The 111,736-nt window shown below is 56.5% G+C and overlaps 4 protein-coding genes across 14 annotated transcripts; 3 read left to right on the top strand and 1 right to left on the bottom strand.

The window, feature by feature from the left end:
- The first annotated feature begins 21,217 nt into the window (after nt 1-21,217).
- Nucleotides 21,218-39,881, top strand: FRMD6 (FERM domain containing 6). 3 transcript variants are annotated; one of them, XM_054828288.1, is made up of 14 exons: nt 21,218-21,332; nt 28,853-29,028; nt 29,737-29,827; nt 30,117-30,196; nt 30,933-31,009; nt 31,680-31,866; nt 33,066-33,221; nt 33,994-34,059; nt 34,143-34,211; nt 34,395-34,569; nt 35,421-35,756; nt 35,877-36,002; nt 36,703-36,794; nt 36,899-39,881. In XM_054828288.1, exons 2-14 carry the CDS (start codon nt 28,930-28,932, stop codon nt 37,181-37,183), a joined length of 1,839 nt encoding a protein of 612 aa, XP_054684263.1. In that variant the 5' UTR covers nt 21,218-21,332; nt 28,853-28,929; the 3' UTR covers nt 37,184-39,881. The 3 variants fall into 3 exon arrangements, with proteins under 3 accessions (XP_054684263.1, XP_054684262.1, XP_054684264.1); XM_054828287.1 differs by having other exon boundaries at nt 30,117-30,259; XM_054828289.1 differs by lacking the exon at nt 21,218-21,332 and having other exon boundaries at nt 28,981-29,028; nt 30,117-30,203.
- Nucleotides 39,882-44,601: 4,720 nt separating this feature from the next.
- GNG2 (G protein subunit gamma 2) lies at nt 44,602-70,193 on the top strand. 8 transcript variants are annotated; one of them, XM_054828357.1, is made up of 5 exons: nt 44,602-44,862; nt 65,309-65,375; nt 65,515-65,637; nt 66,309-66,424; nt 67,447-70,193. In XM_054828357.1, the coding sequence occupies exons 4-5, from the start codon at nt 66,338-66,340 to the stop codon at nt 67,573-67,575; spliced, it is 216 nt and encodes a 71-aa protein (XP_054684332.1). In that variant the 5' UTR covers nt 44,602-44,862; nt 65,309-65,375; nt 65,515-65,637; nt 66,309-66,337; the 3' UTR covers nt 67,576-70,193. The 8 variants fall into 8 exon arrangements, with proteins under 8 accessions (XP_054684332.1, XP_054684333.1, XP_054684331.1 ...); XM_054828358.1 differs by having other exon boundaries at nt 65,508-65,637; XM_054828356.1 differs by lacking the exon at nt 65,515-65,637.
- A 3,145-nt stretch (nt 70,194-73,338) lies between these two features.
- On the top strand, nt 73,339-86,684 carry RTRAF (RNA transcription, translation and transport factor). Its single transcript, XM_054827088.1, has 8 exons — nt 73,339-73,497; nt 75,177-75,301; nt 76,804-76,903; nt 78,122-78,208; nt 79,332-79,420; nt 82,133-82,201; nt 85,599-85,647; nt 86,341-86,684. Exons 1-8 carry the CDS (start codon nt 73,437-73,439, stop codon nt 86,493-86,495), a joined length of 735 nt encoding a protein of 244 aa, XP_054683063.1. The 5' UTR covers nt 73,339-73,436; the 3' UTR covers nt 86,496-86,684.
- Nucleotides 86,685-86,894: 210 nt separating this feature from the next.
- NID2 (nidogen 2) lies at nt 86,895-101,084 on the bottom strand. 2 transcript variants are annotated; one of them, XM_054827086.1, is made up of 22 exons: nt 100,712-101,084; nt 99,646-99,954; nt 96,581-96,813; nt 95,890-96,320; nt 95,176-95,325; nt 94,853-95,098; nt 94,379-94,579; nt 93,999-94,217; nt 93,596-93,739; nt 93,111-93,239; nt 92,876-93,019; nt 92,678-92,797; nt 92,346-92,588; nt 91,748-91,984; nt 91,370-91,591; nt 91,048-91,217; nt 90,090-90,219; nt 89,713-89,884; nt 89,014-89,171; nt 88,618-88,741; nt 87,736-87,848; nt 86,895-87,648 (listed from the first exon to the last, which is right to left on the bottom strand). In XM_054827086.1, the coding sequence occupies exons 1-22, from the start codon at nt 100,898-100,900 to the stop codon at nt 87,638-87,640; spliced, it is 4,095 nt and encodes a 1,364-aa protein (XP_054683061.1). In that variant the 5' UTR covers nt 100,901-101,084; the 3' UTR covers nt 86,895-87,637. The 2 variants fall into 2 exon arrangements, with proteins under 2 accessions (XP_054683061.1, XP_054683062.1); XM_054827087.1 differs by lacking the exon at nt 91,748-91,984.
- Nucleotides 101,085-111,736: the final 10,652 nt, after the last annotated feature.

Below are 111,736 nucleotides of genomic sequence, written 5' to 3'. Positions count from 1 at the left end.
TCTCAGGCTGGTCTAGTGATGACTCCGTGGCCACCACCTTGCCAGGGCATGCTTTGGAGGCCCCCGTTTCTCAGCAGAGCCTGCTGCAGGGTCTGCAGTCTTACTTTCCTGCCCTTTGCTGCAACGGTGGGGCAGGAGGATGGGATATGATGGGAACTCTCTCTCTCCTACATTGTTTCTGCAACTATCTGAGGCCACCTGAGAAAGCCCATGTTTTCATATGAGTGAAGCAACCTGGACCACAGGTCCTGCAAAACCAGAGAGGGGAAGCAGAGGAAGGGCTGATAATTTGGCCAGTGGAAAACAACACGCTTCCTAAATCCAGAAAAGAGGCAGACCGGAGTCCCTCTACAGCTGGCTCCTGCGCTCGGTGGCACCTTCCCCACTTGGCTTGGTGCTTTTCCCACTTCTGATCTTAAGAGACAAATAGAAACACCCAACAAGCAAATGACACCGTTCCCTCCCAGCCCTTCCCCGCCATCTGCAGAGCAGGGACCGCACGTAACCGCTTCCCTCCAGGTCCTGCACCCGTGACCTTCGGGAAACTGCTGCAGCCCGAGGCAAACACCGAGGCTGAGCAGCTATTTCTTCCCCTGGTCTCGATGGGCTTTGGGTCTGGTGTCCCTTGGCCACGTGCCTTCTGCAGACCAGCCTTGCCCAGGCTTTTCCTGGGAAGACGGCTCCATTTTCCCCTAAGCTTGCCCTTGAAGGGTTGGCTTAACCCAGATCTTGATTTCTGTCTCCCACCACTCGCCGCTCCCCCAATAAAGAGCCACGTGACATTTATCTTGCCATCTTTCATTAAAATAAAACAATTAAGCAACGCTCAGGAACCTCTGATCCGGGCCAGCTCGGTCAGCCGGCGTATCCGTGTTTCCAAAGCATCTTCTCACCCTGCTTACCCTCACATCAAAGTGAGCCGGGGAGCAGCCCTGTCCTTGGAGTGCTCCAGCAAAGTATGTCAAGAGATTTGGGAAACAGCTGATTTAATGCCGAGGAAATTAGTAACCAAATGAGTTCTTAGCCAAACGGCTTCTCCTCTTGATCTTGGGAAAAGTGGTGTTTAAATTCTCTATCTCATGGTTTTAGACTCAGGAAATGTGATTACACATCTGTCATTATTTTACTCTTCTGTGTTGATGGCTCATATTAAACAAACCACATTCCTGCATTGCTTAGTAATCTCTGCTGTTCCCTTTCCTCACCGAGGAGACAAGTCCCAGCTTGACATCAATGTACCTGTTGATCAGAGCTCCACTGTTAACCAACCGGCAGAGCTGTGTAGACACCAGCTGCAGGGAGCGTTCTCACCACCGGCCTCTTTTCTCCAGCTTGCTGCAACTTTGCATCCCCCTTTTTTCCTAACCATCGTTTGGCCGAAGAGCAGGAGGAGCCAGGCGAGATCCACACCCCGCTGAGACCCATGTGTTTCTCGGAAAGGTGCTCGAGCCTTCCCCCATCTTCCACCGAGCAGGTAAGAACATGCGCTTTGGGGTTGGACACCAGTCAAAAAAGGGTAGGTCCCTCCAAGCGGAGCACAATTCCCAGGGATTCTGGTGCCTCACCAGCCCAGGAAGACGTGGAGAACCCCACGCTCCCACCAGCTCCCATGGGATGGGCTCCCACCGGCCACGCAGGAGGAACCTGCCTTGAAACGTCCCACCTCTGCCGGGACACTGAGCTTTTCTCTTGGTGGCTTTATCTTCCAGCTCTGCTAAGATAACCCCGAGCTCGCCATGGAGCTGCTGGAGGAACCCGACTCATAGATGTTCCCAGCACCAGGTAGGAAAACGAGAACCTGTTTTTAATGGCGTTTGGCAGTGGAAGGGAAAGGAAAGGTGGTGCAGATAGTGACCTGGTGCTGGAGGGGCCATCTTAGCTGGCTTCCAGCTGAGATGTGGGGCTGCAGTGTTGACTGAGAAGTGCCTGTCCACGTGTGTTACCTGTGGCTTGCAAATGGTTGTAAATGCTTTCCAGCTGCTGGAAACTCAGCAGAGATCTCAGGGCAATCATAGTGTTATCAAACTTTGTCTTCTCTTGGTGAGGACACGGTTGCCCAAGCATTGGCAGCTGTGCTCGGAGCCACGTTTTCTTTTATCATGGCATTTTGACACAAGAGCTCTGCCAGGAATGGTGCAGGCCCCCCCAGGATGCTTGTGGAGGACAGTGCTGTATGAGGAAAACCCTGAGCTCCCAGTGCAATGCTGTCCAGCTGGATCTGCTTGCTTTTCTCTTGGTTTTGTTTGCGCGATGTCCTGTGGTTACCTCTACCAAGCCCAAAATTTCTCCCATCCTGGTAGCTGCCAGAGGGGAAAGGGCTGAGGTGGAGGGGATGTGCTCCCCGGCCGCAAACCCACCACATTTGTGCCAGGACTGACTTCCATGGGAGAAGCGAAGCTGGCGCAGCATCGCCCTGTTCTCGGCAAGGTGCCTCGGAGATGAATCCATTTGGTTTAAAATACCTCCTTTTGTTCTCCACCATGTGAGATCCCAGAGCATTTTTCTCCATCAACCCCTACAGGACAGGAAGGGAAGGTCCTGGTAAAGGGGGACCAAAATGGAATGGTGGTGGGAGTGGGAGTGCAAGGCTCGGCGTGGGCAGCGGGATCACTCCTTGCCATGGGAGGTTGGGTGGAGGGCCTGGGGGCCGCTGAAGGACTGCCATCCCTGGACACCTCCAGAGGACTGCCGTCCCTGGGCACCTCCGCTCCCACCCGCTGCACCCCAGCAGCTGGGAGGAAGCCGGTTCCCTCAGCGCAGGGCACCAAGGCCACCCCAGGGTGCTTTGGGGGGGGGTGCGGCACTCTGCCTTAGGGTCAAGGTGGGAGCGATGGCAGGTCCCTGGTGCTGGTTGCTGCTAACAGCTCATGCATGAGCCATAACCGGAGAGATGAGCTGGGGTTGCAGATTGCTGGACTATTAAGCTGCCTGTAGCTTTGGGTTTTTTATATCTATGGCAGCTGTGCCTTGGGTGTTTTTGGCAGGCATCCCCTCTGGATTGCCCAAAACATCGTGACATGGAGACCTGATGCTCAGGCTTCCTTCTGGCCATGGTTATCAGCAGACTGGGGCTCTTGCTGACCATGCCATCATGGCTTCAACCCCTCCGTGAAAGCCCGGTTGCAATGGAGGATCTTCCCAGCTGCCCCATGGGGACCCCACTCCCCTGGGCAACGGGGTTCACTTGGACGAGGTGCTGGGGCCGGGGCAAGGGATGGGGCACCCCATGGCGATCTAGCGGTGGCAACGAGGGATGGCCACGGTGCAGATCTGACCCACTCTCTGCTTGTGGCTGCCCAGGAGCCAGTGCCACGTCATGCTGGACCTGAGGCAGGATGAGGTCTTCCTCCAGCTCTTGGGCCATCTAGAAATAGCCTGCATGAGGGAGGTGCTATTTCTTCTGGACTGGTTTCACCCAGGGTCCCCACAGAGCATCCCGCAGAGCCCTGCTCACTCCCTGGGGAGGAGGCAGCAGCATGGTGCTGGGTGCGTTGGGTCACCCAGTTTGGGGACGGAGGTTTAGGAGCTCTTCATGGGTCGCTGCTGGCATTTGCTTCTTTGAAGGCATCTGCAAGGTGCGAGGTCAACACCGACACTGGCAAACTCCTCTGGACCCGATGAAACATGGGGAAACACGAGGAACGCCTGTAGGAAGGCTCTTTTTAAACAATTAAGAGCTTCTCCAGCTCATTTCCTTCCATGCCCTCGCAGAGGAAATCAGCTTAATTAGCAGTCTTAGTGAATAATTAATTTTCTCAAATTTTTTTGATAGCTTCTTTAAAGGGAGAGAAGGGCCTGAGCTGCTCCGGTAAGGCACAAGCTGCCGCTGAGCAGCTCTGGGCACCGCTGCAGCTCTGCCCGTTAGCCGGTGCCCGCAGACCCCAAGACCCACTTGCTCCCTTATGGGTGGTGGAAATGGCCAAAAAACGGCACAAGAAGGGACCAGAGGCACGGAGCTGTTTCCCAAGTGTTTTTCCATCCCTGGCATCCCATGGAGATAAATGCAGCGTATTGATGCCCTGGCAGAGCATGGACATGTAGCCCTAAATCCTGTTGCACCCCTTGATTAGCCAGTTTATAGAAAGGGCTTTGAGGCTCCCTAGACGTAAAAATCAGGTTTATTTTCAACTTTGCCTCTCTGCTTTTAATAACAGGAGGGTCTGCTGTTGTTTAGACCTGAGCGGAGAGACTTTAATTACTACTTCTGTGCCGAGAAGGATGTAAATACGGAGTCGGGGAAGCAGCGAGGGTTATTAAAGAGAAAAGGCTGTAATTGCTGTGCCCCTCCCTCTCCATCAGATCTTCCTCTCTCTCCGGTTTGGAGAGGACCGGCTGATCCAGTCGGGCTGTCTCTGGCCATGGGTTGTAGGCTTTCCCCGGGGAGCCCGCTGCCGGGGAGGGGACATATCCAGCCAGCACCCATCCGAGTTAGGGCTTCCATTAGCCACAGCAAGGAGGGAATGGCCTTTATCCAAGCAGGAAAATGCCGTAGGATCCCAGGGCTTTGGCATGGCCACCCAGAGATGTTTGCAGTTTGAGGACCAGGGCAAGAGTTTTGGGTGGGTTTTCCTTGGGGAGATCATTTTGCAGTTAAAGAAACTCCCAGCCCAGCTGTAAACAGCCTCTCTTGGATGCAAACAGTCCCGTGTCTTTTTTTTTTCTTTTTTTTTTTTTACCTCATATCTTTGATTTCATTTAATAATGGATGAATTATCAGAAATATGTGCTGGCAGGGAGCCCGGGTTTTGTCAGGAGGCGAGAGACCTCAGTAATGCATTGGTTGAAAATATTTTAAGGAAAAAAAAAAAAAAAAGAGAGCAAGAACAAATAAAAAAAAAAAAAGTAAGTTTGTGCCAAAGCCTCCAGGGGGTGGGAAAAAACCAACTCGGCTGCAGAACTTTTTCGCTGTCTCTCGTTTTTCTTCATGCCTGTGCTGTGCAGAGGGTGGGACTCTCGCCTAACTGAGCCGTCTCAAACAGCACAGTATCAGCTAAGCCCGGTCCCTGGCAGGTCAGAGGGGGGAGATGGGAGCTGAGCTGTGCCCCCCCCCCCCACGGAGCCCCATCTCCTCCAAAACCTCCTGCACAGCCCCTCAGAAATGGGGGTGCGGAGATGTGACACCCCCAGCCTCAGGTGATGCTCTGCGCCACACGTAAACCTGCGCCCCTCTCCTTGCCACACATCCAAATAGTGCGTCCCCCCGCTGTGCCCCCCCCTCACCAGGGCAGCACCCTGGGGAGCAGGGAACGGGTGGCGAGGGGGATCTTTGCCCCGCGGCCGGAGCCTGTGGGGTGAAGCAATCGCACCCCGTCATCGGGCAGGAACGAGGCGAAGCCGGGGCACGCGGGAGCGGAGGGGAAGGCAGCACCTCCCCGTCGGCGTGCACCGACACGCCGTGCGGCACGGCTGGCGGCACCGGCACTGCCTCCCCGACGGGGTCCCCGCTCGGTAAGGCGGGCAGGGTTCAATCCATCCCTTCAAAGCCATCCCTTTGGCCATCGCGCTGGCTCCAGACCTGCTTGCTGGCTTCAGGGTTAGTGTTTGGGATGGCTGTGCTGGCGTTAACGTCGTCTTCTCCCACGGCCGCGGCGGCTTTGGCCGTGCGGAGGGGGATTTCCCACCCGCCCTGCACTTGGCCAGTTTTAAGGTGAAAACAGGAAGACAGGGAGTCGCATCCAAAAGGCCTGGCTCCATCCAAGCTGCTTGCGCCCGCCGGCAAATCTGGCGTCATTTCCCTCGAGAAAGTAATTTCTCTCCCTCAAAGAAAGCGTTGCCTGCGCGAGGTGGGTCCCCGCGGGGATGCTCGGGCCCCGGCAGGTCTGGGTTCGGTGCCCGCAGCCCGGCTGTGTGGCCGGGGCAGGAGATACACCCGTGCCAGATTTCAACCCACTCTTTGCAGCCTGAGTCAGAATGAGTCAGCCCTCTGGATTGCTCTCCTGCTGCCCCCGAGCCAACCCAGCACATTTATTAGTTAATTAGTTTTCATTTCCTCCTCCTCTCTTTCCTTCCCTTTGCAGCCAGCCCTCTCCCCCATCTCGCCTGCCCCTCTCAAAGCAAAGAGGCAAAACAAACCAGGGACCTCCCCCTCCAGGCAACCCCAGCATCCCCTCCCAAAAGCATCACCCTTAGGCTTGGCTTCCCGCAGAGAGGTCCCAGGCCACCGGCTCTTGGTCCCCTGTCCACGCGGCGGGTGGCAGGTAGGACCCACGCTGCTCCCCGAAGGAGACGCCGGGGTCTCTGCCAGCCTTTCCCCCACTGAGACCCACATTTGGCCCTTCAAAGAAACTCAACGATGTCAGGTTTTAACTTGTTTTTTTCTGGCTAATATTTTCTGGCCCTTCTCAGTACGCCCATTTTGCAGTAGAAGGTTGCTGGCCGAGGAGCCGGCGTGCCCCGTGCCACAGGAAGGGTGCAGGCTGTTATTTTGGCATCCCGACGAGTTATTAGCAGAGACGGACGTGTGTTAAGGATTGCAGGGAAGAGGAGGAATGCTCAGTGGCTTTGCAAACAGCTTGTCCTCAGGGCTAGTTTCGCTCCTTTTCCACGCTCTTCTCTGCTTTCAGGAGGTTTTATCCCTGGGGATGTGGCCGAGCGGGGCTGTCACCCATGTGTTGGGTCCCACAACCGGGCCAGGTGCCTGGCTGAGCCCTGCACATCGGCCAGCCTCGTCCTCCCCGTGAAAACCTGGGCTTTAGCTAAAAACCTGATAAAAACCAAGGCTGGCTAAAAACCCTGCAATCTCGCGCTGGCTGATGGAGGAGAGAGTCTGTCCGTCTGTCCTCCACGGAGAAGGGGATGCAGATAGGGAAGGGGATGGGGATGGGGACAGGGATAGGGACGGGCATGGGCATGGAGACAGGGATGGGGATGGGGAAGGGAGCACCTCCTGCCTGCGGTGCACAGGCTGCCTGCACTCCTGCCTGCTCACTGGCTCATCCAGCTCAGCTAATAAGCAGGTTACCTGCACCTCGGCTTCCCCGCCTGGGTGGGGAGGGTTTTTCCAGCACGGAGGGTTTGCAACTGAGGCGTAAGAAAGCAGACGGGAACAAGCAGGTAATTTCTATCCCCATGAACTAAGCAATGTCATTTCACTTGGAAAATGCACGAATTTTCCTGCTGTTTCCCCCCACCCTTTGTTCTTCCTCATCTTGTTTCACACTACAAGAGGGAAGGAGAGACCTGCAGGAGCTGGGCAGTTTTAATGGGGCATGTTAGGTCTGACAGGTAATCCGGTCCATCTTTGTCTCATCTCTGCTGGAAAAAAAAAAAAATCTCAGTTTCTTTGGCTTTGATGATTAAAGTTTAATTACCTTGAATGCAAACGATTTATCAAAGGAACACAGATTATTTTTTTTTTTTAAGTTCATGCGTAGCCTGGGAAGCGAAGTGTTTATGGAGGTGTTCCTCTGTGGAGAGTCTGCTCAGTGTACGGCAAAGCGTTTGGGCAGAGGCAGGGAAAAAAGTACCTTTGCTTTTTTCCCAAATAGCTTCCCCTCCCCAGGAAAGATCTCCCTGAGCACTTGACAGCATCACGCAGCCAATTTTACAAGCGACTTACATTTACCTGGTCTCTGGATTTGCAAACCTACCTCTGGGAATTGCCCAGACTGGGGGAAAACGGGGCCTTTGCTGGTTTTCCATGTTCTTTGTGTAAGTTCATATGCCGGGAGATCTGATTGCAAAACCAGTCCCAGAGTCAGGGAGACAAAAGTGCAGGTGTTCACACTGCACTCGCCATGCCTCTGCCTTTTTCTTTTTTTTTTTTGGGGGGGGTGGTTTAATTTCTTTATCTTGCTTATCTTTCTTAACAGATGCCTCTTTAAGCCCTGAGCAAGACTTGCTGGGCAGCCAGCAGCGTTAGCAGGGCCGATGTGAACTATCAAAAACAGGTGTTTTTTTTTAAATTTCCCCCAAAATTAAAGGGAATTGCAATGCGGGAACTCAACTCTGAGCATAAGAAAGTAGCCTGTGTTACGAAAGAGCACCTCAGCTTTGTGTCCCAACGAATTTGAAGCAGCTCAACGGCGGAGCGTTGCTGAGCAGGGGTTGTTACGGCCACGGTTTTTACTTCCTGCAAGCCCAGGGGACCCCAGCGTCACAGCTGGCCCGGCTGCGACGGGGCTTTGGAGATGGAGGGGAAATGACCTCTCCGCACAATGCTCCCCATTAAAGCGCCTGGAAATAGAAAACAAAATCAATGGCGCTGTGTTTCCTGCCCTTCCCAAAAGACCCGTGTGGGGCATTTCCGAAGCCGCAGGGTTGACCCTGTGCTGGTTGTCCAGCTTCTCCCCAGCCTCCTGCAGACGGGTGCAGGTACAAGATGCTCGGGGGCAGCCAAACCTCGCTGATAACCCCAACCCGGGGAGCGCGGGCCGTGGACGTGGCTCACCCCCAGCACTGGCACAAGGGTGCTGCTCCCCGAGCGGCAGTGGGGCGCATCGGGCACGGCACCCACCGGGCGAGGGGCGGCCGGGCAGCCTGCTCCCGAGGAACCAGATGGTCCCAACAGCGGATAAAAGGGATGGTGCTGGCTGCCTGCTCATGGAAAGTCCCAGCTCCCTCCTCGCCGCCCAGTCTTCTCACCTCGAGCTGTTTGCAGTCATCTTCTCCCCGATTAGCATAAGCAAACTGGCTGGTTGCTGTCTGCGAGCTCTTTTTCAATTGCACTAAGCTGCTGCTCCTATTGGTATTTGAGGCTATTTTTAATGCTCTTTCCTACTCCGCCGTGCCACCTAAAGCATTACCAGCAGTGACGAGGCCAGCCCGGCACGTCTTGGCTGCCGGCATGGGCAGACAGACGCGTCCCGGTGGCCTTTCATCAGCTGGGCAGCAGCGGTGGCGGCGGCATCACTGCCAGCAGGCTCAGCCCTGCCTCGCAGCCATCGCCCGGCGCTGGGTCAGCCGTGGAAACGCTTGTGCCAGCGATCCCCTGGGCTGGCGACTCATCCCAGGTGCTGCGGGAAGGATTACCTGCTTTTGCATCCCTAAACGCCTGCTTTTCTAGCTCAGAGCAAAAAAATATATAACCCAAGCCCCAAAACATCACCGTAGTTAGAAGCAAACGCAAAGGCATTAAAAAAAAAAAAAATCGATCTGCAGAACAGTCATAACCCGTTCGCATAACACAAAGGTATTATTAATTGCCAATTAGTTGTCAAACAGATATAGAGCAAATGCAGCCGGCCCTCTGCAACTGGAAAAACACCCAGCGCCGTGTAATTAAATGTCTCCTCCACGCTCACCCCACCCGGCTGGCCAGGGCACTGCTGTGGGAAGCTTCCCACGCCACTGGGACGGGGCAGCGCCGGGATAGGATGCTGCTGTGTTATCCTTTCGCGGTGTCGTTGGGATACCCGTGGGTGAACGTGTCCCTCTCCATCACGGACGGAGCAGCAGAGCCCTGGGTGCTGGTGGAAGAGCTTTGAGCAATCGCTGCGGGAGGTAGTTGGGGTGGTTGATGGACCGGGGCAGGAGGAGGTGCGGTATCGGCTTAGGCTGGGTGTGAAACCCAACGCAAAGAAGGGCAGGCCCGGTATTTTTCATGCAACAGCTTAAGATCCAGCCCTGTCATAAACACAACCAGGGGAACGTGATAAAGCATCCGATCCTGCTCCACAGGTAGGGTTGTTTGCTGAACTCGGCGATGGAGAAATGGAAACGGCCTTTCCTGTCTTGGAAACTTGCTTGATTATACCTGAAAAATAGGGATTTATCCTTGTAAAAATACACCATAAACCTTATTTTCTCTGCCTTGTTTATCTGATCACCGACTTGGATCACTGGCTGGGCTGGTGTGTGTCTGCAGCAGCATCCCGTACCCCTGGAGAGCTAGGAAAACCCCAGCCAAGGGACATATCGCTTCTTGGCTGTGCCGTAAAAAGGGAAAAAATCCCCATCGTGGTCGAGGGCTGCTCCCCCCGGGCTGGGTGCAGCAGCAGGGGGGGTCCCACCGTGGGAGGGACAGTTGTGCCGCAGCCCCCTGCGGCTGGACCAGCACGAAAAGGCTCTTTTTGAAACCTGGAAGCTGGCGCAGGGGCTCCGATGGAGCTGATGGACCCGGCCCCTGCGGGGGATGCCCACAGCCTCCTGACCCCGGCGTGTCCCCACCGGCCCGGCTGGGCAGGTGAGGGGGTGGCGGGGAGAGGCAGCGCCAGCCTTCGCCCCGGGGACAGCCGCCCTGGCAGAGCCGGCAGCCGCCGTCACAGCCCGGAGGGATGCAGCCTGTGCCAGGCGTGGGGGTCCCAGCTGCTCCAGGGGATGCGGCTGCTGCCGTTTCCTTACGTATGGAGCATATAATTTGAGGCTTTCTGATTTTTTTAGCTTTGTTTTATGGGGCTTTTTAGTTTGTGGGTGGTGAGCCAGAGCGTCTGGTAACCTGGGGACCCCCAGACTTGCTGAAGCACCGCGGTGCTGGTTAGAGCCATGGTGCCCCACTCCCACAGGCCAAATCCTTCCCTTCTCCAAGGTTAATCGTGGAAAAAGGTGGGGAAGGCAGAGCTGCGGAGAGGGGCTGTGCACGGGAGAGCCATCCCACGGCCCCAGGACGAGCCGAGGGAGGAGGGTCCGTCCCAGCCACGACGTGCAGGGGACCCCGCTGGATCCTGCTGCGGGGAATCAGGGACTCCTCGATGACGCTAGCAAGGGCCAGCCTAAACCACAGCCCAGAGGAGATGCTGTTGCACGTAGCGTGGCCGCAAGCTGCAGTCTGGGTCGCAGGATGCTCAGGTGCACGCGGGCTCCCAGCCCACTTCCAGCCCTTCACAGGGGCAAGCTGCCCAGCTCCAGCCGGTGCTGCTGGGATGCCCCGGCCATGGAAATGCAAAGCCACCCACCGACGGCCGAATCCGGGGCTTGCAAACAGCCTGCTGCCTGCATCGGCAGCCCCGCTTCAGCTCCGTGGATGCAAAGTGCCCAGTCAGCATAGAGTTCCCATTATTAATTAGGCTACGGGGTAACGCAGCATCTCTCTAATCACCGGCAACCTAAAAAGAGCCGCTCCACCAGCCACAAGTGTGTGCTGAAGGGTCTGCGTAAATCAGGGGAGCGGGATGCTCCGCCTTGCCAAATGCGACAGCAGGAGAGGTGTAAATCAGGGGGAGCTGGCATGGGACGGGGGGGCTGTGCTGGGGGGCACCCTCTTCTCCTGCAAAGCACCAAAATGAATGAGTCCCATCAGAGTGAGGGGTCTAAGGGCTGCGTTTGTACAGGGGAAGGTGCAAAGCGGGTGCCCCGTGCCAGCGACAAGCGCGGCTGGGGATGAAGGAGGCGTCTGTGCCGCCTGCTCTGGGCTTTGGAGCAGGACGGGGTGCGTGGGTCAGCCGGGAGGGGGGTTATTGGGTGGGATAACGCAGGAGGAGCCCCGGTCCCTCCATCCCACGCTGGAGGGGATGGCACTGAGATCATGGCAGGTGAGCACCGGGAGAGCTGGGCTCGCCCGTGGGGGTACGCACCCGCAACCCGGGCAGGCTCCAGCAGATTTTAGGAGCCTGCTCAGCTGAGTTAGAAAAGCTCCGATATTTCACAGAAAAGCTCCGATATTTCACAGCTGCCGTAGGTGCTGGGGCAGAGCCAGTGTCCCAGCTGGGGTGCCCGGGTCTCCACGGTGCCACTCACAGCCAGCTCAGCCCCGGGATCGAGCAGCTTTTCCACAGCCTGGGGTGAGAAGGACAGGGGGGAAAATCACCTTAATCCAGTTTTTCTGTTATACTTTGAAAAAATATCTCTACGTTCCAGCGCGCTTTCCCCTGCCAGGCCATGGCCCCTGGCCCAGCTCTCTGGGTGCTTGGTGGGAGCGAACCCCCTCCCGCAGTCCCCCCCTGAGGGTGTCCGTGGCCCCAGGGATGTGGTGATGTTCTAGTATTAACGCCCTACTTTCCTCTCCTGCTTGCAGCTCCGAAGCTGAAAGAGCTTCTCCGAAAAGCCCCCAAGAGTAAAAATACACTAATCCTAAATCCAGCAAGTGCTGACAAAGCAATCGGAGGGGGCAACGGTGCTGAAAGTGGGGTTTCAGTGAGGGTGACAGTCCTGTTTCCCAGTCCTTTCCTGGGATGCCAGCGGCATCCTTCACCCCTTCACATCTGCTCGGGTAAGGCCTTGGGCAAAGAAACGCTGGCACGTGCCAGCACTGTGCAAACACAAGCCATGGCAAGGCCGAGCAAGAAACACCTGGGATTTCTCCCTCGCTGCCCATCACTGGCTTCCAGGCATTTTATTCTTAGTATTTTTCCTTAAAAAAAAAAAAAAAAAAAGTTCATTGGAAATAAGTTCCCTGGGTTGCAGACACTCGCTGTGCATGCTGGCACGGTGGGAACTGCTGTAATCCCCATCCCTGCCTCCAGCTCCTGGGATGGATGAGAGTCAGGGCACTGCGTTTCATACCCCTGCATTAATGGGTGTCAGCACTCTACTGCTCTAACCTTCTATTTCCCAGGGCTTTATATCTGGATCATAAAAATTCAGAGGAGGGGGGAAGAAAAAAAAAAAAAATCACATAAAAAGAGGTAGTAGCCACAGCTGCTTTTGCTTTATTGTGCTCATATAGCTCATAAACAGCTTGGGTTTGCAAAGTGGAGAGCGCCCGGGCCAGTGGCACGGTGCCGGCTCCTGCTGCTGCCACAGGGTGTTTATGGTGGGAACCCGCAGCCCCAAAACCTCCCGGGGATTTTTTGGGTGTCGTGAAAACGTGAGCACGCGTGAGAGAGGATCAGGGGTTTGCTGACGGGGCTCGCCCCCATACCGTGCTGCCTGGGGGCACGGGTGCGGCCGTGCAAATACCCCCTCCGCCAGGCACACGGGTGAGGGCTGCAGCACCCGGCTGTTGGGGTGGGACCCCAAAAAAGGGGTAGGGGGGCTGGCAGGGCGGCGAGGAGCTGAGGCATTTTTGGGGTGGCCCAGCTGGGTCCCCAACGCTGTAGTTCCTCCCCCCTGCCCTGCGCTGGCTCCCAGACGCAGCCTCAGGGAAGGGTGGGCCGGTTCTTTCCCTCCCGGTTTGCTTTAATGAAACCAGAGTCTGGGTTCCCTCCGAGCACCCCAGATTCCTCCAGCCCAGGGATGACCGGCACCCTGGGGAGGGAGGGAGGGGAGGAGGGAGAGGGGTTCTCGGGGGTCTGAAAACCGAGCAAACTCCCTCCTGGCGATGTCAGACCCTGGGCTGGGGTCAGCGCTGGGGCCGCTCCTCCATCCACGGGATGCCAGGGCACCCACAGCACCCCGCGTTCACCCCAGGGCCTCCCATCCGTGTCAGCCAATGCTGGAGGAATCCAGGATGGAAAACATCTGGTCTTCCCCAAGCACGCTGGTCCCCGGCATGTCCCCGAGCCCAACCCGGCCTCGGTGTCCCCCCAACCCATCCGGGTACCCCGCACATCCCGGACATGGGGGGACACGATGTCATTTCAGGGCTATATTTTCCAGCAAGTTGAAATCTGGTGGTGCTTTGAGAGGCGGCGCTCTGCCCGAGCCCTGCCTGCCTGCCCTGCCTGCCCTGCCTGCGCCTGCCTTCCCATGCCTGGCTGGGGGGCTTCACCACCTTCCCGAGGGGTACACGCTCTTTGGGGCAGAATAACCAGGAAAACTGGGATTGAGCATTTTGGCGCGGGGCTGTGCCTGTGCCTGACTCACCATTTAAACACGTTCCTTTCTTTGTCCCATTAATTGGGAGTCGCATGTGCGAGCTGGCAGGGGAAACACGCGGCCGACGGAGACCGCACAGCTGCCGCTTCCCAGGGAAATGGCGTGTCTGGGAAATGTTTCCACTGAAAATTGCCCTTAAAACCAAAACAAAACGGCGCGTTTCTCTGCTGCCGGTGCTGCAGGGAAGGGAGGGAGGGCAGCAGGCACTGGAAGCGCTGGGCTGATCTCAGGCACCCTCTGCCTTCACGCTGGGTGATGGTCTGGTGGCAGCACCACGCCGAGAATTTTGGCAGCCGGTAACTGAAAGAGCAAGGTTGCTCCCCCTTAAACCCCGAAGCACCCCTTTGAGCTCAAAGGGGGGTACCCCGAAGCTGGGGGCCTGGGGAGATGATGGGCTGGGAGAGCTCAGCTGGTGGTGGCAGGGATCCCGGCACGCTGGCACGGGCTGCTGGCAAAATAGAGCGCTGCCGGCACTGGCAGGGGAGACGGCAGCTACCGGCACTGGGGGAATGCTGAGTTCCCTGGGCTTCATGTACGTGTGCGTACATACATACATCTCTACGTGTATACACATGTACATGTACATACGCACATGCATTCCCTGCAGAAGGAGCGACCCAAAACGCTGCCTCGGCAAATACACTGAAATAAGGCACCGCGGTTTCGCAGCCCCTCCAACGTATTTGCTCGCTTGTCATAGCTTTACAAGGACACTCTCGGGCCGCCAGTATTAATTCACAGCTAATTAAGTAGATAAATAGATAAGTGTTTAGTGCAACAGAGGCGAGATACTTGCAATCAGTGCCTAAAGCCGTGGGGTTTCAAGCCTTTCCTAGGTGGGGGGCCAGACGCCATGCCCCCCTCCAGCCTCCCCCAGGGGTGACAGAGCACTTGGTGGTGGCACCTCCGTGGTGAGATGTCCCATGGAACCGGCCCAGGGTGCAAACAGCTCAGCCAAAACCCGTGGTTGTTTCTGAGCTGATGCCCGGTGCTGGTTCACCATCCAGCCCCACAAATGGTTTTTTTGGCCTCAGGGACGATGGAGCAGAGGGGGATCTGCGTGGGATGCAGGTGGGGTGGGATGGAGTGAGGAGGGGGGGGGAAGGAGAGGCACTGGGTGGAGGGGGAGGAAAAAGGAGGCGGCCAGAGCAAAGGGATGTGGGGCTGTGGGTGCCCCAGCAACATGCCCGGGGAGATCGGCTGCAGCAGGCAGGCTCCTGCGCGCCATTAATTAAATACAAAGGGATTAACGAGCTATTCATGGGACCCCATTAGATAAATATTAGCCAAGCTATGGATTCTTGTGGAGGCCTGCTCAGTCCATTTCTTAAAAATCAATTTGCATTTGGTCGGGCATATAAAAGGATGCCACGGCTGCTTCAAAAAGCAGAGTAATTGCACAAATCCTGCCCTGCTGGCACCTTTGCAACCCTTCGTGCGAGGCTCCCTGCACAGTCCAGCCCCAAAGCCCCAGCGCCTCGTGGCCGCCGGTGCTCGCGGGGACAGTTTTAGGCTGTGACGGCCGCTGTGTCGGTGACCCCTTTGGGAAGCGGTTCCCAGCCCTGGCTCCAGCTGCCTCCCAAGGGGGTTTCCATCCCCCCCCCTCCCCGGTGATGCTGAGCCCTGGCAAGGGCTGTTTGCACCTGCCCCGTGACCCCTCGGAGTGTAGGAGCGGGGTTAGGTGGATGTCCCCGGCTGCCCCGAGGTCCTCGAGCACGGCGGGAGGAGGGATGCTCGGGGTGAGCCCATCGTTCTGGCAGGGTGTGAAGGGGCTTTGCTTTGCCCCTGCCTTGTGCCCGCCGGCACCACGCAGGCTCCCGGCCTCTCTCCCCGCTGGCGTCTGGCTGTCCCCCCGCCGAGCAGAGCGCTGACCTTGGCTGGGACCGCTGGGAAACCCCGGCAGCACAAAGAGCACTTCACAGCGGCGGTAAATCATTGATAGATGGGTGATGGATACATCGGGCCACGGCCGAGCTCCTCGCCGCCTCGGGCTCCCTGGCGTGTTTGTCCCTGGGGCTGGCGGAGCAGGGGGGGACAAGTGGCCCGAGCTGGCTTTTCCCTGCTGCAGTCCCGCGTGTTTACGAAACACGAGGCCGGAGTCCTGTTTCCCTGGGCAAAGAGGCGCCCACCTGCACCCCCGGCTGCCCACCCTCCCTGGGGATACAGGCAGCATCCTCCACCTTGCAAAGCATCCCTGAAACCCGCGCCAGCAACAGGCAGCTGTGGGTTGTTTTAAACCCTGCTGTGCAAAGAAAAGCATCTCCCCAGCGTGCCGGGGCAGCCCCCGGGGCACGGCGCTGGGGATGGAGGGGATGCTGAGCCCACGCTGCGCCATGCGATGGGGCCTTTCGCGTCCTCCTGCACTGGAGTTGTGGCTGGTGTAAATGTATTTATGGCAAGAGCCTAATCTAACGGTCGGCTTAGGGCACGATGGTGCGACTGGATCGCTCCGGCAGAGGAAGCACGTTGGAGTATCTCCAGTTCCCCCAGTGTGGATGGAAGGCCGGTTCGTGACCCCTCGTGCACAATTCATTCCTGATGTCTTTGCAGTTTGCACAGGGACAGAGCAAATCCAGCCCCGCTCCCCAGCCCCGCTCGGCACTGGCCCCTTATCCCGGCTTTATCCCGAAGCGACGCTTTCCCCTTCCCTCTGCTCCTGGATCAGGTTTGCAGCGAAACGTGCGGCTTTGTAACTCCGTTTCCAGAGTTTGCCCTGCGGAGAGGTTGGCTGGCTTCTGCAAGGTCACGATCAAAACCCGCTGGCCGAGGGCTGCGATGGAAAGCACGTGCGTGCCGGCGAGCGCTGAGCGGGGAGCCGGATCGCCGGGCTGCCAGGGGTGGGATGAACCTCCCGTGCCGCCTTCCTCTGCAGGACCCCGATGGGTACCCCAGGCCCCTGCAGGCATTTACCACCCAAATTGCACTTATTTAGGTGCAGTTATTGCAATTATTTTTCAGCAGAGAAATTCACAGACCAGTCTTCCTCCCACCCTGCCATGCTGGTGTGGATTCTTTGATGTCTCGTAGCATTGGGGCTGCTACTACCCACACTGGGAGGGCCCCCGCTGGGGTTTCTCTCCTGTTTTGGAGGACAGGAGCAGCCCTGAGATGTCTGCTTCTCCGTCAGACCTGATTGAAGTCAGCCGGGCGGCTCTGAAGCTCACCGAGGGACGCCGGCGAGCAGGCACACAGACGGGCTAAAAATATTCCCCTGCTTCTGTGATCTTTCCTCCCCGTCTGCCCCTCCCCGCCAGCCGCTGCCTTTCCTGCTTTATAACACTTTTCCACAGGCTTTTCAGCAGCTTGGGCAGGCTGAGACCAAACCCTGGGAATAACCCCCAGGCCCACAACCCCAAAAAGCCCCTTTAGAGCCCCAGAAAAGGGAACGGACGCAGGAGTGGGGACGGGAGAGGGGGGCACAGGCTTTTCTGCCAGGGGTCTGCGGAGAAGCCGAATGCGGTCCGTGTTTCACCACGCAATGGGCCGGGGAGGCTGCAGCAGAGCCAGACCTGCCCCGTGGTAAATCCCTGCCCATCTTAATCCCAGGTTTATCAATAACTTGGCAATAAAACCCAGCTTGAGGTCCTGGGCCAGGCAAGGAGCTGGGGATACGGTGGGGGGAGGCGATCCTGCCTTTCCATCCGGCCATCCCAAGGAATCTCACAGGCTCTAATCGCATCCGGCTGCTGCGACTCGATGTTAAAAAGAGGATCCTGGGTTATAGGCAGCTGTAAATACTGCGGTGTAGATTAGCAGAATATACCGTATCAGCGCTTACTGGCAGAGCGGCAAGCGGGGGGGGTGCCTCCCCGCCGGGATGCACCCTTAGATTTTCTTGATGTTTCCAGTACTTGTGTATTCAGGCTGGATTTGCTCTCTATCCATCCCGTCTGACTTAGATCTCATGAAACCCCTTTTTATTTTCATCCTTGCTGACTTCCCAGGCAAAGCGAGAGGACAGCAGGGTAAAGAGAGGGAGATTTGGGGTTCCAGTTAGATATACTAACACGCATCCCCAGCCAAAACCTGACGGCAGCACCCCCTCTGCCAGCATCCCTCGGGTTCCCCGGTGTGCGGGATGGCCGGGGAGCCGGGGGTGTTTCTGCATTGCTGGCATTCCTGCTCCGGAGCCGATGGCTGCGTGCCACCATGGGCCACCCCGGCACGCTCGAGGGCCATCCCGCTCCTGGCCAGCACCCAGCTACTGAGCTTGGGTGTCCCCAGGTCACCCCCCGAGGAGGTCCCCCTTTCCCTGGGTTCAACTGGGGGTGCTTAGCACCATCCAGGGCTGGCTCCTGCATGCTCGGTACTGGCTTTCCCAGCTCGCTGGCTGTTCGACTGGGATGGACTGGGATGGATGGAGTCAGGGCTGTCGGGGGGTCGCTGCCCCGGGGGGTACACCCAGGCTAATAGCAAAGTGGGGCAGCATCGGGAAAAAAAACCTGAGGACGGGTCCCGATGCGTGCACAGGCATTTAATCATAAAACCAATTGAAGCGGAGGCTTGATTATATCTTGGCGAAGTGGGAATTTCTGGCACAAAATCAGACGGCGTTCTCCTAAAGGGCCCTGCAAACACCCGGGGTTTGGCTGGAGGAAGCACCCGCTCCCCGGCACGCGACTCAGGTCCCTCCGTCCCGGTTGCTGGCAAGGGGGGGGGACGTGTCCGCCCGGCCTGGATGGGGAGGGAGGGAGGAAGAGCTTCCTTGGAAATCCCCCGTGAAATGCAAGAAACAGAGCAAGGTCCAGCTCCTCGCTGGAGTTTATAGCAACGCGCCGGCTGTTGTGGCTCTGCGCCGGAGTTTCTTTCTTTATTTTCTTCCCCTTATGGGCTGAGAAACCATCCCCAGCCTGAGCACAGCCCGTTCACAGTAGCTGGGATTTGTTTTCCTATCTGGTCCAGGGAAGAATTTCTAAATCTCAGCTGCAGCCAGAGCCGGGGCCCTGATGCTGTGCCAGGCGTTGACGAACAGCGGTGACACCCCAGTCCCCAAATGCACCCCAGGAGGCTCGCTGGCTGGGCGAGCATCGCGGGCAGACGCCGGGGTCCCCGTGCTGCTGGCCTGGGGTAAATTTTCCTGGCAGGATATCCTAAAAATCACTCGTGTGGGTGCTGAGCACCGACAGCAGCACGCCTTGGGTCAGCACAGCCGCAGGGGATTTGCAAATGATCCCCGTAAGAGCATCAGCCCCCGGGAAAGGGAGCGGGGTGCTGAGACCCGGATGGATTTAGTTGTTATTCTGTTGCTTTGTTTATAATTTTTATCCCATTAGCAAAATCCTAGGGAAACTATGTATGAGATAAGAGAGCTCACACATTTGTGTGACCATCGCTGCCAGTAACAATGCAGTTATTGAAATGCTGGGATGGAAGATACTCGGCTGGTGATAATGCAGGATCACAGTGAACAGCTGCTATTTCCCATCCTCTTAACATAAATATATCAAGTGTGAGAAAAATCTGTATATTTTATGTGAATGATATTTTCAGTCATAACCACAACACCTTTTTTTTTTTTTTTTTGAGATACGCCTAGCAATGCAATTAGCTCAGTTAAACTTGTCCAAAAAAAAAAAAAAAAAGAGTTCCATTTATTACATTTTCCATCTGTGTTTCCGCTTCTTGGGATTTTGAGCAAGATTAATTCCAGAATTGTTAAAGAGAAATGTCACCGGAGCCTTTGGGCTTTTCCTTTCACAAAAAGGAGAGGCAGACCGGACACTGGCTGACATCCATCTTTCCGAGCTCTCCCCACACCGGAGCCTGGGGTGGCTCATGCCGAGCGTGGCTTTTCCCGGAGACTCTCCTCCGGCCATGGGAGCATCCCACGTCGATAGGAGACATGGCATTTCTCTTAGGCTATAGAACAGCATTAACATACGTGCCATCCACGTACATGTTTATATATCGCCTTGCTGGTATTCAAGAGCTCTTCCTGCTGCTTTATTTAGCCTCTGCGGCAAGGCAGGCGCTGTGTTACTGTATTTCTGTATTACGCGAGGCTGGGGGGGTGCGAGCGATGGGGTGGGGGCCGTGCAGGACACGCTCAGCAGGACTGACTCATCCTCCTCAGCAACACACAAAGTGACGGGGCCGTGTCCCGCTTGCACCCTCCCCAACCCCTGAAATGTTTTATGAGTTGGACTAAATGAGCCCAACGGCAGCTCTGCCACGCGCCTGGCCCCTATCTGGCTATTCCCCTGTGCTATCTGTGGGAGGGGTGTTCCCAGAGGGAATTTTTGGGGAAAAAAGATCTTTCTGACTGGGGTGGTGGCCCCTGGTCAGCCATGACACTGCCCGTGCCCTCGGCTGCATTTGGCACGAGTGGCTTTGCAGGGACTCGTCATGACACGAGCAGGAGCAAGCTGCTGAGTGGAAACACTCCGGATTTTACATGGCATGGATAAGAGTGCGAGAGCGAGCCCAGAGCCGAGGGTTTTCCAGCCCCAGCTCTGCCGAAAGCCAGGCTGTTTTTTTCCATGAGGAGAGCAGTGCGTTGGATTCCTACTGCCGGTACCGCACACTCGCATAATGTAATTACCCAGCACGATCTGTTGAGCTGCAAACAGATTTCAGAAACGAGTGTCAGAGTATTTGCAGCAGAGCTGCTCTTTATTTAGGTCTGGGAACAAGCGGCTGTTCTCTCCCGGAGCCTCACAGAGACTGCGGGGGCAGAGCCGGCCTCACAGGTCATCCCAAAAAATGCCTATAGACACTTAAAAGCGAGGAATAAATAACTACTCCGAAAACAATCTCACCAGATGGCATTTCTGAGGAAGGAGCAGCTCGGAGATGCTTTGCTGCTAATTTATGGTGGTGGTGGTGCTGCTGCTGCTATTCCTGTCCTGGGTCACCTATGGAGAGACCCGTGCGTGCATTAGCTGTTACATGCACTGAGCGGCGACCGGCCGTCACATGAAGGAGCCCAACGCACCTTTGATCCAGCTCCCAGGACATCAGTGGAGGCTTTAATGGGAACAGAATTTGGCCCTCATTCTGCTCCGACTCCTAAGTACTGGCTTAATACGCCAGCGGCACAGCCAGGGCTGGGGATACGGGGCTGGGTGCAGGGGGTGCTCGGGCTCCCCTCTCCAGGGATGCTTGTGTCCCCACGGGGGACATGTGGGTCCTCTCCCCAGGAGATGCCCAGCTCCCCCAGGAGGATGCTCAGCTCCTCTCCCTGGGTATGCTCGGGTGGGTATATTCTCTGGGGATGGTATATTCTCTGGGGAGGCTTGGGTCCCCTCCCGGGAAATGCTCAAGCCCCCCAGGGACGATGCCCTCCCCAGGGGATGCTCAGGTCCCTTCCAGGGCAGGTTCGTGTTTCCCCAGGGGAACACGGGACCCCCGGGACCGGGACGGGGCGCGGGGGGGGGTGCCCCACTTCCCGTGCCCTCGCCGGGGCAAATGCTCGGGTCCCCTCGCCGGGGGCAGGGGCAGTTGCTCGGGTCCCCTCCCCGGGGCTGCCCTCTCGCCCGGGGCTGCCCGCTTCCCCCCAGCCCGGCTGTCCCGGGGACCGCGCTCGGGCGGGAGGCGGTGCCGGTGCCGCTCGGGGCGGTGCGGCCCGGGAAGGGGCGGGGGCGGCGGGCTGGGCTGGGCTGGGCACGGCTCCGCTAGGCTCGGCTCGGCTCGGCACGGCTCGGCTCGGCAAAGCGGGGCTCGGCGGGGCTCGGCAGGCAGCGCGGTCCCCGGAGCCGCAGGTAGGTGCGCGCCCGGCTTAACCCGGCCCGGCTTAACCCGGCTCGGCTTAACCCGGTCCGATTTATCCCGGCCCGGCTCGGCTAGGCTCGGCTCGGCTCGGCGGAGCTGCCGCGCTCCCGGCCCGGCTCGGCCCCCCGGGTGTTGCCGCGGGTGGGCCCGGCGTGGGGTGGCGTGGGGCCGGCTTGGCTGCTTGTTGCGCTTGGGGGATGAGTTGGTGCCGGAGAAGTGCGAGAGGCTCCGGCTGCAGGAATGCGAGTCATTTCCTCCGCCCGCCCGCGGGGACGTGAAGGCGAACAGCGGCCGGGCTGCTCCGCCGGACCTCCGCCCGCCCCCGCCACGGCCCCGCCGCGCCCGCGGGCTGTGTGCCCCCCGTGGGTCACACTCGTCCCGAGTCCCCTTCTCTGCGGGACCCCTCGCCCGTGGGTCACAGTTGCCCACGGATCCCCCTCGCCTGTGGGTCACGCTCGCCCATGGGTCCCCTCGCCTGTGGGTCACGCTCGCCCATGGGTCCCCTCGCCCGTGGGTCACACTCACCGGTGGGTCCCTTTACCCATGGGTCACACTCACCCACGGGTCCCCTCACCTGTGGGTCACGCTCACCCACGGGTCCCTTCACCCATGGGACCCCTTGCTCGTGGGTCACACTCACCAGTGGGTCCCTTTGCCCATGGGCCACACTCACCCATGGGTCCACTCACTCCTGGGTCCTCTTGGCTGTGAGACCTCTTTTCCATGGGTTGCATTCACCCGTGGGCCCCATCATTTGTTGGTCCCCTCACCCGTGGTCCTCTTGGCTGTGGGTTGTGCTTACCCATGGGATCCCTCACCCATGGGTCACTCATGGGTCCCGTCATCTGTGGGTCCTCTCACCCATGAGTCCTGTCATCCATGGATCCTCCTGTTTCTGGATCACAGTCACCTGTGGGGCCCGTGGACAAGCGAACTCACCCGTGGGTGCCTCCACCCGTGGGTTGGCCATGGGGATGCCGTGGCTCAGGGTGCAGGCTGATGCCTGGTAGTACCGCTGACAGCCTTCTCCGTGTTTCCCACCGGGGATGCGAATCCCCACCAGGTTCTGGAAGTGGCGAGGATGAACCCACGCAGCTCTTAAATTGGGCTTTAACCGACCTCGTGGCAGCGAGGAAATCGGGGCTGAGGTTTCCCAGGACGGAGCTGAGCTTTCCCAGGACCACGCTTGGCGTTCCTGTGGCCTTTGACTCGCACGAGGGAGTAAGGCGGTGCCCGTCCCTGCCGTGCCCCTGGTCCCCCGCCACCTTTGCTGTCGTTTTGCGGTCCTGAATCAGCTTTTTTTTCTGCTCGCGGCTGATGTGTTCCTGGTCATGAGGATGTTTTTCCCTCTAAGCCAAACTCTGCTTTTCCAGAGATGCTTCGGCGTGGCGCGGATGGAGCTGGGCACGCGGAGCTTTGCTGCTCTGCCTAATTCCCGGGCTGGTTTGTGTCGGTGTTTTTCCACAGGGCTCGCTCACTCTCTCCGATTCTTGGATAGAGCGGGGATTAATTTGAGCTCTCTTGCTTGAAAGCGATGTTGTTTCTTTTAAAACTCCCAGTCCCGAAGGCATATCGGGGTTTGGTTATAGGTACTGGCTTTTTACTATCGTTTCGTAAAAGGGTTTCTTTTTTTAAACTGGGTTTATTCAGGCTCTTTAAACCCGGAGTCTGTAAGCAATTATTCCATTACATGAAAGTCAGTACGCTGAAAAAGATTAATTCAGACCAGATGTAAAAATAAATGTGAATTTCAAATTAAGATGATGTCAGCTCCCTCCTGCTAAAAAAAAAAAAAGCAAAAAAAAAGCAGCCTTTGGACTCCAGATGGAGTACACAAATGATGGCGGTGGTTAAAATATCTGCCTGCTTGTTAATTGAGTTTTATGCTTGCTTTTTCTTTTTTTTTTCTTGTCTGAAAAGCAGGCTTGGGATATTTTTCAAACACACACACACAAAAAAAAAAAAAAAAAAAGCTTTTCCCAGTTGCTGCTGGGGCAGAGAAGTTTATGAACTTTATGGAGGCTCTGGCATGGCCGAGGAGCTCTCCCAGCCAGAGAACTGGTGAGCGGCGCTGCCGGGGGAAGACAAATCCCCTCTCTGCCCGCTCCAGGATTAAAAAAAAAAATAACTCGATTTGGCTTTGTTTTGCCGGATCTGGAGCTGAGGACGCCGCGGACCGCAGCAGGGCAGAGAGGGGCTCTGGGTATCCAGGGCACGGTTGTGTGCGTTTCGGCATAAAATGGAGCTGGTTTTCGGGCTCTCGGCTGTCTGCAGAGCCCTTCGCATCCTTTTTTTTTCCCCCTCCCCCTATGCATAAAGCATTGAGCATTTCCTGGAGCGGGGATGGGTTTGGGCGCTGATCCCACGTACGGGAGCATGCCCAGGAGCAGGGTGCCGGGGATGGGGCTCCCCAAAAGTGCTTTCCCCAGGGAAGGAAGGGTTTGCCCAGGGCCGGAGTATCTTGGGGAGGGGGTTATTAAATAGGGAGGTCCATGGTTTGGAAACTGGAGCGTGGGGATGTGGGATGGTGACACTGGCCCTTATGGCTGCTTGGTGGTCCAGAGGTCCCACAGCCAAGGCCCGGGGCCAAATCCCAAGGGATTTACGGATGCCGCTGCTAGTGCGGGCTGCAGCCTGCTGTGGAGCTGCTTTGCATCCATGTGCATCCTTCGGAGCGATGCCTGCGGTCCCAGGAGCTGCGCCTGAGCACTGGGAAGTTTTGGCTTGTTGCTGGCAATGCCAGGAGATGTTCATAAAGCCCCCAGGAACACGGCGGGGACAGGATCCGGAGCCGCACGCCCCATCGGGGGACGTGGGGTGCCCTGCGGGGGCTCTGTGCTGGACCCAAGCAGGGTCCCCTCCAACCTGTCTTGATGCAACTGGATGTTCTTAGCAGATAGTGCTCTAATCCCGAAGGCTTGGGGCAAAGTTTTCCGGAAGGAAATAAAATGGAAGGGGCTGGTTCAATAGCAGAAGAGGGAAGAGGAAGAGCAAGGCGCCGTCCCTCCCTCGCTGGAGCCTGTGCCAGTAAAATCCATGTCTGCGTGCATCCTCGGCAGAGGCTGGGCGGCTTTATTTATTTTGCAGTGTGCCAAAGTAAGGGAATGAAGAGGCCTGGAATGGCTGTGCCGTGGGTCCTAGGCAGAGGGAAAACCAGTGCTTCCAGGCCGGATTCAGCTTCGTGCATGGCAAAAGGGCGGGCAGGGGGAGCAGTTTCCTGAGCCGCCGTGGTTCTGCCTGTGTTTCCCCATGCCCTGATGCCATGTCCCGCGGGGCTCGTCCCCAGCGCTGGCTGCGATTGCAGCTGCGGCGCAAAAAAGGAGGTGACAGAGGGGCCGTTATCCCATTTTTGGGATGATGTGCTTGGCTCGGCCCTTTGTGGCCGTCCCCAGCACCCGCTCTGCCTGTTGGTGTTGTCCCACTGCAGCAGCCAAAGGGGAGGAAGAGGAGGAGGAAGAAGAGGAGTGTTGCAGAGGTGGAGACAGGCGAGTTCCTGGGGGGACCTTCCTTGCAGAGGCTTTTTGGATGCCTCCAGCGCTTGGGGGCATCTACTGGGGCTGGTGGGGCTGGCCCCCGGCTGCCCAGGCTGAGTTTCCAGCATCCAAATAGCTTTTGTGGCGGATGAAGTAATGTAATATTTATAACTGAGTCCTTTTTCCCAGTGAAGGTCTCTTTCATCTGCCTCTCTTCATTAGGAGGAAACTGTTGAGTTCATGAAGAATTGGAGACGATTTTAATTATGGGGCAACCGCAAGCAGGAATTAATCTAGCTTTTGGGTTAGTAGAAGCTGCATTGACGGCCTTAAAACTTGTAATAACAGCTCACGCATACCTGCGCCCTGTGATGTGGGGTAAAACTGACTCTAAACTCTTAAAAACAAGAAATTCCTGCCCTGTGAATTCATCTTCCCATCTTGCTCGGCACTTCGAGCTGCCTCTCGCTGCGAGACGGCCCGTGCCTACGTGCGAGTCCCGTGCTGAACCCCTTTCCCTCGCCCCTGGTGTGGCTGGGGAGGGCTGGAGCAACAGCCTGGTGATGGGTTAGACGGCTGATAGGGCAGAATTTTTTTTAAAAAATGGAAATTTTGACAAGTGAGTGATGGAGAAATGGGCTGGATCTGTTTGGGGACTGGGGGTCATGGCTGGGTCAAGCGGTCGGCACTGTGACGGTCTGGCAGGTACCACGGGGGTACAAACCTGACCCAAAACCACGGGTACGGAGACTCAGCCGCTTCTTTTAAACGTAATTAAATACGTGGAGGGGAGGAAGAAACGCTGCACGTGCAAACCAGCCTCACTTCGCATGCACAGAAGCTGCGCGCTTGCTTCTTTGGAAGAAAAACCCACCTCAGCCAGCAAGTTCAAGCGATGTTAAATCTCCAACCTTGGAATTGCATCCAAATTTATATTTCCTATGAGAGCCTGGCACGCTGCTCCGGCACCTCGATCTGAACCGGGCCCAGCCTCCGCCTGCCCTCGGCCGTGTTTGCAAGACCCCGCGCTGAATAAATTCCCCGCCGAGTCAGCAGCGACGGCCCAAGCTGCTATTCCAAGCCGCGCCGGCCGGCAGGTTTTATTGCGTGATGTTTTCTTTACGGCAAAGCTTTGCAATGAGGTTTATCCCGTGGCGTTGGTACGAGGGAGGGAGATGGTATTCTGGCAGCCTGGGCTGAAAAACACGGCGGATCGAGGAATTTTCTCCTCATAACCCCGGAGTTACAAGGCGCGTAAGGCGTTCGCGGTGCCTTCCCATGGAGTTTTAATGCTCTTTTCCCTATAGCAGGGAAAACGCGGCTGGAAGACCTGGATCTCCTGGCTCTGCGGAGGCTGATCCGTGCCTGACGCCTCATTCCTGGTGTTTTTTCCAGCTGGCTTTGCTCTCCGGATGGAAAACCCCTTGCAAAACTGCCCTGGGTGGAGATTGCCACTCGGGCTGGGGGGGTCACCGGTGTCACCCCCCCCACACCCCAGCGCGGCGTTCCGGGGGGGCTCTCCCTGCAATCCAGCCTCTTCCCAGCTCGGAGCCGGGCATGTTTGTGCCTCATGTCGGCGCTTGCGCCGGAGCAGGAGCGATTCGGCAAGGGCAGTCGGCGCGGGGTCCCGGGGAATCAAAGCTGACATTGTCGGAATGAGCAGCAGATGCTCGGAAAGAATTTGCCAGCGTCTGGCCGAGGCTGCTGGAGGCACATCACCCTGGAAAGGGCTTTTTGTGCCCGCTCGCTAAATCTGCTGTGGCTCCAGCTCGCAGAGGGCTGGCAGAGCCCCGGGGTCATCATTCGGCAGCAGAAACTGGAGCGTTTTCTATACAAATACCAAAATACATGAGGGTTTCTTTTTTTTTTTTCCCTCCGGTGTTTTGCTTGCTCTCGCAGGTAGGGCCCTGCAGAGCTGCTGCTGGGAGAGATATTTTCTTTGGCTCCGGCGGTGCCGTCCCCACCGAGCTGCGCAATGCCCGTGCTCCGCTGACGCCAGCTCGGGTGTTTTAATCCCCGATGCTCAGGGACCAATTCAGGCTGCGGGAGGAGGAGTAAATATATTAACCGGCCCGGCTCCCGGGGGGGTGCACAGCCCTGGGATGCCAAGAGCAGCGTGGCAGCTCTCCCAGGGGACGCAGAAGCTGCACGGTGGGGCCCCGTGCCCAGCCCCTGCCTGGTTTTTAGAGGCAGTGAGGTGATGAGCTGTGACACTGGGGTTTTTGTCAGCGCCCTGAAGACTTGGTTTCATTTCCAAGTGCTTTTAAGAAGGTGTTTTTCTCAGGGATCCCGCTGCGAGCAGGGCTTGGTGCAGAGGCCGTGGTGGAGAAGGGATCTGTTCCCGACCGGTTGCTCTGGGCTCGTTCCTGCAGCAGGGATGCTGCCGGGCGCCGGGTGTGCGGTGCCGACGCTGCGGTGCCGGCGGCAGAGAATAACCTCCCGGTGATGGTTTGACCAATAAATCCGGGGTGGCTGGTGCCTGTGGCTGGAGTTCTGAGCCAGCTGTAGCCCACGGGGCTATGGTGGGAAGATGCTCTGGTGCACCCGTTGGGGCTGCAGGAGACTTTTGGGTGGGAGCGGGGTGCGGAGGGTGCTGGAGGGTGCCCCGGGGCGCTTCTGTTTTGCCCGGGATGCGGCACCCTCCCTGCCGCAGCCTGCGCAAGCTGCTTCACGCCCAGCCCCGCGTCGGTGCACGAGAGCTGCCGGGCACCCGGCTGGGGCGAGGATGTTTGCCAAATACCTTCAGCCCCATTTTGTGCACCGCTGTGATTTTTAATGAACCTTGAAACCAATCCATCCGCCGCACTGTTTGCTCCCAGTTGGAATCAATCATGTCTGGGCACGGCTGCGATACACAGCTGCGGTGTACGGATGCGTTGCACGGCCACAATGTACCTGTGCAATGCACGGCCGCAACGCACGAGTGCAATGCACAGACGCAACGCGTGGCCGCAACGCAGAGATGCAATGCATAGACGCAATGCACGGCCACAATCCGTGGATGCAATGCGTGGATGCAATGCACGGCCACAACGCGTGGATGCACGGGGCCTCGGTGCTGCAAACCCAGACTGGCGTGGTGAGAGAGCATCACCTCTGGATTTCCCAACTTCTGCAAAACCCCAGTAACTACCTAACACAAAGTCACCTCAGGGCACTTTTTTTTTTTTTCCCCCTGCTGTACAAATATGCACGTTAAACTGTTTTGGAAACCAAAGGCATTTTCATTTAGACCAAAGCAAATATTTGGTGAAGAGGGAGACGCTATACTGTCCTCGGTGCCAGCATAACTCCTCAGGTTAGAAAAAGGGGAAACTAGTTCAGATTTTAAAGATTCTGGTTCATGATGTCATGTGTGCATTTGTATCCCTGGGGATGGTCGTGGAGTAAGAAGCGCTTAAGGAATATTTACCTTTAAAATAAAAATTGCCTGGGGTTAGTGCTAGGACGGATTCACCCGCTCAGTCCCGGTACGGATTTAGGCGAACGCTGGGAAATGGCAAGAGACGGCGATTCCCATCTGCAAATCACTGTTAGCGCTTGGGTTGGTTTTATTTAACCCCCGGAAAAAGCTGGGGGAGGTGATGCTGGAAGGAGCGGGGGGTCCTGCCGCGGGACCCCGCGCCGGCCCCTCGTCTTTCTGCTGTTCGCAGCAAAACCTCCCGCGCTGCCGTGCCGCTCCCCTCCAGCAGAGCCAGGTTTGTTCCCAGCAGATAGACTTTTATTTTTTTTAATTATGCCAGGAAAGCCTTTCCTGAGGTTTTTCTGAACCCGAGTCGGGAGAATAAAACTGCTGGGTCAGGATTTTTGGGCTTGGCTGCGATCTTGCGCTGCCCTAACCACGGCGCCGGGGTTGGGATGCGGGGTGGCTGTGGTGGGGTGTGCTCGGGGGTTTCGGGGCGTCCCCTGTGATCACAGCCCTCCCCCCCCCCGCCTTATTTCTGGGGGATGTGGTGATGGGTGGGAAGGATGCCCGCATCGGGGTGCGGGGAGCCAGGGGCGCTGTGCACAGCGCTCAGCCCCCGTCTCTCCCGCAGGGATGGCGCCCGCGGGGACCGAGGCCGCCCCGGCCTGCCGGTGAGGTGCCCGCTGCCCGCCCCGAGCCCGGACCACGATGAACAAATTGACCTTCCACAACAACAGAGTCATGCAGGACCGCCGCAGCGTTTGCATCTTCCTCCCCAACGACGACTCCCTCAACATCATCATCAACGTAAGGCGGCGCGGGGGCCAGGGAACCGCCCTGAGCACCGACGTTTTCGTCACACCTAGGGGTTTGCAACTGGGTGCATTTGCAAGCTCCGGTTTTAATTTTGAGCCTGCCCGCTCTCGCCCTGCCCGAGAAACGCACACGAGTTATTCCCCCTGAAGGCTGCGGCAACGTTTTATGCTCTCCTGCTGGTTCTTGACTCGACGTGCTGCTGGCAGCGCTGTGATTTTCGGGGGGTGACCTGCTGCACGCCATCCTGCAGGGCAGCACAGCGAGGGTCGGGCAGTCCGTCCTCCTTCGGTCCTCGCCCCGCACATCCATCGTGGATGGCGATTCGGAGGGGGTTTGGCTCCGATTCGGACGTCGTATGTAACATGAAATTCCCCAGCTTTTTATTTTTTTTTTAATTCTTCACCACCCAATATTCTGTTTTCTGCCCCCAAAGCTGTATCCCCCGTGCCGGGCTGGTTACAGCGAGGTCTCCACCGCTGCCCGCTGCTCTTGAGCTGCCCCGTGGTCCCCCGTGCATCCCGTCCCCGGGAGAGCTCTGGCCCTGCACCCCGGGGTGGGAGCCTGCCCCGTGGCCCAGCCTGTCACCCCCCACCCTGGTCCTGCTCGGGGACCCGGCGGGGGGGTTCAGTGTCCCCCGGCCAGCTCAGCTGGGCACAGCGCAGATGCGGTGGGGACCACGTGTCGGTGGTTTTTTTGCAGGTGAAGATTTTGTGCCACGAGTTGCTGGTGCAGGTGTGTGACCTCCTGAGGCTGAAGGACTGTCACCTCTTCGGGCTCAGCGTCATCCAGAGTAAGTCAGGGGCTTACGCCGCAGGTTCGGTGCCCGTGGCCGGTCCAGCCTGATGCTGGCACGGCTCAGCAAGGCACGATGCCACCGAATAGGGGAGGGTGCGTGTTTGCCCAAAAGTGGGTGCAAATTTACCCAGCCCTTTGGTGGCCTCTTGTTAGGTGACGAGGAAGTTATGGAACACCCCCCCGTGCCACCCACCGATGGGTCGGGGAGGGGGGAAGCCAGGGCAGAGCTTGGCGGGATGCAGGGGACGCGCGGGGGATGCTGATGCCACCTCTGTCCCACCCAGACAATGAGCACGTGTACATGGACCTGGCCCAGAAACTCTACAAGTACTGCCCCAAGGAGTGGAAGAAGGAGGCCAGCAAGGTCAGCGGTGAGGTCTTGCATGGAGAGCTGACGGCAGTAAGGCCACCTCTATCCCCGTCGCAGGTCACTTCCAGGACACGGGAAAAGGCAGCCGAGGGGTGGGGAGGGGGGGAGCACTTGGCTGTTAGACAGAGCGGGGTGGGGGGCCGGGCGTGCAAAATAAAGCCCAGATGATGTTTGATGGCCGTCACCCCAAGTGCCACTGCGTACCCCAGCTGGGGACGTGTCCTCCATGCTCCCTGTCCCCCCACCCCCACCCCCGGCAGCGGGAACTTTTTCCTCTCTCATTTCCTTTTATTTCAGCAGAATTTTTAAGGTTTCCTTTTCTTCCAGTTTCTAAAATCAAGCGTTTGGGTTTTTTCCCCCCAAAGCACGTTTTAATTATTTCAAAGGGGGTCGGTGTGAAGGCTCCCGTGCCATCACTGAGACGGGGGCTGGTGGGAGAGGGGCTGAGGAGGGACAGTGGCGGGGGGGGGCTGCAGACCCCTGGGGGTCTCGAACCCAGCCGCCTGCTTCTTTAAATCCAAATCCCCTTTGTGTTTCAGCATATTGGGAAAAAAAAAAGGGTGTCAAACTCTAATTCAGGAAAAAAATCCAGCTGGTGTTAGTGAGTGAACTCTTCCCTGTGATTTTCAGCCCGTGGGGGTGAGGGGGTGGCCGTGACGGATGAGGGGCGGGGGGCCAGGATGCGATGCCGGGATCTCCGCGGGAGCCCTGAATATCTCCTCCGTTCCAGGGGATCGACCAGTTTGGCCCCCCGATGATCATACACTTCCGAGTGCAGTACTACGTGGAGAACGGCAGGCTGATCAGGTAGGGTGCACCCACCCGTCCCCACGGCTGTGGGCACCCACCCAGGGCGAACGGCCGGCACGAGAGCACCCCGGGGTGCCCCTGGCTCCCGCACCGCTCGCTGGGGCCACGCGGCCTCGGGATGCTGCGGGATGGATGCTGCTGGCGCGCCCGAAAGCTCGTCCCTTCTCTTGAGGCAGTGGGTGGCTGGGTGCCGGGGGCAGGTGGGGACGCTGCGAGGCGAGGGGGGGGGAGCTTTTGGGGGGGCTGGGGACATCCTGTTTAGGGTTTTGTCACAGCTTAACCCGCGGCACAGCCTGATTTTAATTCGCGCCTGTGCCTCTGGCTGGGCGGGAGCCTGAGGTCCCGTTTCAGGGAAAAACCGATTTTCAGGGTCTTGGGTGCGTGGGGACGTGACGGCATCCGCAGCCACGCAAGGACGCTTGGGGGGGATTTATTCTGGCTGTGGGAGGCCTGGAAATTTCAGCACAGCGAAGCGGCTGCGGTTTTGCATCACCTAATGAGAGCCCAGGCTTTAACGAACGGGGGGGGGGGGCAAACGACTCAGCACCCAGCCCTGCTCCCTCTGTAAGAGGCAGGAACGTGCCGGAGGTGTCTCCCACCCTCTGATCTCGGTCACGGGTGGGTGTCCCACTGGCTCCCCTCTCCTCCCCTCTCTCCTGCCCTGCAGCGACCGGACGGCACGCTACTACTACTACTGGCACCTGCGGAAGCAAGTGCTGCACTCGCAGTGCGTGCTGCGCGAAGAGGCTTATTTCCTCCTCACCGCCTTCGCCCTCCAAGCCGACCTGGGCGACTTCAAGCGCAACAAGCACTACGGGAAGTACTTCGAGCCCGAAGCCTATTTCCCCGCCTGGGTGAGTGTCCCGCGAGGTGGTCCCCGCTGTAAGCTCGTGCGAACCCCCGCGAGGCTGCTGATGCTGGGCTGCTCGGAGGCTTCCCGGGCGGCCGGCGTTCCTGCTGCCTCCCTGTCTCTGGCTTAGTCCCGGTTATTAATAACCTCCGACAACTGCCAGGCTGCAAATAGCTGCGGGCAGGGGGGGTCGGGGTCGGTGCGGTGGCTGGGGCGGCCCACGCCGCTGCTGGGGATTTCCCTCGGTGCCACTGGGATGCTTGTGGGGGGCTTCCCTGCGTGCCACGTGCCATCGCGGCATCACCCCACCATCATCAGGTGTGACCCCTTGGGCTTTGCAGCCCTTTGGGAACTGGGATCCTCCGGGCCAGCAGCAGCCAGGGGTGTAGGCAGCTCCCAGGATAGTCCTGGAGGGAAACTGAGGCAGGGCACAGGGTGGCACGCAGCCCCGGGTCACCTCTGACCGGCAGGCAGAGCTGGGCGCCGGGGCGATGCCGTCCCGGTGACTTTGCACGGGAGCGGAGTAGGGATCTGTCTCGTATGGCGCAGGCAGCTCCCGCTGGGACCCCCCCCTTCGGTAGGGACCCCCCTCCCTGCAGCGAGGGTCCGGCGCCAGCCTCCGTGGGGCATCCAAACCCAAGGCAGTCTATTACCGCACAGGTAAATATTAATTAGAGAGGAGCGGCGAGGGGCTGTACGGCCGCGGGTGATGCGCTCGTGGACCCCAAACAGCTGAACGTCCCCTGTGGTTCCCCGCAGCCTGGGCTGCCAGCAGGTGCTGGGAAAATTAATAAAAGCTGCAGGCGCCATTGCCCCCTTGATGCGCTTGCTGGGGTTTGCCCCGAATCCGCCAGCTCCTCGTTTTGTTGTACATGTCGCTGAGGAGTGGTGGCCTCGGGGCCGTGTCCCCAGCCACGCAGGGACCCCGTGCGTGGCTCTCCCTGCCCCGGCACGGGCGTCACGGGTGGCGTGAGCAAACGTGGAGCAAACGGGCACGTCCCGGTGGGAAATCCTGCTGGCGGGTTGTTGTTGGCTGCTGTCTCTATTTTATTTTTGCTTGCAGGTCTCTCTAAACAGAGCGTATTGCTCCGATTTCCCTTTTCCCTGGAAATCGCCGCTGTCCAGGAGCGCCGGGGCTGGTGGCCGGCCCCGAGGGAGCACGGAGCAGCTCCCCTGGACGAGCTTCTCTTCTCCTCCAAACAGGTGGTTGCCAAGAGGGGCAAGGACTACATCCTGAAGCACGTCCCGAACATGCACAAAGATCAGTTTGCCCTGACGGCCTCCGAAGCCCATCTCAAGTACATCAAGGAGGCCGTCCGGCTGGACGACGTGGCTGTGCACTACTACAGGTTGTACAAGGTGAGCTCCGGCCGCGAGCCCAGGCTGGGCTTCGGATTGAGGGCTGCTTTGTATTGAAAGGAGCCAACTGCCGAGCGATTCCTAAGGTATTTTGGGAAGAGCTGCGTTTGAATTGACGCTCGCTGGCTGGAGCAGAGTGGTCTCGAGGGCAGCGCTTCGCTCCCCAAGGCAGGGAGATGCAGCTTTTTATAGTCCTGCCATTTTCTACAAGTTACGGAAAGGTGAGAGGTTTGCCGGGGCGCGGGAAGCAGCCGTGAAGTTTCTGGGATCTTGGGAACAAAGTGATTTGTTTGCTGGGAGTTGGTGCTTCACGAACCATTTTGTAGCATCCTTACGTTAAAGAGGAGAAGAGAGCGCGGGGTGCTGGTGTAGGATGAGGTTGGGCTCAAGCGTAAAAGCACCCCAGCTCTGTTTCTGAAGGTCCTTCCAAGTTCTCTGAGGTTAAACCGCTTTTCCAGACCCTTCAGCGAGGGGGTTTCTGGGCAGGGAGGGGGCAGCAGGTGCCTGGGGGTGAGACTGGGGAGGGTGGTAGAGGATGCGACCGGGCGCTGTGTGTGCATCATTAATTAAACTCGATGATCTTAAAGGGTCATTTCCAACCTAAATGGTTCTACGATTAACGTGGCACCTACGGCGTGGCTGCTGCTGCTGCTGCCTGGGAGATGGGGTGACTGCAGGAGGATACTTGGGCTGGGGGAGGGAGCAGATTTATCCACTTCAGGGTGCAAAGTGTGTATTTAAAAGCATCTTTTTTTCTTTATTTCGCCCTTAGGACAAAAGGGAGGTGGAAGCTTCCCTGACGCTGGGGCTGACAACGCGGGGCATCCAGATCTTTCAGGTAGGCAGCTGGGCGAGGGCGACTGCTCGGCTCCTTGGCCGCTGCGGCATCCTCAGCTGAGCCTGTCCCTTCTCTTTCTGCAGAACTTGGATGAAGAAAAGCAGCTGCTCTACGACTTCCCCTGGACAAACGTGGGAAAACTGGTGTTCGTGGTGAGTGGCGGAGCATCCCTGCCCGTGTCACTCCTGGGCTCCGATTTGGGCACGGGGTGGTGTTGCACAGACCCCAGGCACAGCGATTACAACCTGGGGGGTTAATAGATGGGCTGCAACAGGACCGGGTGAGAATTAGGGGATTTTTCTCTCCGGGGCTGATGTTCCCCCTCTCCCACGCAGGGCAAGAAGTTCGAGATCCTGCCGGACGGGCTGCCCTCGGCCAGGAAGCTCATCTACTACACGGGCTGCCCGCTGCGCTCCCGCCACCTCCTGCAGCTGCTCAGCAGCAGCCACCGGCTCTACATGAACCTGCAGCCCGTCCTGCGCCAGGTCCGCAAGCTGGAGGAGAACGAGGGTAGGTGCCCCCCTGGGGCGCAAATCCCACCGGTGCCGGGCTCCCACCCGGCTTTTCTGCCTGTACCAACGCCCGCTCCTTGGGCCAGCCCCGGGGCTGGGAGCGTGTTGGGGGGACCCCCCCGGCTTAGGGATGGGCACAAGCCCCGCTGTGGTCCCTGATGGCCCAGTTCCTCCCAGTGCCTCAATGGAGTGCTTCCCAGTGCCTCAATGGAGTGCTTCCCAGTGCCCCGCGTCCCATCTCCATGCTCAGAAAGCCTTTGTGCAAATGTAAGATCTTCCTCCTCATCTTCCTCTTTCCCCTCCTCCTCTTCATCCTCCTCTTCTTCCTCCTTCTCTTTTTCCTCCTCCTTGACCTCCTCATCATCTTACTCTTCTTCCTCCTCATCTTCCTCCTCCTCATTGTCATCTTCCTCCTCTTCCTCTATTTTTTCCTCCACCTCCTCATTTTCTTCATCGTCCTCCTCTTTTTCCTCCTCCTTGTCCTCCTCATCATCTTACTCTTCTTCCTCCTCCTCTTCCTCCTCCTCATTGTCATCTTCTTCCTCCTCCTCTATTTTTTCCTCCACCTCCTCATTTTCTTTGTCATCCTCCTCTTCTTCCTCCTCTTCCTTCTCTTCTTCCTCTTCCTCCTCATCCTCCTTCAGAGGGATGGCACAGCACAGAGCACAAGTTTGAGGCTCCCCATCCCCAGATGCCACCGGGATGGGGCTGGCTCCTGGTGTGCCACCCCGTTGGGCTCAGGTGACAGTGCCCCTGGGTGCCCCTGGGTGCTGGGGGGGGGTGGCCAGGGTGCCCCGGGGGTTGGGGTGCAGGCTGCCACGTGCCGACGGCATGCTGCTGGCCTCGCAGAGAAGAAGCAGTACCGCGAGTCCTACATCAGCGACACCCTGGACCTGGACATGGAGCAGCTGGAGAAGCGCTCGCGGGCCAGCGGCAGCAGCGCCGGCAGCATCCGGCACAAGCGCCTCTCCCGGCACTCCACCGCCAGCCACAGCAGCTCCCACACCTCGGGCATCGAGACCGACCCCAAACCCAGGGAGATGGGGCCCGAGGACGGTTTTTCGGGTGCCAGTGCCCACCGCAAGCTGAAGACCTGCAGCTCCATGACCAGCCACGGCAGCTCCCACACCTCCGGGGTGGAGAGCGGTGGGAAGGACCGGCTGGAGGAGGACTCCCAGGATGATGGTGAGACACCAGCTGCCTTGAGCACGGGCTTTTCGGCTTGGGTCTCGCCGGGGAACTGGGTCGGAGGGTGCTCTGAAGGTGCACGTCAACGACTCGTCCCACTTCCTCCCACGCCTGCAGAAATCGAGATGCTGGTGGATGACCCCCGGGAACTGGAGCAGGCTGGCGAGATGGAGGTGAGCCCCGACATGTGCGTCTACATCACGGAGGACATGCTGCTGTCGCGCAAGTTCAACGGGCACTCGGGTAAGGTGGCGGCCGCTTTTAATTCCAATTCCTCACTGCAAGTCACGGCTTTGGTGTTCGGCAGAGCAGAATTAGCCCAAGGTGTCCATTTGGGATGCGGGGAAAAGCCGTTTTCTCAGCGGGTCGAAGCAGAGACGGGGTAAATTTGGTGAAACTATAAAAAGAAGGGGTTTCCCAGGCAAGGTGCAGGTTTTACTCTGAGCAGGACCGATGCTCTGTGCAGCCACCCTGTAGCACGGGGGTGTGTGCCCAAGGACACTGGGTTATTTGGAGATACCAGGGGACGACAGCGGGAGCTGCCTGCAGGCAACGGACGTAGTTTCGGCAATGTTCTCACTTGCTGGCCTCCGCTCTCATTTTCATGACAACCCCTCGCCTGTTCGCATGAGCACGGGTGCTGTTATCACATGTGTGAGCCTGACTTCTCCGGAACTGTGCCAGCACCCAGAGTCACCTGCGCTTCCAGCTCCGTGCTGGGTGCTACTGGGAAGTCTCTGGGGTGCCAGGCTCCCTGGGGTTGGCTTTGGATGCTGTTTCGGTGCAAATTTGGGATGCGTCGTAGGTAATGCTGGTTGCAAGCAGAGCCATCGGGGCCCTGAAGCAAGGGCAAGCCCCCAAGGGCAGCGGGCACAGATCCCAAGAGAGCCTCGAAGCCTCGAAATAACCTTCGCACCCTCCTCTTCCTCTCTCCCCCGCGCAGGACTTATCGTGAAAGAGATCAGCTCCTCCACCTCCAGCTCCTCGGAGACGGTGGTGAAGCTGCGGGGGCAGAGCACCGACTCCTTACCCCAGGTACGTGGTGCTGGTGGGATGGGTTTGGTGGCACCGGGCTTTTGGGTTTCCCCGACCCCCTTGGCTCCCCGGTGGGTCCTGAGGTCCCTCTCTGCTTCGCCCAGACGACGTGCAGGAAACCGAAGACGTCAACGGACCGGCACAGCCTAAGCCTGGATGACATTCGGCTCTACCAGAAGGACTTCTTGCAGCTGGCCAACCTCTGCCAGGATACGGCCCAGAGCTACACCTTCGGCTGCGCCCACGGGCTGGAGGAGGAAGGGCTCTACTGCAACGGCTGCTTGGCCCAGCAGTGCATCAATATCCAGGAGACCTTCCCCGTCAAAAGAACCAGCAAATACTTCTCCTTGGATCTCACCCACGACGAAGTCCCCGAGTTCGTCGTCTGAGCGCCGCGGGGGGCAGGACTGGCTGCCCGCCCTCGGGGGGGAGAGGCTGGGGGCTCCCTGCCCTGCATCGGGGGCCGTCGATGCCGCCTTTCCCCGCACCGCTCCCTGCAAACCGAGGCCGTGGAAACCATTGCGCTCGGAGGATCGCCCCGACGGCGGGCGGGATGGAGACCCCCGGGCACGGCGGAGCCCCACCGGCGGTCCCCCAGCATCCTTTCTCCTCCGGATGAGTTTGTGCAAAACACAAGTTGTCTTATTTCGACTGGGAGAAGCGCAACTCGTTTGAGCTGGCGGAAGCCAACCCGGGTTTTCTCCTTGCCTCGTGGCGAGGTGGCCTCTTCTCCTCTTTGTCCCCATCCTCAGCGCTGCCAGTGGCTCCGGCGGTGGCTTGGTGGCGGCCGACGCCGGAGAGAAAGTGCCAGACTGTCGCGTTCAAGTCAAGCCAAAGAAATGTAAATACCCTAAAGGCCAGTATGGGAAGGCAGAATTAAGCAATAACCGGCCGGAGATTTCCGGGCACGGGTGATGTACGGTGGAGGAAGGCACGGCCAGCGGCTGCTGGGGCAGAGCATCAACCCAGTTCTTCCAAAAAACACGTGCTGGAGGTCAGGCCAGAGCGGTCCCAGCGAGGCAGACGGCGGCTGGGAGCTCTTGGAGCCATTTGCAGCTTGCTTTTTTTTTTTTTTTCATTTTCTTTTTTTTTTTTGAGAGAGAGAAAAAACCCCAAACCAAAAAAAAAAAAAAACCCACCCAAGAAAAGCAAAAGCAAAGGAAAATGGAAAAGAATAGGTCACCTGTAAGGATATTGCAATAATCCATCCCAAACTTTGAATATATAGAGATTACATATATAAATATATCGAGGTATGTATGTTTATATATGTCTGGATCTTATAGACCCATTCGCATTCTACTCCTGCTCTAAAATACCTTTTATACAAAGGATCTGCCTCTCTTCTTTAATGAACCATATAAACAATCCTATTTTTTTTCGAAGCACTAAGGTGAGAAAACAGACTTTCGAGAAGAATATGTCCGCAACCGCGTTGTAAGTGTGGCTCTTCCCGGCGCAGCCTCCGTTGTATTTTACCAAGGCTTTTCATGCGTCTTTAAGTCTCTTACAGTTTGAATAGTTCTGCGAAAGGATGATGGTGATGTGCTAGAAAAAAACCCAAAGGCGGCTTCCGAGTGTCTCCTCGGGAAGCTGACCTGCCCGGGTGTAATATTTACCATCGGTACTGGAGGGTAAAGCATTACAGCAGCTAATATTCACAGCACAATGCCTTTTTAGTCGATATTTTTAATTAGAGTTTAGCGATTGACAGCCAAAGTTTTGCCATATTTTGATATACCACCTTTTTTTAACTGGAAACTTTTCTTAAAAAAAAAAAAATAATTATTTTATAAATAAGCACAATCTTATTTTTATAAGAAACGTTGGGGGAGGGAGCCAAGAAGGGGGAACTGGTACCAACAGAAAAGGAGCGTAGCTAGCGGCATGGTGCAAAAACCCCTCAGTGTTATCGTGATGCGGGAGCTGGGAGGGGAGAGCATCGGGTGCTGCCGTGGCTCTGCGCCGTGGCACCGTGGCACCGGCACAACGCGTGGCGTCCCCCCGCCCCAGAGCTTGATCCCACCCGGCACGAGGGATGTTACGGACAAATCATGTAGGCAGCCGAACGCTGGCGGGGCGAGCAGGGGGCTGGTGGCCGCTGAAGCCTCTCTTCATCTCCCGAGACCGCCTGGGGCAGGCAGAGGGATGCTGCGTGGGGGCTCAGGGCTCTGGTTTTGGGGGGGGATCCCAGCGAACACCCCAAACGCCTCTCTTGCTGGGCTGCCAGGGCGTGCGAGCAGCAGCCCCGCTGCAGACCCCCGTGCAGGGCCGGTTAGCAGCACGCTGGGGGCGTTGGTGCGTGCACCAGCAACGTGCCTCCGCCCTGCTGGAACCCCACGGGCTGCTACAGGTGGGAAAATCCCCAAAATTCATCCCCAGCCTCTTTTTTTTTTTTTCTTTTTTCCCCCCATCTGGCAGCCCCTGCGAGTCAGCAGGGCCGCAGCACCCAGCTGGGGGGTCCTGCTGGCACCCCCTCCACCGGCGAGCCCTGGGTGCCCTCCATGGGACCCTCACCCACTACGAAACACGTAGCTGGAGGGAGCGAAAGCGTAAGAAATGTGAAGAAATGCTCGACGCTGCTCAGAAAGCATGCAGGGGGAGCGGGGGGGCAGCTAGACCAGCACCCCTCCATATGTTGCCCCCCCCACCCCATTATCCTGCAGCTGAACCCGAACCGAAGCGTCCCAGCCGGGGCTGGAGCGATGCCGGGGGCTGCGATGGAGCTCACCCCCGGGCGAGCGGGAACGGTGCCGGCTGAGCTGGCGGGGCCGTGCCGGGGAGCCGGGGGGGGGACACAGAGGTGCCATTTATTCCGCAGGTGGCCGGGGTGGCCGTGCCCGCCTGCCCTTCGTGCCGTTCCCGCTGCAATAATGAGCTATCTGTCTGCACGAACGAAATAGTCCTTTCTGTGAAAGGATCTTCCCATCAGGGCGATGGGAGAGCCAGTGACTGTGTTGCAAAAGAAAAACACAAGGAACACTATACAAAAACCCCGCAGCGAAATTATTTTGTACCAATGAAGTTTGTTGTGTGCCTTTTGCGGTACGGCTGGAAATGACAATAAAGTGACAGTTGTTTGCATTACTTTTGACTCTTTAAAAAAATGTTCCTGGGCTTAAATGAGTGATGAAACACGCATGAGGTTAACGAACGTGTCGTTACATTTATTGTGCTCCTTGCTCCAGCATCGCCCGGGCTCCGGAGAAGGGGTTAAGGGAACTGCTGCCTGGGGCAGGGGAATGGAGGGGCTGGTCCTTGCGGTCCTGGGTTTTGGTGATTTCTATGAAAGCAGGGCCCGGGTCCAGGGGTCCCGCGTTGGGAGGACATACGGGGGGACCCGCAGGAACCGTCACCGGGGTTAAGCTCCCGAAATAAGTGGGGGTCCGGGGGGTGGCCGCAGGAAGGGTTGCAGATGGGAGCGCCTGTTTTCCTTGCAGCCGTGCCATGCCGATGGCTCCGGCCGTGCACCCCGGTGAGCCCCCTGTGGGGTGCTGGGGGGGGGGGGTCCCTGGCACAAAGGGTTGAGCCCCTCCTCGGTGGCTGCTGTCACAGAGCTGGGTGGGCCCAGCAGTCCCCGCTGGGGGGTCGGGGGGAGGCTGGGGCACCCCCCTGCTTGCAGCAGGGGCCACACCAGGACATCAGCTGGGCTCCGGCATCCCCACGGGCCACTAGCCCACGGCTCGCAGTGTCCCCATGCTGGCAGACTGCTGAGCAAGGCGTGATTTGCTTTTTTCCTAATGATTCCCCCCCCCAAAATAATGCTCCCCCGTTTCCAGAGCAGAGAAGCCCAGCGCAGGCATCACCCCTCAGCCTGGGTGGGTGACGGGGACAGCAGGGCCCTGGGTCGCGGGGACTGCAGCGGGCTGGGGGGTCCACAGCCAGTCCCCAGGGCCCCCCAGTCCCGCTCCCCAGGGCCCCCCAGTCCCATTCCCCCCCGCTCCAGCCCGGCTGGCAGCGCCGAGCAGCGGCATTTGCTGCCATCCTGCGGCACCGCAGCACGGTGAGGGGCTGCGGGACCGGGCTGGGGCCGGGGGGCTGCCGGGAAGCTGGGGTTCAGCTCCCCGCCTCGGGCAGCGGGAGAGACAGCAGTCACCAGTGTGATGAGTGAGGCCGTCCTCTGCCTACCACGCTCCACCCCTTTAATCCCCATTTCTCCCTTCTCCTGTGCTTCGGGAGGGTGGGATGGGTATTTGGGAGCAGCGCCGGGGTGGGTTTCCCCAAGGGAGGAAGCTCCACCATGTGTGTTAAAGACAGGAGCCCGAGCAGGATCTGCCCGGGACGGCATCTCGGCCGAGCGCGGGGATGCTGGCAGAGCTGCCGCCTCTGATCGCTCCTTCCCAGGCGCCCAGCGAGGATTTCCCGAGGCCCCGCTCTCTGCAAGCGTGCGGGCAGGGGAAGCTCTTCGTGTTCTCTTTCCTGAGTTGATGTTTTTGGGTGAAGCGTGTGGATTCTCCAGTGTCTGATAGAGGGTTTGTGCCGCAGCCTTCCCCCTCTCCAACGCCCAGGGCCACTCTCCCATCTCCCATGCCACTAGCGCTAATTAAACTCCTCAGAACATAATTAGCCAACTCTTTTCTTCTTGATTTTGCCAGGTTTGCTGATCCTGGCACCTCCTTCCTCCAGCCGAGGAAAGCTGCTGTGTGAAGTACTGATAACCCCACGTCCCCCTTCCCAGTTACCCCAGCACCTCTTGATCTTCAGCGTGTTTACCCTCTCGCACCCAACCTGCTCCTAACTGCTGAGCCACAAGTGGTAGAGGAGGAAGATAAGGGCCGTCCGCTCGGGCTGATGCGATGAGTTGGCCGTTATTAGCAGCAAAATCCCTGTTTCCCGCAGAAGATGAAGACGATGAAGAGCCTGGTCTCCCATGGGGAAGCAGCATCAGTAAAGCTTCCTGAGTGGTTCCTCCCAGCACGTGCCGCTGTCCTGCGGGCCTGGATGTGACCGCGTGCCACGCTAACGCTGGGACCGCTGGGGCTACCGCCACCCCCCAGGAGCCAGGGGCATCGCTGGGACCTGCACTAGAGCCTGGCCTTTGCCATCCATCCCTCCTCCAAACACCCCTGGGAGAGGGCTGGGGCTTTGCACCCCCGGCGTAGGGTATCCCCGCTGCCCCCCTCCCCTGGCACCCTCGGCATCCATGGCAGAGCGATGCCGAGGAGCATCCTGCGCCTTTTGTCTGGGCTCCGAAAATAATTGCATGTTACCAGCGATTTCCCTTTGTCCTCCAAAAATAGCCGTCGTCCCCAGCGAGGCAGACGCTGACCGTCGGGCAGCTGCGGGTCTCAGTGCCTAATTGCTGATTGCTGCTAACGCCGGACATTTTTGGGGCAGCTAATTGCCTCATGAGGGAGGGAGGGAGGAGCACGATGGAGCGAGTGATTTCTGGGAGCAGGGTTGCATTGTCTGCTACTAAGTATAGCCTCCAGATTTCATCCTTGGCCTATAAAAAAAAGGAAATTTTCCTAAAACCAGATGTTAAACGTTTTTTCACCCATGCCTGCAGACTGAGCCAGCCCTGCCAGCCAGGGGGGAGAGGGAGGGGAGGGGGGTCTTCCCTCCCCATAGGCTGTGTTTAGCAAATATTAGTACCCCCAGCTACGCTGTTAAATGAATCCTGCTCCATTTCAAGGCATTTGATGGCTTGGTCCCCATTGCCCCTTCATCTCACGGCGGGAGAGGTCCCCAGGGGGGAAAGGTCCTCCAGTTCCCATCCCGGTTCCCATTCCGGCATGTCCCCAGGCAGCCTTGCACCCGCGCTGGCCTTTTTCCTGGGATGCTCCCCAGTGCTGGCAGCCCTTGTGCTGCTCTGCGTTACCGTTTCACAAATTTAAGCTCTCCCAAAAAGGCTGAACTTGGGCTGTTTCATCTTCAGTCGCTCCACTTCCAGATTTTGCATCTCCTGCCATCATTTCATGGCAGCCTGAGAGGTCAAAGACTTGGAATTTGTGGGGTGCGACAGGCAAATGCCACTTTTATGGAGCCAATTGCAAAATGCACTTTAAAAAAAATGAAATGTTGCAGCAGTATCTTTTTTTAAAAAAAAAAAATTTGCTGCCAGATTAAAACCAGCGATGCTTTCTTCTGTCGTTAATGCAGCCATGGCTGTCCCCAGGCGAGTCCCTCGCAGAGCATCCTCCTTTTATCAGCCCTTCCAGAACAAGCATTGCTGCACACAGCCTTCAACATCACCCCAATCAGGCACCAATGACTAATTGGTGATAATTACAAAAACACCCCATGTGCCAGTTTCTCTTTAGGCCGGGGACCTTCCGCACCCTAAAATGATCATTGGATGCAACGCTTTTATTTAACGCAGCATCGCACGTCCCCTGCGTTGTGTTTGGGGTCGGTGGCTCGATGTGTTCGGGGTGGGGGGACCCCACTGGCCCCGTGCTGGGTGCTGCCTGGGGGGGGGTGCCGGGACCCCAGGGGCAGCTGCGGGTGGGCTCTGTGAGTGCCAAGGCAACGTGCCAGGGCTGAGCTCCCTCGTCCCGCTTGCAGGGCAGCGAAGGAAATCAGTCATCGGGTGTTGCTGTGGAAACGGGAAGGGAAACCCGATTTATGGCAGCCAGTGCCTCTCTGCCAGGAACCCTGCAGAGCTCAGCCAGCCGAGGGGTGACACGCAGCCCCCCCCCACCCCACCCCGTGCCCACCGCTGCCAGCCCTGGGGGGCCCCCGCTGCCACCCTTTGTGGGATGCCTGTGCCTACCACCCGTGGGAGCTGCATCCCACGGCGCTGCTGCTGCTGCAGGCACTGGCACGGCTTGCGGCGCACTGTTTTGGGGGGGCTGTGCTGCACCCCAGCTCTGCTGTGCCCCCTGCCCCAGCCTTGCCTGGGGACCGCATTACCATACTTTCAGCGTATATGTGTGACACAGGGCTGTCGAGATCTCCAGAGAGCAGGCTTGAAGGTACAGCCATGGGTGGACAGCTGGGCGGGCTGCAGATGTTTTGGGGTGCAGATGGAGGAAAGAAAAAGGTTTCTTCTACAAAAACAACCAGCGCTCACCAGCTCTCTTGGACCTCTGAAATGTTCTACCTGAAATCCTAAAAACTCGGCATATGGGCTTCAATTGATTAAAAAGAAAACAGAAAATACTGAGTGCTGGGTGTTCCCCCGAGCTGCACCCAAGGGACAGGCTCAGGTGGGAACTCTGGAGCTGGGAAGGGCTCGAGGGGGCAGGGAGGGGGCTGGGGGTGCTGAGGGGCTGTGTCGGTCAGGATGACCCACACCAGGGCTGAGGTGTGAGAGCTGAGGGGTTTGGGGGGGCTCTGGGGGGCAGAAGAGGGGATCCAGGCATGGGGTGTTTGGAGTTGTGGGGTGGGGGGGGCAAGAGAGGGCAGGGCTGGGTGCAGGGGGGCTGTGGGTGCAGGGATGGGTGTGTGGGGTGTAGGGTGTGTGATGAGCATAGGGGGATGTGGGGTGCAGGGGATGTGACGGGTGCAGGGGGGTACAGTGGGTGTGAGGGTTGTGGGGTTGGTGTGTGGCATGTGTGGGGCGCACGGGCGGGGGTAAGTGGGGTGGGGTGGGGGGGGACGGGGACAGGGCCAAGGGGCAGGGGAAGGGACTGGGGCAAAAACGGACAAGGATCGGCCCAGGAACCGGGACAGGGACCAGGAACCGGGACAGGGGCATGGGCAGAGACGGGGAGAGGGCCAGAGGCAGGGTGAGGGGCAGGAGGTTACGGGGTCTGAGGAAAAGCGGTCTGCAAAACCCGGGCGATCGGAGAGGAGAGGAGAGCGGGAGGAGAAGCAGGAGGAGAAGGAGGAGGAGGAGGAGGAGGAGGAAGTCGGGGCCGAGCCGCTTCCTGTAGGCAGAGGGATGAGCGCAGACAAAGCTGGGTGGGGACTCGCTGCTCGGGGCTGTTGCTGACCACCCTCCTCCTGCCTCCAGCCTGCATCCCTCCTGCCTCCCTCCATCCGTCCCTCCTTCCCTCCATCCATCCCTCTGTCCCTCCGTCCCTCCATCCATCCCTCCGTCCCTCCATCCATCCCTCCGTCTCTCCGTCCCGCCGCCGCCGCCCGCCCCGCGGGGACTCGGGGCAGCACCGCCCGCCTCCAGGTACCGCCGGGCACACGGGGTGGGGGGAGCCGGGGCTTGGGGTACTGGGAGCACTGGGAGGACTGAGACTGGCAGCACTGGGGCTTGGCAGGGCGGTCCCCGGCCCTGGCCGCCCGCTGCCAGTGGCCCCCGTGGGCCCCCAAACCGCTCGCCCGCAAGCCCAAATCAGCAGAAAATCCCCCCCGGGTACCAATCCCCGCATCACCCCCCACCCCACGCTGGCCGCCCCACGGGGGTCCCGCAGCCTCGGGTGGCGATGGCACCTGCGGGGGAGCCGGGGGTCCCCATCCTGCCGGGGGCTGCCGCGGCCGGGAGCCGGGGGAAGGTACCTCGCACCAAGAGCTCAGTCTCCCCAACAAAGATTTGATTTAGAGGGTTTGATCCTCAGTTAATCAACTGATTTGCCATCACAGGAAAGGCTTTTTCCGCGGATGAATGAGACGTAGTGTTCTTTTTCTCTTTTCTTTTTTTTTTTTTTAATTCCCTGGGAAGGAAGGGTGAGCCTTTCCTAACCCCGAATCCCTGCAGGAACCTCAGCTGGGATGGATCTACCCCCAGCCTGGCTTGGGGGTGATTCGGGGGCGATGACCATACAGGCAGAGGGGCATCAAGCGCCCCACCCCGCCATCCCCACGGCAGCGGCCCTTTCTCCATCGTTTCCATTGAAATCCTTATTTTTTTCCCAGTGGTGGTTTGTGGGACGAGCGCTTTGGGGAGCTGGTCAGCCGGGAAGATGTGCTCAGGGAAACCCGGTCTAGGGCTCACTGGCCCCAGCCGGAGGGGAATCCAGCAAAAAAACTTTTGCCTTCTTGCCTCCTTGGTGGAAAATGGATTTATATTTCAGGAAAATCTTGAAGCACAGTGATCCCCCACCCATTACTAATGAGTTACTAATGAACTTAAAGGGTGCTACCCCAAAGGGTAGCGACCCAGGGCGTGTATTATCTGCCACCGCCGTACCTGCTGCGTGCAGGGCAGGGCATTGCTGCAGGTTCTGTGTGTTATTTATTTCCCTGTTTCTCTCCGGGCCCCCAAATTTCTGAACAACCATCGCTCTGCTCGTGAGCCCACACTGCCCGGCTGCCGGAGGGAAAGGAGCTGGGGCTGTGCGAGTGGCAGTGGCACGTACCCTGGCAGTGGGCTGGGGCCAGGCACGGAGGATTTTTCCTTATAACTGGATTTCCCTGAATGCAGCTGGAGCATGCGATTTTAATCCTCTTTTCTGCCATATGGCCGCTGGCTGGATTGAAATATGACTCAATTAATTATTGCCAGGAAAGCCCCGGGGCAAAGCCTTTCTCCAGGAGAATGTTTTGAGGTGCTCCTGAGGTTATAACGGGGCTTTTCTCACCCCATGTCACGGGGTATGGGGGCACATGGCTCAGCCCCATCCTGCCCCAGCTCCCGTGTTGGCCCCGCGAGGCTGGGCATCGGCCATGCTGCTCCCTTGGCACCAGTTCTGGTGCATTTTTTTTCGGGTTTTTTCAGCCTTGCATTTGCTTGCAAGAGGGAGCAGGGGCTGCTGCTTGCTGCCGCTGGCACCGCGTGCTGCTGGCTGCTCACCTGTGACACGAGTGTAGTGGTCTCGGCATCGCTTGGATGATGACTGGAGTCAGCCTCACCTCTGAAACGGGGTATCCCCAGCTTGGGGGGACCTGTGGGTCCCCCACCGCTAGCTCAGCACCTGCACGTGCCCATCCTCTCTCCCAAATTTCCCGGGAGCCACAAGCTTTGCTCCCGGCAGCGCACGTACCGGCGTTAAGGATGCTCATTGCATTTTCTCTGGGCTCCTAGCCGTCGTGAGCCGGTGGTAGCCCCATGGGGCACATTTTGCACGTGGGCTCGGATGAGTGGCTGTACCGTGGCGGGGCGGGGGGATGATAACCGGCGTGCATCCGGGCCTGGCACGGGGCTGCCTCGCGGCATAGGGGTTGTGGTTTTCCACCGGGGAAATTCTGGCCCGCTCGCAGCATGGGGGTTACCGAGACAAGGAGCAGCAATCGCAGCGGCACCCGACAGCCCCACAGATGCGGATGTGCCTGCTGGGCTTCCAGTGCTTTGGGCTCCGAATGGCGATGGCCGAGGCACCATTTCTCCTTTTGAAACCCAGTGAGTCACCAAAGGAGGACAGCCAAGCGCCGGCGCAGGCTGTTACCATAGTAATTAGGGCTGGCGAGCCGGCGCCAGAGCCCCGCGGGCCCCCTGCACCCCTGAAAAGCATTGCCGGGGGGCGGCCGTGCCTCCCCATCCCACGTGCTGGTGTCGGGATGCTCAAGGCTGGCACGCTCATGACGTGTCTGCTGCCTGCGGGGACCTTAGGGCCGCACCGCCTGCTCCCTCCCGTCGCCCCATTTTGGGTTGGGAATAAGGGATTCATCCTGAAAAAGCACTGGTTTTGGCACGAGTTGCATCAGTTCTCAGCACGACTTCTCCAAGCGTTTCATTCCTGCGCCCGGAGCGGGATGCAGGAGCGGGATACAGCCGTGTGCGTTCGCAGCCAGCGCAGAAGCAGGAGGAATAAGCAAAGGGATTAGGGTGGGTTTTCAATTTTTCTTGCTTTTCAGATTCTTTCCTGGCTCTTTCTCCCCCTCTGGCTTCAGGCTCAGCTGCTTCGTGGGGTCACAGCGGCTGCTGGGAGGAGGGATGGCGTGAGAGGCAGAGGGAGATGCTACCCCACGCCACCGACCAGGGCAAGGGGATTTTTGTGCTTGTCCTTGCACAGTTTTATTCCTTGCTCACTTCCAGTGGGGCTTCAGCCCTTCCTCGTGCACATTTTTTTTTTCCTTCTCTGTGCAACACGTATGGTGCAAAGACACCCAAAACCGGTCCCTTTAAGGAGCAGCCTTGCTCCCTCCCCCCCTCCAAACTCATGGGGAGAAGTGAAAGGGGGGCGGGGGGCTCCTGCTTCTGCTGCTCGTGGGGGAACGCGTGACGGCTGCGGGGGAACGCAGGCTGTCTCTCCTGGCTTTCCGCACACGTTTGGCACGAGCTGTTTGGCACTCGCCCCGTTTAGAGGCAGGTCTGAGCTGGGGAGAAGGATGGGCTCCAGCTGCCGGGAGGACATGGATTTGGCTCTGCGGAGAAGTAGGGCTTGCTCCAAAACCCATCCGAAATCCATGGGATGGTGTCTGTCGAGGCTGGGCTTTGGGTCAGGCCAGTGATTAATTAACGATGCCTTCGATCAGAGCCGTGCAAGAGAATCACCAGCGCTTTGAGGGCTGGGAGGCAGCGGGAGCTGGATGCAGGCAGCGCCTGGGCTGGGTGAGGATGCGCAAGGATGCTGCCATGCTGAGCTTCAAGTCTAAAATGTTGCATCTCGTGCATTTCGTGTAGGCGTGATGGACCTCAAACACCAAAGCCAATTTTTCATGTGCTCAGCAGAAAAAAACAAAACCCAACCCTGAAATGGCATCGTACCAAACCTTATAAAGTCACCACCTTGCTATTTGCATGCAGCTGGGAAACCCTCCACAATTCCTGGGCAGCAGCTGCACCGGGACCTGCTTATCCTACCAAACACAATTAGTTGTCACCTTATCTTGTCCTTCCCTTGCTTTTCACGCAGAAATTTTCTTCCCCTGTTGTCTGTCGTCGTCGTCGTAACTTGGGCTAATTAGTTTATCCAAGGGAAGGCTCAGGCTGGATTGTGGTAGGTGGGTACCGGCATCGTGTCTCCGGCAGTGGGTGATGCTTTCATCTAGCATCCAAAAGCCAGCTGAGCTGCAGGCTGGTTATTCTCGGGGTGCTGCTGTGAACCCCAAAGTGCTGTACCCGGTGCGGCAGGGCACCCCAGGAGCGGTGCCGCAGCAGATAAACTCCTTTAGCTGAGTTGGTGTCTTGGTTTAACGGGTTTAACATCCCACCCTCGCTTGCTCTCCTGAGGGCTTTGGGAAGGAAAGTTGGCTCTGTCCCTCCCGTGATGCTCTCCTGGCCAGGAAGGTCCTGGCTGGGCACCTGGGTTTGTAAGGGGGAGCAACTTGGGCGGGAAGGAGCAGCCTCGCCAGAGTCTTGGAGCTCATCAGGGATCCCGAGCATCAGTGCTCCTTCCTGGATTGCATGTGATCCCACCAAAGGGGAAAAATCCCCGGCACAGCATGGGATATTCCCGCTGCAAACTGTGCCACATTGCCGGTTTTACCCCGCGCCGTGCTGCTCGGCATCCCTCCTCCTGCTGCCTACAGCATCCGACCGACCGACCGACCGGGGTGGCTAAACCCCCGCCCCAAAGTCTGGCTGCTGCCTGTGCCCGTCCCCGCAGGCAGAGCCACCAGCTGCAGCGGGGGACTGCGGGGACGTCGGTGCCCTGTGCCACCGCTGACGCCTCTGCACAGAGACACAGACCTAATTATGGAAGATGTCCAGAGTAAGTCAGCACCGAGAAACCCCCTTCCTCCTCCTGCCCCCGCGCTCCCCTGACTGGCACCTCGGGGAAAACAGCGACGGGGTTCGGGTGAGTTTGTGCGCTAATTGTAGTCGGGTCGTTTCAGCGCTGTCGTGTCGCTCTGTGTCAGCCCTGCCGTGTTGGGAAACCTGCGCTCCTCCAGCGACGCTGCAGCCGGGGCTGGGTCCTGTGCCCGGATCGGTCCCCGCAGCGTCCCTGGCACGGTGGCCCTGTCCCAGCCCTGCGCCTCCTCGGGACTCTGAAACCGCCATGGCGTGGGAACTGGGGAGGGGTTCACCAGTGGTTTGGGTTTTATGCCAAGTCGTGGCGAATGCGAGCAGTGCTTCAGGCCTGGGCTTTGCGCAAGGGCAGGGTTTGTGCTAATGCCAACACCCGGGTTTGCCGATTCTCATAATAAAAATCTTTCTTGGCTTATTTGCCAAGAAGCAAATGTGGCATTGAGTCCTCGTGGCTGTGGAAAAGCCGTGGTCATGGTGGGACTGGTGCGCTTATGGCTCTGGCGGGTTTATCCCCAGCCTGGGGACCTGGGGACAGGCGGGGTGTCCCCGTGCACCCACCAGCATCTGCAGAGACGTGGAGAAGCCGTGTTTTCTCTCTTGCCTTGCTCCCATCTGAGCTGTGTCCCAGAGGAGAGACCAGGAGCTGAAGATGGATGAAGTGCAAGAGCATTTAACGTGTTGCAGCATCCCCCCGGGATGGCGCGGGGAATGCAGCCAGGCATCCGAGAGCCACGAGTCTAGGGTGTGATCCCCTTAAGGGGGGTGCTGAAGGGACACTTCAGGCTTTGGTCATCTTAAAAACCCCTGTAGCCATAAATTCCTGCAGATTGAGCGCGTTGCACTAGCTGTGGGTTTGGCAGAGTTGTGCTTTTTGGGCCAGTTTGGGTAAGAAAGCGCTAGTCGCCGGCAGATGTGAGATGCTCGGCATTGATTTAATCCCTTTTCGGTCCCAGTGTCTTTGGGTTTGCTTTGGAGTAGGAGCAGCGAAGGGAGGGAAGCAGGATGAAGAAGGCATTGGGACTTGGGGAACGGATCTGGAATGCCACAGGGGGGCAAGAAACGTGTCTTCACGATCCCGCTGTCACCGGGGGTACCAGGAAGGTGCCAGCATGTCTCTGAGTGTAGCAGACATCATCGTTAGGGCTTTGTTATGTTTACAGCCCTGATGCCCGGTTTGGGGTAGTGCTGGGGCGAGGAGCACCCATGAGCTTTGGGCTTGGGACTTGTCCTTCTCCTTCCTCAACAGTGTTGGGTGGATTTGGGTTTTCCAAAGGGCTGAACCCAAACTGAAGAGCTGCGGCATGGCTGCCTTGGCCTCGGCCTCACCACGGGGTTGGGCTGGGTTGCCTCTAACCCTCTGTGGTGAGTTATCCGTCACCAATGGGTGCTGAGAAGAGCAGGATGGTGATTGCCAGCCAAATTGGTGTGGGAGGCCAGGGCTCCAGCCTGCTCTCCCCACTGCCGTCAGCAGGAGGAAGGCAACACGTGAGCCGTTTCAAGGCAGGAATCACCTTGCAAAAGTTTATTCTCCATTTCGATGTGTTCTTCTTCAAGCAGACCTTGGGAGGAACAAGCAGGAGTCAAGGGTGCAGGAGAGTGAATAAGCATCCATCATCTGCACATGGGGTTGGGGCTGTGTGTCCTGCAGAGACCCCTGGGCCAAGCACACAGGGGACACTGCGGGTCAGGAGATGTATGAGGGATGAGTTGAGGAGCCCACCTTCTTCCCTGCTGCTTCTTTTGGTTTCACACCTGCAGACACCATTCTGATGGGGATTAGTGTGTCCCCAGTGTCTGCAGACATCTTCTCAGGTCAATATGGTGTTAGTGGCTCCTTAGGTATGGGCTGCATCCAGCCTGTTGAGGTTTATGGCTTTGGGGGAAGGTTAAATGTTCCTGGAGGTCCCTGGGCAGTCACGGAGCCCAGGGGCACCATCTCCTCACTGTGTCGCTGCTCCCAAACCGTCCTGCCAGATCCTCTCTGCCTTTTGCCTCTTGAAAGGGTCATCTCAGATGGAAGGACACCAAGATGTTGGTCTGAGTGTCCTGAGGACCAAAGCAATAGGAGAAATTCTCAGTGCCCATTTTTCAAAGGCATTATGGGGTCATGGGCAGCCCTAGTGCTGGTACCTGTTAGGAGGGGGTTTATCGTGGCTCCTTCCTCTCTGCAGTCTTGGGAAGCCCTGAAGTGTGGCCTGAATGTACCAGGAGCTGCACACTTGTTAGTCATCTTGGAGGGGAACGGACTCAATCTTTAGCTGCTTGGTTGTAAAACTTGTGACACTTCCTGCTCTTTCTTCTTATCTGACAAACCCAGTCCTCTCGTGATCTCCATAAGGTTTCTCTTGCGCAGAGTTGTGTTGTTTGCTACTCTGACCACAGCCGCTCACGTGCTGGCACTTCCCCTCCACCCCCAGTGAGGCTCTCATGAGCTGTGAGCTGCTGCAGGACAGCAGATCCTTTGTGGGACACGGCCTCCTTCCTGGGGTCCCAGTGGCTGTGCAGAAAACATCCGACCATCACAACTGCATGCTGGAGGCTTCCTCACCCATGGCCCCCACGTATGAGGAGGTGGTGTTCTGTCCTCACAGTTGGGTTTTGGCTTCCTTACCTGCTTGGGAGGATGCTCCATCGGCACATCATGCCATTTTGTCTCACTTGCATTGTGGTTGTGTTGGCTCCAAGGGCTCCTTCTGCTTGTATCGGGTCTTGAATTTGACCCATTTTGGCAAGAGCTCGATGAAGAGCATGGGGAGATGGTTATCTCTCCGTGACAGCCCAAGTGGGGATAAAAGAGTGGGCTGGCTGGTTTTGCAGATCAAGTTCAAGCCAAAGGGTCAATAATGTTGATGGCCTGTGATGTGAAGGTGTGTTATGGAAGAGGTCTCTGGCTGCAGCAGCAACCAGGTTGGGATGTGTTAGTCCTGAGAGCTGGTGGCCATGGAGAGAGATGCCCAAGGATTTGCGCGACCTCCCTTCATTTTCCCGTTGTTTTCTGGATCCCTCATGTGCTTTCCAGTGAGCAAACAGGGATTTTGGTAATGAACCAGCATGGTCAATGACTCGTTTAGGTTGGAGGGGGCCTCTGGAGGTCTCTGGTCCCACCTCCAGCTCAAAGCAGGGCCAGCGCCATAGGCAGATCAGTGCTGTCCCCATGGGCATCATATAAGTCCATGTGGGTCCAGGTGCCCCCAGGGTGTTGTGCAGAAACGTGGCCAGGTCTTCTCCACATGGCCAGGTCTTCTCCATGTCTCTACATGCCTTCTGAGGGACTTCCTACACCCTCACTGGGTCTGCAGTGGTTTGGGTTCCTTAGGGAACCAGCCATCCACAACCTGTAAACCTATCCAGACCTCTTCTCATTAGTCTTCAGGACAGTGTCTGCTGCTGGAGCAGCTCTGCTCATGCTGGAAAGCACCCAAGCAGAGGTCTCTGGCGTTGGATGGGAAAGCATTGAACATTGACCAGGTTTGGCGGAGTCCATGAGTTCGTGTAGGACCTTGCAAAGAGAGAGTGGTCTGGTGGCTCCGCCGTGGGGCTGGAGCTCCGGCGTGCCCCAAGGACAGCGTTTCCCAAGGGCTTTAGGTTCAGTTATTCAAGTCACGCCGACCTGATTGCACGTCATCCCTTGTATTTTTAATATCGTGGAGACGCGATGGTGTTTGTGCAGCGCTTGCAGGGCTGGTACCATCAAAATACGTTGCATTATTTATCAGCTGATTTAATATAATTGCTGCTCAGCCTCACATCCTCGCTTGGGGGGTTTGTATTCATGTCCGCTCCTTCCCTCGCTCCCCGGCTAACGCTGGCAGGGGGGACCCTGCCTCCTCCCTCCGCCCCATGCCGGGAGGGGAGGGTGGGGAATAAAAAGATAATTTTAATGCAGCAACCCAGGCTTATGGAGAGGTATAAGCAGCAAATAAGGGAAGCACTGATTTATTTTTTTTTTTTTTTTTTTAAGCCTAAATCTAAGCCCTGTGTAATTGAAGTAAAAGTTAGGCTGGCTGTGAATCGATGCCGCTCCTCCATCCTACCTCGAACCGAAACCCAGCCCCCCCAAAAGGCAGCTGCCTTCATTGATTTTCATAGCTCATGCTGAGAAAAATATAGAAATTGTCGGCACAGCCCCGCGCTGAGGCTTCCCGGCAGCCAGGTAGGCAGGGAAAGGCGCTTGCCCTCGGGAAAGCAGCTCGGGGCCCAAACAGAGCGGCTCCCGCTCGTTCGGCGGAAGGATTAAAGCTCCGGGAGCGGGCACGGGGTGGGGGGATAAATGAAGCACGTGGGGCCCGCAGCATGGCCAGCACGGACTGATCTCCGGCACAGGAGGTATCGATGCATGGGAAGGGAGGGCAAGCCGGCACGGGCAACGCCGTCTTGTGCTGCTTAATCTGAGGTTTGCACAGTTTCTTTAGCTAATTTTTTTCTTTTCCTTTATTTTTTTTTTTTTTTGCAACGCTTGATATTGCAAGTGTAAAAACACCGCCCGGGCTAGCAGCTCTGGGGTGGCTTTCTCCTCCCGTCTGCGTAATATCAGCGTTTGCTGAGCGTGTGTCAATTCACGATATAGCCAGAATAACGTGCGGTGGTAAAAACAGGGCCGTTGACTCAGCAGGAAGTGTGGCAGGGATGCTTTGCCTGCATTTTAAGGGGAAAACAGGCTGGTTCAGGGATTTTGGGCTCCGTGGGAAAACCAAGATGTTGTACGCGGAGGTTAGTAAGCGATGAGCACGCCGGAGAGGGGGTGAGGATGGAGATGGGCTCGGCAAACCGGGGGAATGGCGTGGGAAAGGCTCCGGGGGCGCAGCTCGGGAAAGAAAAGCAAATTTTGCTGTTTTGCAGGAGCGTCGTGGTCAGGAGAAGTGCAGGTGGGTCAGGGCTGAGCGGGGGGGAAGCTGCCGAGCCCGCGGCGCTGCTGCCCCTCCGTCCCCCTCCACGTCCGTGTCCCAATTCTGCCGCGATGGCCGTGCCCTCCTCTCCTCGTCGCATCGGGGGGGGGGGACCCAGGTGTACTCACTGCCTCCAGAACCGGGTCCTACTTTACACCGAAATGCATTAGATTAACGGGGGAAAAAAAAAACCCAAAAGAGGCAGCAGTGGGCCGCAGAAGTTAAATTTAATTGAGATAATATGGGTCAGCTCACCGACCGAGGATGGAGGAGCAACCTACTTCTCCCCAGCCAGCCCCAGCTAACCCGGTTTGCAGCATCACCAGGGCTCTGCAGCCCTGCCTGTATCCCTGCCCGCAGCCCTGCCTGTATCCCTGCCCGCAGCCCTGCCTGTATCCCTGCCACGCACCGTCAGCTCAGAGAAACCCCCCCGGTAGCCTCATGTTTGCCAGCGGGGAAGTTGCAGGCCATGAAATGTCGGGGCCAGCGCAAGCCACAATAAATTACTTTTCCAAGTTATTGATTGTGAAAATACAGAATAGCACGGGGAATTTTTTTTCTCTTTTTTTTTTTTTCCTCCTTCTTCTTTTTTTTCCCCAGAAACCAGCTAAAATCGCCCACGTTTGGTGGTGATCCTCCACCCGCTGCTTGGGATCTGGCCATCAGCAAATGCTTCGCTTATTTAACGGGTATCTTAGCGATGCCGTAGCACAACGGCTTTGCAGGGAATCCTTTGCAGGGTACCTGCAGCTGCAAGATACGGGGTTTTACCCCGTAACCCGGGCCTAAAGCACACCAAATCTCAGAAAGTAATTACAAAGCATTTCCATTCGGTACACCCACTATTTCAATAGTCGCTCTCAAAGGCACCAGCTCTGGATGCCGTGAAAAACCTGAAAAAGAGAGAAAGAAGGGGAAAAAAAAAAAAAAACCCAAAACCTCCCAGCCTTGCTGTTGTGGTGGCAGGGATGGGAAGAGAAATTCCAGGCAGCAGCACCGGGGCTTGGCTCCGCTCTAGCAGATAGGCTGTGACCTGTTTGCTGTATTTGAAGCTTGAAATAGAGCCTTATGAGTAATGTGGTTCAGGTGCTTATCACTAATTAATTAATTCTTTTGTACGGTGGATACCTAATTAAAGCAGTCTAAGGTAATTCCTGGGGGGGGAGCTTAAACTAATGGGATGGTTAACGGGGTTGTTTCTTTGCTGATGTAACTTGTTGGGTGATTCCCAGAGGCTGGAAAGGGTTATTAGGCTTCTTGTGAGTGTTACTTAAAATAAAATTCTAATAAAGGTTTGGTTTGGGTGAAATTGTCGGGGAACGGTTTCTCATCGCAGTGATTTCTGCAGCTGAGGGCTTCACGTGCCGCAGAAGTTGTTTGGGCGAAAAGGCCCGACGAGGCTCTTGCGTTCTGAGCGAAAGGAGCGGGTTTAGGTTTAGTTCAGCTGGGCTGAAAAATGCTTCGGAGGAGGATGAGCCCAGCAGCCTGGCACCACGGCAGGAGCTACCGCACAACCCACACGCTCCTTCCGATTTCCCCGTGTCCCTAAAAATGTGATGTTTTAACCAAATCGGGACAACTTGGTGGCTTGCCCCAGTTTCTTTGGCGGGGCGGGGGGGCTGTACCCCCGTACGGTGGTTGGTAAATCACCGTGGCCTTGAATCGAGGGTGACATCAGGGCGGGTTTGTCCTTTCGTTGACACAGCCAAATACCCAAATGCTTTTGCAAATGTGATGCTGGGTGAACCGCCTCTGCCTTGCAGCGCTCCCTTCTCCTTCCCTTCCTTCTCAAACCTCGTCTCGCACCTTCCCCTGAAGGTCTTTGTCTTGACCCTGGCAAATACTTAAGAGCAGGATGTTAAAAACCGAAACCCAAGAATGGATCAGTTAATTAACGTGAAATAATAGCCTTTGGCTGCTTCCCTTAATTAAGGGTCAGGAGTTCAGAGCTGTATGAACAGATGTTGAACTCCTTTTCCCGGTACAGGAGCTCATTGCTTCCTCGGCAGCTTTAACCGTCCAAAGATTTCCCTGGAACAAGGAGCAGGGAACTGGGATTTCTGAGCAAGGTGTGTACAAAGAAGCTATTTCAGAGTCAATCGCAGTTGGTTTTGGGAAGGAATCAAGAAATGAAGGTATTGAGAAGTCATAGGTGTGATGATGCTTCTAATTAAAGGGGGATTTTGGTTTTCTAGAGGTCTCTCCATGGGGAAAAAAAGAGCTTTTTTTTGAGAGTTTCTGCTCTTTTCTGGTCAGCTGGGAGGTGGTGCCTGTTTCCCACCCCTAGAGTCTCCTTTACTGCAGAAACTTCTGCTCTGTGAAGTACGGGACTACCCAGCCTGCTGCCGTTTCATCGGCAGGAAACAAGTTTCATGGGGTGGATTTTGGTATCCAAGAGAGAATCGGGGTTTCAACGGGAATTTTTTATTATTTTGTCGAATCATTCGTGCTTTTACCATATAGCTGCTGCTCCATCGGTGCGTGGGTGTTGGTAGCGCTGGGTTATCACCAGCTGCCCCTGGCACGATTATATCAGGGTCACTCCAGCCTGGGAAGAGTCACGTCCTCGGTAGGAGTTTGGCTGTGAGAATAATCCTAAAGAAAAGGTTTGCCACGTTATATAGCGTGGCTGTGGTGCGTTATAGAAAAGGAACTGGTCTTTCCTTGGCCGTCGCTGCAGTAGTAAATGCAAAATAATATACTCAAGTATTTTCAAGGATATCCGTGTAGTGTTTTAACCGATGTTAAAAGGTGCATTGGCCAGAGCTGCAGATAGTGCCGTTGACCTCCAGACTGGGCTGACCCTCCAGCGCAGGAGAAACCTGCTGGCTTGTGATGCCCCGAGGCTTAGCGGCCGCTTTTCCAAGGATTTTGTGGACCTGACGGGGAGAAATCTGGGCGCCTGACTCGTGGGAGGATGTGGGACCAGAGGGGAGCCCTGCACACTGGCTTGGGGGGGAGGAAGGCGAGAGCTCTGCCGCTGCAGGCACGTTGGGAGGGGAGGTCTGCGACAGTCGGAGGGGTTCCCGTGAGCTCCTCTACCAAAACCACCTGCAGGACCCCGGGGCGATGCATGACCCGTCTGTCCATCCCTGCTCAGCACTCCTCCTCTCTGCCCAAGTCCCTCCTCCTTCTCTTTTTCTGTATTTACTGGGCTCTCTGTGTGCTGGAGAGACTTTGGTCAGGCCGGGGGACTTTGAAGATTGTGGAGAAGTCTCCATCTTCCAGCGTGACGGGGAGGTCGGGGACACCAGTGGGGCATTTCAGAAAAACGCAGGTTTTCCGGGGAGCACCGGTGGTTTTAGGGAATTTCCGAAGCTGCACGTTCTCCTCCCAGGCAAGTTTCATAAAAATAAAATGCAAGCAGCCGAGAGCATTAGCGTGTTCTTAAATCTGGGTAGGATGAAAGCTAGGGTAGGGTAGGGGAGCAGCCGTGTCTTTTACTGCCAGGGTTTCGCTGCAAGCCCGCCCGGGGATTTGCAGGGCAGAGGCTCCTCCGCTCAAACACACACTGCAGCGAGCCTTCAGTCTCCCATTGACCTCTGGGTGTGTTTTACCATTTCGTTAAATTAAAAAAAAAACAAACCCAAAAAACAAAACAACAAACCACCAACCAATAAAAAAAAAAAACCCAACCAAAAAACCCCAACCCTTAAATAATTTTCGTTTTCGGTGAAGTGCAGCGGCGGTGTTGCTCAGCGCCTGTGGTGACTGCAGAAGCGGAGCCTGTGCTGAAACCTTCTGCTGCAGGAGAGCCTGAAAAGCGATGCTGGGGATGGCGTGACAGGATGCGTGCCCTTATCTGCCCCTTCTGGCGTGTCACACCGAAACAGGACGGCCAAGGCTTTTTTTCTTTCTATGCCGCAGCACAAGGGGCTATAGCGAGGAGCCCGGCTGCCCCCCCAGCAGGCATTGCCCCCGCTTGTCCCCGGGAAGCGTCGCCACGGGCGCGCGCGTGGGTGCCGAGAGCACGACGAGGGGCTGACCCGAGGTCAGAAGTGAGTCGGCAAAGCGATGGGTATTTTTAATCTGGATGAAAACTCAGGCCATGGGAAGAAGGCGATGCTCGGCTGCAGCTTCGTTAGCTTGGACCACGGGACCACATATTTGGGGGTCCTTATTCCCCAGTATTTGGGGGTCCTTATTCCCCAGTCCTCCTGGTGCTTGATCTGCGCATATGTCCCTCATACATTAAAACCAAACACTTTTTCCCAGGTTTTTCCCCCAAACAACAGTGGGGCGGGTTTCCTTTTCAGGGGTACATCCCCGAAGGCCCTGGAGCAGGGTGGGGGGGGTCGCACGGCTTTTTGGCTTGCTGGAAATCTCCAGCTTCGTCAGCTGGGGAAACGATGCTGCTGTTAAACCCCTGACCTTCAGCACAGGGATCAGCAAACCCGGCCGCGTTCCTGCAGTGCCGGAGCCTTGTGCCCACCCTGAAACAGGTCGGTGCCCCCCGCCGTGCGGTACCCGGCTGGAGACAGCCAGCGCTTCCTATGGGCAGTGGCAGGAGGGACCGGAGCAGATGTCCCAGGCTGTGCTGTCTGGTGGCTGGTCCTTCACCCGAATAATCTGTTAAAAACAACCCCCCCGCAAAAAACCCAACAAAAAAACCCCAACCTGTGAAAAAACAACTGAAAAAAAAAAAAGGAAGTCGAAATTTGTTTCTGTTTGCCTTCCTTTTGAGCCGTTAGGACGCCTGTGAGAAAATAAAAAGCTGAGATTCTCACCTTCACGTGATGCCCGTGGTGCAGTGACTTCTCCAGGCAAAAGGGACATCCCTGCGAGACCCGAAATGTCCCCGTGGGGCCGGAGCCGCCTGGCTCCATCACCGCTGCTTCTCCCGCTCCTCTCCGGGTCTGTACGTGCCTCTTGGGAAGGAGGTATCTCCTGGAGCTTCAGTCCGGGCGGGCTGCGCTGGGACGCTCCAGCTCTCGGAAGGGATGATGTTGCCAAAACCTTTACTGCTCGCAAACCTCGTGGAAAAGCGAGCTCTCGACTGCGGGTGTAAAGCGAGCTCTATCGACTGCGGGTGTTAACGGGGGCTGGGCTGCAGTCGCGGGTGGCTCCGGCAGCACAAGGTGGATGGAGGGGACGTCCCGAGCCAGGCGCTCCGCAGAGCCAGCTCCGGTGCTGAGCTCTGTATTTAATGGCCCAGCAAAACCATGGAAGAGAAAAATCTTTGCGTTGCCTTGATAATGAGATTTGCTGGGGCGCGGAGCGGCCAGGGCTGGCTGAGCCAGTGGCAGGCTGGGTCTGACCCCGGCACTGCTTTTGGGGTGAAATATGGCTGAACAGGCTAAGATGGGCGACAGATTTTGCACCCTCCCCGACTGGCGCAGAAGCAATAGGAGACCAGGCCAGCCGCAGGGCCGGCACCGAAACCTGCGGCTGCGGGCAAAACACCGGCACTGGGGCCGAAACGGGCACCTATCCCACCTCACCCCTGTTTGGCGGGAGGGGTCAGATGCTGCTGTGATAACGAAGCTGTTTCCATGGAAACAGGCTCATTTTCTACTCGGGCGCCTTTTAATTTATTTATTTATTTGCCGGCATGTCTCCGACCCGCAAGCTGCTTTTCAGCGATTTAAATACCGTCTTGGCCATCGGGCGTCAAAAATGGTTATTGGAAAAGGGAATAAAATCCCTGTGGATGGGGACCGGGAGCTGTGGCTGTAACCACTGCTGAGGATTAAGTTCTCTTACCCCAGCGAAAAACGCTGTGATGGGAGCCCACGGGCATCAATCTAGCTCATAACGTTCGCTTTGCTTAAGGCAATAACGAAACACATGTAATTTGGGCGTACGAAGGCTCCTTTCCCAGCCAGGTCTGCTGTCGAGATCCATGTGACTACACCGGCTCCCACCCCCTGGAAACATGGCTTAGCTATTTTCTTTTTGCCTGTAATATTTTTATATTTTCCTGTATATATTTAGCAATTCTTTTTCAGCCGAGCCGCCTATTTTTAGCGATGGCTTTTAGCAAAAGCAACAGAATGGCTTGAAAAGCCAGCCAGCCCCGCGTGAGGGATTCCCACGCTCCAGCCGGCCGGTGACCGGCAGCACCGGCTGCGGGAAAGGCGACGGCGCGGCCGTATGCTCGGTTATCCCTTCTGGATGCCGCATCACGCCTGGTTTTGGGGAGAAAAAGACAGTTTGCAGAAGAGCTCGCGTGCCTCAGTGGGGACTGCGTTCATCCCACGCCTGGCCGTGCCCCTGGGATGCAGCGAGCTGGGCTGGCCTCAGCTGATGGGATGCGCGGGGGCCAGGAGCAATCGCAGCAGGAATGAGAGCTGGAACAAATCCCGCCGTTACAATACCTACCCTGGCATCTTTTCTGACCAAAACAAAAAAAAACCCAAAACCCCTGGGTGATGCCTGCTTGGTAGGAAGAAGCCTGAGCCCTGTGCTCCCCAAAATCCTGACTGCCCCTGACAGGCTTCACCCATTTTGCTACCAACCAGGTGGAAAATACCGGTGCATCAGTGATGGAAAGCATGACTTTTTAATTGAAACCAAGAAGCAGGGAGGCTCCTGCTTTCACTCTGAAAAGGAGCCGGTCTCGGTGGTGGGTGATACCACGCGGGGCTGCTCTCGGTCTTTACGGTGGAGGAACGGCGAGGTTTTGCCCTGGCAGATGTCAGCGCTTTCGGTTTCTTTCCTGCAGAGCCACCGCTTTTCCTTTCGGTTCAGTCGGGGAGGTGTGGGGAGAATTGTTTTCTGCCAAGCAGAGAAAAACCTACTGGGAAGCGAAAAAAGTCTGGAAAATTGGGCGACGGGAGAGGACGTGATCCGCAGGTTTAAAACCGCAGAGGACCGCAGTTGGTCTGCAGTCCCCTAGAGATGCAGGAGGTATCTCAAGACACCTGTAAAATCTCACTCGATGCCCGTTTGCACCTTCAAGAGCGTAAGAAAATGCTTTGCAAAGGTGCTGGTGTGTGCCAGCCAGGGTTAGCGCTGCCTTTGGATGGTGATGGACCTAACCCGGCGTGGGATGTGCTTCAGGATACCCCTTTTGTAACGCTAGCTGCCTGTTTAAGGTAACTGGACTAAATAATCACCCTTAAAATGCCATTTTTTATATCTTTAGGAGAAATCTGGTCTCCACCCGGATGCAATGTGAGATAAAACCTAAGGGGGAAAAAAAAACCTGGGGGGACGTTGGGCTTGGATTTTGTGGGTTTCGGGCTAGCGATGGGGTGATGGAGCTGGTGCAAGGCGTGCGGAGGTCGGGGACCCCTCTGCCCAAGCGCTTGCTCTGCACCCTTTCGGCGCAGCTCTGTGCAAAGCCAGCGGCAGCTTGTGCTGATGAGGAGCTGGCAAACGAAGGCTAATTAATCTTGCAAGCAGGGCTGGCAGCCGCGGGATGCCAGAGCCCTGTAGGAACCCAGTTTGGGAGGAAGGAGTAGGATGGCAGCTCAGCAGGAGGGCTCGATTGCTCCGGCGTCGAGAAACGCTCCTTTTGCAGTGGTTTTTTTGGGTTGTACACGGCATTTTGCCTCACTCCTCGGTTGAGGCGGTGCCGTGGCGATGCAGCTTGTGCCAGGACGCAGCGCCGGCAGCTCACCGGGCCGGAGCTGGATGGGGAACGGCAGGCAACTTGGCAAATTAATTTACCGCTGACTTAAACGAGTCTCTGGCGGCTGGGCTGCGTGCTGGCAGGAGGGATGGGGGTCGGCGCCTCCGTGCCAGCTCGCTTGGGGACGAGGGGGCACAGGACCAGCACCACCTGCATCAGGAGAATATTTGGGGGGGGTACAGGATCCATAAATGTGCTGGGAAGGAGAAATGCATCCAGAAAGCAATGTAGATGTGATGAGCTTACTGGGATGAAGGAGGGGTGGTTGTCCCTCGGTCCGGAGCAACGGTGGCTTTTAACGTAGAGCAAATCAAACCCCAGTCTCATCCCGTTGTGCAGCAGCTCTCCATGCACAAGCTGAAACAGCGATGGTGGGCAGCTCACGGGCTGGGTTTTGTTGCTCCACGTCACGGGTAAAAGCTGAAGATTTCGGCAAAGCCAGAGCGAGCGGACCAAGAGCAGACCCAGCTGTAAATGCTGGATCAGCGCCCCGACATCAAGGGCATCCCTCGCCGTTTGCCCGACTAAATCCCAATTTTTGGTGCCTGTTTTGGCTGGGTGCCACTGGTGAATGAAGAAAATATCATTTGACTATCAATCGCTCTTCATTAAACAAAGCGACAACAATAAATTAGGTGTTTTCTTGGAGCACAGGTACCAGCTAGCAAAAATCAGCAGCGAAATTTCCGAGTCTAGACACTTATTTCAAGCGCTTTTGCATCCTTTTAAACGAACTGAACCTCTCGCCACGTGCCATAAATAACCCCCGATGGCTCTGCACAACGGACAAGTATCAAAACAACCTGGTGAGATCCTGAGTTGTAATTACAGCGCAGAGCCCAAAAGAGACAATATCCGTGTACTGTACATGCTAAACATCATTAGCATGAAAATAAAATTGCATCCTTACTCATTAACCTGTGGGCTCTGAGGCAGGAATCCTATTATCCAGGCACGCGTGCCGTTAAGTGGGTGAAATAAGATGCCGTCTGTATTCCCCCGTGAGTGCCATTAAACCCGTATCTTCGCAGGCAAACTTTAGCACAACAGCATCGGGTGCGAGACCAGCCCCGTGACAACGGGGAGATCAGGAAATATTGGGAAGCGTGGTGATTTTTAGCTTTACGCTTGGGATTTTGATGGCTAGGATCAGGAGATGAGCTCTGCCAGCTGGAGGGGACCTGTGGGTAAATCGGAGTGATGCGGCCAGCGCCGGCACGTGTCCCTCCTGCGTGATGGCTCAGCCCCGTCAGTCCCCGTACAAACCCGCTGTGTCCAAGGGCTGCCGTCACCCTATGGTGCTGGGAATACCTGGATTCTCCAAACAGGGTCCAGCGGGTTTCCAACCCCGGGTCTGAAAGCTCCCATCCCAGCGTCTGCGCACGGAGGGATGGCGCAGCTAGGAAATAAGCTGTCTGGCAAGATAATTTCCTTCTAACAGCAAATATTTTGGCGTTTGTCCTCCAATCTGAGGATTTATATATTTTCTGGGGTGGTGTTAATTTGTCTGAAGTCTGATGCTCTTGGCATCTACTCACTGACAAGTATTTTCTAGTTCAGCATGGGGTCTGGTGGCAGGGAAGCCCACACCTCGTTGGGTCTTGGGGAAGAGAAATAAATCATAGAGTCCCAGAAGGGTTTGGGTTGAAGGGACCTTTCAAGGCCACCTAGTCCAACCCCTGCAGTGAGCAGGGACATCTTCAACTAGATCAGGTTGTCCAAAGCCCCATCCAGCCTGGCCTTGAATGTTTCCAGGGATGGGGCATCCACCACCTCTCTGGGCAACCTGCTCCAGTGTTTCACCACCCTCAGCGTAACAAATTTCTTCCTTTATATCTAGTCTGAAATATATTTATTGCTGTGGCGTGGGGCAGCGGTACCTGCCAGGGTGTCCTTTGGTTGGTTGCAATTAGTAGTAAAGAGGTACTGGGGGTTAAAGGAGAGGGGGATGCTCTAGCAGCTTAGCTTGGCTTAAATCAACTCCAAATGAAAAGGCATGGAGGCTTTGGGTTTAATCCTGGTGGCTCCAGGACCTCCCAGGGGTGCGGTGGGGTGTCGTCATGTTGGGATAAAAAAAAGCTGCCAGAACAGCTTTGCTGCTGCCCGAGCGGTGCCGGGTTGTTTTTCGGTGGGGGATATTCGTGAGCTCAATTCAAAGTGTCACCTGCTATTATTTTGTTGCTCGTGCTGAAGGAAGCACGCCCAGCTGCTCGCGGCGGGGAAAGGCTGTAAAACCACCGCTGGCCCCAAAACGGTCCAAGTTCCTCCGTCAGGTTTCTGCAGAGGGGCCGAGCGCGGCCGGGGCGCATGGCTGGCTCCTGGCGATGCCGGCGTCCCGTGAGCCGGCCGAGCTGCCCCCGGGTCCCCGGCATCGTCCCAGCAGCCCTGTGCACGGCGGGGTGCTCACACCGCTGTCCCCTCCTCTGTCCCGGCGGGGTCTTGGGCTTTTTGGGCTTTGGTTTTGGGGATGTCTTTTCCACCGTGGTGCCTCTAGGGCTAGATGTAGTAAGAGTATGGGAGGGGTTCCGTGCATGAAGGCAGTAGCAGGGTTGGATATATGTATTTTTTTAAAGATCAGGGCTGTAGCAGCCGTACAGAAGCTCTCAGCAGTGCTCCCCACTCCTGTCCCTCCTTCCATGACATTAAACTTCAGTCCCTAAGTGACTCCCTGCCACCGGCGCAGCAACGGACCGCGGTCCTCTATATGAAATGGCACAAAATCGCCAAGAATAACATTTGCTGCGTTAGAAAAGTCTCTGTGGGATCCGAACCACGCAAAGGTGTCTTGGGTGATGCACACCTTGGTGAACCTACATGGCTGCCGGCCTTCCCACCAGCCCAGCGCCGGCTGCCGCACCAGAAACAGTCTGGCACCGCCACCGTCACCCACTTGGTGGTTTTGCAGGGAGAACTGAAAGCAAAAGCAGGAGAGAGACACCTTGGTAGCCTGCCGCTCAAACACCTCTCCAGCAAAGAAACTGGGGGAGAGCAGAGCAAAACCGGCGCCGAAACAGCGCGAACGCTTGAGCTAAACCTCAAGCGACGGCGCAGAGCTTTGCCCGACGAGAACGGCCCCAGCGGGAGCTCGGGCTGTCGGGGATGCTCGGTGGGAGCGGGGCTGTGGCGAAGGGGGAAGGATTTTGGTAGCCTTCCCCAGGGGATGCTCTTTCCGCCTCGCCACGTGCTCTGTGCACCAGACGGTTAAATTGCGTCTCCTCTCGCCGTGCATCCTCCAGCCTGCTCGGATGTGCCGCAGGGCTCGCTGCGAGCTGGGCAACAGCTGAAAGCCAGACTGCCAACAGCCCTTGGATAGTTGCCCGCTGACTTGAAACTTCTTCCTGTGCTGAAAACCTCACTGAATGCAAACAAATAATATTGCCGGGGGCCGTGCTTGGAGCGGGACGGGGGGATACGGAAGGAAACCCACGGCCTTTCTGCCTCCTCGGCAGGGTACGGGACTCGGTGTCTGCCAGGGCTTGGGGTTTCCTGGTGCCATAAATAATGTTCTTGTTGCATTGACTGCCATCGCAGCAGCCTAACGTGGCTCTTTTTCTTTTTTTTTTTTTTAATATTCTCTTTAAAGGTAGCAAACGGCCAAGAGGAGCAGATCTTCCCGTAGAGGCACAAATCACCAGAGAGACCTGCTTCTGGTAAAACCCCCCTCCTCCTCGTCCCCCTCGTTTTAGGGCTGTGCCATCCTTGTCCCATCACCCGAGGGGCTGGCAGGGGGCTCGCTGTGCCCTGCTATTGCAGACCATCCCCAAAACCCCCCCTTTTTCGAGCTCGCAGGCAGCCCCCACCAGGCTTTTGCCACCGCTGTAAAACACTCGCTGCTTGTAAAAGCATCGGCTGCCGGACGAGCTGAACGCTGGGCTGCTGGCCGCCGCTGCCGGAGCTTGTGGCTGTTATAAGGTAACAGAAAAACATCCGTGATCGTGAGGGTGTGGACTTAATGAGCATCCCCCCCCCCCCCCCCCCCCGCCTGCCTGCCTGGGGTAGAAATCTCGAGAAACAGGAAACTCCAGCATCCTGTTTAGCATCTCAATGCTCAAGCTGGCAGCAGGGACAAAGCAAAGGTGGCCAAGGGACACCAGACGCTGGGCACCGGGGAACCAGGCTGGCACGGCAGCGGCGGCACGGGGGCTGCTCCGAGTGGAACCCGTTCTCTCGTTGCCTTTGCCTTGGTGCCGCCGCGGCCTTTCGTGTAACAGCGAAAGCCAAAGCATGGCTCGGCCGGGCTCCTGTCGCTGCAGGCTGCGCTCTGCGAGGTCCCAGCGTCCCCTAAGCATGGCGCACAGGGAATCCCCCGCTCTGGGGGCGATGGGGAGGGCGCAGGAGGGTATTGCTGGCAGCGTGTGACTACCCGCACACCCACAGAGGCCGGTGGCTCCGCTGCCCTTGTGCAAACACAGGATTAAACGCTGGCTGAAATGCCCGGCTCTGCGTTTCCCATCCTCATTCGCACGGCTCGGCTCTAACAGTTCCACGTATGCAACCCCAGCCCATCATCTGGGGGATTTTGGGGACAGGGAGCAGCTCTCTGCCCAGCCCAAGAGGTCACCCGCGTGTGTTTGTGCCCGCAGCCCATCTGAAGAGCGCGCCTGGCCTGCCCATGGCTAGCAACAACACCGCTAGCATAGCGCAAGCCCGCAAGCTGGTGGAGCAGCTGAAGATGGAGGCCAACATTGACAGGATAAAGGTAGAGCGGCTCGGGGGGGGCGGCTGTCAGCTCAGAGGGACGCTGCGAGGTGGTGCCTGCTGCTGAGCGGCTGCCAAAAGCACGTTGCGGGAGCCGGGAGGCGGCGGCGGGCGGTGTGTGTGTGTGTGGGGGGATGCTCATCTAACGGTCCCCGTGGCCGTGGCTGAGGGCAGCGGGAGACGCTCGCCTGGAGAAGGCAGCTGGAAGCATTGGCTGGAGCCGTGCCGGGGGGTGGGAGGGAGGGAGTGGATCCCCCCCAAGGCATCTCACCCTTCTCAGGAACAGGTTATACCCACGCCGTTTGCTGCAACTGCTGTTACAGCTGTCCTTTGGGCAGCGCTCGGTGCTCAGCCTGGAGGTTAGCGGGGAGACCCTGAAAGCAACGTTGTCCTGAAGCCTCGGGCTTACGGAAAGCCCAATCCTTTCCAGGAGGTGCTTTCTCCGCTCTGACCACTTCTGCTCCACCCCGGTGGAACTGCTGCTTCTGGGCACGTGAAAGCTCATCGGCTTCAAGCTTGAGATCCCAGGGGATTTGTCTTTTCCACGGAGGGGGTTTTGGATGACAGCCGGTCCCGGAGAGAGAGATGCTCTGGGGCTGGCTGCTGGCACGGCTGGGGGTCTGCAGGGAAAAACCTCGCCTCTTGGGGCTGGGGTGAGCTCCGGTGGCTGCAGGCAGCAAACGTTGCTGTAGCAGCTATGGATGTCCCTGCCGAGGGATGGGGGGGGACAGGCAGCGGGGACGCGGCGCCTGCTGAAATCGGTCCTCGCTACGATCAAATCGGGTGAAGGATGTGAAGGACGCTCACGGGAACGCGTGCCGACAGCCCAGCTTAGAGCCCAGCGGTGTAAAACCAGCCCCACCGGGGACGTGCTGTCCCTTCGGCGGTCAGGTCTTTGCCCGGGGGATGATGTTGCGTACCCTGCGCCGGGGATGCTGCGAGCCCAGTCCCAGCGGTGACATCTCTCGGGGTGGGATGTCCCCAGCGCAGCCTGTCCCTGACGCGGGGCTCCTTCTATTCCAGGTGTCAAAAGCGGCAGCAGACCTGATGGCGTACTGCGAAGCCCACGCCAAGGAGGACCCCCTATTGACCCCTGTCCCGGCTTCAGAAAACCCCTTTAGAGAGAAGAAGTTCTTCTGCGTGATCCTGTAAACCCTCGAGGAGCCTGACCGGCACTCAGGCCACCCTGAACACTGATGTAGAGTTTTTAGGAACGGGGACGACCTGCTAGTCCACAGAATTTAAACAAAAATAAGTAAAAAAACACGGCCTGGAAGCTACAGAGATGTGCATGTTTAAAGAACCTGGCCACCTTTGGGGGGAATAAGATGATCTGCATTGCGAGGCAAAAGATCTGAAGTCTGTAGAGTTGCCTAGAAAGAAAAAAAAAAAAATAATGTAAAGAATAAATTTGTGTCACTTTTCTGCTCACAAAATTGTTTGATTGTTCCATATTTAAAGCACCAGAGCTGTGCTGAGCAAAGTAACTGCTAAGGATGTGTATAACCTTCTTGGAATGATATTGTTGGTTTCTTTCCAAAATACTATTTTTTATTTAAGTTGTCAGATATATAGCGACAGGTTAGATGACTATGATGTTAATGTTTGGTCTTGTGCTTTTTAATTTCTGGCAGTAGCGTAGCACGGGGGTTGAGCGGCCCCGCGGCGGGTTAGCGAGGCCGCCGGCAGCTCCTGCCTGCACCCCGCGTGCCGGCACCCCTGTGTTTCTAGCGAACCCCACTTTCTAACATTTTGTATATGGTTAGCTTCGGCTCTGCAAGTAAAAGTGAATCATGTGTCGTGGTTGGTGCTTCATACTCCTGTGACGACGTTCGGTGGTAGTGCATGAGAGTTTTATCTCTGTTCATCCGCTCCAGACTTTTCTTTTCTATCGTTTGACACCACGTGCTGGTGGAAGAAGCTGTGGGGAGGAAACCAAGGCGATTCCGAAAGCAAAGACAACTCCTGCGATGCCTTAGACGTGCCTGAAATACCTCCTGCTTTAGGGTAGGTGCCAGCCCCTGGGTGCGGGTGCCCCCCGCTCTGGGTGTCGCGGGGTAGCTAGAAATCCGAAAATCAAAGTCGACCACTTCTTTCCGGGTCTTTCCTCTTCTCCTACACCTCTGTGCCTCTGCCCTCCTCGCTTGGTCCCCGTCCTGCTCCTTCGGCTTCCCGGCAGCATCTCCTCCCCTCGGGACTGGACCGGGATGCTGCTCCGCGGCGGGATGCTTCCGCCCCTTCCCGTACCCGCCGGCTCTCCCGTTCCCGCTGCCGCCTGGCCGCGACGGGCAGGGGAGTGACGTGGGGAGCCGTGGGGGAAGCCGTGGGGCCACCCCTTCACGGAGGTGCCTGATACCTTGTTTACACGCAGCCTCAGCTCCGCGTCAGGCTGGGGAATTATTCCCAGGTCCGGTTCATCCCCCGCCAGCGTTTTGGGGGGGGACACCCGCCACCTTTTTTTTTTTCTTGGCTCCACCTCGGGTTAATATTTTCGCGGACGTGGCTCGCCTCTCCTGTCCGCTGCTAAACACCTCCCGGCTTTCCCCGCTCACCTACGCTCCTGGGAAACTTTGGGAATCGTAACTTGGGGATCTGCGTACAAAATTAGGTGGGAGTCACGGAGGGTTTTGGGGGGGTCTGCAGTGACCTCGCTAAACCATAGTTCTGAATCAGGTATCAGCTTAAAAACCCCTGTGGATTCAAGAGGGCAATAGTCTTTAGGCACCTTCCGGCGAATCTTTCTAGCCCGTAACAAGTGCATTTTGGTTTTTCTACCGTTTCATACTCTTTTTCTAGTCTTCTACAGAGAAGACCAGTTGTTCTTACACTGGACTCAAAACTTTGGGCATCTGGGAACGTTTATACAACACGAGTAGCCTAGACGGTCCCAGCCTTCCCGCGGTGGCTTTCGCCCCCCCCCACTCCTCCCAAACCTCCCTGTTTCGATCTTTTTACTACAGCTCACGTAGCTTTAGGATGAAGGATGGATGAAACCGTTCGCTCTGCAGCTGGTTTCACTCTTGGTGTTACAAGGCAGATGTGTAAATACCCCGTCTCGGGTTTGTCTTTTCTTTTTAATGCTGATTTACCGTCACAGAGAGTGAAGCACAGCCGGTCTGACCCGGGGCTCGCACCCCAACCCTTCTCAAATGCTGTCATGAAGTGGTTTGTAATAATTTTTTTAACGACTTGCGTATTTTACAACTCGAATTCTTAATAAATAAACGAAGAAATAAAGCTGCATGAAGGGGGCGGGGAGGGAGGGGAGATTTTAAATTAGCCTAAACTACTCATTGAAGGTGTTTTACGTTGCTGGTCTTTATTTTATGTCGGTCGTGGTGTTGACATTGGTGTGCTGCCAGGTATTTCCCCCCAGTATTTATATTTACACAGATACGCCTTTGTTAGCCAAGTAGAGATCGCCTGCCAAGATCGTTCCCCCCCCCCCCCGCAACAAAAATACCAGTCATCTCTCCATCCCGATGCTGTGTTTCCAGCGTGGTTTCAAATGACATTCAACTCTACCCCCAGGCTTTTTAAAGAAAAATATCTGGAGTACTGGAAAAGGACTTTTTCTTTATTTCTGCCAAGGTCGCTGGTGGCGGGGGCGAGTCCGTCCCTCCGGTGCCAGCCTGCCGCTGCCAGGCTTTTGGGGAGGGGGCGGTTGTAACCCAAAGCCAGCGCGGGGAGGTCGGCGTTGTGATGTAGCGCATCCCCATCCCACGTGGTCTGTGTACTCGTTGGAAATAAAATTTTGGATTTGTTTCAAACCTTTGGAGATGATGCTCTGTACGCGCCGGCCCCTGGGGAAGCGGCTTCCCAGCATGGTTGCGACTGGGTTCTGCTCCCGGTGGGTTTTGGGGGGGGGTGTCTCCCCACCGGGGCATGGGGTTTGGCAAGAGCTTTGATGCCCATCGGCGAGGGAAAGCGAAGCCTCTCGGGGCTTCAGCCCCCGCCGAGCCGCAGCTTTCTGTGCCCACAGGGTGAGCCAGCTCGGGGGGATCGGGCTCGATCAGGGTGGGACATTGCTTCTTGCACAAAATCACCATCACTCAGAAATTGAGAAGCACCTGATAGCTCTAGTTTCGATGCCCATCCCTCCTCCCTGCGCCTTCCTTCTTCCCCCATCCCTGGCAGCAAGTCCAGGCTCTCCCTGGTGCTCAGGATCTGGCCCGCTGTGGCTACCGGCCCAGAGCAGGAATGGCCTCACCTGAGGCTCTTTTAGGGGAACTCCGAGGGTCTGAGCCCTGTCCTCGCTGCGGTGGGAGGTCAGGGAAGGGGTGATGGAGAGCAGGACCGCAGCAAAGCATCCCCCCACGCCCCCCCTGCACCCCCCTCCCTTCCCCAGTGCTTTCCAGACAGATGCCCTGCTCCTACCGAATCTACCACGTCCTGCATTTTCTCTCCGGTTTTGCAGGGCCCTCGCAGGTGAACGATTTCCCAGCTAAGCGGACGGCCCTGTTTTGAGGCTGGTTATCCTCAGGTCATCTCTGGGGCCAGGAGCAAGGCGGCAGCGCGGGTTTTGCAATGAAACCCATCGTCACCGAGTCTGGCACAGACACTGCGTAGGTATTTCAGTTTTCCGTGTGCGTTAAGAGCATCTCAGTGAGTGGCAAACCTTGCCCGTCCCTGGGGAGACGGCAGAAGCGTGCCCCGACTTTTCTGCACTGGCTGGCTCGACTCTCAACCCCCCCCAATCCCTTGCTGTATCCATCAGCCCGGCTTAAAAGAAAAAAAACATCGGTGTCGCTGCGAAGGAGCGAGCCAACCGCCGCTCCCGCGACGCCTCGTCTGCTCGGCATGCTGAGCCGGGTGACGCTCGGCTGTTGCCGTACCTCGCTGGCTCTCCTCCCTTTCCAAGGCTTCCTCAGTTTCATCCTCACCTCCCCGGGGCGGCAGCTCCCGAACGGCGGCACCGCCGCTGAGCCAACAGCATCTGCCAAGCCGGAGGAAGTGTGGAGCGCCCAGGGAAAGCGTAGGCGAGATGGTTGCTCCCTGCATGCCACGCTGCTGCCTGCCCCGCACACCCCGACACCGGCTCTGTATGGCTCGCTAATGAGAACAAACCCATTTGCACTAATTGCATTCATTAGATGCAAGCCCGTCAGCTTTGCAGCGTGCCGTGGGAAGAGGAGAAGCATGGCCCCTCTTTGCAGATCCCGGGGACGCTGCAAAGGTCGGAGTCTTTGTGCCTTTACTGCTCACTTGCACGTCACCGCTCGCACACGCGTCACCTGCACGCTGAAACGTTCGTGGGCTCCGGTTACGAGAGCCCAAGGAGGCAGAGCTGGCTCTCTGCCTGCTGCAGGCAGGGCTGCAGGCAGGGCTGCAGCCACGAGGAGCCCCTGCCCTCGGTTAAACCCCTCCAGGAACAAGCCGGAGGAGCTACGGGAGAGGACTGGTCCTAAATGGGAAGGGAGGCAGAAGCCCCCCGCCCCGGGGCTCGGGGCGGCTGTGGGGAGGTTTGGCTCAGCCCCGTGCCACCCTGCCATCATGGTGTCGCAGTCGGTGGCTGCGCCGGCTGCCAGCTGGAGCTCTGGGAAGGGCTGGCGCAGAGAGAAATGTCAGGATGAATATTGCATTGGCTCGTCGCGCTGTCAGCACCACGTCTGCAAAGTGCCACCCAAGCCAGGGTTGGGGGGGGGGGGAGGGTGGGGGTGGTCTTGCTCCCACCCAAGACTCATCGCCTTCTCCAGGCAAAAACACCCAAAAAACCCTTAAATAGGCATCCTTCACCTGCCGCTGTCACTGATGCAAGATGCCACCAGAGCAGAAGCTTCTCCTGGCCGTAAACCCCCTGGAGATGACTGAAATATGTCTGGGAGCAAAACAGCAGAGGTGTTTGCATGGAAAACGGTGTAATTCCGAGCCGGGCGCAGCACAGAAAGGAGAGGGGGCTCAGGCTCAGCAGGCAGCTGCGTTCCCCTGCCCGTCCCTGCCCAGAAACCCCCTTCGCTGCTTCCCAGGACGATGGAGCGCTGCTGAGCCAGCTGCAGGCTGGGGCAGATCATTGCAAAAATGGGGATGATTCACGCATGAAGACTATAAAAAAAGGCCGGGGTTCTAAATTCTGGAGAACGAACCTAACACGGGCACCGAGAAGGGAGAACAACTGCCCCTTCTCTGGGGAGTCGGGTTTTTTCCCCTCTACAAAGGTCAGTTCTGCTCTTGCCTGATTTCGTGAGGGACTTCTTGTTGGCACCTGCACCGCCGCGCTGCGGCGGCGTGAGCGTGGCGTTAAAACCAGAGTGAACAGGGCTGTGATCCCCCCCAAAACCAACAGCGGAGACCCCCCCCCCTTGCTGGCCAGAGCCCTCCTTCCCTGCAGCCCTCGCTACAGCCCCAGGCCAGGGCCCAGCGCGGCGCCTGGGGACAATCGCCCCGAGAAATGTCCTCAGGGGCACCAGGCCCCATGGGCTGCTGGGGGGGGGGGGGGGCATGGCTGGTGCCGGGGCAGATGTGGGGGGGGGGGGCAGAGGGCCATGGGGGGCCCGCACTGCCTAGCCCCACGGGTAGCTCTGGGCAGTGCTGTGGGGCTGCCCCAGTGCTCCCCAGTCCAGCTCGGTGCTCCCCCAGTACAGGCAAGTGCTCCCCCAGTACAGCCCAGTGCTCCCCAGTACAGCCCAGCGCTCCCCCACTACAGCTCAGTGCTCCCCAGTACAGCCCATTGCTCCCCACTACCGCCCAGCGCACACCCCACAGCTCCCCAGCGCGGCCTACAACCCCGGCCCAGCCTGCCCTAAGCCCCGCCCCTTGCTCTAGGCCCCGCCCCTGTCGCTGTCCGCCCGCCGCCGTGTCAATAAAGCTGGATGAGGGGCCGTTTCCTGTCCCGGCAGCCCCCCTCCGCTCTCTGATTGGTAGCGGAGGCTGCCGCTCAGCGCGCGCTGGCCAATGGGCGAGCAGAGAAAGGGGAAGGGGGAGTTCCTTCCGGTCCGCCCCGTCGGCTCGGCCTAAGGGGGGGCGAGCGGCTGGGCCCGGCCGTCAGCGGAGGCGCCGGCGGCGGTACCGGCACCATGTTCCGCCGTAAGCTCTCGGCGCTCGACTACCACAACCCGGCCGGCTTCAACTGCAGGGGTGAGGGGCTGCGGTGGGGCTCCGTGGGGCCGCTGCACCGTGATTTCTCCCCCGCCCCTCGCCTTCCCGCCCGTCTCCTCGCGCCCCGACGGCCCTGTCGCCCTTCCCTCCCCTCCGAGGCCGCGGGCTGCCGGGGCGGCTCGTCCTTCCCGTTGCCATCCCCTCGCCTCAGCGCTTCGGAGATCTCCCGTTCTCACCCCCGCGGTGTCCCCCGTGTGTCCCGGGCGGGGAGGGGGTAGGGGGTAGGGCGAGGAAGGAATGTCAAGGCCGGAAGGGTCTGCTGGGCGCTGAGCCTGAACGCAGCTCTCTGGGCTCAAAGTTCTAGCTGCAGCGCAGTATTTAGGGAAAATCCCGAGGTTTCTACCGGGAAAACCGGGAGCCCCAGACATTGCAGGGGGTTCGCTCGGTTTCGGTGGCTCCTGGAGCGTCGTGTAGGAACGGGGCGAAAGAGAGAGAGGCGGTCCCGGGGCGGGCAGTGCCGCTGCTGTTCTCGGCCTCCTCTCGGGAAGAGCCTTGGCTGAGGTGCTGGGAGGGCCCGCGGACACGCGTGCCCCAGAAAACACCCTCGGCTGCTGCTGCGTTAACCGGCCTTTAGCCCTGGAGCCTGGCGGGTCCTGTGCACGAAGCAAGGCAGAGACAGCTGGTGAATAAGAGTAGTCTGATAACACCGTTAGAGCTATTTTCTGGTATGCTGATACCTATCAATACTTCGATGTTTGATTTTTGCAACAATTAACTTTTTTTTCCTTGCTTGTAAGGGCCCTGTAACAAATGTATTTATCCAGCGTGATCAATTGTAAGCTTTGGGCCATCTCTTTTAATAGGTTGCTTTTCCTTCAGTGCTTCTGGTAGGCTCGCTTCTTTTTCAAGAGACGTTGTCTACTGGCATCTTCTCTTGTTGTGGGTCTTAAGTTTCTTATGGTTAACGTTCCTTTTTTTCCCCCCCCCCCATGTAAAGTTCATTTTATCACTGTAGAAGTTTTAAAAGCTCTTACTGAAAGGTTTCCTTCACATGTGTTGTGACCGTGTCTCTGTTTCTTACATGTTTGATGGAAGTAGGGCACTTAGATCGCTTAGAAGACACTTTTGAGAAAGAAAGGTGTCATTCTTGTTCCCTGTCAGGGAAAATGGTGTGTTTACCCCACTCTGAGACGCAGGAGGATATTAAACTCATTAACTCAGGATATTAAAACTTATCCAGTGCCAAAATATCACAGCTGGTGTTTGAGGGGCCGGTGATACACTAGAGCTGTGATCTCCTGTGACCAGAAGTGAATTCTGTCACTGAAGTGCAGGTGTGGGCTAATTGTTTCATCTGGGACGAATATCTTTGTTTGGACCACAGCCTTTGTATTGCTCCCAAATAACGAAATGTTGGGTCAACAACCAAGACAAGTTGAGTCAACAACAGTGAGGGAAGAAAATGTCTTTGCATGGTCACGAGTTGTGTGTGGTCTTCTTTGGAAGAGAAGGAGGGTTACTGCCGCATGTAACGTGTTTGTCCAGATAAGAGGGTTAGGAACTCAATTTCTCTATCGTTGTTTCACTTAATAAGTTCTAACTATATTCCCAATAAAAACAATGTGTTGGCTGATGCCTTTTAGTGTAGTGAGTCAAACATAGCCAGTTTGAAGTTTCTTGAATTGGTTAATTCTTGCTTTGTTTACTTCTCTCGACAGATGAAACAGAATTCAGAAATTTTATTGTCTGGCTCGAAGACCAGAAAATCAGACATTACAAGATTGAAGACCGAGGGAATTTGAGAAACATACACAGTGATGACTGGCCCAAATCGTTTGAAAAGGTATTTTGTTGTTTCAAACACTGTTTTAAGTTACAAAGATGTTTTATGTAAACGATGATTAATAGATGCTGTAGTTGTTGAATGTAAATGACTTCGAATATTTATCCTGTCTCTGAACTTTTACATTTCTAGGAATTTAAATATTAGTTAAACCAAACTGTAGGAGTTATTGAGATGGTAGAATGTCTTGTACAGAATTTTCACTCAGCTGTGGTTTTTGCAGTAGGTAGTATCCATCCTAATCTGTTTCTTGTCTGATTTGATTCTACTTTTGAAGTAGAAGGAAAATTGTCTACAAATAAACAGCTTTTTCTACATTAATGATTCTTACATACCAAAAGGACAATGGGTTAGGCTAACATACTTGTAGGCTTTGCAAGTGTGTGGGAAAAAGCTACTGCAGCTCATCTCTGCACCTATTGTTATTCCAGATAGAAGATTTCCCACTGCTAGCACAAAGCATGGCAAGCAGCCGTCACTTTGTGAGCGATCTCCTGTGTGCTCATGAGCATTTTGAGTCTCCACAGGGCCGTTGAGCTTTCCCTCTTGGTTCCCGTTTCCTTTCTCTCCAAACAGCCCTGCGAGGGGCTGAAAGATGCTGCTCCATGATGCTGCTCCACAATGCTCAGTGCCCATTCATCTCACTTTTTTTCCACCCCTCTAGAACTACTTGCCTTGCTCACTGCCCGGGAGGATTGGAGTTGCAGTGCTCATGCTTTGCAGGGAGGAGCCTAAAGCATTCTGTTACCACATACATCAATGTATGTGCTATTAGAATTACTGGCTGCTGGGACTGTTGTGTCAGTGGAATCTTTCGTGACTTGCCCAGGCTGTCCTTCTCTGCGTGTCTGCCAGAGTAGAGGCTGTGTGGCACTTCTCTCCCTCCAGCAAAGGGACACAGCAGAATGTCGCTATGTCGTGGGCTTTTGGGAGTCTTGGCAGCAGGTTAGGCTTGGTTCTGTGATTTGGCTTCAGAAGAGCAGAGGCAGTGTCCCAGCCACATTTTGTCCTCTCTTGTTGTACACAATCCCTAAGAAAGGGAAAATTACTTCTGCTGCCCCTCAGAATCCTCTGATGTCAGTATTGTGAAAGCCTTAGGTAGCATCATTCCTCCTTCCTGCTTTAGATGGGAAGTTTTTGCTGTAATTTGTTCTCTGTCCTTTCCCTTGCCTACATTGACTGTGTAAAATGAGCAGAGAGCAAAGAAAGGAGTATTTTGGTTTCTCTGGTTGCAGTCTGACAATGAATAACATGCATTAAAAAGCAGGTGCCATTACTAAATGGCAGACTCGGGTTAGCGGTGGATTGGAGCGCTCTAAAATGCCTCACATGGATCAGATACCACAACAGAACATTTCAAAATTATGCTTCTTGTTAATAACTATCTTCTAACAACTGTAAGGTCTGTGGGAAAGTGACTTTTTACAAAACAGTTCTGTGCTCCTAGCTAACTCGTACAGGTCAGTAACATCTATTTGTTTTCTCCTCTTTCTACTCCTCAGTATATGAAAGATGTAAACTGTCCTTTCAAAATACAAGAGCGACAAGAAACAGTGGACTGGCTGCTCGGCTTAGCGGTTAGGCTCGAGTACGGAGATAATGGTATGAGTGAATTCATTTAATATTTCAAATGCTAAGGAAATGTGGTTTTCTATTTAATTTTATGGAGTATTTGTCAAATTAAGACAATGTCAAAAGTATATATTATTTTCTTTAAAAAAAAAATTATCTGCTTAGTTTTGCACCATATTCAGATGTGAACTGTTTCTCTTCAGCTCCTGTGGGACAGTGCAATAGCATACTTGTGTTTATTACTTTATTTCTGGATATAGTGACCCCCATTGTATATGTTTATACCCTTCTCCCTGTGGGATTGCCTTTATGAGAACTTAGTATAAAGTGTATTAAATGTGTTTTCTTTGGTGCTACATTTATTCGAATAAGTTATTCTTAGACCCTTGTTTTAGAGGGAGTAGATCCTGAACCCTTGGGAACTAGGGCAAGGTTATGAAGAAGTTGAGTTAAATCTGAACAGTCAGCAGCGGTTTCCTCTCCTAATAGTGAGAGTGCAGCTACAAATGTAATTACTGGTGGCAAACATAATAATAGCTAAAGTACTATTTTCCATTACCTTTAATTCCTGCAGGGCTGAGCTCTGCACAAGACAGGGACGGGATATAAATACCTGCAATCTATAGAACTGGTTCTCAGTCTCTCGTGACAGAGAAAGTGAGCTGCCCGTGATTCAGGGTTACGGGAAAATGGAGGAAGCAGGAGGTCCCATCCTCAAAAGGCTTGAAATTCCCCAGTATGGGTTGTAGATGAATGCAGCAGTCTATAAAATAAAACCTTCACTGGAAATGTTTTACTCACTGATCGGAACCAACTCCACTCTGTAGTTCTTGAGCCCGAAGTACGCTGCCGATTGAGGCAGAGGGCCAATGCTAGTTGAACTGATGGATTTTAAAAGTGGTAGAACTGTAAGGTGCGGCTTCTTCAGCCTTCTGGGATGAAGACTGAAGGAAGAGCCTTAAGCATGTGCATAATTCCCTACGTAAGTGTGGAGCGCGCTCTGATGCTGCTCTTGGATAGCACTTAAGTTCTCTGCAGATGGGAGCTGTTAGGGGAGCTCGCTAGAATGGCGGCCTTTGGGGACCTTAGTGGGCTTCAGAATATCAGCGTATAAGCCCAGAAGGATCTTGGGCAAGTACCACACCCCAAAAATACAGCTATAGCAACCTGCAGCTTGGTGCTACACTTTTAACTAGTCATTTTGTCATTAGCTCTAATGGTGTTCATGTTTGCTTCTTAATTTAACAGCTGATAAATATAAGGATTCTACCCCTGATGGTGCTAAAAATACTGACAATACAGCAAAAAATGCAGAACCACTGATTAACTTGGATGGTAAGTGTGCAGCAACCTCCCGTATGGATGCATTGTATGTATGTGTTCCGTGGCCTCTGTGTTTTCTTCAGATTTTAAGTTGTTGTAATACCATGATACATACAACTTTTTAAAGTCCCACTTAAAGCTTTAGGAATGCAGGGTTTATATATTCTTTTACTGCTGGCTCAAACTGCCTCTCTGTGAACAGTGTTTCAAGAGTTACTTGGAGTTGTTTGCACTTGTCTGCATTCAGTCTAAAGGAAAGAGGAACTGCTCCATGGGAATCCCAGGTGTCTGCACCGACGCAGAGCTTTTCCTGTCAGGAAAAAGCAGAAGGGCAGAGGGGAGAAATTTTCCCAGCAGAACGAGGTGCCCAGAGAATTGATCAGATATGAATAAGTTGGGAGTGCTTGTATCAGGCAGTGAGGAAGCAACTGAAGGGTATTTACCTTAACAGCTTTGCAGAGAGCTCTATAAAACATGAATACTTACTGTGGGTTAGGGTGAAATAGCAACTACAGACTCTTAAGATATCTTTTTTTTTTTTTTTAAAAAAAAGCTAAGGAAACATGATGGCAGACTGTTTACTTCAGTACTGTCACGTATTACGTGTTGGCTCAGTCTTCCCCAGCTGTACCTCTCATAATCATATTAATTTTTCTGACGGCTAGGCACATTCACAATAAATGGAAGCGGTAGAAAATAGCTACTGAAATTAGCCCATAATCCTCCAAGTCTTCTCCCATTGCTCCTTCTACAAAAAGACACCTAGGGATTAGTCCTGCCCTCACCTAGGAGGCACAGTTCTGCTCTATAGTGACAGAAAAATTTATAAAAGAGAATACCTTTGTGTAATTGGCTTAATTTTTAAAGCCTTAACACACATTTCCTGTGCGATAGGACATACGCAATGTTTTTGGCATTGAAAACAATGCTGTTTGTGCTTGGATGGCATCCTGCAACCTGGTTTCGAAGCCTGTTTGATGGCTCTGTAGCCAGATGGAGTGATTGCTCGCTGCTGTGTATCCGTGGCCTTGCCCATCCTTGAGAGCAGCCCGATACCGTGGAGTCAGGAAGCCAATTCTGTCTTTTGCAGCCAGTTAAGCTAGCATATATTTTTAATGATGATTATTTCTTACAGTGAATAATCCTGATTTCAAGGCTGGAGTGATGGCTTTAGCTAATCTGCTTCAAATTCAGCGACATGATGATTACTTGGTAATGCTTAAGGTGAGTTTCAGTTTTCAGATCTCGTTTTCCTCAGTGGCTGGTATGTGTGTAATAACGTGGGGTGCAGTTACTGATAACCATGACTACTTAGGCACAAACAAAAAGTAAAACGCATCCTGTATGTGCCATTTCAAGCAGATAAGAACACAGAATATAAATAATGGAAATTAATGCAGGGATAATTATCTTGGTAAACAGTTCAATTGTAGCAGAGTTTCTGGAATTCCACCGCTGAGAACTGTGGTTCAGAATTTGAAGTGCTCTAGGTTAGCTGAAGTGCTGATTTGATGTGTTTTTAATGAACCTCAGAAATACTGAGGAACCACGCTCAAAAGGAGAAGATTGTATTCCAGCGCTAGAAAATAAGAGAAACTTCAAAATGTAGAGGCTAGGTGATGCAAAGGATGTTTTAAAACACTCAGCCTAGGGAGAAGCCACAGTTAACAGCTGCTGCCTCCTCCTCTTGGTCGTTTTTGGTTTACTCCTTGTCATTACTGAAGTCAGTTTAATTTAGTCTTGACAAATAATCATGGCTTTTAAATAGGCTAATTAATTTTCTAAAGCATCTTTTTTTTTTTATGACTCTGATAAAATTTGTAACTTAGTGGGGGAACCTGTAGTTATCTGTAAATTTGGGTTGAACCTGACTGTATTTACTGAGACTGTAGCAATCCTGAGTTCCCACTTGATCATGTCATGATATGGAAATAAGCTTAGTTTTGTTTGGGACCAAAATAAACTCATTTCCCTGAAAAACCCAATGATGTCCATCCATGACAGAACTAACTTTATTTTGGAGAAACTAAATGCCATGGGTATTGAAGCTTATATAGTGTAAGTCTATAACAGGTCTACTTAAACAGTATTATCATGCTAGCCTGGTTTCTTAAGGAAATGATGGCCTGCAGTTATCCCATCAACCACTTTCTCACTCTCTCCAGTACGGTATCCTCCTTCGCTTTTCCAAAATAGCCTTGAACTCTTGATCTTTAAAGAGTGCTGGAGATGTTGTATATCAAACCCCTACCAAAAAAACCACCAAACCCCAAACTCCACAAAAAAAACAGTGGAAAGGGATACCAGGTAGAGAGAGAAGAGACCCTGTGACTGGCAACGTTGAGGTTCTGCAGCATGAGCTCAGCCTGTATTAGACAGAGTTCCTTCAGGTCGTCTTGCAGGATTGTCTCCGGGCTAGAAAATGTCATCTGGGTTCTTCTAATTTGGTACTAACAACTCAAAGAGAAAGCAGAATGTGTTTTCTGCATAAATGTATTTACATTTCTGTTGCTATTTCCACATTTCTAGTCTCACTTTTTTCGGACAGAAGTGGTTGGACAGAACAACCAGCCTGAATTTTCTTGCTTTTAATTACAGTGAGAATAGATTCCTGCCATGGCAATTCATGTCACATGAACGACAATAATGCTAGTTTTCAGGGTTTGATGGTGTTAGAACGTGGCAGTGAAACTCTTGAATTCTACACCACAGTAAGCAGGTTTGCAATGTGCATGTGGAGAATTAACGATCCCTGTTCAGGCTTGGACACTCTGGAATGGATGCTTAGGGAAGGCCAGAGGGTGCAAGCGTGCCACAGACATCTGGCCAGACCTTGGCCAGAGTGAGCAGGCAGATATTTGGAGTCCCATTTTATTAATATAAATCTGGCAAGTTGATCAGAAAGCGTCTGTGTAATACAGTTGGATATCCTTTTTTCTAATGCAAAAGGCACTCAAAATTCTCTTATACAGGGTTTGGTTTCACTGCTGGAATTTAAAATCTTCATCAAATCACTCTTTTGTACAGGCTACTTCCTTCAGTTAGAAAGATTTCTAGAAGTATTCAGTGGCAACTTTCTAGTATTGCCTCTCAACTTTAATCCTGAGCAAAACTGGGAGAAATCTTGGGGGAGAAACACGAAGCAGTAAGACTTGTTCTGTCACATTTGGCTACTCATCAGGGAAAGTCTAAGGAATGCGTTTGACAGACCCAGTTCTTTCTGGTGGAAGTCTGCCTGCGTGGTATTCCTTCAGTTATTTTTAGAGGCATTTACAGCTGTAGGTATCAGTAACTGATAGCTCTGATATGATTTCATGCTATGTACTGGAGCCAGTAAAAACAGATGAGCAGCAAGATTGCTGAAATCAAGGCTGTTCTTGTTCCTGTGTCTAGAAATAATTCCTTCCTGCTCTCAGTCTTTTTAAAACCCAGGTGGGTAGCTCTGCCCCAGGTTTCTCTGTGTGTGGAAGATGGTTCAGCACCTAGTAAAAGATGCCAATAGCAGCAATTCCTTCCTGAAGAAGCTGTATTGCTGCAGCATTAAAGGTGTGCGGTCTTGGAAAAATAAAAACGGTGCTGCTGCTTTGGGATTGCAATGGGCTCGTTCTGGGAATTGCAAGTTTTCTTGGCTGTTCCTAGTACTTTGCAGTTTCTGGCCCAGTAGTGGCCAAAATTAAGAGCATAATGTCCTTCCCTCTTCTGGTTAAGCTGCCTTCCCACAGTTGCAGTTGACTACACCTGTGTAGGACACTACTTGCAAAGAATAGCGCTTTTTGAAAAGGGTTAAGGTCTGAAAGAGTTTTCCAAAATGTCTCCCACAAAACTGTGGGTTTGAGGTTATGCTAGGTTATAACATTGGCTCCCTTTCCCTTGGAATTGCTGAGAAATGCATCAAGACATAAATTAATTACTCTTGCCTTTAAATGTGTTTCCTAGGCAATTCGCATTTTGGTTCAAGAGCGCTTGACGCAGGACGCCATCGCAAAGGCCAGTCAGTCCAAGGAGGTTTGTATATACACCGCATGAGTCTAGTGTTAATTATTCCATACTGAGTAAAAGAAGCGTAGGCGTAAACGTCTGCCATCTCAGTCAAAACCAGTTCTGTTTAAATACTTGAGAGGGTGGTGGAAACTTGCTTTATCTTCACCATCCTGATTCTAAAAGACCCAGAGGATTATGGAGAGTATACAAAGCTCTTTTTGGTTCGGTTGAATACGAGTATATGTACCTGTATCACATAAATGGCTGTTCTCCTATCTTCGTGTTTGCTGGAGGATTGTTCAGTGCAGGCCTGCAGTATGAGAAGAAATGTATGACCTGGCTTTTCCTCAGAATCGGCAGCGTTGGCTGCATAAACAGGTTGAAACGTTGCTTGTATGGAGTGTTTTGCTTTGTACATACACCTCGTATGTGTTTAAGGAATGGGATGTTGGACATCCAACTCCTCTCCCCCTCCTTCCCCAAAAAGAAATGGCGAAGGCAACTTCTGCACTTAAACCTCAGATTTTCCAGAATTATTTTCTAACCTCAAGCTATTCGTTTGTAAGAAGTTCCAGGGGATGACTATGGCTTTTCAGATCATTATTTCTTAAACGTCCCAGTTCTCCAGCTCTTCTCTCTGGCATTTGCTGCAGCAGCAGCTGGCTTTGGCTCTTAGGCACAGCCCAGGAAGGCAGCCGCTCCTGCCCCGCAGGTATATGTTTAGATGTGTCCCCGCTAAAGTGACTGGATGTGGTCAAAGAGCAAAAGTCCCTTCATCTTTTTCTGGCAGCTTCTCAGAACAGTCCATGCTTTATTTATTATCATAACACTGCTTCTTGTGTTTACTAAGTGGCAATCACAGGTGCCAGAAGTGTTGGAACAGTAAATCAAAGCTTTGGTCTTGTATATCCATAAAACTGTTAAAAGAGCAGGAAAATATGAAAGCAGCTGAGACTGCTGTAGTCATTTTAGGTTCTGTAACTAATGTTAATAAAAAGCTGCTTTTAGTTGTTGTTTACATAGCTGCACAGCTGACAGGGATCAAAATGGGATTTTTTGTGTGTTTGGCAGACCTAGCTTCTTTGAGGAACAGCGAATATTTTCATGACAAAGAATTGTTTGTATTCGATAGGTCCTCGAAGTGTGGTCAGGACTGAGGTTGAAATGTCACTAACTGTGATATATGTCACTGGGAGTGTATTCTCATTAGGAATGCTAAATTTCAAGTGGGGTGGAGAAAAAGCAGGGGGTTGGAGGCAGGCAAACACCTTTATCTGTGCCAGCAGCAGTCATCAACAAGATGCAGTGGGGAAAAGATAAAACAGATACAGAAATGTTATCTGACTGTGGGATATGTATGAGGACTATGCTGAGGAAACTTATACTGCTGTGCTTGTGGTTTAGACGTACCAAATAAAATGAGATTTATGTTGTTGGGTTGTCAAGGTACAGTTTTCGAGATAAGACATGTCACTTTTTTTTTTAGATTTTGTGTTGAATGGCTGGCGATTCAATGTACTCGGTGTCTAGACAGGATTCAGGTTATACTGACAGACTCGTGGCCTGTCCTTCTGGGCTTTCCTTGCCTGATGAGCGTATCCTAGGTAGGATCAAGTACAACAAACGCCCTTCAGGATCACTTTAAGGATGTTCCCGAAAGCTCTACCTGGGGCATGTTTAAAAGCACAACAAACAAAGTGGGTACATTTTCCCCCTGCTCTGAAATCTGGAGGCTTTGGGGTTTTTTCCCCTCCCAGGGAATCTAGTTTTTCTGTTGACACTTTGTTACAGGGGAGATGGCTGCGGTGCTCCGGTCCATTGCAAGTGTTTCATGCAGCAGTTTTCAACTAAATATTTTGGGAAGGAGGCTGTGAAATGAAGTAGTCTGTGTGGTAACAAATTTAAAGGTGCTTCTTTTCTCTCCCTGTTTGAAACTCCTGTGCAAATGAGCACGTGCCTGTTGTAGCAGCGGTGGGTGCCTGTACAGCCCAGTGCCTGCCACAAGACTGCTGCTATGGGGCTTGGGAAAGGCTGGTCTACCTCTCTGTCAAAGGCAGCTTCCACTAGCCAGAAGGGAGCTAACGTGGTGGGTGGAAGGCAGGGAAAGCAATCCTGCGCTACCGGGGTGTCTCAAGAGACTGTCTCTGAAGGTGCCACTGTGGTCACTCAGCGTTGGAGGTGCCTGCAGTGGCCCCAGGGAATTCATCCACGAGAACCGACTGAATTGATACTTTGCTGCTTGTGAGGCTCGGAGAACATGCTAGGGTGGCAATGAGGTCTTTGCAGCCTTAAGTGTAAACTGGGTTTCTTGAAAAGTATATGTAAACTGGGTTTCTTAAAGTCTGATATTGCTAGAATCTGTTTGAAATGGCATTGTTAAGCTGTTCAAATTTTAACGATGCAGATATATTTTCAAGATTGCAGTTGAACATCCATTTTACTGTAAAGGCCATGGAAAAGAACCGTTTTTTTGAAAATGGGGAATTAGAGTTAGTTTCAGTCAGCAGTTTGTAGTTAGTTTGTGTTCTTTTGATCAACTCTTTATTTACATGTATATAAAAGCCTCTAAAAGAAATCCTCACTGTTCAGAAGGTTTACAACCCCATTGTTGTAGAAACTAATGGTACTGAACTTGAATGTTTTTGTCGTGCAAGGCAAATGTTGAAACAAGTTAGAGGTAGGAAAAGCAAATTCTAAGATTTGCATTGTTTAAATCTAATTTTATGTGCATGTTGAAACAGGGTGAGTGATTGTTTAGCATCTCCCCTCCACAGCTGGAGAGGGTAAAGGAAAGAGAGCAATGCTTATAAAGGACCACTAATAAACCTTTTCCTTGTACTGTCTTAATAGAGCAAGTGTTTAGAAAATGGAATATTTAGCTTTATTCCTAAACTTAACACTTGAGAAAACGCTTCTGGGGATATTGATGAAAGTTGCAAGTTGAATGCTTGAGAAACTCACTTGATGACAGAGGATTTTTACAACTCTGAAATCAGCCAGTGCTTTGAGAACTGGCAGCTGTTTAAAGGCAACAGTTTCTAAGAACGCCTCATTTGTGCGTGCTTTTTGTTTGTCCGGGTAGCGATGTTTCTGGATTGGGTGTTCTCTTGCAGTACTGTTGTTAGCCTTTTAAGGATTGAATGTGGGCAGTGTGTATCCAATGGGGTTCGCTTGACAAGTAGGGGGATTATTAAGCATAAAGATTTTTCTTTATTAATACTCTGGGTTTGATGTTTCAGGACACAAAGGCACTCGTGTAAGCAAGCATGATGACTTCTTGAAGTTGTCACACATGTCTGTATATAAGCGAAACTCAAGTGTCCTCTCCTCCAGAGTTACCTGCTGTAGTACTTGATTTTATTTTCCAAACATACAAAATGACATTTCTAATTACATTTGAACATGCTTTTTCTTTTTAAAGGGTTTGCCTGTTGCTTTAGAAAAGCACATTCTTGGTTTTGACACAGGAGGTAAGCAGTCCTCATAATGTTACTTTTAAATAGCAATGTTTGCCTTTGACAAAGTATATTACTGTCAAATATGTAGATAATGTGTACAGTAAAAAAGTCTGTAGTGGAATTGCTCTCTCCCAGCTTGTTATTTACGAGCACTCCTGAGGATTTTGTTTTGGAACAGAAAAACATAAATCTTAGCTGTGGAATATGTTGTTGCAGAGTAATGTTTAAGCAACAGCTTTTAATGGCAGCCACGTTTGCAGGCGGTAGGAATGCGATGCATCTGTTGTCTTGTAAATCTTGCTTCTACCAGCAGAGGACCTCTGTGCTGCTTCTGTCTGCTTGAGATGCATAATTCACGTAGCACAAGTTGGCATGACCTGATAGATTATTTTGTAAGGAACAGCCAGATGACCTGGGACTCCACTAGTCTGGCTTCACTTTTGCCCCATGTACACCTAAATTACTACTCAGAATGCTTCATCCCGACCCAGCTGTGGATTACTGCAAGGGCTGCAGGAAGCTGAACGAGGTTTTGCAGAGCACCCTGTCCTTCTCTAGCAGCAGGGGAAAGTTGTTTCCTATTTCAAGTACGAAAACCACAAGCATGACTGAAGTGCAGACCATTAATTTAGATTAAGCTTTTCTCAAGACCTTCATGTCAGATGAAAATGATTGATAAAACTTCTCTTTCTGCAACTCACCCAGATGCTGTTCTCAATGAAGCTGCCCAAATTCTCCGACTGCTGCATATAGAGGAGCTCCGAGAGCTGCAAACAAAAATTAACGAAGCCATTGTAGCAGTTCAGGCGATTATTGCTGATCCCAAGACGGACCACAGACTGGGGAAAGTCGGGAGATGAACAGATAAAGGCTTTTAGTCTCTTGTGTACTTAGTACAATTAGGATCTATGTACAACTCTGTACAACTCCGGCATGCAGTTTGAAATGGTATTATTTTACTGTTTTGAAAGAAAACAGGAAATTGAATTCTGACTTCTGAGGAATTATCTTTTTTCTTTAAATAAATGAAGTTGAGGAAAATAGACAAATTGTTCTGATTAGCTCTGAGTTGGCAAATATAACTTTTTCTTTTTTTCATTGTGTTTGGCTTTGTGTTGAGAGGGGAGCGTTACAAAAAGGCTCTGCAGGTTCTCCTCTTGCTGAGGCCCTGCCATATGAACAGCTCACTCCTCACTTTGCTCGCTTGCTTCTCCACAGTCTGCCCTACAACCGAAATAGTTAAAAACTAAGCCCAAAGGGAAACTTCAAACAACCATTTTTATTCAGTTATTGAAGTAATGTAGAAAAAGTGAAGCATTACAATGTAAATGGTATTTTTGAACATGTATTGCTTTACACTGGGTAGGTCTATGAAGGCACTTAGAAGAACAAACAGGCATGAATTGTCAATTCTAGCATATTCTTCTAATATAAATACTAAAAGACATGCATCGAGGCAGTGGTGAAAATACAGAATTGTCTTCTGGAAAAAACTTTAATGCCTTTGCTGTTTCATGTAACTGTTCTGCACACTTTCGGAGCACGCACAGTCTCTGTCTTCAGGGCTATATGTTACTTAGACCCAGCAAGATACTGCATCCAGAGCTGCCGTAGGCACTTATTTTTGCATGAAAGGACCTGGTGGTCAGATTGTCAAAACTATGAAAAATTAATCCATTCTTCTTCCAAGAAAATAAACCATTTGAATAAGAAAGCTACACTTCAAATTTGCTTGTATAAGCAGGAGTTAGACTAATGGCCTAAGATTCACAGGACCATTTGGGGGTCTTTTGGTAATATATCAATGTTTTTCACTTTTAAAAAAAATACAGTAGTAAAGACTTGAGGTATAACTTGAAAAAATACTTGATGATCTTTTGCAGGAACGTAGGTTGCTTCATTGGCCTTGGTTAAGGGTCTCCCCCCTTAGTTGTATGCAGTGACAGTTCTCTGGGTCTGAAGTTCTTTTGGGTGCAAAGATTGTTTCTTGAAATAGCAGTTACTATTTCCTTGCTGCAGAGAGAAATGGATATCTTTAGTGTGTCAAGCATGTAACTGCTGTCAGACAATACCAAGGGGATGGGTTTTGTTGTGTTTTACCTCCGGGGCAGTAGGGATAAACTGCAGTTATTCCATAGAGATGTGATCGCTGCTCTGGAAGATACTCATCGGTAAAGGAGCCGGTTTCTTTATCGATAGCTATCACACCATCCCTGGTGATAAAAGGGGTAGAAGTGCTTTATTCATCTATGGAACTCAGGGGTTTTTTTTTTTTCCCATCTACATGTATTTAAGAACAGAGGCAGCTAAAAAAATTGGTCTGAACACCTGCAGAACAAGTGGAAAGAAATTTGCCCCATAAAAATCTACATTCAGCGCATTCGGTGCATGTCACAGAGACAGCCTTCCAAGGAGAGATTATCTCCCGGAGAGTCTCTTCCAAGCGTGGCAAGCACTTAAGTGTTTCTTGTAATCTGCTAAGATTTGATTGAAGTTTTGAGAGCTTCCAGCTGGAGTGGGAATAGAGGCGAGTCCCTGATGCCGAGGGCCTTGGGTGGCGGGGCAGAGGGAATGGCAGGACAGAATATTTTCTTTGATTTAATCTAGATTCAGAAACTTGTGCCAAGTTTTTTTAAATTAAAAAACCCAACCAAACCCAACCACTATTTCTGTCCCTCCCAGGGGAAGCTGAGGTTGTTTCTAAACAACTGTTCTGCGCTGAGGTTTACAAGCGGGTGTTGCTGACCGCGGCACTGCAGGAGACCCGAGAGCGTGCTCTGGTGAGGTGCCGGGATGCGGGAGCAGGCTGGGGACAGCGTTTGGTTTTCCCCCTCTGGCTCAAAGCCCCTCCGAGCTGCTCGCTAGCATGACTCGGGTAGGGAGCGGTGGAGGCTGGTTCACTGCCGCTTAGGGGAGCGGGGCCCTAGGAACTACCGGCTCAGCGTTCCCAGCCACGGGAGGGAGTGGCATTTCTTTTCTTACCGTCTCCAGTCCGTGTGGTAGAAGTGGTTGGCATAACTGATGATGCTGAAGGGGTAGTTGAGGTTGTTCTGTATGACGCGCCGGCCCGCGCCGTCTGGGAATGTGCACTCCAGGTGCTTCGTTCCTTGTCAAACACAAGACAGTTAACAGGCCACAAAAAAACCCCACCAAATATGTTCTTTGTATTCACTGACTTTTGAAACAGCTTCTCAGCATAAGGATGTAGAAGCAACTCATGCTGTGAGTCCCCCAGCCCTGTCACACCAAGTCCTTTGGGGCAGGACAGTGAAAGGGGGCAGAGAAGCCCACAGGTAGCAATGGGTTAAAGACATATATAGCTGGTTTTCCTCCCGAGGCATAGTGTGATGTACTCTGATCCATCCTTGGTGAAATTACCTGCGTCTGCCCAACAGAGCAGCTTGGAGAAGGGGTCGAACGTCAGGCCGTTGGGCAAGCCGATGTCCTTGTTCACCAGGACCCTCCTGTTGGCTCCATTGACAGTGGAAGTTTCAATTTTGGGTGCTTCACGATTCCAGTCCGTCCAGTAAAGGTTGCTTGGGAAATAATTATATATTGAAAAAACAGGACACACAACAGTAAGGAGTGGTAGGAGCTTATCAGCTTACTCTTCATTACTGGTTCTTGTCAGGAGAGAGACCTGGTTTTCCCCTTAACAGTGCCTGAAATAAATCTTTATTTGACTTGGAAAAAAAAAATCTCTAAAAGAAAACCAGAATGATGTCAAACGTGTTTACAACCCAAACTGTAGCTCCTAGATGAGGGCCAGTCTTAGGAGTAGCACATTTTGTATTGCAACAGCACCCTAGAGGCACAGCTTGTGTTTTCAAACGCCAGGCGTGTTTCAAAGCTTTTAAAAATAATGTACATCCTGACACTGAAACAGCAGTTTAGCCAAATCCTGAATTATTAAATAAAAGAAGTGGTGGGGAACAGAGCCAGTCCCTCCTACAGGGTGTGCAATGTAGGAGAGCTGCTCCCAGGGTCAGGATGGGGCCGTGGCACCACCGCTTGTGTCCGACTCTTGCACCTTTCAAACCCCTGTGTGCAAATCCCTTCAGCACTGCTGCTGCTCACCCTCGGACGGGGTCCACCGCAATGGCCCGGGGGTTGACAAGCTCCGTGTCGAAGAGCACCCGCCGCTCAGAGCCATCCAGCCGGGCTCTCTCAATCTTATCCAGGCCGCTGTCGGTCCAGAACATGGCTCTGCGCAGGTGGTCCACCGCTAGCCCCTCGGGGCTGATGAGCCCTGCCAGAAGGATGGACATGGTCAGCGGCTTGGGGACATGCTGCTCCTGGAGCTGTCACGGTGCCCCGACCCGCCTGGCCCACAGCCAAGGGACGTGAGTGTGGAGGACCCCAAAACAGGACAGCCCCAGAGCTGCCATGGGCACGAACTGGTGTGGACCTGCTGATGTGGCTTCGGGCAGATGTCACTGGTGATGGGAGCACACCTGAGTTGATAATGGTCTCCGGCTCAGCGCCTGGCTCCAGACTCGCTCGGCTTATGGTCCGGCCGGCCACATCGGTCCAATAGATTGTCTTCTCTCGGCAGTCATAGTCGATCCCCACCACGATGGAGCCCTGCCAGGATTGGGAGAAGGACACAGGGTGAAATCCTGCCTGGGCCTCGGCCAGGAGGTTTGACGAGCACCCTTATCGTGCCAGCTGGCATTGGGAGCTGCCCAGGGCACTCTGCGAGGTGCAGCAATGGGGAACAATGATCAAATCCCTTTTCTCTGGCAAAACCCAACACTGATGGGCTACTGCACACCCGCAGCTGAATCCTGCAGCAGAGGCTTTTGGGCCAGCTGGCACAGGCACACACCCACGTCCAGATGGCTTTGAAACCCTTCGGCTCAAGGAGAGACTGCTCCAACAGCGAAGCCGGCCCGAGGAATGACCTTCAGGATGGGGAAAGGGAATATTTGGCAAGGTGTTTCAGTTCCCCGGGGTGCAGGGAGGGTCGTGGCCCAGCTTTTAGCATTCCTCTCCCTTAGTCTGGCCTGGCTGGAGATGCACATGGCCACGCTGCAAGAGGAGTCCGAGGAAGGGAAAAGGCAAGTTTGCAGTAGAGATGCGCAAGTTGGTAGCCCAGGGCCCATGACCAATGGCCAGGGGAGCTCAGGGAGCGCTCGTGTCCTTCCGTTTGCCCGCTGTGCCCTGCCTCTCTGCTGGGGGACGGCGGGAGGAAGAGGTGAGCACACTCCTCCTCCGGCTCAGTGCCAAGGCAGCTGCCACAGCCAACGTCCTCACAAACCAACATCAACCTTCAAGAGGTGACGCCCTCAAACCATCACAGCTCAGACATGATGGTCCAGGGAGATGTGAAACACAGAACCGCAGCACCAGCCCGTCCCTAACTCCCTCTGGGGGTCCTGCGCCCCGACCCTGGTGCTGGAGATACTGTACATGCAGGGACAGCAGGGTCTTCGCCGCCTCCTTCTGCAGCCGCGTGCCGTTGAGCGGGAGGTAGCCGATCTGCTGGCCCTGAGCGTAGAGCAGAAAGGTCCCCGTGGATGGTGGGGACACGTCAGGCCGGGGCGAGGGCCGGATGCTGGGCGGTGCGACGCTGGGGAGACCTGGCACATAAACAGGGCGGGGGACACAGAGAGATGGCTCGGGGAGCATCGGTCCCCCGGCTCCACACCTGAGCAGGGTGCAGTGCCGGGCGCCCATGCTGTGCTAGATGGGAGGGGGGCGTCACGTCATGCTTGGGGTGCTGAGCTCTTACATGGCGGGGTGCTGCCAGGCTCTGAGCGCGTGCCCTGGATCTCCCTGCCGCTCTCGTCCACACACCAGCAGTACCCGCTGTCCCCGTGGCACTGCAGCGGGGTGAAGTCGCCCGCCGCGTCGCACTGCGGCACGTACTGGTCGGGGCGAGGGCTGCCCCCGTAGTGCTCCAGCAGGCTCTGCCGCCAGCGCTCGCACATGGTGCGGGGCCGCTCCGTGGGCACTGGCATGGGGAGGGTGACAATCATATGCAGGAACAGGGGGCTCAGGGCTTTCCTGGGGCCCTGGGTCCCCCCCATCCTTGTTGGGTGCCCCTCCATGCTAAGGATGCTGGGGTGCTGCAGAGGGGACAGCACCCCCAGCTCTGCCGGGAACTGACCTGGGCCCCCGCAGCGAGGCGGCGTGCTGCCCGGCGCCGTCCGCGTGCCGGCGATCTCCTGCCCCGCAGCGTCCACGCACCAGCAGTACCCGGTGCTGCCGTGGCACTGCAGGGGCCGGTACCGACCCTCCTCATCGCACTGTGGCACGTGCCCGTCGCCCACGGGCGAGGGTCCGGGTGGCACCTCCCGTGGGTACAGCCGCTCGTGTTCGCAAGGGGTCAGCTGCCGGACGGGCTCTGCTGGCAGCAAATGCCCCCACCCCGGGCTCAGGGGGGGCCAAGCAGCACCCCTGGACCCACTTGGCACCCAGGTTTGGCCCCACTTCACCCAGGGCTGCCAGTGCTGGGGCGGAAGTGCTCCAGCCATGTGGGATGGGCAGGGACAGGCAGGGCTCTGCCTGCTCCAGCACCTTCTCAACACCCTCTGCCACCCAGCACAACCAGTGCAGCCAGCCAGGGCATCTCCTGCGCCACGGTGCTGGGAGATGCTTCGCCCCAACAGCTGGGTGCCTGCCGATCCCACCGGGATGCCAACGCGATGCCGAAGGACCTGACCCGCCTCCCCTCGCCCCCTCGAGCGCTGCAGGGCAGCACTGACCTGGGTTCCCGCAGCGAGGCGGCGTGCTGCCCGGCGCCGTCCGCGTGCCGGCGATCTCCTGCCCCGCGGCATCCACGCACCAGCAGTACCCGGTGCTGCCGTGGCACTGCAGGGGCCGGTACCGACCCTCTTCGTCGCACTGCGGCATGTGCCCGTCGCCCACGGGCGAGGGTCCGGATGGCACCGCCCGTGGGTACAGCCGCTCGTGCTGGCAGGGCGTCAGTCGCTGCGTGCTCCCTTCCGCTGCCAGGAGAGCCAAAGCAACAGCAGAGTGAGGACGGGGAAGCCGCCCCTGGGCAGAGCCGGTGCAGCAGTGAGCCGGGCAACCTTACCGTGCGCGCACTGGAAGCCATCGCCCTCATAGCCGGGCTGGCACCGGCAGGAGAAGGAGCCCGGCGTGTTGTAGCAGGTGGCGGCTGGGTGACACGGGTTTTCGGCACACTCATCCACATCTGCGCAGGAGGAGGATGGGGATCAGCCAGGGCAGGGCACCCCGGTGGCACCCTGCGGTCCCTCCCGCGCCCCCGTACCGGAGCAGTGGATGCCATCACCGGCATACCCGGGGAGGCACTCGCAGGCTGAGTGGCCTCCGGCGCGGGGCAGGCAACGTGCCCGGTCCCCCGGTGCACAGGGGTGGCTCCCGTCCTCGCAGGGGTTGCTCGCCGGCGCCAGTGCTGCAGAGACAGGGGGGTGAGGGGGTTGCCGGAGCGAGCCCCGTGGGGCACAGGGGTCAAGGGGACCCCCAACTGTGGGGCCGGCACTTACGCACACACGCCTGCCCATCCTCCGCTGGCCGGTACCCACTGCGGCACTCGCACCGGTAGCTACCCGGCACGTTCAGGCAGACGGTGAAGGGGCCGCACTGGCTCAGGCCCTCTGCGCACTCGTCCACATCTAGAGGAAGGGAGAGACACCAGCCGTCCCGGCGGTGGTGGGACGTTTTTGGGGTCTGGCTGCTCCTGGCCTGGGAGAAACATCCTGCCCCAGGCTGCCTGCCCCACGTCTGCTGCTTCCTCTGTCCCTGCAATGCTCCTGGATTGCTTCCCCAGCCGCCCCCCCAGCTCCCTGCCTCAGTTTCCCCCCCCCATGATCCACCCAAATCCTTGGTGCAGCTCCAGGAGCTCTCGAGACCACGCGTGCTGCGATGCTGTGGCATGTCCCAGCACCCCAAATGGCTGTGGCCACCCTGGTGCCCCACGGGGTCGGGGTGCACCAGCCCCACCCCACACCCACTCAAAGCCCCCACTGACCTCGACAGCCCCATCCGTCTCTGCGGTACCCGGCCGCGCACTCGCACGTGTACTCCATCCCCGTGCCGGGCTGGCAGCGCGCCGTCGCCTCGCACGCATGCGTGCCGTCGTGGCACGGGTTCACCGGGGGATTCTCGGCATCGTCTGCAGGGCAAGGGGGGGGGGCATCACCCTTGTCCCATGCAGGGACCCGTGGCTGTGCCACCCAGTGCCACCCCTGCTGTGGCCCCCGCCATGCCAGGAGCCCTTCAGCTCAACTGCTTGGAAAATAACCCCTCTCTTTTGGCTGTTTTTGGGCAAATCGAGCACACTGCCACTTTGGGAGTGGGCAGGAGACTGCAGCATCCCCCAGTGAGGGCTGGCACCCTGGGGTGGGCACCCCAGCGTGGGTGCTGGAGCTCACCTCGTGCCGAGCCGACGCGGGCGGCGAGGGCGTAGCGCAGGACGTGCTCCTGGCCGTCGTAGAGGGCGAAGGCGCGCGCCACGCTGAGCTGCTGCTGGGCGGGCAGGCGGGCGTACGGGCAGCCGGCGAAGGTGACGTTCTGGCGCAGGCGGTAGGACAAGGTCTGGTTGGCGGTCCCCGCGACCAGGACATACTCCCGCTGAGCAGAGGATGTCACGGCTGTCAGACAGCAAGAAAATGCCCCGCCAGGATGGGGGAGAAGCGGCTTCAGCATCGATGTCTCTTGGATGTTGGGGACGGGGTGGTTTTGGGCTGCTCCGAGCTGGACATGCATGGATGGCGTGCGAGAAACCAACCCCAGGGCTGAGCACGGCTCCTACCTGAGCTGGAGTAGTGGTAGAGCTCCTTGTAGGGAGCGATGTGGACGGTGACGTTCTCCGGGAGAAATGGCACCTGGCCCTGGATGTGTGTCTTAAGGCTTAAGTAATTGTCCGGCCCCAGGCCCTCGGCCGTCTGAGTGACATGGACAGTCTCCTCTCCAGGGTAGAAGGTCACCTCCAGGCTCTGGGTGAATTCGGCACCTGGGCAGGAAAAGGGAATGGGTGGCATTCGGTTGTAGGATTTTGAGGAATACATCCCCAAAGCACCCTTCCCCACTCCTCCGGCACACCCACGAGGGCACGCAGAGGGAGGTGACAGCCAGCTGAACCTGGGGAGGCGACCGGACGAGCCATGGAGCTGCCCTGAACCCCCACCCGCACCCCTCATCACCTACCCCCCAGCCACACGTCACCCCACCAGGAGCCGTGTCCCTCAAAGAACAGGGCTGGGGTGCATCCCGGGTCCCCGCTCACCGGTGATGCTGAAACCGTTCTCGGAGCCAGGCTCCTCCAGGGCGAAGAGCCAGGCGAAGAGCCCGCCGATGGGCAGGAGGGGCAGGAGGGCACGGGCGGCGGGCTGGGGCACCCCGCTGATGGCCGTGTAGGCTCGGCCGTCGCTGCCCACGATGTAGGCGTGCAGGTCGACGTCCTGGAAGCGGACGGACGCCCGTCCCACCGTCAGGCTCCCGCTCACCTTCCCGTTGAGGCGATGCACGGCCCCTGGGCGGGGAGACGGGCACCCCTGGCAGCGGCCGCCCAGGCACGGGGTGCCCGTCCCCGCCGCCCGCCCCACGTACCTTCGGGCAGGCACTGCCGCCCGTTGCCGTAGTAGGTGGCCCGGCAGTGGCAGCAGACGCCGGTGGCGTAGTCGGTGCAGAAGGCGTGCGGGGAGCAGCGCCCGTGGTGCCGGGCACACGTCTCCTTGCTGGCCGCGCTGTAGGTGAACACTGGGGCCAAGGGGAAAGGGTTGGGGACACGGTGACAAAGCCACCCCTCCTGGGTGCCCTCCCCAGTCCCAAAAACGCCGTCAGGAGACAGGACAGCCGGCAGCCGTGCTTCCCAAGAAAGCCGCCTGGGAGGCCGAGGGTTTCAAACCTGTTGCCTGATTTCAGGCAGATCTGACAGAGGGCGAGAGATCGAGTTCCCGCATATTTTTGGGAGACGGCCGGCCAGGAACGGGGCTTTGCTCCCCCCGGGCACGTGCCCCGGCGGCTCCCCAGCCAGCTCGGCGGCAGGGCCAGCCCCAAGCTTCCCTCTTTGCAACGTGGGGCCGAGCAGCAGCGAAGCCGGCGGGCAGGGCCGTACGGCTCCAGCAGCCCCGCGGCGGCAGGACTTGGCTGGGAGGAGAGGAGCTGGAAGGGCAGCAGCTTCGCAGGAGCGATGCCAGCCCACACTAGCTCCAGCCCCGGCTGCTCGGGAAGAGATGAGCTCGCAACGAAGAGGCCTTTTTTAGGGAGTCACCCACCACGAGACGTCCCCGTTTGCTCATCGGAAGGGCTGCAGCCACTCACCGTCGGGGTTAAAATGCACGTCTTCCTCCACGCCAACGCCGTGATGCCCGGAGCTGTAGGAAGAGGGGTTGGGGGAGTAGCTCTGCCGGGCGCCACCGTCCCCATCGGGGTGAAGCCGGCGGCTCCGCTCCTGCCCCGGGGACGCGGGCAGCCCCTCGGGGACGATGCCCAGCAGCGCCGGGGCGTGGGGTCTGTGATTGGGATGCGGTGATGTGGCCTCCGAGCTGTGCCACGCCGGCAGCTCCGTGGACACGTGGTCGGCATGGCTGTAGAGCACACGGGTGTAGTCGGCGTTGCCGGGGACGTGGGGTTCGGGGCTCTGCGGCACGCCGGGGCCGGCTCCCCCCCCGCCCCCCGGCTCCACGTGCTCCAGGGGGGCCGCGCTGCCCACGTGGAAGACCCACACGCCGGGCACCCCCGCGTTGCTCCCCCTGCAAGACAGCGGCACACACGCACGTCCATCACAGCTGCGGTGGGAAACCCACCCCGAAGGCACCGGCCCCACCCCCAGGACCCCAAATGCAGCTCCCAAAAAGCTCCCGTGCACGTGGAGCTGAGCGCCCCGACGCAGCCCATCACCCCCCCAGCTCACTTTCCTCTTTCTTCCAGCCTTTAAAAGATGCCGGAGGCTGGGAGAAGGTGACGCTGCTCCCCCTGCCCACCCCGCACGGCCCCCCCCGGCACCACGCACCGCTCCAGCTGCCTCAGAGCCTGCTCGCTGCTGGCCAGGCTGTGGAAGAGCCCGTCCCTCTTCGGGTCATCGCCGTCCCCCCGGCTGAAGCCCACCCTAGCCGGCAGCTCCAGCTGGACGTTGTAGGACTCCTTGGGCCGCGTCCCCAGGAACTGGAGGCCACCGTCGGGGTAGAGGAAGATGGCGTAGGTGTCCGCATCGTCGTAGGCTATGACCGCCTGGAAGGTGTTGAGCTGCCGAGGGGAGAGCAGGACAGACGGACGTCACGGGGGGCAGAACCCCAGAGGAGGACCGAGATGGGGAAGGGGACAAGGGGCACAAGAGCCACCTCCCCGCGCACTGCAGAAGAGCCCTCCATCGGCCTGCAGACACCTCCTGGGGAAGAGCAGGAGCAGGGGCCACTCGTGCGTGGCCAAACCCTGGTGCAACGTGCTGGGAAGATGCTCAGCATCCTCCATGGGAGCCCGAGACAGAGCCAGGCCACTCGCTGCCTCAGAGCAGGGGCGTCCCCTGGAGCTGCCACCATGCCCAGGAGCGTCCCTGCCGACGTAACCCACGCACCGGGTTGGCACGCTGCAGCCCCTTGCTCCCATCCCCCTCCTGTCCTGCCCCGACACCAGCAGCCCCCCTCCATCCCATCAGTACCAGAGCAAAACCTGCACCCCCCCCACCCCCACGCTTCCCCCGGAGAACAATTTTAGCTTCGTTTCCTCAGGAAAAAACATGCACGTGCTCCCGCCTTCCCCACGCCCATACGTCCCGCTATAGGCACGCTGGCTGCCTGCCGTGCCAGCCCTGCGAGCCGTGGGGCTGCGCCAGGGAGCAGGACTGCAGCAATAACCCACGGATGGGCAGGCGGCGGAGCAAGCACAACCCTTATGAGCCACCGGAGAATCCACATACACCACGGTCGCCCTGAATGAGGAGAAACCACCGCACGGAGCCTTTAGGGCAAGCCCCCACCCCGCAGAGGTGCTGCTCTGCACATAAATAAATATAAGCACGCGGGAGCAGCCCTTCCCCAGGAGCTGCCGGCAGCAGCAAGGAGGGAACGGCACCCAAGAGAAGGAAAAATTATTAAACTCTGGCTTTCACCCCCAAAACAGCAGGCAGGAGGGGTGGGGGCTCCCCCCACGCAGCCCCCCCCCCCCACCCCAGCCCAGCCCTGCCTGCCCCCGCAGTGCCAGCCCCAATTTTGGGGTGAAGGGCCCCCGGGGCATCGCAGGGTTTCCCGGCGGCCCTGCGGGATATAAAGAGCCTTGTTGTGCGCGTTGCACACTCGGGCATTCAGAGACCCTGTGCAAAGGCGGCCAAAAAGATGGGGGGGGGGGATAAACCCCCCCTCGGGGCCAGATTCCTCCCCCACGCAGTCAAATTGTGGTGGCAGCTGCAGGACTCATTTTGCCTTGCGGTGGGCGGCAAGGGGGGGACCCAGTGGGTGACACGGTGGCATCGCGGGACACAGGGCAGAGTGAGGGGGGGGGCAGCCCCCGGCTCGTGGCCGGCTGCTCCCGGCAAAGAGCCGCAAAGGGCAAATTCCAGCTAAAAGGGCAATTTTTGCTCCCGCAGAAGCAGGGTCAGCTCTCGCCCCGCTCCGCAGCCCTGGGAAGTGTCACTGCAGGGACGAGGAGCGTGTCCCCAAGGAGCTGGGGGGCAGGACCCCCGAGGCAGGGGACCGGGGTGCCTCTAACCCCCCCACCTTAACCCAGGTTTCTGCTTTTGAAGCTCAAAAAGGACAAGCCAGGACTTTCCGAAAGCAGGAGGCAAAGGCTTCGAGGTCAATCCTGGTTCTGCGCAGCGGGAGGGCAGCGTTTCAATAAATGGCATATTTGGTAAGAAAACGGTGGTGTTCGGGGAGATTTTTAGCAGTTTTGGCTAAGGGGGAGTTCAGCAAAGCACAGGCACAAGCTGCATTTCAGTGCGTCTTGAACGAAGCTTTCCCTGGAGCTGCTCGTTTCCAAGCAAGACCGGTTTCATTTTAAAACCTGATCCAACTGCTCAGAGAGGAAAAAAAAACAATTGGGAAGAGAAGAGGAGAATGCATTTTTGATGGCTGCGAGGTCGCTGCGAGGCCCCTGATGGCATCTCTTCAGCTGCTTTCCCAAGTTTTAAATTAGAGGAAAAAATGTTGTTTCCTTCCAAACCTCGGTTTCTTCCCCTGCTTGGCTTCCCTCTCAGCAACCCGCTACCAAAGGGCCCCGGAGCGGGGGGATGGCCGGCGGAGATGGCTCCTGGTGGCCCCTAGGGGCCCCGTGGCTGGTGATGGGCTTTGGGTTCAGCCCACCCCACCGCGGTGAAAGCCCGTCGCCCGTTGCCCGGCTCTGGGTATTCATCACGAGAGCTCTCCTCCTGCGGCTCGTCATATTCAGCCCATTTCAAGAAGCCCGTCCTGCCGGCAGAGCGTCACTGTCACTTCCTCGGCACGTCATCAGCCGAATGTGATGGCTCAGCAGCGGATCCAGCGTTTTCGGGGAAAGGCAGCGCTGTAGGTCCACTGGCATGCACCCACGCAGGAGCCTTATCAGCCCGTGGGTGGAGAGCTCAGGTCACCTGCCCGACCCGGCGGACCACCTACGAGCTTGTTTTTCAGACACAAAATCAACCCACAGTGGAAAATCAATCCTCGCCGGCAGCGTTAATCAGCGTGCGGGCAGAAGGAAGGACCAGCCCCAAGCCACCGGCAAAAAGTCAGGAGCACGATGGGTGACCTGGGCCACGGCTTCCCCTGGCTGCCCCTGGCCCAACTCTGCCCTGCAAATCCAGAGCCACCGGCACTGTAAAGCTTTGCCTGAAAAGCGGGGAAGACCCTAAGCACCTCCAACCATGGAGTTGAAGGCAACCTCTAAACCTCTTCTGCTCATCAGCAAAGCCAACAGACCCACCAACGCCGCAGCTCTGAGCAGAGAGGAGAAGCTCCACGTCTCCCCCGGTGCTCATCCAAGGCTGGACCCACCATCCAGCTGCCCAGAAGGAAGAGACTGAGCGGTTTGGGTGCTACACAAGGAAGACTCATCCTCCCATGACACACGTAGGATGGGCATCCAACTTCAGCCCATCGGCCTCACCTTCTTGGAGGGCTCGGTGTCCTGCGAGAACTCCTGGTAGGCACCCACGTCCTCCCAGGTGGCGACGAACACATTGGTGGGCACGAAGGAGCCGGCGGTGTGGGGGAACCCAGCCTGGATGTAGCCCACAGCTTGGTCCAGCACGTCCGGAGAGTCATCTTGCCGGTAGTGGATGTTCCCTCTGTCACCGGAGGTGTCAAGGTCGGCCAGAAAGGGAGCGATGACAGGGAAGTCTGTGGGGAAATCGTCATCCACGTACTGGGTCTCCCTGGGGAAATCCTGGGTGGAGATGACCCCGTTGGTCCCCACCTGCAGGGAGAGCGGCGCAGGGTGCTCAGAAGCTGCAGAGGTGACTCTGCCACCGGTGTGTCCCCCCTCCGTGTCCTTCCCCTCCCCGCTGGAGTGGGGCACAGCGCTGAGAGCCCTGAGACCGCATGGCCCCATCTGGCCAGGGAGAAAACAAAAGACCTCGGGCTTCTCCATCCCCCAGAGAGCTGCAGCTCAGGGGCCGCCCCAGCTGCAGCCGCTGCTGGCGGGGGAACAGCTGCAAAGGAGAAAGCTCTCTTGTTCCTCTGCAGCCGGAGACACCGGGCCGGAGACGGCGGGAGCGGGGCGGAGGGGGAGAAGGGATGGAGGAAAGGGATGGATGGCGAAAAGACACGTGCGGTGATGCAGGGGTGGAGGCAGCCAAGGCACCTGTGGAGGGGCAGGGGTGGGGAGAAGGAGTAAGGGGAGATGGGTGTCAAGAGGAATGGCTGGGGAGGGGGGAGGGAAGGATGGAGGGGTGAAAAGATAGAGGGAGAGAGGGACGGTGGGACAGAGGGATGGAGAGGAGGAGGGTGGGAAGATGGAGAGCCAGGGAGGGATGGAAGGAGGGAGGGACAGAAGGATGGAGAGAGGGGTAGAAGGGTGGAGGGATGGAAGGAGGGAAGGATGGGAAGATGGAGGGAGGTGATGGAGAGGAGGCAGTGGGGCTGGCTGGAAGGGAGAGCGGCGGCAGGCTGGGGGGAAGGAGGGCAGGGCAGGGCAGGGCAGGGCAGGAGGGCCGGGGCCAGCCGGGACTCACGTAGAGGCGGCGGGCGGTGCGGCCGTAGAGGCGCAGGGCGCGGCGGAGCGGCACCCCGGGCGAGCTCTCGTCGTCGCCGGGCCGCAGCCGGGCATCGCCGCGGGCCGGGCCGTGCGGCAGCAGCCCCCGGCGGGGCAGGGCTGCCCCCACCGCCAGCACCGCCGCCAGCACCGCCGCCACCGCCCGCATCCCGCCGCCGCCAGCCCACGGGGATCCCCCCCCCTCCCACCCCGCCTCGACGGCGCCGACCGGAACCCGACGGGGCGAACCGGAGCGGAACGGCGGAGCGGAGCGGAGGAGCGGAGCGGACCCGACGGGACGGCCCCGACCCGACGGAGGGAACCGGAGCCGGCGGGGCGGGACGGGGCGCGGCCGCGCCGCCATTGGATCCCCCGGCCCCGGTCCCGACCAATAGGGTCTTACCCCAAATTCCGCCGCGGGCTGCAACCCCCCCCCCCCCCCGCCCCGTTTCCTCCCCCCCCCACCCCCCCCGGGCTGGGTACCACGGTGGCATCCCGGGGGGCCGCGGCCTCGCCGCTGCTGCGGGGGGAGGGAGCGGGGGATCCCCCTTCGTGCCCCGCCGCTCCCCGGGACCCTGCCCACCCCCCCCAGCCCCCCCCCCCGCTGCAACGCCCCCGGAACCGGGCCCGCAGCCAGCCGGGGTCGGGGCCGGGGCCGGGGCGTGGGCGAGAGGCCCCGGCCGCTCCCCTCTGGCTCCCCCCGGATCCCCCTCCCTTGAGCCGGGCGGGAACGTGACTCCTTATCCACGGGGGACCGGGGAGCGTTGGGGGGGGTGGAAAGCTGGAACAGCCGCCCGACCAAAATATGTCGTGCAGCTCAACTGGCAAGTTGTCAGCGAGCGGAGCTGGCCGCACCGCGGGCTCCCCACGCACGATGGCCCGGGGGCGAGGTCACCGCTGTTTATCCTTTCTCAGACCCATCTTCCGCCATCTCCGCCCAGAGAGGTCTGGAGGGGTGACCGCTTCGAGGATGGGCAGCTGGGACAGGGGGGTGTCCCTGGCTTTGATTTGGGGTGGGGGCACCCGCAGCGGTGGAGGAAAGGACACCCCCAAATCCAGGCAGCCGGATTCACTGAATGCTCCTGGAAATCCAGGCTGGGAGCAGCCAAAAGCTCTGCTCCATCTTCTTGGAGCGCTTCCCTGGCCCCAGGCCAGCGTTAGTATCGCATCTGTCCCAGAACGTATACATGCCTGAGGAATGCCAGATAACAAGGAGAGAAGTGTCAAACCCCGTAGGCTGGCGAGAGAAATAAATCGGGGACGCATTCGTGGCATTCCCGGTAGGAATCCTCACAGGGGAAGTGGCTGGACGCCCTCTGCTCCATCCCTGTTGCAGTGATGGGGATTTGTCACCGTGGCCCCTGTCCCCTCCATCCCAGGCAGCGTGCAATCCGATGCGGCCCAGGCATCCTGGAAAGCAGCTCCCACCCGTGCCGGGGCCGAGAACGAGCTCGTTTTGGAAGCCCGGCTGACCCGGTGAGCCTGACCGCGGGGGTTGCATCCGGACTGGCTGCCGCCCCCCTCGGCTGCAGTCAGCCGGCCAGCTCCGGCCCTTGGAGTGAGACTCCTCGCCTGGCCACGGAAAACCATTAGGGCTTCAAGCGGGGTTCAGGCCAGCTGGATGCCGTCCGCAGCCTTCGAAGAGTTCTCTGTGCCAAAAAAGTGGCTTTTCTTTGAGCCTCAGGGCTCTCCAGGGAAATCGGGCACCACGAGGGGCTGGCAGCCCCCCTGCCCGGTGAGACCCCAGCAGGGATGTCCCTCCCAGGGTGTCCCTCCCATGGGGAATGGTGGCATTTGGTGGCACCTAGGAGGTGGCGATGGGCAGGAAAGGAGGGAGGACAGCCTTGCTGCCCCGTGGGGCGTTCAGGGGCCATTGAAAATACAAACCCAGCCGTCCCCAGTGGGGTGGAAAAGTTACCGTTATAAAACGTCTTGCTCCTGCAAGGGAAAGATTCAGGGGGGTGATTTGCGAGCTGCTGCGGCTGCTGTCCTGAGACATTTCATTAAGACACTTATCTTCTAATACATATATTTAAAGGGTAAATTAATTTGGGTTTTCAAGGCAGGAGCTGCTAACCCCACAAGGTCCCCACGCCGGGTCCGGCCAGCGCTGCCCCGTGCCCGGGCGAAAGGGGCCCTGTGGGCCCTGAGGACCCTCTGCCACATGGAAGAGCAGAGGCTTTTTACACCATTTTTAAGATGCTAAAAAATGCTTTTTACCACCTCCTCGGCAAAACTGGTACCAGTCGGTTAAAAAAGCAGCAGCTGGGAAGAGCTGGAGGTGTGCTCTGGCCTCGGGAGCGGAGTTCCACTGGCATGGAGCAGCATCAGGAGTAGGATAAGGATTGGGATAGGGATGGAGACAGGGACGAGGATGGGAACAAGGATGAGGATGGGGATATGGATGGGGATGGGGACAGGGATGGGGTCAAGGACGGGGATGGGAACAAGGATGAGGATGGGGACAAGGACAGGGATGGGGCCAGGCTCCGCTCCCTCACACCATGTGCCAGGAAAGGAGATGCCTGCAGGGACTGATCCCTGTAATCACTTCCATGTGCCGCAGCAGAGCCTTGGCTGGGGGGGTTAGTTTTTCTCATAGCTCGGGCATTACAAAAAAAAAAAAAAAAAAAAAAACCAATAGGCATTTACTTGGTGGCGTTTTGTGCAGAAACAGATGTGCTGAAGTTGGAGGAGGTGGAGGATGCTCTGCTGGACCCAGAAGTCCCCCCCACCTCCACAGACACTCTCTAAACGGGGCAAACCAGGACAAACCGCTCTCCGCCCAGCAAACCCCCCATCGTGCTCCTGCCAGATGTTGCTGCCGGGGTGGGGGGCCGCAACCCCCTGTCCTGCTGAAGGCTCGCCTTTGGCCTGGGCTCCCAGCAAGGCGGAGGAAGAGCAGGCAAATCCCTGGCACGGAGGCAGTTTCAGGCAGGAAATCCCGGCAGCCTCTTCCCCAAAGCCTGGCAGCCCCGGGATCGCTGAGCCGCTGCAGCCAGTGGAGATAAGGGAAGCAGCAGGAAATGTCCATCTCTCCTGGGGTGGTCAGGAAAGGAAACTTGATTCCCAGTGACCGGAGTGGGGCTGGGGGCTGCAGCAGGAAGCAAGCGCTGGCAGGATGTACCGGGACCGTTCGTTTGGGATATCGGGAAGGAGCAGGGGTGGTGTGGGGCTAGGGTAAGAGCGGGGCTTCGGCCAGCTCCGGCACAGGCTCACTCGGCAGCGTCTCGTTACCAGCCGGGTTAGTGGGTCACCATAATAATGTCCTTGGAGTGTTTCTCCTCCTGGTTATCGGAAACCAGTCCTGCTCGAGGTCGAGCTATTTGGCAGGAAGAGGAACAAATCGGTGCCTTAAACATCCTTCTGGTTCTGGTAGGAAAGGGCTCTCGCAGGGAAGGGATTGTGCACGTCTGAGCTCCCTGAATCGGCACGCACAAGTTTTTTGGTCTCGTATCCTAAGAAAAAGAGATGTCTACAGGGTTTCCCCTCCCTCCTTAATAACTGCAATCTGCTGGCTAATTTCAACCAAACCTGACAGTAGCATCTCTGAGGGTCTGTAAAACCAGAGAAAGAACGAGAGACCCTGTTAGCTGCCCCCTTGCCTAAGACAGTGGGTGTAGCCTTGGGTTTGAGCTCAACCCTTACGAACCATCTGAGAATCCACAACGGGCGCATGGCTGGGGTGAGCCCAGCTTGCCGTCCTGCTGCCGCGGGACCAGCCCCTGTGTTGTGTCGGGGGCAAAGGGGGAATCGCCGGGTGGCCGTGCCCCTCCCATGGGGTGGCTCTGCTTCCCCTCGGGCCATGTCGAGGTGTCTCTCTGGGTGGCTCCATCCATGGGACCGTAACTCCTGGCTGGGCTCGCTGCCTTCCCCGTGGCTGTTTCCTTTCCTGGGAGCATCCCGTCGGGTGCTGACAGCGGGGAAGCCGCGGCAGCGCGGTTGATTCCCACCAGCGCAGCACCCAGCTCTCGACATTTCCATTTTTGGGAACGGTTCTCATTGACTTTGGTCTCACTTCTTTGAATCAGCTTCGCCTCATGACTCACCACCTTCTCGCCCTGGCCCACCGCTCCCACGCACAGGGGCACCCTTCCCTGGCGGGTCTGGACCAGAAGGTACATCAGGACTTGCTCAGGTGCATCCTCAAGGATCCACATGTTGCCCAGGTGGGTCTGGAGGCCACCAGCCCCAAGCAGCAAGAGCACTCACTGCACACCCAGTGATCCCAAACCACCCGCCCGCACCCAAGGTTTTTGGCCCGGGCACGGCAGCCTGCAGCTCCTGGAGGGTGTCCACCCACGCTGCAGATGATTTCCATACGCAGGGTCCATCCCACATGCTCCAGCTGTGACCCAGCACAGATCTTTCTGCTCAGGACACCAACCATGCTCTAGGAGAGAGGTTATCCTTACGGGGAGCTGGGAAGATGGGGTGCTAGATCACAGGTGGGTCCATAATATGGAAAACCAAGGTGTTTATAGAAATAGGAGGGGTTTTTGGCCCTGGGCAACTCAGCCGGAGCAGAAGTGTGGGAAAGTGGCTTGGTGCATGGAGAGGAGAAAAACTCTAAAAAGTGAGATAGCAAGTGCTGAGCCCTCCCGGATGGAAAGGTAGCGGAACTCGGATCTCCTAGCACCCTGGGGAGCCGGACACCCGCGGGATGGAAACACCGGTCCCACATGGAAAAGCTTCCCAAAGCATCTGAGCCCCAGCCCAAAGGATTGCTCCAGGTTTTAGAATGTATTTTAAGACATAAAGGTAAAGAAAAGGGGAGGGGGGGTAATCTCTCGGGCTCTCCTTCTTTCCTTCCTTCCTCTCTCTAAATATTGCTGCAAAGCTGTTTTTCGGTACCACAGCTGCCGGATGAGCGTGCCGAGCCCCACAAGCCCCCCCACGCTGCCGGTGTGCCGGGAGCTCAGCGCAGAGCTCGCAGGGAGCTCGCGAGCGCGCCTGACACTGACTGATTCCTGCGCACCGTTCCCCCAAGATTGGCCACAAGTTCCTTATTTGGTCCTGGCTCCAGCAAATTCCCTGGCAGAGGGGATTTCATCTGCCGGAGAAAGCAGCCCAGATGGGTTTGTGCTGGGGCTGGGAGCATCTGCCGGGGTGGCAGGGAGGGAGCGTGTTCACGGCAAAGATAAAATCAGCCCATGCCTGGTGTTTCCAGGGGAAGCGTCTCGTGTTTTTTCCTGCAACACAAAACACAGCGGACGCAGGTTGCCTCTCCCCATCACCCACCGCAGCAGGTCCGGTCCTGCCCCGTCCTGGGGCTCTGGCCCCCGACATGCACCAGGCTGAGCTGATGCGGCATCGAGACACTTCCCTGGGTGTTTGCACCCTGAATCAAGGGTCTTCTGCAGAATTAGGCTTTATTTGCTGTATGTATTAGGTGTCCCCGGGACCTGCCCAGCCCAGCTGGGGGTGAGCATGGAGTCCTGGGGGAGCTGGAACCCCACAGCTTGACCTGGGAGCACCATCAGAGATGGGGGCCAGGCCCTGGTGACCCCTTGCTCGTTGCCCAAACAGCCCATCCTATGGCTCTAACGAATCCAAAGCTCTCCCCAAAACCTCTCTCTTGCTCATCTCTCCTCGCCTGACCTCCCCGGGGCCTCCAGCCCTGACCCCTGCAGCACCCGAATGCTCCGGGGTGACTAATCCCAGCAATTAGCCTCATTCCCTGCGTTTATCTGCTTCCTGCCTTTGTCTCCCCCGACAGCCTCTCGAGCAAATATGCTTTTAGCCACATTTTCCTGGCTCCAGCTCTCCCGCCAGCCTTTGTCCCACGGAGCCTCTCCAAGCTGGGCAAAGAGGTTATTCTCCCCCGACATGTGTCTCTTCCGTCTGCTGTGATCAAACCGGTGACCAAAAAAAAAAAAAAAAAGCACCCAGCAGCGCTGAGGTCACCCCGGCCCCCCGCAGCAGATGGCCCAGCTCAAAATGGAGGCAATAGGATTTGTTCTTTAAATTGAAGACTGCTGCAGAGCCAGGGGCGTTTCATGCTAAAAGGGATTTTTAGGGCTGAACGATCCAGCTAAATGGGGACAGAGTGTTTGGGCTAGTCTAAAATTCAATGGGAAATAGCGAAACACATGGGCAGCACATTTGGGAGCTGCCTTCTCCGCCCAGCCCGTTCCTCAGGACAGGCTGTGCATCCGCAGGGGAGCTCTGTGGACCCACCGAGTTTCAGAGGGACGTAAGCTCTCACATATAGGCTTGACCAGCCTCCCATGCCTACAGAAGCAAGCCAGACTGCTTTAATTTAACTCTTTTTTTTTTTTTCCTTCTATTTTAATTTTTTTCACTTCAGGATCCACCTCCCCTTATGGTAAGTTTCAAAACCTACCAGGATTTTTCCCCGCAGAGGTATGGACTGCTCTGCAGCAGGTCTAACCCTGCTGAGGGCTGTCTTGCTTTGCTTGGGCTTCTTGCATCCTTTTGCCTGGACGTGGGTCCCTTTTCACCCAGGACGTGGGTCCTTTCCCCATCGCAGCTGGGGTGCTCCGATGGGTGAGCCCATGCCGGGAACTCGCCTCTGGCCTCCATGGGGAGTGGGAACACGAGGCTCAGACAAGAATTAGGGGATTTCTCATGCAATACTAAACGGGCCGCTGGAGCGAAGGAGCTGCAGCCGCAGGGTAACTCGCCGGTGGATGCAGCTCCAGGGTGATGGTCCTCACCTCGTTGCAGTGGCTGGGGCCATCTCGGAGTGAATTAAACCCTTTTGCTGAGTCCAGGCCGAGCTCAGCCCCTGCCCAGGGAGCGAAGCCGCCCAAACATCCCCAATTTAAGGAAAAAAAAAAAAAAAAAAGAGAAAGAAAATAGACTTTTGCGGCCGCATCCTTTCCCCGGTGCGAGGCAGCGCTGCCGGCAGGGAAGGGGAGGGGCCGGCGGGGCCGGGGCGGGGAGCGGAGCGGGACCGGCCCCCACGGGGGAAGCGCGTCCCGTGTCCCGCAGAGCGAGCCCTGCCGCCGCCTGCTGTCCGCGCGTGGGCCTGCACACGGGGCACGCACCCACCCACACCCCCACACACAGTGGCACAGGCCAGGACACCCCCGTCCCGTCCCCCCGCTGAGGTCCGACCCTGCTCACACACAAGCGCCAGGACCCCCCCACCCCTCCGCACACACCAGGTACCCCCCTCCCCAAAGAGGGTTCCCCCCACATCCCCCCCCCCCGGGTTGCACAGCACACACAGTGAGCTGCTCCGCACCCATCCAGCCCCCCCCACCTCACACACACACGGCAGTGCCCACAACCACGCGCACACACACTGCAGGACTTCCTTCCTTCCTTCCTTCCTTCCTTCCTTCCTTCCTTCCTTCCTTCCTTCCTTCCTTCCTTCCTTCCTTCCTTCCTTCCTTCCTTCCTTCCTTCCTTCCTTCCTTCCTTCCTCCCTCCCTCCCTCCCTCCCTCCCTCCCTCCCTCCCTCCTTCCTTCCTTCCTTCCTTCCTTCCTTCCTTCCTCCCCCCCCCCTGCAGCTCCCACATACCCCAGCCCCTCGCCGCCATCCTTCCTCCCTGGCGAGGCGATTCCCACCCGCTCTCACTCCGGGGGTGCAGGGGACACCCCTCCCCTGGCTCCAGCGCCCCTGTCCCTTACCCCCCTGCTCTCGCCGGTGTTCCCACCCCTGCCCGAGGAACTACCGCGGGGCAGCGTGTGGAGCAGATGTCCCGTGACTCGCCCGTGGTTATGCTGGAAACGCCACCAAGCTCAAACCACTTTCCTTGCTCGTTCCGGTCATCCCACGGCTGGGCCAAACCCTGCCCTGGGCTTTCAGGGCTTGTGCAATTGGGGAAATATTGCTCCACCATCCCCTCCTTGCCCAACGACTTCCCACCCCGGGGCTGCTTTCTTTCCCTGCCTTGTTTTCTTCCCTTTGGCAGACCTGGCAGGATCCAGCCACGGCGGCGATGCCAGCAGCTCCCTGAAACGCAGCGGGAGGAGGTGGCCGCAGCACCTGGACCTGCTGCCCCCCACGGCCTGAGCCAGCCTCTGCCAGCGGCTTTCGGCAGATTTCCCGGCTGGCCAGGGCTATTTTCTCCTCCAGCTGAGCGCTCCGGAGTGAGCGGCGCTGCAATAACACAGCTGGAAACAATCTGCAGGGTTTCTCCCACCTAGGTCACCCGATGACTCAGAATGGGTCCATGTTTCCAGCTCGGAGGGACCGTGCACCCGAGCAGCCCCCCCAAAACCCCCTTTCCTGGGTCACAGGATGAGGGGACATGGGGACCAGCCCTGCCAGGTGCTGGGCTGTGCCAGCTGCCACTTCTACCTCTATCAGCCAGTTTAAATCGGGGCATTTGGGCATGTTTAAGATGCTTGCTGCATCTTCCCAACAAAAAACCCCTCAGCATCCCAGGAAGAAAAGCCCCGGGGTGTCAGTGGCTCAGGTGCAGGTGGGTGCTCCCCATCCCTGCACCCCAACCTGCTGCTGCATCGTTTGGGCCGTGGGAGCACCCACCTGCCCACACCAGGAAGCTGTGAATCCCCAAAATCCCACCGCCTGGAAAGAGTGAAAGGCTGAAAGCCTGGTGAGTGTTTCGTCTGGAGAAACCAGAGCCGGGGAAGACGTGGGAACACTCAGGACAGGACACCGGGGAGGAGAAGGCGATGCTCTGCTTCTGTGCCTTGGGGGACCGGTGTCCCCAGGAAGGGCAGCAGGGCTGGGATGTGTGAGGAAGCACCAGCCAGCGGTGACAGAGCGCTCCCGGGCAGGGAGGAGGTTGGATGTTCTCCGCAGGACCCTCCCAGCTGCCTTTACTTGACATGCGAATATCCAGCAAGAGCTGCCAAAGCCGCCGTTCCCAGCCAGCCACATCCCTCCGTCCAGCTCCCCGGCACAGCACCGCCTGCCAAAACCGTCCCCGTCTAACAGGCTCTAAATTAGGTTATTCAGACACCGCTACAAATGCTTCCAAAGCGAGCGCTGAGCTGGAGGAAGGCGAGAAAATCGCAGTACGGCTGCCCCGAGTCGTGCCGCTGATGAAGAGCAGACAGACACGGCTCCTCCGGGCAGCAGCGGCTCTTCAGGGAAAGCCGGGCTTGGCAATAACACGGCATGGCGGCAGGGCAGGCACTCACTCGCCAACCCTCGCCGTCCTCCGGATGGCAAGGAAAAGCCACGTGGGATCAGCAAGAATTTTGCAAAAAAACCCCTGAAATTCCTTGCGGATGCTTCAAGTTTTTCCAGCTCCTCATTTGTCTTCTGGGTTTTGTGGTGTGCTGCTTTTTCTTCCGCTTTGGGTTGTTTTTATTCTGGGTTTGGGTTTTTTTTTCCCTTCTCCGCCAGGAATGTGACCAGCGAGAAGGGGGTCACGTCGGAAGCATGACGAACAGGAGAAATTCGTCATACGCGGTGACGAGACTTTCTCAAAATCATTTTCCCTCCCCAAATAGCTGTAATTTATGCAAATGAATAAAAAGCTAAACAGGGACTCGGTGCATCAGGCTGCCCACGCTGCTTTCTCTCCCAGGGGAGATGAAGGAGGGAGCTGAGTCTTTGGTTACTCTCCCGGCTGCACACCCACCCCTGCCCCGAGCCTGGCTCAACGGTGCTGGGGGCTGGACAACCTCTCCACAGACAAGGACGGTCACTGTGGCCAGCTGTGCTCAACGTCAGACCTTCCAGCACTGGGGGATGGATCTGGGACCAGGTGAAAAGCATCCTCCTGCCCGGCTGCTCTGCCACCCCCAGCCTCAGCCGCGCTGGGCAGCTGCTGTACTCAGCGCCCTGGAGGCACGGCCAAACCAGGAGACAGTCCCAAAAAGCCTTCTCCATCCCAGGCTTTCCCCGTCTTCCCAATATCGAGCAGCATGAGGACAGGAACAGCAGCATCTCCTGGTCCTTTGGGGTTTCCACCAGCTGGCGCATCAGGGGGCAGCACCCACCCCCAGTAAGGGCTGGATTTTGTCATGGTTCCTCCTCCTCTCCACAAGCAATCCAGTTCTGGTGAATTTGGCCTTCTGCTTTTGTCTGGCAAGCTGGTGTCTGTCAGGGACTTCCCAGAGGTGGTGGGGAAGCCCAGCACTTTGGTCTCTTCTTCATCAGAGCGGACCGGTGATGACATGCCCTTCACGGGAGCATGCGGTGTCATCGCTCAGCCGGCAGCACGTCCCTGGGACCCGCCGTGCCCGGGTGATGGGGAACAGCATCCCCTAACGCCCATGGTGCACGAAGGAAAGCAAAGCCCAGGAGTTTGACTTGGAGAGGCAGCTTATACGGACAGAGGCAGCTTGCCTGGGGTGGGTTTTTGGTTCAAGGCGGCTTTGGGAAGAAGGAGTGGAGATGCCCTGCCCACGTGCAAGCCCCAGCCCGGGGCAAGGACCATCCTCCCTGGTGTTTGCAGCATTGCAGCAGGGCTGGCGTGAATCGCTCCAGACACTGTCCTCCCAGCCCTTGGGAGTCGGTACATCAGCTCTCTGGAACTGCTGGGCTCTCCTTCCCAATCTTCATCCTGGGGAAAACCTGGGTGATCCCAGCCCACCTTCCCCCTGCTCCATACTGCCAGGATCACCCCAAAAGGGGGATCCCAGGCCTGCAAAGAGGCGCTGCGTGCTCTGCAGAGCAGTCCACTCACCGGGGCGATGGCAAGCCGCCTTTGCCCTCCACGGCAGACTCCCCGGCTCATCATCTGCAGGGAGCCGACAACAGTCGGCCGAGCCAGGGTGCTGGACCTGCTAAAGGCGGCAGCGAGTGTGTTTTCGAGGTGCTGGCTGGGAAGGATATCACTCCGAATGAATTTCTTCTCCCCTGGGCCCCAGGCAGGAAGCAGCCACTGGCTTTGCGTTCAGCCCTAGCGAGGGCAGCACTTCAACACCGCACGTGTGCAAGTGCCGAGCTGCAATGAGTTTTATCTTGATTTCTTCCAGCACTGGCGCTCTCACCAGCCCAGAGTGCCAGCCACAAACAGTCCCTGCCCTCTCTGCAGGAGGAGGCTTGAACTCACCAGCTTCCTTCATGCAGCGTGAGAAATGCAGCGTGAGAAATACAGCCCACCACCAA

This window comes from Grus americana, chromosome 5 (assembly GCF_028858705.1).
Source record: "Grus americana isolate bGruAme1 chromosome 5, bGruAme1.mat, whole genome shotgun sequence".
Lineage (NCBI taxonomy): Eukaryota > Metazoa > Chordata > Aves > Gruiformes > Gruidae > Grus > Grus americana.
This window is presented reverse-complemented; position numbering and strand designations above follow the sequence as displayed.

Excerpts from the sequence above, each read along its gene's own strand:
- FRMD6 (XM_054828287.1), top strand. The coding sequence starts at position 28,930 with ATGAACAAATTGACCTTCCACAACAACAGAGTCATGCAGGACCGCCGC. Across the intron at positions 34,212-34,394 it reads TGGGAAAACTGGTGTTCGTG|GGCAAGAAGTTCGAGATCCT; the intron begins GTGAGTGGCGGA and ends TCTCCCACGCAG. Across the intron at positions 36,795-36,898 it reads GCACCGACTCCTTACCCCAG|ACGACGTGCAGGAAACCGAA; the intron begins GTACGTGGTGCT and ends TGCTTCGCCCAG.
- GNG2 (XM_054828356.1), top strand. The coding sequence starts at position 66,338 with ATGGCTAGCAACAACACCGCTAGCATAGCGCAAGCCCGCAAGCTGGTG. Across the intron at positions 66,425-67,446 it reads CCAACATTGACAGGATAAAG|GTGTCAAAAGCGGCAGCAGA; the intron begins GTAGAGCGGCTC and ends CTTCTATTCCAG.
- NID2 (XM_054827086.1), bottom strand. The coding sequence starts at position 100,900 with ATGCGGGCGGTGGCGGCGGTGCTGGCGGCGGTGCTGGCGGTGGGGGCA. Across the intron at positions 96,321-96,580 it reads GCTCTGAGGCAGCTGGAGCG|GGGGAGCAACGCGGGGGTGC; the intron begins GTGCGTGGTGCC and ends GCTGTCTTGCAG. Across the intron at positions 95,326-95,889 it reads CGTGCATTTTAACCCCGACG|TGTTCACCTACAGCGCGGCC; the intron begins GTGAGTGGCTGC and ends CCTTGGCCCCAG.
- RTRAF (XM_054827088.1), top strand. The coding sequence starts at position 73,437 with ATGTTCCGCCGTAAGCTCTCGGCGCTCGACTACCACAACCCGGCCGGC. Across the intron at positions 75,302-76,803 it reads GGCCCAAATCGTTTGAAAAG|TATATGAAAGATGTAAACTG; the intron begins GTATTTTGTTGT and ends TCTACTCCTCAG. Across the intron at positions 79,421-82,132 it reads ATTACTTGGTAATGCTTAAG|GCAATTCGCATTTTGGTTCA; the intron begins GTGAGTTTCAGT and ends TGTGTTTCCTAG.